At 43.6% G+C, this 144,179-nt stretch overlaps 2 protein-coding genes and 1 long non-coding RNA gene across 3 annotated transcripts; 1 reads left to right on the top strand and 2 right to left on the bottom strand.

Moving 5' to 3' along the window:
- Window positions 1-6,050: 6,050 nt before the first annotated feature.
- Window positions 6,051-6,678, top strand: LOC311149783. Its single transcript, XR_014615052.1, has 3 exons — window positions 6,051-6,071; window positions 6,394-6,497; window positions 6,652-6,678. It is a non-coding gene; the product is annotated as an uncharacterized lncRNA (long non-coding RNA).
- Window positions 6,679-8,845: 2,167 nt separating this feature from the next.
- On the bottom strand, window positions 8,846-19,167 carry LOC311149437 (putative glutamate receptor). Its single transcript, XM_084186639.1, has 10 exons — window positions 19,024-19,167; window positions 17,901-17,981; window positions 16,464-16,495; window positions 16,147-16,326; window positions 14,153-14,379; window positions 13,659-13,756; window positions 10,886-11,103; window positions 10,571-10,790; window positions 9,992-10,239; window positions 8,846-9,796 (listed from the first exon to the last, which is right to left on the bottom strand). Exons 2-10 carry the CDS (start codon window positions 17,962-17,964, stop codon window positions 9,698-9,700), a joined length of 1,386 nt encoding a protein of 461 aa, XP_084042765.1. The 5' UTR covers window positions 17,965-17,981; window positions 19,024-19,167; the 3' UTR covers window positions 8,846-9,697.
- Window positions 19,168-23,977: 4,810 nt separating this feature from the next.
- Window positions 23,978-111,933, bottom strand: LOC311149867 (1-phosphatidylinositol 4,5-bisphosphate phosphodiesterase eta-2-like). The gene is made up of 22 exons (XM_084187107.1): window positions 111,862-111,933; window positions 98,022-98,168; window positions 91,110-91,353; window positions 90,100-90,229; window positions 84,208-84,378; window positions 77,888-77,981; window positions 76,890-77,093; window positions 76,428-76,548; window positions 74,564-74,735; window positions 71,466-71,573; window positions 68,685-68,840; window positions 67,403-67,501; window positions 50,761-50,861; window positions 49,602-49,690; window positions 49,157-49,342; window positions 48,873-48,980; window positions 48,547-48,683; window positions 48,251-48,335; window positions 47,462-47,608; window positions 41,515-41,594; window positions 36,775-37,159; window positions 23,978-26,958 (listed from the first exon to the last, which is right to left on the bottom strand). Exons 2-22 carry the CDS (start codon window positions 98,155-98,157, stop codon window positions 25,211-25,213), a joined length of 4,701 nt encoding a protein of 1,566 aa, XP_084043233.1. The 5' UTR covers window positions 98,158-98,168; window positions 111,862-111,933; the 3' UTR covers window positions 23,978-25,210.
- Between the last annotated feature and the right edge of the window lie 32,246 nt (window positions 111,934-144,179).

A 144,179-nucleotide genomic window follows, 5' to 3' on the forward strand; every position in this document is an offset into this window, starting at 1 on the left:
CAGTATGAAAATGTATGCACTCACTAACTGTAAGTCGCTCTGGATAAGAGTGTCTGCTAAATGACTAAAATGTAAATGTAAATGTATTCCTCTTGTCCAGATGGGATCGGGCAGTGTGCAGTGCGATGGCGATTGCATCGTCTGTTGATCTAGGGTGCCAGGTAAGGTAGAGGTGATATGATCCTTAACTAGCCTCTCAAAGCACTTCATGATGACAGAAGTGAGTGCTACGGGGCGATAGTCATTTAGTTCAGTTACCTTTGCTTACTTGGGTACAGGAACGATAGTGGACCTCTTCAAGCAAGTGTGGACAGCAGACTGGGATAGGGAGAGATTTAATATGTCCGTAAACACTCCAGCCAGCTGGTCTGTGCATGCTCTGAGGATGCGGCTATGGATGCCGTCTGGGCCGGCAGAGGGTTAACGCTCACGTTGGCCAAGGAGAACGAGAGCCCACAGTCCTTTGGAGCGGGCCGCGTCGGTGGCACTGTGTTATTCTCAAAGTGGGCGAAGAAGGTGTTTAGCTTGTCCAGGAGCAAGACATCGGTGTCCGTGACGTGGCTGGTTTTCCCTTTGTAATCCGTGATTGTCTGTAGGACCTGCCACATAAGTCTTGTGTCTGAGCCGTTGAATTGCGACTCCACTTTGTCTCTGTACTGACGTTTTGCCTGTTTGATTGCCTTACGGAGGGAATAACTACACTGTTTGTATTCGACCATATTCCCAGTCACCTTGCCATGGTTAAATGAGGTGGTTCGCGCTTTCAGTTTAGCGCGAATGCTGACATCTATCCACGGTTTTTGGTTTGAGTAGCTTTTAATAGTCACAGTGGGAACAACATCTCCTATACACTTCCTGATGAACTCAGTCACCGTGTCCGTGTATACATCAATGTTATTCTCAGAGGCTTCCCGGAACATTCCAATCCGCGTGATCAAAACAATGTTGAAGCATGGATTCCGATTGGTCAGACCAGCGTTGAATAGACCTTAGCACGGGTACTTCCTGTTTGAGTTTCTGCCTATAGGAAGGGAGGAGCAAAATGGAGTTGTGATCTGATTTGCCGAAGGGAGGGCAGGGGAGGGCCTTGTAGCCATCCCGGAAGGGGGAGTAACAATGCTCGAGCATTTTTGCAGCGCGAGTACTACAGACAATGTGTTGATAGAACTTCAGTAGTGTTTTCTTCAAATTAGTTTTGTTAAAATCCCCAGCTACAATAAATGCGGCCTCAGGATATGTGGTTTCCAGTTTGCACAAAGTCCAGTGTAGTTCCTTGAGGGCCGTCGTTGTATCGGCTTGAGGGGGAATACACACGGATGTGACTATAACCGAAGATAATTATCTTGGGTGGTAATACGGTCAGCATTTGATTGTGAGGTATTCTAGGTCGGGTGAACAAAAGGACTTGAGTTTATGTACGTTATCACAATCACACCATGAGTAGTTATTCATGAAACATTCACCATGCATTTCTTCTTCCTGGAGAGTTCTTTATTCCTGTCTACGCGATATACTGAGAACCCAGCTGGCTGTATGGACGGGGACAGTATATCTGGAGAGCCATGATTCCGTGAAACAGAGTATGTTACAGTCCCTGATGTCTCTCTGGAAGGAGATCCTCGCCCTGAGATCATCTACTTTATTGTCCAGAGACTGAAAATTAGCGAGTAATTCACTCGGAAGCGGTGGATGGTGTGTACACTTCCTGAGTCGGACTAGAAGTCCACTCCGAATACCTCTTTTCCACCGGCGGCGTCTTGGAGCAGCCTCTGGGATAAGTTCAATTGCCCTGGGGGAACAAAGGATCCAATTTGTGAAAGTCGTAATGCTGATGAGTTACCGTCGTTCTGATATCCAAAGGTTCTTTCCGGCTGTATGTAATAATTACACAAAAAACTTTCTGTGCTAATAATGTAAGAAATAACACACAAAAAAAATGAATTACTGCAAAGTTGCTTAGGAGCTAGAAGCAGAGCTGCCATGTCTGTCGGCACCATCTTGCATTTCCTAAACAAATCCATTCATTTAGATAAAAAATGTTGCACCCCTTACTGAAATGATTGTTCCAGTTTAAATGGCTTAGGTAGTCTCCTCACACTGTTCCTAACCCTGGCAGTCATTATGAATGCAGGTTGCGGGTTAATAAAAATGACAACTGTTGGATAACTCTGTCTGGATTCCAATAGGAATTACACATCACTTTGCAAGCCAGCATAATGTAACTTGCAGGTAGGGTTGCAAAATTCTGGTAAATTTCCCAGGTTTTCCAGACTCGGAATGCCCATCACTAATATGCAATATATTGTCATAAAGAGTTAATTATAATGACAAAATTTGCCTAGGAACTCAACTTGATGAAGCCCACAAGGTCTGAAAATGAACATGTCTCTGTCACTAACAAATACAGTCATGGGTGGTAGGTAACTCTACAATTCACTCCAAAAGGCAAGGCACACTGGGAAATGAGTCCCTTTAGAAAATATTCACACCTCTTGACTTTCTCCACATTTTGTTGTGTTACAGTCTGAATTTAAAATGCACTAAATTAAGATTTTGTGTCACTTGCCTACACACAATACCCCATAATGTCAAAGTGGAATTATGTTTATTAGACATTTTTACAAATTAATTAAAAATGAAAAGCTGAAATGTCTTGAGTCAATAAGTATTCAACCCCTTTGTTGTGGCTAGCCTAAATACGTTTAGGAATAAAAATGTGCTTAATAAGCCACATAATAAGTTGCATGGACTCATAAATAGTGTTTAACATTATTTTTGAATGTCTACCTCATCTCTGTACCCCACACATACAATTATATTTAAGGTCCCTCAGTGGAGCAATGAATGTCAAACAAGGATTGAACCACAAAGACCGGGGAGGTTTTCTATCAATACAAATTATTATAAAACATTGCAAAGAAGGGCACCTATTGGTAGATGGGTACAAAAATAAAATAAAATAAATGAATACACTTTGGATGGTGTATCTAAAAGTGACTACAAAGATACAGGCGTCCTTCCTAACTCAGTTGCCAGAGAGGAAGGAACCGCTCAGGGATTTCACCATGAGGCCAATTGTGACTTTAAAACAGTTACAAAGTTTAATAGTTGTGATAGGAGAAAAATGACGATGGTTCAACAACATTGTAGTTACTCCACAACACTAACCTAAATGACAGAGTGAAAAGAAGGAAGCTTGTACAGAATAAAAATATTCCAAAACATGCATCCTGTACCTCAACTGAGTACCACTCTCCATATGTTCAAGCATGGTGGTGGCTGCATCATGTTATGGGTATGCTTGTCATTGACAAGGACTAGGGAGTTTTTCAGGATAAAAATAAACAGATTAGAGCTAAGCACAGGCACAATCCTAGAGGACAACCTGGTTCAGTCTGCTTTCCAACAGACACTGAGAGACAAATTCGTGGACTACAGGAAAAGGAGGGCCGAGCACACCCCCATTCTCATCAACGGGGCTGTAGTGGAGCAGGTTGAGAGCTTCAAGTTCCTTGGTGTCCACATTACATTTAAACAGTCTGGGTAGCCATTTGATTAGCTGTTCAGCAGTTTTATGGCCCCTTTTTACGCTGCTGCTACTCACTGTTTATTATCTATGCATAGTCACTTTACCCCTACCTACATGTACATATTACCTCAATTACCTCGACTAACCTGTACCCCCGCACATTGACTCGGTACCGGTACCCACTGTATATAGCCTCGTTATTCATATTTTATTGTTGCTCTTTTATTTTTTTACTTTAGTTTATTTAGTAAATATTTTCTTAAATCTTATTTTTCTTAACTGCATTGTTGGTTAAGGGCTTGTAAATAAGCATGTGCATTGTATTTGGCGCATGTGACAAATAGAATTTGATATGATTTGAAATTCACCTCTCAGCAGGACACTAACCTAAAACACAAGGCTTACCAAGATGACATTGAATGTTCCTGAGTGATCTAGTAACAGTTTTGACTTAAATTGGCTTGAAAATCTATGGCAAGACTTGAAAATGTCTGTCTAGTAATGATTAACAACCAACTTGACAGAGCTTGAATACGTTTTTAAAGAATATTGTGCAAATATTGAACATTCCATGTGTGCAAAGCTCTTAGAGACTTACCCAGAAAGACTCACAGCTGTAATCACTGCCAATGGAGATTCTAGCATGTACAGTGCCTTGCAAAAGTATTCATCCCCCTTGGCGTTTTTCCTATTTTGTTGCATTACAACCTGTAATTTAAATAGATTTTTATTTGGATTTCATGTAATGGACATACACAAAATAGTCCAAATTGGTGAAGTGAAATAAAAAAAATTACTTACGTTTCAAAGAATTCTAAGAAATATATAACGGAAAGGTGGTGCGTGCATACTAGGGGTGTAACGATCCATCGACTACATCGATGTATCGATTTATATTCCTATGATCCAACTACATCGATCTGTGCTCGGCGAGTTGGCCTTTTGGACAACATATATCAATCTAACATCGTTTTAAAATGTAATAAATCGATTGTATCGATACTAGGAAATAACCCATTGGATTTAAGCACGTCAGACTTTATATGGATGTTTTTTCTTAGCACTTTTAATGATAAAGGCTTTAAACATTACTCGATTCAGTCTGCCTATCCGTGACGTCATCTCCCCGCGCCAGCAGCAGCGCAAAGGCGCAAAGACAACAAAACATAGCATGGCGGACGACAGAGGAGAAGCCGACGAGCGAGAAATTATCAAGCCACCATTGCGGTCCAGTGTGTGGAAACACTTTGGCTTTTGCAAAGACGGAGATGTTCTAAATAAGTCGCTCGCTGTTTGTAGGATATGTAAAGGTCAAGTAAAGTACAACGGCAACACGACAAATCTCTCCAACCACCTACTAAGGCGCCATGGGATTTCACACAACACCGACCGTCCAGGCACCTCTTGCAGCGTTCCCGCTGCTACAGCAGCGAAAGGTAAAGTCAACTCTGCAGAAGCCTCAGGTCTCGCCTGCATGTTTAGTCAGAGACTAGGCCAAAACTCAGCTCGGGCGAAAAACATCACGGCAACAATTGCCAAGTTTATCTGCAAAGACATGCGACCCTACAGTGTGGTTGAAAATCCGGGATTCCGTGAAATGATTCAAACATTGGAGCCAAGGTACACAATACCAAGCCGACCACACTTCTCAGAAAAGGTTATTCCTGCATTGTATGAAAGTACTAAGAATGATGTGAAGCTGTCGCTTTCTCAAGCTGAACGAGTAGCGATAACGACAGATGGCTGGACGTCATGCTCAAATCAAGGGTATGTGACAATTACCTCTCATCACATTGATCCGGAGTGGAAAATGAAGACCTTTGTTCTGCTAACCAGAGTTTTAAATGAAGCCCATACTGGTAAAAATATTGGCGCGTTACTGCGTGAAGCCTGCATGGAGTGGAAAATCTACGACAAGAATCCTGCCATCGTCACAGATAACGCCAGGAATATGATTGTGGCCGGTGCAGAAGCCCAGTTCAGTCCACACATTACCTGCTTCGCACATACACTCAACCTTGCCTCGCAGAAGGTTTGGGGGTGGACCGTGCTTCCAGGTTGTTGGGGAAAGTGCGAAAAATTGTTGGATATTTTCACCGCAGCCCGATTGCATGTCACGCCCTACAGGAAAAACAAACTCTGATGTATTTACCAAAACATAAACTGATCCAAGACATAATCACCAGATGGAACAGTTCATTCGAAATGCTTGAACGTTTTTTGGAACAACAGCCAGCTATAATGGCAACTCTGATGTCCAAGGATCTACGAAAGGGGGTCACAGATGTAGGCACGCTGAGTGAGAGTGATATTGCCAACATGGATGACATTGTTCAGTTGATGGGTCCTGTCAAAATGGCAACCACTGTGATGTGTGAAGAAGACCAGCCAACTCTCTCTGTAATTGCTCCTCTTCAAGCAAAACTGCTGAAACACCTACAGCCATGCGAAGACGACTCAACCCTGGTTGCAGAGATTAAGAGGGTGATGGCCAGTGACCTCTCCACAGGCTACAGAGGCACCCAAGATGCTCTCAACATAGGTAATTCATTTGGAGTCTTAATTAAAATCAACTTGGTTAATATTTTAGGTTATTAGACTGTATTAATTTGTAAAATGCCACACCTTTGCGTTTTCAAGTTTGAATTTGAGTTGTTTTTTCATATGGAAAAGTAAACAAGATATCTGCAATACAATTCTTAGTTCATGGTGGCTTTACATCATCACTGTGCCACATTTCTTTTAAACATACTAAAGTTTAATCTTCTGATTATTTTGTGTATGAGGAGGTGGTCATCACTTGCAATTTCAGGTCAACTTAATTTAATAATGCAATGAATGCAATATTCTTGTTCTTTAAACAGCATCAGCGTTGGACCCGCGATTTAAAGAACTGCCCTACCTGGAAAAAGAGGACAGAGAACAGGTCTACACAAAACTGGTTTTTGAGGCAGAAGTGTCCCACCAGGTAACTCTTCTCTCCTCTTTCCTCTGCTCTTTTCTCTTCTCCCCTTTCATTTGTCCTCTCTCAAATCTCATCTGTTCTTTATCTTCCTCTAAATTTATGTGTGCAGTATTACAGAGCAGAAATTTGAACAGTTCACACATTCTTACATCAATAGATGCAAGCAATGGGAAATCAGGAGGAAGACGTGGGAAGCTCAAGCACAAAGCTGTCAGGATTCAATGAAGAGACCACAGGTGTGTTTCATGTGATACCAATAAAAGATTGTTGTTGTTTTGTATTAATGAGAAACATGACTATATTTTGAAATATATTTCTTATATTGTAGCTCCAAATGAGTCACCTCCTTGTAAGAAGAAAGCCTTAGATGCGCTGTTGGCAATTCCTTCACCCAAAGAGAAAGAAAATCCACAAGCGAGACAGCCAGAGCAGAGGTGTTAAGGTACCGAGCAAAAGATGCGTTGCCTTTGACTGAAAATGCCATGAAGTGGTGGAGATCTCAGGAGAAAGAGCTACCTGTACTTTCCACCCTTGCTAAACGGTACCTGTGCATTCCAGGCACCAGTGTGCCAGCAGAACGAGTTTTTAGTACTACTGGCGACATAGTGAACGCACAGAGAAGTGTTCTGCGGCCAGATCATGTTGATCAGTTGATATTTTTGAAAAAAAATCTGTAGTCATTGAAGAGTAGCCTAGTAGGTTACACTTGATATTTTGTTGAATATTGTTTGTTTATTAAAATGAGAGTAGTAGCAGGTTCATCCACTGCTCATTCAACCTGAAGAAATGTTGGTTGCACTTATCAGAAATATCAGAAACTTTGAACATCCCTAAGGAGCACCATTAAATCCATTATTAAGAAATGGAAAGAATATGGCACCACAACAAACCTGCCAAGAGAGGGCCGCCCACCAAAACCCACGAACCAGTCAAGGAGGGCATTAATCAGAGAGGCAACAAAGAGACCAAAGATAACCCTGAAGGAGCTGCAAAGCTCCACAGCGGAGATTGCAGTATCTGTCCATAGGACCACTTTAAGCCGTACACTCCACAGAGCTGGGCTTTACGGAAGAGTGGGCAGAAAAAAGCCATTGCTTAAAGAAAAAAATAAGCAAACACATTTGGTGTTCGCCAAAAGCCATGTTGGAGACTCCCCAAATATATGGAAGAAGGTACTCTGGTCAGATGAGACTAAAATCGAGCTTTTTGGCCATCAAGGAAAACGCTATGTCTGGCGCAAACCCAACACCTCTCATCACCCCGAGAACACCATCCCCACAGTGAAGCATGGTGGTGGCAGCATCATGCTGTGGGGGTGTTTTTAATCGGCAGGGACTGGGAAACTGGTCAGAATTGAAGGAATGATGGATGGCGCTAAATACAGGGAAATTCTTGCGGGAAACCTGTTTCAGTCTTCCAGAGATTTGAGACTGGGACGGAGGTTCACCTTCCAGCAGGACAATGACCCTAATCATACTGCTAAAGCAACACTCGAGTGGTTTAAGGGGAAACATTTAAATGTATTGGAATGGCCTAGTCAAAGCCCAGACCTCAATCCAATTGAGAATCTGTGGTATGACTTAAAGATTGCTGTACACCAGCGGAACCCATCCAACTTGACGGAGCTGGAGCAGTTTTGCCTTGAAGAATGGGCAAAAATCCCAGTGGCTAGATGTGCCAAGCTTATTGCTGCAAAAGGTGGCTCTAAAGTATTGACTTTGGGGGGGGGGTGAATAGTTATGCACACTCAAGTTTTTTGTTTTTTTTGTCTTATTTCTTCTTTGTTTCACAATAAAAAATATTTTGCATCTTCAAAGTGGTAGGCATGTTGTGTAACTCAAATGATACAAACCCCCAAAAAATCCATTTTAATTCCAGGTTGTAAGGCAACAAAATAGGAAAAATGCCAAGGTGGGTGAATACTTTCGCAATCCAATGTATTCACTCAGGGGTGTGAATACTTTCACTTTGTCATTATGGGGTATTGTGTGTAGATAGGTGAGAAATAAATATATTTAATACATTATGAATTCAGGCTGTAACAACAAAATATGAAATAAGTAAAGGGGTATGAATACTTTCTGAAGGCGTTGCTTAGTGGGGGCGTTACTCAAAATGTACAACTGAAATCTGGACCCCCTACAGTGTCACAGTGACTATCGGTTTGAGTAATGACTACAAAATTACTTTAAGTAACTGTACTCAGATATATTAAGTGCAACGGGTTTCCTCAAAAGTTTTGACTAATGACGGCACATTTGGGTTTACAGTGTATCAACTGCAGCGCCATCTTACTTCCATCTGGCTACGTGAGACTACGCACCAAGGGGGATGGAGAATGAGCCCACTCGTGGAATTTGGTAGATTTAATTTGACCCCACAATACAACAAAACTCTACTGAAATAGCAATATTCATAGAAGAAAAAATGAATAGACTGATCAGTTATTACAATTACTGTACCTTTACCCCACAGTGCCTGTTCATTGCCCCCACTCCTGGAAAGCACACATTTTATAAATCCATCCCAAACATTTTTTTTTTTTCTATCCATCCATCCAAAACACTTTTGAGGGAGCTTAGGTGTGAAACTAACAAAACTAACAAAAATCTATACATTTGGGATGTCTAGGGATTTAATTTGGTGGAGTATAAAAAACAGGTTAAAGTAAAACATATTGAACGGTTAATGAAACAACTCAAAAGCCACCAGATTTAGTAGCACATGTGAGATATTTGGGCAGTACATATCAACAACAACGACAACAACAAAAATGTAAATACAGTTGCTTAAAGCATTTATCTGGAGGATAGTTGCAAAGCCTGTATCAACTCTATCAACTTAATATATATAAAAATCTTACTGTTAGTAGTCTATTTCTGCAGTGGGAGGCCCATGTCCACTGAGTGCATTAAATGCTATTGTTGCTGTTTTCTATAGTGGCTTAATAATACCTTTTCAGAGTGGAATATATAGTAAAATCTACTCTAATTGGAATCTATTCTAACAAGCCATTGTAAATGCACATGGGGAACTCGGTAGCTGTGTGGTACACTATGAAACAGAAGACACTGCTGTGATACACTACTAGGATACGGAAGATACTACTGCTACAAAGGACAGGACCGGGGTCCCTCACACGTGGTTTATATGCGTATCAAACTATATGGTTCTGTTCGGAGCCAATCAGTAAAACAGATCCTTCACGCTTTGCTCTTCTCTGACGTCTCTGTGCCTGCATTCGCCCCGCCCGATCTGAAACGTTGACTCAGCTCTGCCGACAACACTGAGCAGCAGGATTTCTGTGAGGAGAGAAGAGGAGAGGAGGAGGAGAGGGAGAAATAAGAAAGGAGAGGAGAGGAGGAATAAGTGTGAGTAGTAGAGGGAATTGTAGGAAGTTTTTACTTTCAATATTCATGTGTAGATTTGAAAATCCTAATAAACAGAATATATCTATTTTTAAGTCCATTCTCTATCCGCTCCTCATGTTCCCTTACCTTCTGATCCTTGGCTTGGTTGCGGGCCTTGGAGGCAAGCTCCAGGAGGGCAATGAGGAGGCCCAGACCGCACCCCAGGGCCAGCAGCATGAAGAGACCCCTCAGGATGTGTGCCTGGAGGGCCTGTGGGGCTTGGCCCCCCTCTGGCATACAGCTATTGGCCCACCACTTACTCTGCAGGTACGCCAACTCCCCAGACTCACTCAACTGCAGTATGGCCACCGTTATGTTCTTCATCATAGGGAAGCCTGGCGGGGAATGAGAGGGAAGGAGAAGGAGGGAGGAGACAGAGGGAAGGAGGAGGAAGGAGATGGGGAAGGAGGTGGAGGGAGATGGACGGACAGCAAGAGAGAAAGGGGAGTTATTTTTTGTCTTGCGAGAGAAGGGTGTCAGTGGGCATGTGTTTGAGTGCATATCAAGTAATGAACTGAACTTTAATTACTTCAGATATTCATCACCACAGCAAACCACCCATAAAAACACAAACAATGTTCCCAATGTTCCCTATTGATAGCACAGATTTCCATATATCAGGTCCATCTATGGGCTGTACTGTGGACCCAGCTGCTAGGGGCTCACCTAGGGGTGCTGCAATGCTGTACCCTCTCATGGCAATGACTTCACTACTGCGGATCAGGTTGCAGTGGCGAGCCACAGCCAGGTCCAGAGACGCTGCCTCGCCAATAAAGGCGTAGTTGCCTTCCTGGGCACGTCGATTGCCCTCTTCCACAGAAGCCACACAACTCTTCTTCCTCTCCATGTGCTGGAAGATGCGTCGGTAGGTGGGGTTGTTGGAGTTCTAGAAATGGGAGTGAAAAGGGAATCTTAGAAATGCAAAGTCGGTCAGATGATTTTAGGCCACGGTTGTTGAGACATTAGCGGTTCTAGATGTACTTTGAAGAAATTGAACGTGGAGCCGCCTTCCACTGTTCCATAGTCAATGACGTCCTGTCTGGCCAGCTCATCGAAGTTCATCACCGAGACGTGTTTGGGGTCCGAGCGTAGCATGGTGTTGAAGTTGCTGAAGTAGCAGGCCAGGAGCACCAACGCAAACACCCACCAGACAGCGCTGATAATGCGGCCAGACAGGCCTTTAGGGTGTGGGCCAGCACCTGAGAACACAAACCAGAGATCCATTATATTATGTAAAATTGTATTCTATGATTGAAACAGACATGGGACGGATCACTTAAAAACATACATGGAACTTCTGTTGGGGAGACTGAAAAACGCTTTTCACTTTAGAAACTCAAACTTATTTTTCCTGTCACTCCATCACCTTCTTCTGGACTACAATAGAAAGTGTGCAAACACCCATATTATCCGTCCTGCACTCTAAAAAGTAGGGGTTCAACAAGGGTTCTTCTAAGATCCTCAAAGTTCTTCGAGGATTATTTGAAGAATTTATAGGGGTTCCCCCACAGTTTCAATTTGAAGAACCCCTAAAGGATACTCCAGGAACCTTTTATTTTTAGAGTGTAGTTTTCTCTTAAGACGAGCAATGTAGAAGATGTTTTGAACATAACAGAGTATATAGATTGCTCATGCGTGTAGCCCTTTATACTCGTACCGGTATACGGGTTGGAAATGGCAGATTTGGACACTGATAAATGCCTAAATTAGAACACAGTGGCTGTACAGTAACATGCTATACATGACGTCAGAGCTCAGGCTCTGCGCTTCACAGTGCTGTATGGGTATTGACTGACAGCCGTTCTGAACTTGAGCAGTTGCCCCCATCCCTTCTGCGATTTTTTTGTTGTCTGAGTGACGGAAATGCTGTAAATTACGAGGACTCTATGTATTATGAAAGATGAGATGTTGAGGATTATAATAAATACTGCTTTGATGTCATACAAGCAAGCCAAACACCCTTGAGTCACATTTCCATATCATAAAACTCATGTGCCAACATTTATTTTTAAAATACTTTTTATATATTGGTTTTAGATCACAACAGAATCACAACAACATATATATACATTTAACCCCCCCCCCCCAACCTGAAAATAAAATAATTTGCCTAAATAATTAGGCCAACAATCAGCATTTCATAAAACAATATAATTGATACTATGGTACAAGTAACTGTTGACCCTAAGAAATAATAGTCATACAAAAATAATGCTAATAATAAAAAAGAAAAGAAAAAAAAAGAAAAAAAAAGAAGCTAAAGCAAGGTATCCCTCGTTTGGTGTTGGCTTGGGCATATATCTGTTATTGTTTTCATTTATTTACTTGTTTATTGTTGGTTAAATCTCATATGCATGTTGTTGGCATCCCTACCTTGCGTTTTCACCGTCTTTGCGTGTATGACACACACATGCACACACACACACTTCTACACTCACATACATGCACCCATTCACACGTACACACGCATCCATCAGCGCGCGCACACACACACACACACACACACACACACACACACACACACACACACACACACACACACACACACGTGTCCATCCACACCCGACCATTTAAAACATGTACATTTTATCTCCTGTTAGGGCCTATAAATGCTTCATAATATAATGTCAGTTTTCTAAATCTCAAATAGAGTCATTTTGTTTCTAAAAGCCAATTTATGCTTGATCCGGAAATGTGGTCGGAGGCTCCATATGGAGGGTGTGACGTAATTGCGGGGCCTCCGGAGGCATGCAGAGGCCAAATTGAGCTTCGTACCGCATCGCCGTGTGCCTCCCAAATGTTGTAACAATGTGGAGGGCTCCGTATAGCTCCGCATTGACATGATTGGTTGACGGTAGGTGGGGGCGGGAGGTCCTGTATAAACACAAACTCACTTCCTTGACAACTTCCTTCACAACAGCTCTGCGATGCTCCGCGAAGAGCAAGAAGTATGAATGGCCTGACTTCTGCAGAGGCCCTATCACCGTAAATGCTGCACGGCCAATGCAGACATCGGATTTACCATGCAGCGCCTTTTAGTCTCTAAGTTATCATTTCCATACTATAGATTTCATTAATTGTTCATTTCTAATTGTTTATTTGTGGTGCCATCGGTTTAAACCAGTTACTAATAATCTGTTTAAGTGCTGTTATTCTCCGAATTCTGAAAAGGTAGTGGCAATGTTTATGATCACTATGTTAAATGTACAGTTACAAGATGACATGGTGTTTTACCCTGGGTTGTCCTGAACAGAATGAGCCTATGTTCATTGTATTGTGAAGAAAATTTGCAGAGGACCATGCATCTGAATGCACTCATGACTCCATTCTATGTGCACCAAAATTACGATCTGCTTCTCTGAATTGCCTTGTGAAAGCAAGTGTGCTTGCTCTAGTTCCTTAATGGCACAGCTAGGAGAGCTAAAAGGAAAAGAATGGAAATCCCAGTGTAGACAATCCTGTCTAATAGCAGGATCAGAAATCCCTGTCCAGACTCTAGACTAGACCATAGAAATAGAATGCCTAGAACAAAAATCTCCATTGCAGTTATAATGGGTAGAGTGGAGGCCATATTGAGTGTACCCACAGTAAAGCAGATTCTATTTCTATAGTGTTCTAGACTCTCCTGGTCTAAACAGCAGGAACAGAAACCGCTGTCTAGACTCCCTTTGCCAAAATAGCATGATTCTGTTGAACATGTGACTTGGCAGCAGCAGTTTGAGTCAGAGGGCGATTTGGCTCATAGCTGCGTTACCTTGCAGGGTCAGGGCTCCGGTGATGTACCAGAAGCTGTGCAGGAGGGTGAAGCTGTGTTCGTCTGTCTCGGGGTCAGCCCACTCACAGGGGCTTATCCTGAGGGGGTAAAGTGAGCATTGAGATCTGTCTTTCTTTACAGAACTTCATTCTCTGGACAGTGGCTAAACCAGATTCTTAGAAGGATGAATTAGCAGCGCAGTTTCTACTTCCATTGAAATACTCTATTTTCAACCACCCCCATCTCCCACGTTATATTTGTATACTGGACGTACTGTATGTAGCCTATATGTTTCATAGCATTACGCATTATTTGTATGTTGACATCTTTTTATGCAAGAAGGGGCCAATCCTAATTTCTCATTGACTTCAATTGATGACTAACAGTTAAGTGAAATTCGACTTAAGTGGAAGTTAGGATTCACCCCGAACTAACTAGCATTCATAGCTAAGGGCTACATTAGGAATGGGGCCGAGTTGATGATGATATCTCACCTGGCCACCAGATAAATGCAGAGGCCAGTCACCAGGAAGGCCAAGAGGACACCCACCCACATCTCCGTGGAGAAGGGGAAGAGGAAGCTGAGGGAGTGGCTCTCCTCGGAGCCCAGGTCCCTGCTCAGCATGAAGCCGATGCCCGTCTGCATGAAGGGAGTGCTCATCTCCACCGACTGCTCCCTGGTTGCAGTGAGGGTCAGAGGGGCGACCGCCAGGACGGCCTCCTGATAAATAGGAGCAGACGAGCAGACACACACATACACTACCAGTCAAAAGTTTGGACACACCTATTTTTTAACTCTTTTTTACATTGTAGAATAATAGTGAAGACATAAACTATGAAATAACACATATGGAATCTTTGCACACATATGGAATGATGACAGCTTTGCACACTCTTGGCATTCTCTCAACCAGCTTCATGAGGTAGTCACCTGGAATGCATTTCAATTAACAGGTGTGCCTTCTTAAAAGTTCATTTGTGGAATTTATTTCCTTCTTAATGCTTTTGAGCCAATCAGTTGTGTTGTAACAAGGTAGCGGGGGTATACGGAAGATAACCCTATTTGGTAAAAGACCAAGTCCATATTATGGCAAGAACAGCTCAAATAAGCAAAGAGAAACGACAGTCCATCATTACTTTAAGACATGAAGGTAAGTCAATACGGAACATTTCAAGAACTTTGAAAGTTTCTTCAAGTGCTGTCACAAAAACCATCAAGCGCTATGATGAAACTGGCTCTCATGAGGACCGCCACAGGAATGGAAGACCTAGAGTTACCTCTGCTGCAGAGGATAAGTTCATTAGAGTTACCAGCCTCAAAAATTGCAGCCCAAATAAATGCTTCACAGAGTTCAAGTCACAGAAACATCTCAACATCAACTGTTCAGAGGGGACTGTGTGAATCAGGCCTTCATGGTCGAATTGCTGCAAAGAAACCACTACTAAAGGACACCAATAAGAAGAAGAGACCTGCTTGGGTCAAGAAACACGAGCAATGGACATTAGACCGGTGGAAATATGTCCTTTGGTCTGGAGTCCAAATTGGAGATTTTTGGTTCCAACCGCCGTGTCTTTGTGAGACACGGTGTGGGTGAACGGATGATCTCCACATGTGTAGTTCCCACTGTAAAGCATGGAGGAGGAAGTGTTATGGTGTGGGGGTGCTTTGCTGGTGACACTGTCTGTGATTTATTTAGAATTCAAGGCACACTTAACCAGCATGGCTACCACAGCATTCTGCAGCGATACACCATCCCATCTGGTTTGGGCTTAGTGGGACTATCATTTGTTTTTCAACAGGACAATGACCCAACACACCTCCAGGCTGTGTAAGGCCTATTTTACCAAGAATGAGAGTGATGGAGTGCTGCATCAGATGACCTGACCTCCACAATCACCCGACCTCAACCCTATTGAGATGATTTGGGATGAGTCGGACGGCAGAGTGAATGAAAAGCAGCCAACAAGTGCTCAGCATATGTGGGAACTCCTTCAAAACTGTTGGAAAAGCATTCCAGGTGAAGCTGATTGAGAGAATGCCAAGAGTGTGCAAAGCTGTCATCAAGGCAAAGGGTGGCTATTTGAAGAATCTCAATTATAAAATATATTTTGATTTGTTTAACACTTTTTTGGTTACTACATGATTCCATATGTGTTATTTCATAGTTTTAATGTCTTCACTATTATTCTACAATGTAGAAAATAGTAAAAAGAAAGAAAAACCCTTGAATGAGTAGGTGTGTCCAAACTTTTGACTGGTACTGTAGATACACACAAACACACACATACACCACACAATGACACACACACATGAGCAGGAACACACACAGGCACAGGAACAGGGACAAACAAACAGGAATAGGGACCCACACACACATGTGAGTGAGTATAGCCATGAACGGCTTACTGAACACAAGTCTGAATGACTTAACCAATCCCCCAGCGTACCCTATACCACCACCTGCTACCTTCTGTCCAGGCCACTCACCCCTCGGACCACCTCCCCGATCATCCCGAACCAGTTGCCACTCTCGTCCTGTCGCCCGTATTTGCCGTCCTTCACCAGGTGCACATTGTACTTGAAGCCCAACTTCTTGGCGATCTCCGCGAGCAGGTCAATGCAGTACCCCTCCAGCTCAGACCCTTGGGTCATGATGTATGGCTCTTGCTGGTGGGAGAGAATCCGACAAGTGGATCATAAGTTAAAACTTGCATACCATCATAGAATTACATTAGAGTGGCACTCCAGTCTCCTTTTCATGCGTTTGCGATACGTATTAGTATGTTGTATATATAATACCTTACCAATATAGTGGTGATGGATAAAGCTGCTGGCCCTGGAACAACAAAAAACAAACATGTCAATGTATACACACTGCTCTTTAGTCTGTCTGTGTAGTGAAATATAATATGAGTGATTTAATACGATTCAACGTTAATCCCTTCTCCTGGCCTTGCGTTGGTTCATTTGCTTTGTGTTGTTGAAAACTAGTAGAAGTTGCTTCTTGAGGGCTTCTAATGTAAGCGTATAGTCATACCATATTCTGCTCTGTCCTCTCTTCCAACTTCATGAGTTAAGACCCAAGAGCCAGGATAGAGAACAATGGCTGTATTGTACAGCAGCTTTCTCACGAGACACTTTTCTCTCCAATGACAAGGAGTCCATTTTGGGGGCAATGTAGGGGGCCAGTAATGGGGTACCACAGGGCTGTTTTGAACCCCCTGTGGTGAGACTAAAGTGGGCTCCTACCCACCCCACTCTTCCCTAAAGGCATGTTTTGGAACCAACCCCTCCTTCAAACCCCGCCAGCAGAAGAGGCAAACAGTCCCCCCTTCCAATCCCCCTCCCTTATGCATGACACTGAAAATAGTTTTCCTTGCCGTCGACTGACTGTGACCAATGCCATTTCAGCATGTCCGTCTCAAGACCTAACAAGCCCTGCCAGGGTTGGAGGCGGGGAAGCGGAGGTGCCGGGGGCCCAGTCGGGGTTGCTCCCTCGGTATGGTATAGTGTCAGTGGCATACTGACACACATCAACAGTAATTTGTAAAAGACCTTTGGCATCGACCTACAAGCCCACTGAGATGCCTGTCATTTCACGGGCCTGCCCCGAGCCATTGTCTGCAAGTTCAATTGATTTATCACACTCTTTTGTTGGCAGTGGCAGGCATCCTCTCGGACGGCTCGTGAGAAATGGTCAGGCCTCAGATCTGATGAGGCCCCGGGGCTTTGATAGGGCTCCAGCCATCCAGCCTCAGTCAATGGGAAGAGTCAAATGTCAAGACACGAACCATTTTGGGGCGCCCTCCCACAGGCTAGGGCATGCTGAGATGCTGGAGGACTTTCAAAGGTTTTATTAAGGCAGCGCTAGAGAGCCATTGCCTGCCACAGCTTGGTGGCTCAGTATGTTTTCTAAATGTATTCACTTAATTTTCAACACTTATTCCCAAAATTCCTATAGATAACCTAAAATACTTCAAAGGTGTCTTGACCACTTATACATGATACCACTAGGGGTCACTGTAATAAAAGGTTATGGTTAATGAGTACCCTAGACAGTAGCAGGGAGGAAGTTATCCTGGGAGATAAAGGTAGAAATGGTCCTCAAACACAGATCTACGATCAGATTACCCAACCCCAAATCCTAACCGTACCATTAGGAGGATTATAAAAAATATTTGAACCTGGACCAGTGGCAGCATTCCTTGGAGACCTTAAGATATATATTTATTTATATTTACCAGCAGTGCAAAACCCAGATAGCAGTGCCACAGCACACACGACTGATCCAATCAACGCTTTCATGTTGTCACCTTCTGAACCTGAGAATTATAAGAGGTGACAACTCATTTTCAGTGACCAAGGTGACCTTACATTTGTATTTATTTTTGATGATTAGATGCTCATGGATTTCAGTTTATATTGACCTCAATGTGAGTGTAGTCAAAACTTGAACTTCAACATTGTAAACTATGGGTCAAATTCAACAAAATTACTACAAACTGATCATTATTGTAGAAATAATAATAATACATATGCAGAGGTATTTTTCTATAATTTGAGGGCAGTAATTCCGGTTATACTTTACATTATAGTGCTCTTATTACGGTGTAATTATTCCTGTTACAGTGTAACAAGTATTGTAATTACTCATTATTACACTTTTCTAAAACTGTACTTAAGGTTAATCCAGGTAAGGGTTAGGGCTAATGTTAAAGTACAGTGTCCTAATAAATAATACAGTACTTGTTAACCTAATTACACGAGTACACAGTAATAAGGGCACTGTAGTGTAAAGTGTTATAGTATTTCCCTGCACAACAAACGAGAAAAGCATATTAACCTTACACTAAAATAATAATTTTCATATTTGAAAAATGTTTCAAATGTAATCACATTGAGGGGAATTTTGGCTCAGGGTATAACAATGATATTTTATGTATCAATCTTTAACAAATGCATTTTTAGCACTAAGTGCTAACCAAGGACAATGCTTTCCAAATGGTGCGTTGGGATTGACGGACCACGCCTACAGACTGGGTTATAGTTCAACACATGGTTTAGTCTATTTGGTTAGTCACAAGGTTCAACTTTATTTCTTATAAAAACATTGGAAATCCTAAACCAGAATTTCACAAGGAATTCAAATGTGGGGGTTATAATGCAAAGAAACTGTAATAAACTATGCCTCATGGCACATGCACATGTTCATTAATAGATCACAAATTGAAGAGAAAAAAAACATTCAAATTCTTTTAGGAACAACATCAATAAGATGCTGCTTTCAAAATTCACTGTAAAAGCGAATAGCACTGTCTGAATAATAGGAAAAAGTCCAATAGGGTTCCAATAAGGTTTCCTTACCTTAGATGTTCCGTCTTACTTAGTAGAGAAGCAACTCTGGTGGAGTGGAAGGACGCAATCAAAGTAGTCAATGGAGAGGGAGGGATGGTTGGGTGCAGTGCAAGAGGGGCAGATATCACACCCACACGCAACCCGAAATTATAAAGGGGTTGGACATGGAAGGAGATGTGGAGGACTCTAAGACATGTGGGTTGCGTCCCAATAATCTCTCGAATCTAATCTCCTTTCTCCCAAAGTGTGCACTTGTTCACTTCCCTTGGTGCACAATAGCAGCTATAGAGTGATGCACATCATTGTTTTTGTCAGATTAAGTAAGAGAGCCCCCAACCTCTCATCCCCCCCACCTAAAAAAAAGGAGAAGAAAAAATAAGTTCCTAGTAGTAAATGGAGAAGTGGGGGTTGGGTGCAGTAAAGGGGAGTAGTAGCACACCCATACAATGCAGGAGATTTAGGTGGTTTGAATTGAAGATGGCAGACCGTAAGCGCAGACGAAGGACATCAAGGATCTGGAAGGATTCTGTATGGAGGAATGGTCTATGATCCCTCCCAATGTGTTCGCTTTCAGTTAGTCAACTTCGGTACAACATAATATGGGGAGTCGCACTCGCGACTTCGGTTGAAGAATCTAAAATCACACCTGACAAGGCCAATGTAATCAACACCACGCTGGAATCCCTGCCTTCCACAGGTGATAAGAAATCCCTTCAATTATTCCGCTCTTTACCTCAGTGTGAACAGGAACGATTCACGCTACTACGTTGTGCCGACTAAACTGTCCCTTTGTGGTAGAGCGTGCTCACCCCCTGGACGTTGTGAGCTGGAGTTTGTATGGTTCTCATAGTTTCCTAATCACAAACAATGAGTTATTCTTCGGATTGCTTGGCCTGGCTATAGTAATGAGTAAGATGCGACCTAGAGAACGAAGGCTAAGCCGGGTTGGGGTTTGCGACCATGCTCAAATGTTGTCTTGTGTGTCTCGGTGCATGCTCTGGCATGCCCTCGTTCAAATCAGTTTGTGTGCAGGACTAGGGGACGGCTGGCACTGAGCCCCTACTAGTCCATGCGCAGGTTCTCTTGACAATCGTGTAGCATTTTTTAGGGGGCTTGGTGTTTCCTATAGTGACTTCCTCTCCCGGGTGGCCGTTCCTCTGCTGTATCTGAGTTGTGGGACGCAGAGATGGATTGGATCTTTGGTCGAATCAAATGTCTTGTCTGCCTGGGCATGGTGTGTGCAGTGGCTGCCCAAGCTCAACCCGGCTCCTGTGCGCTCTATCGCCGGTTACGGGAGGCTACTCGAAGAGAGAGGGCCGACAGGTTCAATGGGTACTCCCTGCCGCCTGTGTCTGTCTCAGTCAAGCACTGCTTGCCTCTCTTCCCAGACTTGTCAATGAAGGGTCTGGTCCCACTTCAGTGATCCTGTCCTACGTAGACTTTTGAGACCATGCTAGCTAACAAGCGCTGCATAGCGTGCTAGCCAGGTTAGCTAACTCACTGAGGCGAGCTAGCTACTACTAGCTATTCCTGCCTCCTCAAGGTGGAGTTGCTTGGGTAACTCTCTTGTTTTGTATACATAGTGTTAAGTCGCTTGGTTATTCTAAACGGGCCGTGCTGCGGTCAAAGAGGCTAGCTAGCCTAACTTAGAATAAAGAGCTTCCTGACTAATGTCGGCTAGCATGCATAACTTCCAGTGAATTAAGCTTACTAGTGTTCCCTCAGCGTTATGGCAACCCCATTCCTATTTTCAATTCCCGGAGTTGGAGGGAGTGGAGAAAAGCGGGACTTGCATTCACCTCCGATGACGAAGCAGCCCCCGAGTGCCCGGGTTCCTGGTCTGCTTAGCCAGATTTCGACTGGGCCACAAAGTGCGTTTTCGCCAGTGCCTACTTCTACTGGGCATGATGGCTTCTGTGATGGAAGTCGTTCCTCTGGGGCTATTGTTGATGCGGCCCTTCCAGCTTTGAGTGCTAGCCACTCACCTGGATGCATCTCTCAGCCTAAGCCGGTTGCTTCGGGTGTCTGTCGGGCCTACGGGCCATGGCCCAGTGATGGGACCCTCTGCTATGGTCAGGGGGCTCCCAGGAGTTGTATCCCGCAAGGTAATCACGACAGACCCACCCTCCCGAGGGTGGAGTGCACTGTACGAAGGCAACTCAATTCGGGGGGGTGTGGACACTGGTGCGGAGCGCACTGCATATCAATTACCCGGAGCTCCTAACGGTGCATCTGGCGCTCAGGCGCTTCCCCCAGTTTTTGTCGGGCTGGCTTGTGCGGGTCAGAACCGACAATATGTCAGTGGTGGCGTGCATCAACAGACGAGGAGCGTAATTTTTGTCAGGGCCGACATATATCGTTACCCATCACGACAAAATGCGCAATGAAAATGAAGCCCCCTTTCGAACCACTTGAGTCAGTGGATCTGAAGATCCTCTCTTATAAAAACTCCTTTCTCGTGGCTTTGGCCTCGGCTAAACGTGTTGGGGACCTCCATGCGTTATCCGGACACCCTTCCTGTACTCAGTTTGCCCCGGGCGACTCTAAGGTGACGTTGCGTCCAAATACGCACTTTGCCCCGAATGTCATGGCTACGTCCTAGAGGTCCTTAGCGTTTGAGCTATTTCCCTTTTCGCCTCCTCCTTTTGCTTCTGAAGAGCAACAGAGGTTACATGCCCTGTGTCCAGTGCGAGCCTCACGCACGTACATTGAACGGACCTGGGTTAAGTGGTTATCTGATCAGTTTGTCTGTTTTGCTAATCCAGCTCGCGACAGGGTGCTCGTGACAGGGTGCTCTCTAAGCAGCGTCTCTCCCACTGGATTGCATATAGCAGCAAGGGGCAAAGGTTACCTAGCGGTGTACGCACCCACTCCACCAGGGGTCTGGCAGCATCTTGGGCATTATTTAAAGGTTTGATTGTAGGAGATATTTGTGCTGCGGCGAGTTGGGCATCACCACATACTTTTGTTAGGTTTTATTGCTTGGACGTCACTGCTGCTAGTGTGCTTACAGTTGGGCCAGGAGAAAGTCACTAGGTAGAGCGCCGTGAGAAAAATACCCAGACTGCCGCATCTTGCGGGGTCAGGTCTGGGTGGTCTGCCATGGGCCATTTCATTTAGTATCCATTGGGGTCAGCTTGGGGCGTGATTCTATTTCCCCGTAGTATGTTGTACTGAAGTTGACTGACTGAAAGGGAACGTAACGGTATGACTATAACACACTAGCAGCTTACAGTGATGCACATCAAGATAACAAGACTTGTTTTGTCAGGTTACGTAAGAGAGCCCCCAACCAATCATCCCCCTTCCCTCTCAAAAACTACAAATAAAATAAAAGTTCCTGGCTACCAATGAAACAGATCCAGTTCCCGGGAGCCAGGGGGATGAGTGGCGAAATGAGCAGATTTCCGACCTTGACGAATCCTTTGGGAATCATCAGGAGGAGAGTTGGAACCAGAGGGAAGATATGTGGTCACTGAAAACAAACGTCCTATTCTTGAAGCTAACTCTAAAGGAGCTTATTGGCAAAAGAACAGTGCTAGAGAGAGAGAACTGTTTATAGAAGAATCCTTTTGAGGATGTGGCCAGGGACTAAGTTCATTGAGCCACATGAAGGGTCAACCTGTTTATTTTCGTATTGTAGGCCGTCATTGTAAATAAGAATTTGTTCTTAACTGACTTGCCTAGTTAAATAAAGGTTAAATACAAAAAATATATATATATAAAAAATTGGCTGCAGTGTTAGCTTGTTTGGTTACTTTAAGTTAATCCCCATGATACCATCAACGAGAGACTAGACTCCACTATTCAATAATCTGATAAATACTTATTTGGTACCTAAGCAAAAGACACCCCCTGTTGAAATTAACTAAAGAGACTAACACAGGGCAATTAACTCATCTTTTCAATGTTGTATACTTTGGAGGAATGCCTGGAACTGGTAAATTCATACAGAGCTCAGTCTTAAAAACGTTATTTACTTAATTCCATAAATCTCAATTTCTTCCAGAGAAGTTGTGAGCTTGGAGTCATGGGGGGCTGGAGTTTTGGTTGGAGGGCTGAGCCATGGCCAATCGACTGGATAAATAGGGTTTGAAGAGGGGAGTCGAAATGCCCTCGGAATCCTAATGAAGCTGTCTTTTGTATGTGTGACAGCAGGGCACAGTCGGTGACGCTAAAAGGAGCATGTCGCGCTTCAGAACCCTCTCCCAGTACAGAATAAGAGGCCTAGCTATAGCCAACAGCTTCACTAGGGGTGGCCGTCGTCTTGGCAACCCCAGACTCAAAAACACTGTTGGCCAACCGTTATCCGTTGATTGATAGGTCAGTACAGCGAAAGTATAAACAAGGCTTTAACGGTCTTAACGGTTTTAGTCACATGAACTAAAAATTATGCAGGCTGTATTGAGCAGTCATTAAGCACTACACAAATGATTCCCCAAATGTGTTATAAGCGATGTCATACACAAAGGGTGATATAACGTACCCTTACATGGCAAGTTCCTGGAAGACTTTTGAAGCCTCTATATCTAGGCCTTATGATAGGTTTAAAAGTTGTAGTTCATTAAAAGTGTGACAACATTTATTTTCCAAAATCTTGGGTGGCAAATGTAATAGAAAGGATGTTATTCTGTTTTCTTTTCTTGGCTGGGCATGTATTGTGGCCAGAGTCATTGTTCTGCAACATTTCTCCCCATCAGGGAGTCTTGTGAACTACGCCATTGAGGTTAGGAGAGGTGGTGGTTGGTCAATACAGCCCAGCCAGGCAGTCCATAATTAGGGCAGCTAGGGAAGCCGCCTTGCCAAGTTCAAATGCTTTTACATGTCAACTTCTGTAAAGATAATTTAATCTGGCAGCCTATTTTGTTCCAAGATAAATCTTTGGTCCGAACATTGAGACAAGAGTCCAATGTCCGAACAAGAGTCCAATGCGACTGAATGAAAGAAAAAAATCTATAAGCTTGTGTAATATACAGTAGAGATATTTATTCAGTTCATAATGACATCTGGGTTTTACTTCAATAATTATGGTTCCTAAAAGGTTGCAGAGAACTGGCATGGCAGTACAAATGGTACACTACAAACGCGCGTGGAAACAGGGTCACTCCTATCTGGTTGAGTCTCTACAATGAGAGTGTGACCAATCACATCATTCAACAGCCTGAACACTGAGCAAGGAAAGTCGAAATATCAGGTCCCATATAACGTTTTTTGTATAATAAAATATGAGACATACGATACTGTGTTTAAAAGACATGCAGTCAAATAAAAAATGGGTAACATGGTAAAAAAAACAACAACATACTCTGTGTTGTCTAAAATAAAAATAACCTGTATGGGAGAACTTGCCAAATCCTTGGCAGCTCACTCAAATCACACTTCACTGTACGCACAGAATAAAAAAAAGTTGGGTTAAAAAGACTTGTTTTGGATTTTGTTGTTGTTGTCATTTACTTCTTGTGTTGTTTTTAGTAAAGAGTCTGCAGGGGCCCTTGCCTAAACAACAACCTTTAAGAAAACCCATCAATCACATTATCTGCAATATAATCCACTAATAGCTGTTTTTAAAATATTGCTAGCACATGGCTGGGCTACTGGTGATATATCATGAGTTAACACAGTTTATTATTCAATCTTAAATTTAAAAGTACAGTATATATTATTCAATTTCAAGTTTAAAAAAGGTTTTCTAATCAGACTCTCTAAAACTCCACTAATGGTTGTCTATTGCTACTTTGGGATCAGCTCAACTCACAATGAATACTCAAAGCATGGAAGTCACTGAACAGTCAAGCATATAAAAACTATTGTCGAGGTTTGTTTTTCCAATTACATTCCACCATTCCTCATTTGGTGCAAACAAATGACTATATTGGTAAAGGATGCTTTCATAAGACAGCTCACCGCTGTTTCTATTATTTGTGTGTGTGTGGTCACTTTGTAGGAAAAATGACTTGTACATCCTTTGTGATCAGCTTGGCTTATCAACTGTGCTTGTGACTGTACCTGTAAGTTTCTGGAAGAAGTAGCATTATTCAGTGCTTGATTAAACACATTTAAAAACACATCCTGTCAAGATATACAGAATTCCCTTTCTTTATAAATGACATTTTCCCCTTCCTAGAACGCTGGATGGAATTCTAAATGAGTTTCGCTTCAGTGTCTCTCACGGTCCGGTCCAAAACTAGTCTGATTCTTAGAGCTTGAGCATGAAAAAGACCTCGCTGTTGTCAGAGTTCGGGGAGGTCTGGGACTGTGTCTGGGACTGTCTGTTGGGGGGCGGCCCTGGGGGGCTGAGCTGGCTCAACAGGTCCAAGCTAGCGCAGGGGCTCTGGGCTACGCAGCACGCCCCCTCCGGGTTACCCCGCTCTTCAATAGGGCTACCGCCACCGAAAATGCTAGCGTTAGCGGCGGCTAGGTGGGGCTGGTTGAGACCTTGCAGCCTCTTCCTTTCCTGGGCCTCCTTGGCCCTGTTGGCGATGTAGCGCACCCTGCTCTGACTCCGGGAGGACATTCTCCGTAGCGGGGGTTCCTCCTGAGCCTCCTCCGGGGGATCCTGCTGTGCCTGGTTGGCGAAGTCGCGTGCCGTCAGGGGCTCCACGTCCGTCAGCCTCCTCAGCTGCTCCATCAGGTCGCTGGGCGGCCGGGGCCTCTGGGGACCTCGTCGAGGATCGTTCCTAGAGGGCCTGACGATGAAGCTGCGGCTGATGCTGCGGTACTTGCTGTCAAAGTTGCAAGCGATGTCGTCCGAGGTCAAGTCCCCCAAGCTCTTGGACATAGAGGCTCCGGTATCCAGGGGGCTGGCGGCAGCAGCAGCAAGGACTGCTGCTGCAGAGGGCTTCTTGGCTGGGGAGGAGGACTGCTTCAGTCCCTCCATATAGAGGCGGCTCCAGGTGTGCCTCCTCTGGGTGATTCTGCTGGGTGAGTCCACTGGAGGCTCCCTGGGGGCTCCGAGGGGTCTGGGCTGCAGCTCGTCCTCTGGCTCCCCCAGGTGGCCCTGCCAGAGGTTGGGGTTGGACTTGCTCTTGCTGACCCGTATTGTGTCAAAAGAGGTGATGGCCAAGCGTGGCCGGGTGACCCAGGAGGGTGGGTCCTGGAAGGTGCTGTCGGATGGGGAGGGCCCGCTGCTCAGGCAGGTGAGGCTCTTCCTGGCCAGGTTGGGCAGGGACAGATCAATGACGGTGTCGTTGGACGAGATACTGGAGGACGAGGACACGCTGTCTCTGTGGCTGCCCGGCTCGGGCTCCAGCTTGCTCCACAGCCGGTCGTTCAGGGTGGCGTCCGTGCACACCTCCGGCACAGCAGACGACTGCTGCTGCTCCCCAGCCGCCGACCGCACGTAGCCCTTGCTTTTGGTCCTTCTGATGGGCGTGCGCGACGGGCTGCCGCCGAACATCGCTCTCAGGGCCTGGACTTTCTGAGGGCTGGAGATAGAGGGGTCGGCGAGAAGAGCAGGAGACTCTGCCCTTGTCTCAGTCTTGCGCTCGGCATCCTCCTTTGTGTGGTCTGTCGGAGTATACAGTGCTTCCATTCGGCTTGGAGTGTGCTCCATGGGTGACGAGGTGCCGTTGTTGAGCCGGTGGTCTCTGCTGGACTGTGAGGGGGTCAGGTCTTTGGGGTCCGGTCTCTCCCCCGGGACGGGTACGACGGGGGCTGAGGTGGTCCTGTGAAGGACAGGGGGTATTTTGCTGTCCCCCCTTCCCTTGACGGGACCCTCCTTCCCCCTACCGTTTACGGGACTGTCCGCCTCACTCTTAGAAGCAGGGGATGGAGTGGTAGTGGTTATTGCTGTGGCTGGAGGGAGGGGTGGAGGTGGGGAGTGACGTGTTGATGAGTGGTCTGCTGGAGTGGAAGCGGAGCGAGTGAGATGTCTGTCACCCAGTTCTTCAGCAATTGGCCTGAACAGTGGAAGAGGGGGAGCTGGTCTCTGCCCTGTGGAATGGTCTGGAGAGGGAGAAGAGAAGAACCAGATCAGTAACTACAGGACGACATTTGTTATCAGCAGTCAAAATGGTTACTACAAGTAGCATGCTTATAGTATCGTTATGTGAGCCTTATGATGCATACAGTATATGGTTGATTCTACAGAAGTGGTGCAAATTGCAGTCCCACCCCAAAAAAACTATTTAAAATAAACAGTTACATCTCCAAACTTAGGACATTTATATACACCATGATATGATATAATTCAATCCAAGGCAATAACAAACACATTGTTAAATTGATATAGTATAAAGTCATTTCTATTGAGAGGTGGCTGTCCCAAACCCTGACTCCTAAACTTCATGTATGAAAATAAAGCAATTAATGATTGTAATATTTGTAAACACTATAATTTTAATAGAACATCTTGAGTTATATTATTACATTGAAAGATATTAATCTAATTAGTATTTATTTATTTATTTTTATGTAAAAAACTAAAAATGCTGTCCCACCTTTTGATGTCACTACCAAAACACACACATTAAAAGACTGTAGAATGAATGTGCCTAAAGCCACACACCTACAAATATCATCAGGTGATGGGATTTCACCCCTCACCAGCATGGCACCATGGTGAGAAAATGAGTGAGAAAGTTGGTAAATATTCATGTGTTTTTGATTATTGTCCCTACAAAACATCTAATATATCAAGAAATATGTAAAGTACGGTTTTAGGACTGACATATATGTTTTCTGGGATGTACATATGTCCAAATGAAAGCTATCCAGCCATATGTTAGCTATGGGGATTCTTTAAAGTCCCAAATAAGTCAAAATTGTCCAAACAAAAACGCTCACAACCGAAACAATTGACACTATAGAGATATATAGAGGTCTCATCTTTATCTGTGCCATTATGGTGACAGCACAGGCAGTGCCATTGAGACTATCTCCATTTTAAAGTTGCATGCACCATGCTCTATCAACGGAGCTACAGAGGACCACCATGTGGGTAGTGGACAAGTGCACACTTCAGGAAATAATGTAGAGTATTGAGATGCATCGCCAGGAGGGGGGCTCCAACCCTCCAAGAGCCCAAACATTGACATCTATTTGGCCAAAAGATAGACGTCTATAATGTGCTATACTGTACTGTACCCAAGCTTACTCTACTTGAGTTTCTTACAATTGAAGAAGGGGCCCATGGACTCTTGATTTAGTGGTCTTGGTCTATTGTACTCTATTGTACTGTACTCTACTGTCCTCTGCTGTACTGTACTGTACTCTACTGTGCTCTGCTGTACTGTGCTCTGCTGTACTGTGCTCTGCTGTACTGTGCTCTACTCTACTGTGCTCTGCTGTACTGTGCTCTGCTGTACTGTGCTCTGCTGTACTGTGCTCTACTGTACTGTGCTCTACTGTACTGTGCTCTACTGGTAATTAGTTTTATTTTTTATCTGTAATAGAAGGTTAATCAAAATGATCACTACTATGTTTTGGTAGTGATAAATGTAGTGGGGTGGTAAGGAATTCAGGTAAATATTTCAAATATGCAATACAAATATGCAAGTGTGTGAGTAGTATATGTCTACCTGACATATGCTCGAAGATATGTGTGCTGATATTTTGGGAAAAATAGGATACAATTGTATTTATTTTCTACCCCCAATTTCTACTTCTGTAGAATTACCCATATACAAGATTATAAACTGGGTAGTTTGGCATCTGGATGCTGATTGGCTGAAAGCTGTGGTATATCAGACAATATACCACAGGTATGACGCAAATCTACTTATATTTATGTTGGTAACCGGTTTATAATAGCAATAAGGCACCTCTGAGGTTTGTCAACATATGCAATAGATGGGCCATTGATGGATAGATGCCTAAATGATGAATATTCAACATGATGAATTGCGTGCATACACTGATGACCAGGATGGTTTTGACCTGAAAAAAGAACAATATGACAACGATGGAATGGGAATCACCAGCAGTGTAGTTGTAATTAGGATGATCATTCACACAGTGAGACTCCATGTGTCCACATCCATATGCACCAAACACAGTTAAATACTCCCAAGTCATTCTCGTGAAATCTATGTCCATAGCTCAACCTGTTGATGACATGTAATTCCATTAAAGGTGTAGTTAACTATTTTACAGCTTGATGTTAGATGGTTCCTCACCCTGAAAGTAGTCTATGGGCCAGGAAAAACTATAATCCATGGTACAGCCATTACATACTTCAGCTAACTTTAGCCACCACTAGTAGTTTGGTGCCTAGTGAATACGACCCTGCCCTTAAACACGACACGGTGCAAACGGGGCAGTGTGAGTGAGTGAAGGGATTGAAGGAGGATTATGAAGACATGCAAGGCACAGTGAGTGAGCAGAAAACAGTTGGTGAGCGTGCAGACATTCAAGGGTTCTCTTTACCTGGCTTTGGTCATCCCCTCAATTCTGCACTACGAACAGAGAGAGCGTGCATGAGGGACAGAACAAAGAGGAGTTTAGCACAACTGGAGAAAAATAGGAAATAAGAGAGGGAGGACAGTGCAGAGGAGAAGAGAGCGCTTAAGCAAGAGAGCATACAGTGCATTCGGAAAGTATTCAGACCCCTTGACGTTTTCCATATTTTGTTACGTTACAGCTTTGTTCTAAAAATAGATTAAATAGTTGTTTTCCCTCATTAATCTATACACAATAACAGGTTTTTATATTTAAAAAATACAATAATAAAATAAACTGAAATATCACATTTACATAAGTATTCAGACCCTTTACTCAGTACTTTGTTGAAGCACATTCCATCTGGCCACTCTACCATAAAGGCCTGATTGATGTAGTGCTGCAGAGATGGTTGTCCTTCTGGAAGGTTCTCCCATCTCCACAGACAAACTCTGGAGCTCTGTCAGAGTGACCCTTGGGTTCTTGGTAACCTCCCTGACCAAGGCCCTTCTCCCCCGATTGCTCAGTTTGGCCGGGCGGCCAGCTCTAGGAAGGTTCTTGGTGGTTCCAAACTTCTTCAGTTTAAGAATGATGCAGGCCACTGTGTTCTTGGGAACCTTCAACGTTGCAGACATTTTTTGGTACCCTTCCCCAGATCTGTGCCTCGACACAATCCTGGCTCGGAGCTCTACTGACAATTCCTTCGACCTCATGGCTTGGTTTTTGCTCTGACATGCACTGTCAACCTCATGGCTTGGTTTTTGCTCTGACATGCACTGTCAACTGTGGGACCTTATATAGACAGGTGTGTGCCTTTCCAAATCATGTCCAATCAATTGAATTTACCACAGGTGGACTCCAATCAAGTTTTAGAAACATCTCAAGGATGATCAATGGAAACAGGACGCACCTGAGCTCAATTTAGAGTCTCATTGCAAAGGATCTGAATATTTATGTAAATAAGGTATTTCTGTTTTTTATTTGTATACAATTTGCAAAAAATTCTAAAAACCTGTTTTCGCTTTGTCATTATGTGGTATGGTGTGTGGATTGATGAGTAAAACATGTATTTAAACCATTTTAGAATAAGGTTGTAACATAACAAAATGTGGAAAAAGGGAAGGGGTCTGAATACTTCCCGAATGCACAGTCATTTGAGCAAGTTGATAAGACAATTTATCAGAATAACAGAATACTACTAATTTATAAGGACAAACTATCAACTTCACAATATCACATTTATAAACTATTAAAACCATGTCTACAATAGATAGATAGTCCACTGACAAGGGACTATCTATTGTAGACATGGTTTTAAATAGTTTATAAACGTGATATTGTGAAGTTGATAGTTTGTCCTTATATATTATACTGTGTTGTGAACATAGAGCACACCATAACACAAGAGAGCCGTTGGAAAGTGTGGATCCCAGGAAGAGTAGCTGCTGATTTCGTAACAGCTGATGAAATAAGATAAAAAATAAAACTGTCAAGGACAGCTGCTCAAGCAGGGTTTAACGGTTGAAGAGAAAACGTGTGATATATTCTCTGCGGAGTAATAGGGTGTTGTGTTAAATTTATGGCAAACATTCTTCATTGCAACATAAATCTGAGACCCAAAGGGATAAACACAAATCCCACCCCAACCCTCTTTTCCCCCAAAAGGAACAACTCGTGATTCCCTCTGATGTAATGCAGTGAGTGGGAGATACTTAGAAGGGGAGAGAGGACAGCTGGTGTTCATCATGTTGTGGACTGGGGATCAGGGGGTGAAGGGCTCCTCAAGGTCATTCGGAAAGTATTCAGTAGACCCCTTGACTTTTTCCACATTGTTATGTTACAGCCTTATTCTAAAATGGATTAAATTGTTTCTCCCCCCTCATCAATCTACACATAATACCCCATAATGACAAAGCAAAAACAGGCTTTTAGAAATTTTGCAAACGTATTAGAAATAAAAAATGAAATATCATATTTACATAAGTATTCAGACCCTTTACTCAGTACTTTGTTGAAGCACCTTTGCAAGCGATTACAGCCTCGAGTCTTCTTGGGTATGACGCTACAAGCTTGGCACACCTGTAACTGGGGAGTTTCTCCCATTCTTCTAGGCAGATCCTCTCAAGCTCTGTCAGGTTGGATGGGGAGCGTCGCTGCACAGCTATTTTCAGGTCTCTCTAGAGATGTTCGATCGGGTTCAAGTCCGGGCTCTGGCTGGGCCACTCAAGGACATTCAGAGACTTGTCCCGAAGCCACTCCTGCGTTGCCTTGGCTATGTACATAGGGTCGTTGTCCTGTTGGAAGGTGAACCTTCGCCCCAATCTGAGGTCCTGAGCGCTTTGGAGCAGGTTTTCATCAAGGATCTCTCTGTACTTTGCTCCGTTCATCTTTCCCTCGATCCTGACTAGTTTCCCAATCCCTGCCTCTGAAAAACATCCCCACAGCATGATGCTGCCACCACCATAATTCACCGTAGGGATGGTGCCAGGTTTCCTCCAGACGTGACACTTGGCATTCAGGCCAAAGAATTCAATCTTGGTTTCATCAGACCAGAGAATCTTGTTTCTCATGGTCTGAGAGTCTTTAGGTGCCTTTTGGCAAACTCCAAGCGGGCTGCCATGTGCCTTTTACTGACAAGCGGATTCCATCTGGCCACTCTACCATAAAGGCCTGATTGATGTAGTGCTGCAGAGATGGTTGTCCTTCTGGAAGGTTCTCCCATCTCCACAGACAAACTCTGGAGCTCTGTCAGAGTGACCCTTGGGTTCTTGGTCACCTCCCTGACCAAGGCCCTTCTCCCCAGATTGCTCAGTTTGGCCGGCAGGCCAGATCTAGGAAGAGTCTTGGTGGTTCCAAACTTCTTCCGTTTAAGAATGATAGAGACCACTGTGTTCTTCGGGACCTTCAATGCTGCAGACATTTTTTGGTACCCTTCCCCAGATCTGTGCCTTGACACAATCCTGTCTCGGAGCTCTATGGACAATTCCTTCGACCTTTTGCAAAATGGTTTGGCTCTTTCATTGCTGGGGGATGTTATCTGTTCAGTGTTACCAAGGAGGTTTGAGTTCAAGAGTGAAATGGAGCCTTTCTGCAGTCAAACAAGGTGGTGTACATTCCATAGAATGATGGTGAATTGAGCTCTGTTTTTTGCGTCGCCATTTCACACCAGTTACAGGTATGGTTGCAAAGCTACTGGTAATTTACTAAAGTTACTGGAATGTTCGGTAATTTTGGTAACTAACAGAAAATATATGGCAAAGTATCGGAACTTTGGTAATTTATACTTCAATAACAAACAAAAAAATATATTCATATACAGTATTCAATTTTTATATCTGTTTCCATATTGTCCATAAGTTTCTAGTAGATAGACCTTAGTTCAAGAGCAAATAGCCTAATTAATGAAAAACCATCTAAATCAACAATGGCATTATTTTCAATTAACTCGGCAACTCTTTCAACTATTGACTTTTTTCACAAATGCCATCAGTTTGACTCCAAAACATTGACAACACATATTTACAGTGCATTCGGAAAGTATTCAGACCCCTTCACTTTTTCCACATTTTGTTACGTTACAGCCTTATTCTAAAATGGATTAAATAATTTTTTCCCCTCATCAATCTACACACCATACCCGATAATAACAAAGCAGAAACAGGTTTTTATAAATTTGTGCAATTTTTTTAGAAATACAAATTAAAACAATATTTACATAAGTATTCAGACCCTTTGCTATGAGACTCAAGTGCGTCCTGTTTCCATTGATCATCCTTCAGATGTTTCTACAACTTGATTGGAGTCCACTTGTGGTAAATTCAATTGATTGGACATGATTTGGAAAGGCACACCTGTCTATATAAAGGTCTCACAGTTGACAAAGAAATTCTGCACGGAGCAAAGTACAGAGAGATCCTTGATGAAAACCTGCTCCAGAGCGCTCAGGACCTCAGACTGGGGCGAAGGTTCACCTTCCTACAGGACAACGACCCTAAGCACACAGCCAAGACAACGCAGGAGTGGCTTTGGGACAAGTCTCTGAATGTCCTTGAGTGGCCCAGCCAGAGCCCGACTTGAACCCGATCGAACATCTCTGGAGAGACCTGAAAATAGCTGTGCAGTGACACTCCCCATCCAACCTGACAGAGCTTGAGAGGATCTGCAGAATAGAATGGGAAAAACTCCCCAAATACAGGTGTGCCAAGCTTGTAGTGTCATACCCAAGAAGACTCAAGGCTGTAATCACCGCCAAAGGTGCTTCAACAAAGTACTGAGTAAAGGGTCTGAATACTTATGTAAATGTGATATTTCAGTTGTTGTTTTGTTATAAATTTGCCCCAAAATTTAAAAACCTGTTTTTGCTTTGTCATTATGGGGTATTGTGTGTAGATTGATGAGGGAAAAAAACAATTTAATCAATTTTAGAATAAGGCTGTAACGTACCAAAATGTGGAAAAAGTCAAGGGGTCTGAAAACCTTCCGAATGCACTATACATAGTAAAATAAATAAAAGTGTGTTGATGGTTTATATTTAGGACAATTGTTACAGCTTTGTCAATATATATATTTTAAAAATCTCATTTAATAATTTCATACACTGAACAAAAATATAAATGCAACATGCAACAATTTCAAAGATTTAAGGAAATCAGTCAAATTAAATAAATAAATGAGGATCTAATCTATGAATTTCACATGACTGGGAATACAGATATGCATCTGTTGGTCACAGTTACCTGGTAGCGGCTTGGATCAGAAAACCAGTCAGTATCTGGTGTGACCACCATTTGCCTCATGCAGCGCTACATATCTCCTTTGCATAGAGTTGATCAGGCTGATTGTGGCCTGTGAAATGTTGTCCCAGTCTTCTTCAATGGCTGTGCGAAGTTACTGGATATTGGCGGGAACTGGAACACGCTGTTGTACACGTCAATCCAGAGCATCCCAAACATGCTCAATGGGTGACATGTCTGGTGAGTATGCAGGCCATGGAAGAACTGAGACATTTTCAGCTTCCAGGAATTCTGTACAGATCCTTACAACATGGGGCCGTGCATTATCATGCTGAAACATGAGGTGATAGCGGTGGATGAATGGCACAACAATGGGCCTCAGGATCTCGTCACGGTATCTCTGTGCATTCAGATTGCATTCTATAAAATGCAATTGTGTTCGTTGTCCGTAGCTTATGCTTGTCCATACAATAACCCCCCGGCCACCATGGTACACTCTGTTCACAACGTTGACATCAGCAAACCGATCGCCCACACGACGCCATACGTCTGCCATCTGCCCGGTACAGTCAGGTCAAGACCCTGGTGAGGACGACGAGCACGCAGATGAGCTTCCCTGAGATGGTTTCTGACAAATTCTTTGGTTGTGCAAACCCACAGTTTCATCAGCTGTCCAGTGGCTGGTCTCAGACGATCCCGCAGGGAAAGAAGCCGGATGTGGAGGTCCTGGCCTGGCGTGGTTACATGTGGTCTGGTGGACATTCCTGCAGTCAGCATGCCAATTGCACGCTCCCTCAAAACTTGAGACAAAACTGTTGTGTGCCAAAACTGCACATTTTACAGTGGCCTTTTATTGTCCCCAGCACAAGGTGCACCTGTGTAATGATCATGCTGTTTAATCAGCTTCTTGATATGCCACACCTGTCAGGTGGATGGATTATCTTGGCAAAGGAGAAATGCTCACTAACAGGGATGTAAACAAATGTGTGCACAAAAAGAGAAATAAGCTTGTTGTGCGTTTTGAACATTTCTGGGACCTTTTATTTCAGCTCATGAAACATGGGACCAACAATTTACATGTTGCGTTTATATTTTTGTTCAGTATATATTTTACATGGGATGAGGCCAGAGGCCAGAGATAATTACAGACACCTGTGAAGTACCTGAAAAGGACCACTAGATGTCTTGTAATAGATATACATAAAATCCTTCAAAGATACTTAAACTTCGAAAGCCTCCAGTAATATACCCTCCCTTTGCAACCCTAGTTACAGGTCCTTCACTTACCAGTTGTTCTTTCATCTGTTGGACACAGAGCATGTTTTTGTCAGACAAAGAAATAAGAAAATTAACACATTGTATGCTAAACATTAGTACAATTATGCACTGCCTTTCAGTGTCATCGAGTTCATCAATTTAGTCACAATGGGTATTTAGTGGGGATTTTGGTGCTAATGAACTAAAGGAGATTTTGATTGGTCAGGGAAAGCCTAAAGGGAACTTTTGATTGGTGAAAGAACTGGAGGTCTAGACAAAAAGGAGATTTTGATTGGCGAGGGGACCTCGGTTCTGGACTATAGAACACCCAGGGAACTACAAGCCCATAGATATTGGCTTGCCGAAGGGTGGGCCCTCTTGGGGGACTGCTCACAGCACAGGGCTTACAACTAGGGGATCAGCACTACACAATGGGCTCACTATGGCCACTATGGCAGCTGTCAGGGACTGCTATAGGTGCCTCTACGGCTTCTCTATGGGTACTACAGTGGGCACTGCAATGGCTGCTCCACCTTACCGGCGAAGAACATGGGCGATTTACTGCGCAGCTCCTCCATCTTCTGAGCGAAGAGGAGGTTCATCTCACGCTGCAAGGTGCCCACAGCGCGCCTGCGGCTGTCAAGGACCTCTCTTGGGGGCAGCATAGGGGCCAGCTCAAGGCTGCACAGGCTCTCGCAGCTGCTGCAACGGTCGCTGAGCGACAAGCTGTCGCAGTCGGCACTGGCGACGGTAGCGCGAGGGGCCTTAGTTGGGCCGCATGCGCTGCCGTAGTTGGGCGGCGGGACGCACTGCCAGCGCATGCTGCTCCGGCAGTCAGGGGTGAGCATGGGCACCAGGGTGGTGGCAGGGGTGAGGAAGCACCTGCGGGGCACGCTGCAGGAGCGGGCGTTCCACTCAGAGGGGTCAGGACGAGCCTCAGTGTGTCGGGTGCCCAGAGTTTGTCTGGCTTTGGCCCGGGACCTGGGGAAGGGGATAGGCCGGAAGAAAGCCTGGGGCTGAAGTAGGGGCAGGGCCTCAACTATGGGCTTGGTCTGGGCTTGGGGCTCATCAAGATGGGCTGCGGCCAGGACCTGCGGTTTGGGCATTGACTCGGGTTGAACCTGCTTGGAAAGAGTGGAGCAGCAGGCGGCTTTCTCAGGCCTCTCTCCCCATTTCTCCTCATCCTTGAACTTCCTCTCCATCTCTGGGCTTTCTTTGGAGCTAATTACACAGTTCATGCAGTTGGAGGACACCCCAATCCTGCCACTGCTGTTGAGGGCCATGCGGGCAAATACTCCCGGTTTCTCATTCAGGGGGTCGTGGCAGCGCAGCCGATTGACCCGCTTGAGAGGCTCACTCATGGGGTATCGGAGGAAGCGAGGCGAGCCCTTACCTTTGCCCTCGTCGGGGTTGAAAGCCCCATTGGTGCCGTGGTGCCCGTTGGTGCCCTGGCGTGGCGTGGCGGGAGCAGCTGTGTCCGTGACGTCTCCGTTGCGCTGGTGGAGCGGCGGGGGCAGGGAGGAGGCGCTGAGATCCCTGTCCCCTGACTCTCGGTCCTCGCTGGCGCCTTCTGAGCTGTACTCTTTGGTGTCGATGGCGATCTCTGGGAAGCCCTTCTTGACCTTGGGCTCACCCTTGGTGGGCGCGCTGGCCGTGCGGCGCAGCAGGTGGGCGCCGAATGGGTGCTTACGGCTGAGCTGTGCAGCAACATGGCTGTCGAGAGAAGCCTGCTTTGGGTTTCTGTGAAACAGCCCTTTTATGCCGCTGGCCACCTTGCCCTGAGAAGAAGAGATGAGACAAAAGAAAACAACCGTCATGAACTGGTTCACAGTAAGCATTCACCAGAACATACAGTACTGACTTTCTGTATCTTTATACCTAGTTTAATGACTTTGGTGTCATTGCATTTGCATTACTAGATGTTGAATGAGGGTATATTAATAGTTAAACATGCTCCAACATACAATATTGACACTAACACTGGCTATGTCTGAAATGGTACCCTATTCCCTATATAGTGCACAATCTTTTGCCAGGGCCTCATGGGCTCTGGCCAAAAGTAATGCACAATATAGGGAATAGGAAGCCATTTCAGATGCAGCCACTGGATTCCTGACCACACGACAATTAGTTCTGTAGAACAAGTTCCACTATGATAACTATATACAGTACGATTGGATAGCGTTGGCTTGCCTTGTCCGAATGTATTGATGACCACACATTCTATCAGTATTTGTTTGATAGAATGTCACACCACCACATCATAATTATGTTTTTTTCAATTCAAACCCATGCCAACACCTTGTGTTGCAGGCATCTGTATTCATATTGGAAAGCAATCTCTGTTACAATAGCAGTGTCTGCTGTCTGCTGCCAAAAGCACAAGTGTCAAGTTATCCATGCTTATTCACTGCTATGAAAATGCTTATATATTTGCATGTATATTGTTAAACATGTATACAGTGCATACTGTATTTGTGACACATGTTTTGTTGTTTTGGCTCTGTACTCCAGCACTTTGAAATTATTCAATGACTATGAGGTTAAAGTGCAAACTAGCTTTAATTTGAGGGTATTTACATCCATATCGGGTGAACCGTTTAGATATTACAACACTTTTTGTACGTAGTCACCCCATTTTATGGAACCAAAAGTAGTTGGACAAAATCACATATGTGTATTAAAGTAGTCAAAAGTTTAGTATTTGGTCCCATATTCCTAGCACGCAATGACTACATCAAGCTTGTGACTCTAAAAATGAATTTGCAGTTTGTTTTGGTTGTGTTTCAGTACAAATGAGTGGTAAATAATGTATTTTGTCATTTTGGAGTCACTTTAATTGTAAATACGAATATAATATGTTTCTAAATACTTCTACATTAATGTGGATGCTAAAATGATTATGGATAATCATGAATGAATTGTAAATAAGAAAATTAATTTCGAGGCATAAATAGCATAGCATTGTATCATTTCAAATCCAAAGTGCTAGAGTAGAGAGCCAAAACAACAACAACAAAAATGCACTGTATATGCTGTATTTTCATGAGGGTTATAATGCTGGTAAGCTCCCTGAACAAAACGTGACATATGTTGAGCATCACAAATATATTAGTAAGTTAGAGGAAGCAGATAGGCCTAACACTCAACCCAGACAACAGGTGACAAAAATTAACCAGCGGCCATCTCCAAAGACCTATCATTTTGATCCGGCTTCGTAACAACAACCAAGGTCACCAGTGTAATGTGAAACAGCAGTGTGGGGACGGACACATACTGTGTCCACATGTACAGTGTGGGGGTGAGAGGTTACGATGGAGGTGACAATGGGGGGACAGTGTGATTGATCAATGAACACCCTGACAGGGGGACGTGACGGTGATGACACAATTTGACGGCCACTGATCTAAATCACAGTGGGCTATCTGCTGTTACACTGTGTGTGGATATGTGTTCATTGAAAAATGTTTGCCTTTCAGCACATGATGTGCAGCAACCCAATGTCATTTCATAAACCATGAAGTAGATCCAAGTGGAATTACAACCAGACTGACTGAGTACCCAGGCATTACAGTACACATGATGCAGACCGACTAAAGTAAAAATCACAATAGCATGAACACCAAGGGCCTGATACATTTTGTCTACATGTTATGGACAGAAAGGTGATGGCAGACTGAACACACCCGACAGCAGACATTATCCAGAACACATTTGAAATCGGAGTCTGGTTCCTCTCAAGGGTTCTTATCTAGGGAATGTTTCCTTGCCCTGTATGCTCTTTTGGATGTTAGGCCAAGTTACTGTTAAAGTGACCGTTTTTTGTGTGTTTTAACTGTTTTTCGACTTGCCTAGGGTGCTGTCTTTCCTCCGACCGTTTTTTTATTTGTTAGCTGGTTATTTAGCAACATCAAGAATCTCATGACTAGCATTAAGGCAGCAATTCTAGTGGAAATAGATTGCAGCTGTTAGCGGTGCATTCAAAAGCATGGGGAAAGAGCTCTGCTCTACACAGCAGTGATTGGGTACCCTCCCCTTTCGCCATGCATGGGAACTGTTTTCCCACCTCTAGGTAATATGATGACAAGGCCAGGACTAAATCAAGCCGACACAGGGGACAGTGTCCTCAAAAGGCAGGAACGGTATACCCCTGCAGTGCGTCATACTGAGAATCTCCTGAGTAAGGGGAAAATACTGTCCAGAAAAATACATTGTCACTGTCCACTTAGCAGGCCACTGGTCCCCTGTTTTTGTCACTCTCTCCCCCTTTTCTGTCTCTCGCTCCCTTTCTGTCTCTCTCTCCCTCCCTCCCCCCGGCGCAGGTTAGTGACATTGGATCTACTTTGGGTTGATGGAGGATGCTGGCATGTTCGCAACTCATGGTCAGCATGAGTTGGCCTCTACGGGTGGACGCAGTTGGCTTTACGGGGGCAGAATCACTGGGGTGGCAGGGGAGGGGCATGTGGTGCATGCAGTGTGCTGATTGGATCCCACTACACCTGGGTTCTGAGTGGCACCTTCAGGGCTTCTAACAATTTCCTGCCTCTAAAAGCGGCGTTTGGACAAAGAGGGGTCCACTGAAATCACAAAGAGAGAGGAGAGAGAGATCAGAGAGGAGGGGACAGAGGGAGGGAGCGAGAGAGAGGGAGGGAGAAGGGAGAGTACAGCAGATGCACATACAGTCACAGTTGACAGGGGAGATCTAGAAACAGGAAGAGATATGAACAACTGTGTGGTAATTTACAGTATGACTGAAGACAATAAAATGCAGTATAGAAATAAACAAAGAATGACAGTAGGAGATAGGCATAGCCAGACTATGGAAAATCCGGTTCTCCTGTTGATAGTAAATTGTTTAATTTGATCCAACGTGTTGACTGACTCCTGATAACGAACTCTGGATAAGTGCAAACTGAAGTACCATATGCTTACAATTTGCAATACCTACACTACTGGTGAAAAGTTTTAGAACACCTACTCATTCAAGGGTTTTTATTTATGTTTACTATTTTCTACATTGTAGAATAATAGTGAAGACATCAAAACTATGAAATAACACATATGGAATCATGTAGTAACCAAAAAAGTGTTAAACAAAACAAAATATATTGTATATTCTTCAAATAGCCACCCTTTGCCTTGATGACAGCTTTGCACACTCTTGGCATTCTCTCAACCAGCTTCATGAGGTAGTCACCTGGAATGCATTTCAATTAACAGGTGTGCCTTCTTAAAAGTTAATTTTTAAAAGTAATATTATTTTCCTTCAACTGAGCCATAGTTTTGATGTCTTAACTATTATTCTACAATGTATAAAATAGTAAAAATAAAGACAAATCCTTGAATGAGTAGGTGTTCTAAAACTTTTGACCGGTAGTGTATTAAATGAATCCCATCCTTTTTAACGGCTTCTGATAATGTTCTGGTTTAGTGCAAGATGTCACGACATTTCCAAGTCCGTTCCAAGCCGTTAAGATTTATCAAAAATCAACTGTACATCAATTCAGAGTGACTTGACTAAGTAATAAAAAAACACAACATTTCTAATAGAAGATATACAATTGTGTATCTCTGCATGGATACAGGAAGAGTATCATCTGGCTTAAAAACAATAAAATAAACACCATTGAGGAAATTCTACTATATCTGTCACATTTCAACGTCCCAATTGTCAGGCGTTCGCAGCTGTTGCCACTCAACTGATGACACTGGTGGGCTGTCTGGGCTGTGGTTGGCTGCTGCTAATGACACTTTAATGCCTTAAATACTTAATTAGCCATCTCTCAGATTCATTCTTATCGATTGAGCTGCAACCGGGGCAATTAGCGAGAGCTCCTAATTGAATACATTTTTCAATTATGATATTTATTTCCAACCCTTCATCTGCATAATAATGGACATATTTTTCCCTTCAATAACCACCATCTATTGATGACTAGGGGGGGGGGGAGTAATTTCAATTATATCTAAAATAATGTGTTGAAAAGTATTTGGAGCTAAATAGTGTTTTGACAGGAATCTTATTTAGAAGCCCAATGTTAAATGATTAAGAGAAGAACTGTTAATGTTGTCCATTACTAAGGACAAACCCTCATTACAAAACAAAAGGCCTAGTACCTCCCTTAGTACCTACCTTACCAGTGATGTCATGTACAGACACATGAACAAAGATGGAAGCCTCCTCCATACCTTCCAAATACACGTGACGAAAACCTAAAAAAAACAAAGACATGATGACAATGAGCCCGGCGACAAGGAAAGAGCGCAATGTTCCGTATCTCAGGACGCACTATTAGAACACACACACACACACCTCATACTCACAAACACACGCACAAACACACACACACAGCCAACGCTGCTGTCCCATGTCACACTGAGTATTTCAATACGGTAACACTTTACTTGGCACCCGGTGTCATTACAAGTTATGACACGGTCATAACCATGTCATAATATGTCATAACAGCTGACATAACTTGTCATAACCTGCCATAATATGGTCATCACATTTATTCAAATTAAGCATTATAACCATCCTGTGCCACTTTACTTGGACTAAGAAAATACACTTGATGACACTGTCAAGAAACATTATGACCATCATAATCATAAGCCAGATTTGTAGCTCAGTTGGTTGAGCATGGCGTTTGCAACACCAGGGTTGTGGGTTCGATTCCCACGGGGGGGCAGTATGAAAATGTATGCACTCACTAACTGTGAGTCGCTCTGGATAAGAGCGTCTGCTAAATGACTAAAATGTCAATGTAAATATGCCCATCACATACAGGCCCTTATACACTATATATACAAAAGTATGTGGATACCACTTCAAATTAGTGGATTCGGCTATTTCAGCCACACCCGATGCTGACAGGTGTATAAAATCGAGCACACAGCCATGTAATCTCCATAGACAAACATTGGCAGTAGAATGGCCTTACTGAAGAGCTCAGTGACTTTCAACGTGGCACCGTCATAGGATGCCACCTTTCCAACAAGTCAGTTTCTCAAATTTCTGCCCTGCTAGAGCTGCCCCAATCAACTGTAAGTTCTGTTATTGTGAAGTGGAAATGTCTAGGAGCAACAACGGCTCAGCCGCGAAGTGGTAGGCCACACAAGCTCACAGAACGGGACCGCCGAGTGCTGAAGCGCGTAGCGCGTAAAAATCGTCTGTCCTCGGTTGCAACACTCACTACCGAGTTCTAAACTGTCTCTGGAAGCAACGTCAGCACAATAACTGTTCGTCGGGAGCTTCATGAAATGGGTTTCCATGGCCAAACAGCCGCAGACAAGCCTAAGATCACCATGCGCAATGCCAAGCGTTGGCTGGAGTGGTGTAAAGCTCGCTGCTATTTGACTCCGGAACAGTGGAAATGCGTTCTCTGGAGTGATGAATCACGCTTCACCATCTGGCAGTCCGATGGATGAATCTGGGTTTGGCGGATGCCAGGAGAACGCTACCTGCCCGAATGCATAGAGCCAACTGTAAAGTTTGGTGGAGGAGGAATAATGGTCTGGGGCTGTTTTTCATGGTTCGGACTAGGCCACTTGGTTCCAGTGAAGGGAAATCTTAACGCTACAGCATACAATTACATTCTAGATTATTCTGTGCTTCCAACTTTGTGGCAACAGTTTGGGGAAGGCCCTTTCCTGTTTCAGCATGACAATGCCCCTGTGCACAAAGCGAGTTCCGTAGAGAAATGGTTTGTCGAGATCGGTGTGGAAGAACTTGACTGGCCTGCACAGAGCCCTGACCTCAACCCCATCAAACACCTTTGGGATGAATTGGAACGCCGACTGCGAGCCAGGCCTAATCGCCCAACATCAGTGCCCGACATCACTAATGCTCTTGTGGCTGAATGGAAGCAAGTCCCCGCAGCAATGTTCCAACATCTAGTGGAAAGCCTTCCAAGAAGAGTGGAGGCTGTTATAGAAGCAAAGAGGGGACCAACTCCATATTAATGCCCATGATTTTGGAATGAGATGTTCGACGAGCACGTGTCCACATACAGTGGGGAGAACAAGTATTTGATACACTGCCAATTTTGCAGGTTTTCCTACTTACAAAGCATGTAGAGGTCTGTAATTTTTATCATAGGTACACTTCAACTGTGAGAGATGGAATCTAAAACAAAAATCCAGAAAATCACATTGTATGATTTTTAAGTAATTAATTTGCATTTTATTGCATGACATAATTATTTGATACATCAGAAGAGCAGAACTTTATATTTGGTACAGTAAACTTTGTTTGCAATTACAGAGATCATACATTTCCTGTAGGTCTTCTCCAGGTTTGCACACACTGCAGCAGGGATTTTGGCCCACTCCTCCATACAGACCTTCTCCAGATCCTTCAGGTTTCGGGGCTGTCGCTGGGCAATACGGACTTTCAGCTCCCTCCAAAGATGTTCTATTGGGTTCAGGTCTGGAGACTGGCTAGGCCACTCCAGGACATTGAGATGCTTCTTACGGAGCCACTCCTTAGTTGCCCTGGCTGTGTGTTTCGGGTTGTTGTCATGCTGGAAGACCCAGCCACGACCCATCTTCAAGGCTCTTACTGAGGGAAGGAGGTTGTTGGCCAAGATCTCGCGATACATGGGCCTATCCATCCTCCCCTCAATACGGTGAAGTCGTCCTGTCCCCTTTGCAGAAAAGCATCCCCAAAGAATGATGTTTCCACCTCCATGCTTCACGGTTGGGATGGTGTTCTTGGGGTTGTACTCATCCTTCTTCTTCCTCCAAACACGGCGAGTGGAGTTTAGACCAAAAAGCTATATTTTTGTCTCATCAGACCACATGACTTTCTCCCATTCCTCCTCTGGCTCATCCAGATGGTCATTGGCAAACTTCAGACGGGCCTGGACATGCACTGGCTTGAGCAGGGGGACCTTGTGTGTGCTGCAGGATTTTAATCCATGACGGCGTAGTGTGTTACTAATGGTTTTCTTTGAGACTGTGGTCCCAGCTCTCTTCAGGTCATTGACCAGGTCCTGCCGTGTAGTTCTGGGCTGATCCCTCACCTTCCTCATGAACATTGATGCCCCACAAGGTGAGATCTTGCATGAAGCCCCAGACCGAGGGTGCTTGACCGTCATCTTGAACTTCTTCCATTTTCTAATAATTGCGCCAACAGTTGTTGCCTTCTCACCAAGCTGCTTGCCTATTGTCCTGTAGCCCATCCCAGCCTTGTGCAGGTCTAGAATTGTATCCCTGATGTCCTTACACAGCACTCTGGTCTTGGCCATTGTGGAGAGGTTGGAGTCTGTTTGATTGAGTGTGTGGACAGGTGTCTTTTATACAGGTAACGAGTTCAAACAGGTTCAGTTAATACAGGTAATGAGTGGAGAACAGGAGGGCTTCTTAAAGAAAAACGAACAGGTCTGTGAGAGCCGGAATTCTTACTGGTTGGTAGGTGATCAAATACATATGTCATGCAATAAAATGCAAATTAATTACTTAAAAATCATAAAATGTGATTTTCTGGATTTTTGTTTTAGATTTCATCTCTCACAGTTGAAGTGTACCTATGATAAAAATTACAGACCTCTACATGCTTTGTAAGTAGGAAAACCTGCAAAATCGGCAGTGTATCAAACACTTGTTCTCCCCACTGTACTTTTGGTCATGTAGTTTATCAGTCATCAGTCGAAAAGAGGGTGTCTTGTCCTGCTCCTGAAATCTGTTCCTTCATTCATCCCAGTCATCAGCAACAGAGCATTGGGGTAGGTGCATGTCTGACATCAATATGTGCGCAATTACAATGATAATTTAATATGGTCAATAAAAAATAAATAGATATAACATATACATACTGTTGACACGTAGGTTAATGGAATGTTTTGCCTTTTGTGGCGTTTTGACACTCTTATATAGGTATCATAACCAACCATAAAAGAACTACCGTGGTAGGTTTTTACACTCTTTATGTAGGTGTCATAATCAGCCATAAAATAACTACAACAGGTCTAAATATATGTGTCATAACCATATTATAACAGGTTATGACAAGTTATGTCAGCTGTTATGACATGGTTATGACGTGCCAAAACGTGTTATGACGCTGGGTGTCAAGTAAAGTGTTACCTTAAATACTGTATTCCCCGCTGACTTCAAAATGGCCCGATTCGCTCCCCTCCTCAAGAAACCAACACTCGATTCGTCTGATGTCAAAAACTATAGACCTGTATCCCTTGTTTATTTTCTTTCCAAAACATATAAGCGTGCTGTCTCTGATCAACTCTCTCGTTATCTCAGAACGATCTTCTTGACCCTAACCAGTCAGGCTTCAAGACAGGTCACTCAACCGAGACTGCTCTTCTCTGTGTCACGGAGGCTCTCCGCACTGCCAAAGCTGACTCTCTCTCCTCTGTTCTATCCGCTGCTTTCGACACAGTGAACCATCAGCTCTTCCTCTCCACCCTCTCAGGGCTGGGCGTCTCAGGATCTGTACACTCTTCAATTGCATCCTACCTGGCAGGCCACTCCTACCAGGTGACGTGGAGAGGATCTGTGTCTGCACCACGTACTCTCACTACTGGTGTCCCCAGGGCTCGGTTCTAGGCACTCTCCTCTTCTCTCTATACACCAAGTCACTCGGCTCCGTCACATCCTCACATGGTCTCTCCTATCATTGCTATGCAGATGACACTCAACTACTTTTCTCCTCCCCCCTTCTGACACAGAGGTGGCGACACGCATCTCTGCGTGCCTGGCAGATACCTTAGCTTGGATGTCGGCCCACCACCTCAAGCTCAACCTCAACAAGACGGAGCTGCTCTTCCTCCCGAGGAAGGCCTGCCTGCTCAAAGACCTCTCCATCACAGTTGACAACTCCACAGTGTCACCCTCCCAGAATGCAAAGAACCATGGTGTGACCCTGGACAACACCCTGTCGTTCTCTGCAAACATCAAAGCAGTGAATCGCTCCTGCAGGTTCATGCTCTACAACAGGAAGCGGCACAGGTCCTAATCCAGGCACTTGTCATCTCCCGTCTGGACTACTGCAACTCGCTGTTGGCTGGGCTCCCCACTTGTGCCATCAAACCCATGCAACTTATCCAGAACGCTGCAGCCCGCCTGGTTTTCAACCTGCTCAAGTTCCCCCCATGTCACTCCGCTCCTTCGCACACTCCAATGGCTTCCAGTCGAAGCTCACATCCACTACAAAACAATGGTGCTTGCCTAAGGAGCAGCAAGAGGAACTTCCCCTCCCTAACTTCAGGCTATGCTCAAACCCTACACCCCAACCCGAGCACACCGTTCTGCCACCTCGGGTCTCTTGGCCCTCCCACCCCTACGGGAAGGCAGCTCCCACTCATCCCAGTCTAAGCTCTTCCCTGTCCAGGCACCCCAATGGTGGAACCAGCTTCCCCCTGAAGCTAGAACAGAAGAGTCCCTGCCCATCTTCTGAAAGCACCTGAAACCCTACCTCTACAAAGAGTATCTTAAATAATCCCCCTCCTCACCAACTTTCCTGAACCAACAAACTACTAACAACTATATCAACTACAGTATAGTACAAACTAACACATATAACAACTAACACATATAATGATCAGTATAGTACAAACCATTACACTAGTACACAAACTACTAACAACTATACACTATAGCATATACTTAAGCAATAAGGCCCGAGGAGGTGTGGTATATGGCCAATATACATTTTCATTTACATTTTTGTCATTTAGCAGACGCTCTTATCCAGAGCGACTTACAGGAGCAATTAGGGTTAAGTGCCTACCATGGCTAAGGGCTGTTCTTATTCACTACGCAACGTTGAGTGCCTGGGTACAGCCATTAGCCGAGGTATTTTGGCCATATACCACAAACCCCCGAGGTGCCTTGCTGCTATTATAAACTGGTTACCAAAATAATTAGAACAGTAACAAGTATTGTTTTCTCATACCACGGTTTTTTCAGCCAATCAGCATTCAGCATAACGAACACATAACACACATAGCCTATGCTAACACAATAGGCCAGCTGAGTGTCTGAAGGCCACCACTTGCCCCCAGTATAGTAGCTGTTGGGGGTTTGCTGGAGTGGAGGAGGAGGAGGATGTAGGTAGGTACCTGGTATCATGCTGTTGAAGGCGATGGTGCGCTGGCCAATGAAGTCCTGGCCGATAGGGTCGTGGTCCCACACTAGGAAACGGACAAGCGCCAGCTCGGGCATGTGCAGCGTGAACACCAGCGTCTCCTCCCACATGGGGTTAAAGCCTGTAGAGGAGAGGAAAGAGAGAAGGAGGTAGGACAGGAGAGAGGGAGGAGAGAGGGGAAGGGAGAGGGGGAGGGAGAGGAGAGGGGAAGGGAGAGGGGGAGGGAGAGGGATGAAGCAAGAGAAGGTGTGGGGAAGAAGTAAAGGGTGAGAGAAAATATAGAAATAGACAGAGAGAGAAAGAGGGAGGTAGAGAAAGAGGGAGGGAGATGAAGAGGGAGGTAGAGAAAGAGGGAGGTAGAGAAAGAGGGAGGGAGATAAAGAGGGAGGTAGAGAAAGCGGGAGGGAGATAAAGAGGGAGGTAGAGAAAGACACAGATTGAGATGGGCAGAGAGTGGGAGAGATATGGATAGCGAAAAAGAGCAGGAGAGAGGAAGTGAGAGATATAGAGAGAGACGAGTTAGAGCGCTGGCTCAGCAGTCATGAATAATTCAGGGTTGTGTGTGTGTGTGTGTGTGTGTGCGTGTGTGTGTGGAGACCCAGTGGTGCTGTAAGTGCACTGCTTCGGTGCCAACCTCATCAATTATCCATGACACAAACACACGTCTAGACAAGTGCAAACAAAAAAAACGAAACACCCGACTTAACCCAACCTAAAGGATAAGTAGCGGGTGCAATACACATTTAGCCATCTTTTTACTCACCATTGTCGTCCACCACCCTGGTTTGTTCCTTACAGCAGTCCACTGGCAGACCAATGATCTCCACCTCCACAAAGGGGTCAATAATCTGACCCACAGACAGACAGACAGAAGTTAAGAGGTGTCACCAAAACAGCCAATGTAGTAGCAGTATTAGTAATAGGGACCTTCTGTGTAATCTTGGCCCAAAAATATGTTCTTCCTCAAATGAAATCGATAAAAAGGTCATTTGGAGGATGGATTTTCGGCATACATTTGAAATCTGTATCTAAAATAATGAGTAAAAAATAAATCATCACCTCTCCTCTGTCCCCCAGCATTGAGTCTTTGGGCTTGGGCAGCTGCTGCCCGCTGATGATCTTCAGCACCAGTTGTTTCTTCATCTGCCCCGGCAATGGGTCCTCCATCATAGGGTTAAAGACACCTACAGGAGGGACTGAGAACAAAAACCCTATTACTCTTTACTCTGTTAGATACCTGGGTGGTACTCACGCAGCACCAAATGAAAGAAAACAAACTGAAACAGGAAGGGACAACCTAAACTTGTTTTGCTACGGTGTGCCCTTGTGAATATGACCCTGTACTTGTTTTGCTATGAAATCAATGGGAGGATGCTGCTGCCCACCTTCACACATGCAGGCCGGCTTCAGGATGTAACCACAGTTGCCGTTGCTGTTGAACTTGGCTCGGTTCAGCTGGAGCACTCTCCCCTCCGACTGGTAGTTCAACGCCACTGAAAATCACACAAACCAAAACATTTTAGTACATTTTAATTTGGGGGCTAATGGAACCATATTCTGTCCGTGTGAGCAGCCATTGGAGAATTCAACAGGATGGAGAATTCAATCCAGCTCGACATTATCAAACAAGGTTTTTATTTGGAAATGGAACCCCCCCCCCCCCCTGTACCCAGATGGCATCCAGCGTTCCAGAAGGGCTGTGGGTTGAAGTTGGAAGAGTCCACACGGTAGGAGGAGGGGTAGATGCGTGAGAGCTGCCGCTGGTTGAAGTGGATGAAGGTGGCGGCTTTCTGCTGCATGATCTGGTGGGCCTTGGTCTCGCTCAGAGAAGACACCTGCCAACTGGAGCTGGCGGCTGGAAGACACACACACAGTTCACAAACTTAAGACACACGGGCACACAAACATAAGTGACACACAGACAACTAAATCCTTTATTTTGGCTTGGGGATAAAACAAATCAACACACAAAAAGAAAGACTCCTTTGTCTGAAATGGACTGTCAACACTTTAAAAACAGATACACGCCACTCTTCTCTATTCCTACTACTGTCTCTGGGGTCAGTATCAGTATAGTAAAGCAGTCTCCAGTAGGGTTTGTTCTCCCTGCTCACCTTGTGTCTCTATGTCAGAGACGCCCACTGACTTGGTGTATTTGACCAGGTCTGACAGAGCCCTGGACAGCTTCATGGTCTTCTTCTTCCTGCAGGAAAACAACCAGTGAGCCAGTGGAACAGTACTATGGTACATCTAGGCTTACAGTACGGTTGTACAGAGCGTCTCAATGGTAACCTGCTATGTAGTACATGCTGTGATGTACCTGCTGTGGTGCAGGTGTAACATGTCACTATGATAACAGTCCATGTCTCTATGGTAACAGTCCATGTCCATATGGTAACAGTCAATATCTACGTGGTAACAGTCCATGTCTCTGTGGTAACAGGCAATATCTATATGGTAACAGTCCATGTCTCCGTAGTAACGGTCCATGTCTCTATGGTAACAGTCCATGACTCTTAACAGACCATATCTTTACGGTAACAGTCCAGGTCTCTATGGTCCCACAACATGTCTCTGTGGTAACAGTCCATGTCTCTGTGGTAACAGTCCACGTCTCTGTGGTAACAGTCCACGTCTCTGTGGTAACAGTCCACGTCTCTGTGGTAACAGTCCACATCTCTGTGGTAACAGTCCACGTCTCTGTGGTAACAGTCCACGTCTCTGTGGTAACAGTAAACGTCTCTGTGGTAACAGTTCATGGCCGTGCCCGAAATCTGGCTTGTCTGCTACTTACTTAAACTGCATACTGTGTCGTAATCATACTGCATACTATATATAATGTACTGTTTAGAAAAAAACGTATGCAGTAGGCAACAAATATCAACATACTACTCATCCATACTTAGAAGGCATCATCGAATGCGCAATTGCGATTATTCCCTGCACATCCCCTATTCTGATTATCAGCTGTTATCGAAACACACGTGGGTGTAAAAAATTATCTTCCTCAATTATGCAGTGAATTCTACTAGATGAAAAGCCGAAATCAGTATGACATCCAGGCATTTAAAGTATACTTGATTGTCGAAATGTCACATAATGTAATACCTAATTTTTTCACATACTCAAAAGGCCTACTATTTAGGTATGGGTATTAGGACATGGCCCATGTCTATATGGTAACATTCCATGTCTCTATGGTCCCACTACATGTCTCTATGGTAACAGTTCATGTCTCTATGGTAACAGTCCGTGCCTCTACAGTAACAGTACCTGCTGTGGTGTAGGGGGGCGCGGGAGGTGCTGCTGGTGCTCTCCTGGTCCGTGTCAGTGTCCTCAAAGCTGTTGGCCTTCTTCAGCTTGGCTGCCTTTTTCTGGAGGGGAGAAGGTCACAATACAGTCGAGAAGGTCACAATACAGTCACAACAGCGCCAATGCACTAAAGTCTCTAGGGATGAGCATAGGTGGTGGGCCGTAGTAAGCTATCTGCTATAGTTTTCAAGATGATCGAGCTCTGTCAATGGAGGAGCTGGTTTTTACATATTGTACAGTCGGAAGTTTACATACACCTTAGCCAAATAGATTTAAACTCTGTTTTTCACAATTCCTGACATTTAATCCTAGTAAAAATTCCCTGTCTTAGGTCAGTTAGGATCACCACTTTATTTTAAGAATGTGAAATGTCAGAATAATAGTAGAGAGAATGATTTATTTCAGCTTTTATTTCTTTCATCACATTCCCAGTGGGTCAGAAGTTTGCATACACTCAATTAGTATTTGGTAGCATTGCCTTTAAATTGTTTGACAGGGGTCAAACGTTTCGGGTAGCCTTCCACAAGCTTCCCACAATAAGTTGGGTGAATTTTGGCCCATTCCTCCTGACAGAGCTGATGTAACTGAGTCAGGTTTGTAGGCCTCCTTGCTCGCACACACCTTTTCAGTTCTGCCCACAAATGTTCTATAGGATTGAGGTCAGGGCTTTGTGATGGCCACTCCAATACTTTTACTTTGTTGTCCTTAAGCCATTTTGCCACAACTTTGGAAGTATGTTTGGGGTCATTGTCCATTTGGAAGACCCATTTGCGACCAAGCTTTAACTTCCTGACTGATGTCTTGAGATGTTGCTTCAATATATCCACATAATTTTCCTTCCTCATGATGCCATCTATTTTGTGAAGTGCACAAGTCCCTCCTGCAGCAAAGCACCCCCACAGCATGATGCTGCCACTCCCATGCTTCACGGTTGGGATGGTGTTCTTCGGCTTGCAAGGTCCCCCTTTTTCCTCCAAACATAACGATGGTCATTATGGCCAAACAGTTATATTTTTGTTTAATCAGACCAGATGACATTTCTCCAAAAAGTATGATCTTTTGATAGATTAATTATTAATGACTAATTATTACACCCTGAAACTGTGTATAATGTGTTAGAAATGTGTGAGTGTAGGACCAGTAAAGGCTATGGCATTGAGCCACTATTTAGCAATGTGAGTAAGAGTTAGGCCAGACAACAAAGACAACTGAGAAACTAAGATAAAGAGGCCTCCCAATTTAGGGAGGGGAGAAACTGTTATGAAAACATGGTGCAGAATATTGTGAGAACAGCAATAACTGAGTAAAGCAGGGAGTAGGATATGTGTGTGTGTGTGTATGTACAGTGGGGGAAAAAAGTATTTAGTCAGCCACCAATTGTGCAAGTTCTCCCACTTAAAAATATGAGAGAGGCCTGTAATTTTCATCATAGGGACACGTCAACTATGACAGACAAAATTAGAAAAAAAAAATCTAGAAAATCACATTGTAGGATTTTTAATGAATTTATTTGCAAATTATGGTGGAAAATAAGTATTTGGTCAATAACAAAAGTTTCTCAATACTTTGTTATATACCCTTTGTTGGCAATGACACAGGTCAAACGTTTTCTGTAAGTCTTCACAAGGTTTTCACACACTGTTGCTGGTATTTTGGCCCATTCTTCCATGCAGATCTCCTCTAGAGCAGTGATGTTTTGGGGCTGTCGCTGGGCAACACGGACTTTCAACTCCCTCCAAAGATTTTCTATGGGGTTGAGATCTGGAGACTGGCTAGGCCACTCCAGGACCTTGAAATGCTTCTTACGAAGCCACTCCTTCGTTGCCCGGGCGGTGTGTTTGGGATCATTGTCATGCTGAAAAACCCAGCCACGTTTCATCTTCAATGCCCTTGCTGATGGAAGGAGGTTTTCACTCAAAATCTCACGATACATGGCCCCATTCATTCTTTCCTTTACACGGATCAGTCGTCCTGGTCCCTTTGCAGAAAAACAGCCCCAAAGCATGATGTTTCCACCCCCATGCTTCACATTAGGCATGGTGTTCTTTGGATGCAACTCAGCATTCTTTGTCCTCCAAACACGACGAGTTGAGTTTTTACCAAAAAGTTCTATTTTGGTTTCATCTGACCATATGACATTCTCCCAATCCTCTTCTGGATCATCCAAATGCACTCTAGCAAACTTCAGACGGGCCTGGACATGTACTGGCTTAAGCAGGGGGACACGTCTTGCACTGCAGGATTTGAGTCCCTGGCGGCGTAGTGTGTTACTGATGGTAGGCTTTGTTACTTTGGTCCCAGCTCTCTGCAGGTCATTCACTAGGTCCCCCCGTGTGGTTCTGGGATTTTTGCTCACCGTTCTTGTGATCATTTTGACCCCACGGGGTGAGATCTTGCGTGGAGCCCCAGATCGAGGGAGATTATCAGTGGTCTTGTATGTCTTCCATTTCCTAATAATTGCTCCCACAGTTGATTTCTTCAAACCAAGCTGCTTACCTATTGCAGATTCAGTCTTCCCAGCCTGGTGCAGGTCTACAATTTTGTTTCTGGTGTCCTTTGACAGCTCTTTGGTCTTGGCCATTGTGGAGTTTGGAGTGTGACTGTTTGAGGTTGTGGACAGGTGTCTTTTATACTGATAACAAGTTCAAACAGGTGCCATTAATACAGGTAACGAGTGGAGGACAGAGGAGCCTCTTAAAGAAGAAGTTACAGGTCTGTGAGAGCCAGAAATCTTGCTTGTTTGTAGGTGACCAAATACTTATTTTCCACCATAATTTGCAAATAAATTCATTAAAAATACTACAATGTGATTTTCTGGATTTTTTTTCCTCAATTTGTCTGTCATAGTTGACGTGTACCTATGATGAAAATTACAGGCCTCTCTCATCTTTTTAAGTGGGAGAACTTGCACAATTGGTGGCTGACTAAATACTTTTTTCCCCCACTGTATGTGTGTATGCATGTGTGTATATGTGTGTGTGTGTGTGTGAACTGAAGGTCAGTAGAGCAGTTTTAGAGTGGAAAACTACAGCCCACCTACAGAGGGGAGGGATTTCTTTTTGTATGACGTATGAGTATAAAAGATTCTGAAATTGTGATGGCAGAATTCTCAATGAATAAATATCTCTGACTATGCAGACCGGGACTCTGGCCGTTACTTAAATCCCAAAAGACTTACAACCTTTTGGGAGACGCACAGAGACACTAAAATAGTTTGTTAAATAATTCACGTAACAGCTTGGTCCTTCTGAGCCGGACTCCAATACCCTGTTTCTGTCATTCCAGGTAACTCTGAAAACCGTCGACGGGCGAATGATACATTCGTAAATAGAAAGTCCTGCCCTTTGACATTAAGGGTTAAAACAGGCCAGAGGACACCTGATTAATGACAGAGACGGTGACGGAATCCAAACCTACATTGAATCTCGGCTGCAAGGATAAGGTCAGTAGTCTTTATTCATTACTTGGTGAAATTGATTTGAGAACTTGCTAAAATATTGAAAAGTAGCAAATTGATCAATGCGTAGCCATTTTAAGTGAAATGTAGGGGACTGTCAGGAATTATCAAGATTACATTGTGAGGATAAATCCCTCTGTAAAAGTATGAGATAATTCTGGGGGACTAGTCAAGACTACATATACAGGGAGGGGTTCCAGGTGGTTGTATAGAGGAGGGAGAACCCATTCCTGTTGTATGAGACTGTCAGGAATTATCAAGATTACATTGTGGGGATAAATCCCTCTGTAAAAGTATGAGATAATTCTGGGGGACTAGTCAAGATTACATATACAGGAAGGGGTGATTCAAGGTGTTGTTGTGTGAAGCTATTTTGAATTACTTGTTAAATTGACTTGTTATATAGAAGAGGTGGCTTAGGGATTTTTAACAGTACCAACCATGGGGGGCAAATCCTCACAAGAGGTCCCAGAATTTACTGGGGACAAGAAATACTTGATGTAATTAAAATGGAATCCAGGGATAGAAGAAATCTCCATTATGTAACCAGGTGGAGGGAGAGGTATGGTTTTGAGGGACGTCTAGACGCAGATAAACTCGAATCCATGCTTAAACAGATACATAAGGTGTGTAAAGGAGAAAGAAGCAGTGAGAGAGAGAGAGAGTAGGAGGGGGCCAGTACCCACTGATAGCCTTACCTAATCTATTGGCGGGGAATGAAAGGGGCCCCAGCAACCTTAGATGTATACAGTAATAATAATAATATGCCATTTAGCAGACAGGCCATGAACACAGAGGACGTGGCCAGAGCGGTAGAAGGAATGACCCACCCCAAAACAGGAATAGTAAGGTTTGGGCTGCCGTTAGAGGGCAGTGGGTTTCAGGGGATGCCCAGAGGACACTTTTGCCATGGGCCGATCACGGAGAGTATGTTGGGAAAATAACTGAATTGTGTAATAGCCTCAGAGAGACATGCAATCCATCATGAGCAGAATAACAGACAGGACAGAGCCAAGAAAGAATAGGAAGATGCAGAGTAACTAATTGCCACTCTGGGAGAGATGGCGGGTAGAACTAGAAACTTAGGAGAGAGAGGAGATAAGGCAGGAAAGAGTGAAGGCCACGGGGGGGGGGATAGGGGCTTTAACTGTAACAAGGGATGGCACTTCGCCAAAGAATGTGAGGCCCCGTGTAAATACTGTGGCAAGATAGGCCATAACTTTTCCCGCTGCAAACATAAAGGAGAGGGCAAGAAGGGAAACCGGGGAGAGAAAAGAGAGAAAAGAGAGAAGAGCGAGAGAGAAGTCCATCCCCCAGCTTTGAGCGTGAGGAAGAGGAAGATAAGGCGTGACTAGACCTTGAGGGAGAAATAGTAGACTCTAGTGAGGGGAAGACTAAGGAACCCTTTGATCCAAATTGTGAGGTGTTTGAATTGGCAACTATTGACTTAGCACTTCAACAGGAACAGAAACCTTATTTGACATTGACAGTAATGGGTAAGAAAATTAAATTCCTTTGTGATACGGGAGCCTGCAGGACAGCAATCTGTGCAACAGACAAGCCAGATGGAGTCAGGATTGATGGGGAGAAAATCATAGTGCGATCTGCCTCTGGTCATCAATTTATTGAAAGGTTATCAGCCCCAATAACCCTAAAACATGACCAATCAGGAGGAGAGGCAACCATACCCATCCTGATATCTAAGCTGTGTCCGGTAAATTTACTAGGACGTGATGTAATGACTAAATTGAATGTGGCCGTCATTTCCACTGAGAGGGGAATGAAAGTACACATAGTCAGAGACAATATGGTGGTCTGTGGGGAAGGGGAGCCATGTTATTGGTATAGGCAAGATTTGTTAAGGGGGGGAATAACTGATATTCCCCGAACCTTGATGGAACTTGCTGATGATGTAGTACCAGGCCCCACTAAAATGTCCCCCGATGACCTACACTGTACTCTCTGGTATAGCAAACACCCAGGTCCAGATGCAATCTATGAGGAAGCATTATTTAAAACCACAGAAAGGACTATAGCCTTGAAATGGTTTCACTATGACAACACCCACGCAGCAGTGGAGGTGGAACTAGGGCCCCAAAGTTCAGGGAAAGATGGAGCCCACATGTGTCCCTAGCAAAGGAGCCAGCAGAGGACTGGAAAGACATGGGCCAGTGGGTATCCAAGGGTAAGAGGATCACTGATTGGGTCAATATTGTGAGTGGCGATCAACACAGCCCATCCACAGATAGTACATTTAGATGAGAATAGCAGATACTGAGGAGAGGAATACCTGTTGACAGAACAACAGGAGTCAGACTTAAAAGAAGTTCCAGAGCATTTGTGGTCCCGGGGTCCAGCAGACGTAGGATTAATAAAAGGGGTAATTCCAGTACAGGTGATACCCAAATCTAATCATAGGCCATATCAGAAGCAATACCCTATGAAACCAGAAGCAATAAAAGGTTAGCAGTTTACCAAGAGCAGATTGGGAGGGACCTTGAGGGAGGGCCAATTCTCGGGGAGATAGTGAGGCCAGAAACAAAGGTGCAGTGTCCTGGAAATCACAGTTTGTTTTGTTTTTTTCAGTTCTGCTGGGAGTACATTTGATGATGGGGTTTTGTGTTGAATTAGAGACAGTGAGACTATTAGTCAATACCTAGGAGAGAAGAGAGGTTACGGTAGCAAAGACAGACAAGAAGGAAATGGTAATAGTGGAGACAGGAGTGAGTGGAAGTGTTACAATTGTGACAAAACGGGACATTTTGCTAGAGAATGTGAGGAACCGTGTAGTTACTGTGCAAGGAAAGGGCACCAGTTAAGAAACTGTAGGCAGAAGGGGAAGAGAGAAATCAGGAGTCCTCATGACCTGGCTGTTTGGTTGTTGTTTTTTAATTGGGGTTTTCAGTTTGGGGTATATATGATTTCTTATGAGAATGAATGTCATGAGGACTTAATGAACACTTGGGATAAGTAACATTTATTAAATATTTAGAATAATGGTAATGTTTGGTATACTATGGGATGGAATTTCAATTGCCTCTGAACTCTGTTTTAACTTTCTGGTGTTAATTAATCATCCACACTGGTAAATTCTAAAGGCATGAGAGGAGGACTTTAAGATAGTTTATTTTACCAATAAATAAAAATAAGGGATGGCAATTGGATGATAAATTACCAATATTACCTAAGTGATTGTTTAGGTAGGTGGTAATATTTACACATGGGCAGTGACATGTGTCAAAAGGAGGGATGGATGGTAGAACAGATTAGACAACACTTTGTTGCACATGGGATTACTAATTATTTAAAAAATAATAATAACAAAAAAAAACTTTTGTTCAAGATGTGTTATCTGTGCTCAAAATAATCACCAGGGCAGACAAAGGGCACCTCAGGGTGAGTATCCTCCGGCTAAGTACCCTTTCCAGCAATTGGAAATGGATTTTATAGAGTTATCACGGAGTGAAGGAAAGACATTTAGAGTAACCCCAGATAAAGATGGGTTATCCCCCTTTGAGAAAGTGTTTGGAAGACCTTACAGAATGCCACAGTTGGCAGGACCAGACAGGCAGACATAGAACTAGAGAGCACCCTAGCAGAACACGTGAGAAGATAATTTATTAACCACACCCGTATGTCAGAGGTTTTGTGCCCCACAGGTGAACTAAAGGAGAAGGTGACCCACTCTATCTAACCAGGAGACTGGTGAGCATCCAGTCCCTAAAAGAAGAAAAACTGGAAGCAGGCCTGTTGGGAAGGGCCCTACCAAGTCCTATTGGTTACTGCCTTTGCCAGCAGAATAGCTGAGAGATCCATCTGGGTGCATGTCACACACTGCAAAAAGGTAAACCCAGTTACACCTGACGAACAAACACAGAGTTAGGAGAAAGAACCGATCACCACTAGGGCTCGGGGGTTGGCTCCTTAACGAAGATTCCCTTACCCTGTCTGATCATCCCTGTGTGAGTTCGATAGAAGGTGAAGCAATGGGTTGGCCTCTGGCGTCTGACATGTTCTCAGGGCGAGGGTGGGGATTCACAGGTCTCCTGACGGTAGGTAGCTGTCTGATTGTGGGGGCCATATTCCTAACACACTCAGGCCCTCCTGATCAGCCAGAAGTAGTAGTTAACCTAACACAAGTTGATAAAATAATACCTGAGCATAGTCTACGAAGGCATAGGAGACAGCTAGACGTAGGGAAAGGGGAAGTACTAGGGACTTTAGGGAAGGACATCACCATATGTATGTCACCATGTACATCCTGGGTCTATGTAGTTGCTCATACCAAGCGGGGGGGGATATGTCAATCTCCATACACAGTTTAGGGACAGGTGTAGTATTGTGAAAGTAGGGAATTACCAGAAATGGCAGTGCAACCCATATAAGGGTAGGTACTGTCTGAAAGTCTAAATTACGCTAAAACAGGTTACAGACCTGAACAAGTGAGATATCCTCTTCAACTGGGGCACCCTATAGAGTAAACCTCTCTGAGGGAGGTAGTGAGACCGGGGCTGTTGTGAAGATAGTGCAAACTATAGACCTGAAGAAAGTAGGACAGGTGGAGACGGGGTGTAGAAATCTTGACCTGTGGTTGGAATGGATTTAGTATACGGCAAGAACTATGTCTAAAGAGGACTGTTATGCCTGTAGGACAGCCAAACCAAGGTTAACAACTACTCCGTTCCCCTTGACAGGCTTTGACTCTCTGTCAGGTTTATCCTCCATGCAAGCCACCTGGGAATGTGGTGAAAGAGTCTTGTAGTAACTTGCACTATCTGTATACCCCGATAACAAAGTCATCCCAACCTAGGTTGCCTCCGTTTGAAGTCTCAGGGGATTATAATTGTTTTTCTTGGACTAATAAGATAGGATACAGGGTAGGACATCTTAGCTCCTGCTCCCACACAGAGAATATCACAACTAAAGAGACCATGACTAATCTCTCCTCTTTGTTGCAGCCAGAGGATTTTAGGAACCAAAACCAGGCCCGTGCTGACATCTGATGGTTGTGTGGTGATAACAGATTGTGAACTCACCTACATACGCAAACAATCAAACGTGTCAGAGACTGGTGAGTTGTCACGTAGAAAGTAGGACCTCCTCCCGGGATCCTTTGATGAAAGGATATATATTGATGGGATCCACAATCAGATAGCAGCTGGGTTTGAATCAAGTCTTTTCTGGTGGTCAACAATTAATAAAAATGTAGATTGGATAAATTATATTTACTATAACCAGCAAAGATTTATAAACCACACTCGTGATGCAATAAAGGGATTAGCTGAGCAGACAGCGGCAACTAGCTTAATGACATGGCAGAATAGAATAGCTTTAGATATGCTTTTGGCTGAGCGGGACGGGGTTTGTGTTCTGTTTGGATCTATGTGCTGTACTTTCATCTCCAACAACACAGCACCGGACGGGTCCGTGACCAAAGCGCTTCAGGGAGTCACCACGCTGGCGAACGAACTGGCTGAGAACTCTGGTATTGATAGCTCCATAAACGGTTGGTTTGATAACATATTTGGTAAATGGAAACCTATTGTTGTAACTATTCTGGGTGAAGTTATAGCTTCTATGGGTATACTTGTTCTTTGTGGATGTTGTCTTATTTCCTGTGTCTGAGGGTTGGTGAGAAAAGGAGATGGAGAAGGTGGTTTCCCAACAGATGGTGAGATACGGCCCAATCCCGGATTCCGACCTAAGAAATGAAGGATATGACCTACCAGGCTTGGTGGAGGACGACGACGATCCAATTTGAGACTGGATGTTTTCCTAGAACTATAAATCTCTAGTTTAAAAGTTATTGTAATGATCTTTTGTGTATTAAAGTCTCGTTTTAAGTATGATGTACTAGTTACCATTGCTAAAAAGTAACGTTACGCTTTTAATCATGGGGTAACCCTGATGAACCTGTAATGTTTTTATATGCAAACCAACTTATATACTTCAATGAGTGTGATTCATTTCTATAACAACATATATTTTGTATGTGTGTAATATTTAGTCAAAGGGTGGAATTGATAGATTAATTATTAATGACTAATTATTACACCCTGAAACTGTGTATAATGTGTTAGAAATGTGTGAGTGTAGGACCAGTAAAGGCTATGGCATTGAGCCACTATTTAGCAATGTGAGTAAGAGTTTGGCCAGACAACAAAGACAACTGAGAAACTAAGATAAAGAGGCCTCCCAATTTAGGGAGGGGACAAACTGTTATGAAAACATGGTGCAGAATATTGTGAGAATGGCAATAACTGAGTAAAGCAGGGAGTAGGATATGTGTGTGTGTGTGTGTGTATGTATGTGTGTATGCATGTGTGTATATGTGTGTGTGTATGTGAACTGAAGGTCAGTAGAGCAGTTTTAGAGTGGAAAACTACAGCCCACCTACAGAGGGGAGGGATTTCTTTTTGTATGACGTATGAGTATAAAAGATGGACTCTGAAATTGTGATGGCAGAATTCTCAATGAATAAATATCTCTGACTATGCAGACCGGGACTCTGGCCGTTACTTAAATCCCAAAAGACTTACAACCTTTTGGGAGACGCACAGAGACACTAAAATAGTTTGTTAAATAATTCACGTAACATCTTTGCAGTTGCAAACTGTAGTCTGGCATTTTTATGGGGGTTTTGGAGCAGTGGCTTCTTCCTTGCTGAGCTGCCTTTCAGGTTATGTTGATATAGGACTCGTTCTACTGTGGATATAGATACTTTTGTACCTGTTTCCTCCAGCATCTTCACAAGGTCCTTTGCTGTTGTTCTGGGATTGATTTGCACTTTTCGCACCAAAGTACGTTCATCTCTAGGAGACAGAACGCGTCTCCTTCCTGAGCGGTATGACGGCTGCGTGGTCCCATGGTGTTTATACTTGCGTACTATTGTTTGTACAGATGAACATGGTACCTTCAGGCGTTTGGAAATTGCTCCCAAGGATGAACCAGACTTGTGGAGGTCTACAACTTTTCTTCTGAGGTCTTGGCTGATTTCTTTTGATTTTCCCATGATATCAAGCAAAGAGGCACTGAGTTTGAAGGTAGTCCTTGAAATACATCCACAGGTACACCTCCAATTTACTCAAATGATGTCAATTAGCCTATCAGAAGCTTCTAAAGCCATGACATCATTTTCTGGAATTTTCCAAGCTGTTTAAAGGCACAGTCAATTTAGTGTATGTAAACTTCTGACCCACTGGAATTGTGATACAGTTAATTATAAGTGAAATAATCTGTAAGTAAACAATTGTTGGAAAAATTACTTGTGTCATGCACAACGTAGATGTCCTAACTGACTTGCCAAAACTATAGTTTGTTAACAAGAAATTTGTGGAGTGGTTGAAAAACGAGTTTTAATGACTCCAACCTAAGTGTATGTAAACTTCCGACTTCAACTGTATATATTTATTTATTCTGAACACATTTCTGTTTGTTGGCAATGTCAATTCTTGATTTTTTAAGAACTTTTATGTTCGCTAGCTGGACAGGCAAATGCCGCCCCAATTCCCTGGAGTGCCCGGTTAGGGTAAAGGAATATGAAGTGGCAAGGGTCAGGGCTATACAGCAGGTCTCCTACGCGGAGGCACGTGAAATAGTTGAGTAGTAGTAGAGTGAGGGGAGCTGAAGATATGGCGGTGGATGCTCCGCAGACTGTGGAGATTCTGAGTGTTGTTCAACAGTTGAGGGAAACCTGATATGCTGATTGTGAAGGTGGATTTTATAGTGTTTATCACGCATGTGATTAATTATACTGCACAAACGAACAAAAAGTCCAAGAAACTGGACATAATAGTATTTGCGTCTGAAAGGCTTTTGGGTCTCCAGGACTTCGCTGCCGAAACATTGCAAAGAATACTGTCCGAAGATGCTCTTCCTTCTCAGGTCCCAGAGCCTGTAGGGATGGGCTTTGGCAGTAGAAGCTGAATAAAGGAGTACAGTGAGTTTAGTTGATTTAGTTTAGTTTTATTTTGTTAATTATTTGGGCTGATATACAGCCAAAACAGTAGCCGGCATGCACCTATAGCATTTGTTTGCTGAATGCAATAATATCAAAGAAGAAGACCCCGTACAGTAGGTGGCGGCAATACACCAATAGGTGTAGTCTGCCATAAAACTTTAAAGAAGAAGGAGGCAGACGCCACCAAGTACTAGATTTTAGATTTTTAGTCATTTAGCAGACGCTCTTATCCAGAGCGACTTACAGTTAGTGAGTGCATACTGGCCCCCTGTGGGAATCGAACCCACAACCCTGGTGTTGCAAGCGCCATGCTCTACCAAATGAGCTAAACTGTAAACCAATCAAAACGTGTGTACTATCCATGGTACTATCTCTGCTGATCACGTCTGCCAATCACGTAATCTGTATCTAAAGTAGTAGACAGCTGGTGACATCTTGAGAAAGATCTCCGTCCGACAAACATCTATAAAGTCTTTTTTATGTATTTGTAATCTAACTATTTAGTTATAGAAACGTGATACCTTCAATGCAAGCTGTAAAATGACTCAAAATCGAATCAAATCAACTTAGAACAAGTAATGTAGTTAGCTAGCTTGCTAGTTAGCTAGCTAGTTACAACAAGTAGATCTGTTGCTAGCTAGCAGGAGCAGATAGCTTTATCACTAGCTAGCATGTCATTCTGGGACAAGGAGCGTTTTAGCTATTAGTTTATTCCAAGTAATAATTTAAGACTACACAAATCTGTTGGACAAGTAGTGTAACTCTAATACAGTCATCAAGGCAAGACCCACTCATTAAATTCATACTGCCAAATAAGAAATGCCACATTATCCCTGTCAATAGTTGGAGTAGGATGATTGCAGAGCACCCTGCCTCAGACTGTCAGATGTTCATTTTGTAGCTCACAAACTACATTCCTTTGCTGTGATGATTTATTTGATGAATTCTTGTCTTTTTTTTGTCTCACATGATCTATTCAGCTCTCCGGTGTCCTGCTCCCAGAGATCAACCAAGTGCTATTGACCAAGCATGGGCTGATTCACTCACCTGTGAGGCGAACCATCCTACTGCAGTTTGAACTAGCCCTGCCGTCACCATTTAGACATTGGGACCACGTATGCATTTGCCTGTTGTCTTGTCTTTGTGGGTTTGGTCTTACACAGTGTAGTGCATTTTAGAGTTGAAGAACACCAACTACAGATACACATGCTTGTTTGAGCATCTCGAAGACTAAATTCAATAAAGAATCAGTTTAACAGGTGACAAACAGATTATTTTACTATTGTAACATGCAGAGGCCCAGGCTTTTGGCATAGATGGTAAAGCTCTCATTTCTGGACTGCAACGTTGTAAGATTGTGCCCTCCACGGCACTTGATATACATTGATTGGTAGGTTACACTATATTTAGATACTTCAAATACTGCCTGAGACACCTTTGCTATTTGTCTCCGTACTCAATAAATGGTGAAACACTATGTGTGATGGTGTTCTTTGTTCGAATGTATATGTATGAAACGTACATTATGGAAAACATGTCTCTCACTCAGTCATAGTTAGTAGAATAATGAATACATTGGCAAGATTTTGGCACCGTCAACCTTTAGAAGGTTAATAATTTAAAACACATAAATATACTCACATTCACTGAACATTTAGTATTTGAAACTCAAACATTCATTTCCCAACTGCTTTTTCTATAATCCTACAGGCTCTTTATCATTCTCCATACCTTATATTCTAATGCATCCAACATTATGCATACCCACCATGGTATTGGGCAGCTGCCATTTGAGAACTCATCGGGTTTAGAAATCAAACTCTGGTTATCTTATTGCAGAGCACATTGTACAACTGTTTTTAGAGAACATTGTATTGCAAGGTATGCTATATGTGTAGGCTATGCCACATGTATTGGCTAATATGCATATGCAGCTGTCATTTTTTAAACCTCCATTCTAGCATACATGACACACATCTTTCTATCTACGTGCTTTTATATGGGTTTCTATGCAAAGTATATGATTGAATGTTTATTTAAGCCTGCAGCTAGTTACGTGAAATGAGACATACAGTGAGTGTACACAACATTAGCAACACCTTCCTAATATCGAGATGCACCCCCCTTCGCCCTCAGAACAGCCTCAATTTGTCGAGGCATGGACTCTACAAGAAGTCGAAAGCATTCCACAGGGATGCTGGCCCATGTTAACTCCAGTGCTTCCCACAGTTGTGTCAAGTTGGCTGGATGTCCTTTGGGTGGTGGACCATTCTTGATACAAACGGGAAACTGTTGAGCGTGAAAAACCCAGCAGCGTTGCTTGTTGACACACTCAAACCGGTGCGCCTGGCACCTACTACCATACCCCGTTCAAAGCAACTTTAACTCTTTTGTCGTGCCCATTCACCCTCTGAATGACACACATACACAATCCATGTCTGAATTTTCTCAAGGCTTAAAAATCCTTATTTAACCTCAAACCTGTCTCCTCCCCTTCATCTACACTGATTGAATTGGATTTAATAAGTGGCATCAATAAGAGATCGTAGCTTTCTGCTGGATTCACCTGGTTAGTCTATGTCATGGAAAGAGCAGGTGTTCCTAATGTTTTGTACACTCAGTGTATAATCATGCCAAAACATGATTAAAAAAATTGAATTCACTGATAGAGAGATAGCTAATGAAACACAAATTGACATTTTCAGTAGCTGGCTAGGCTAGTCAAACTAACATTGACTACATTTCAATAAATTGGCTAAATGGAGTTACCTCTTCATACGATCAAGACAATTTGTATTGCATGCTGCATATTTCAATTGCACTCGAAAACATATATTTATCTTATATCAGGCTTTGGGAGCTAGCTATAGTATATCTTCCTCTTCCTTAGAGAACAGCTTGCGTTTTCACAAGAGGCTGTGTTTACATCATGGATAGTAGCCTATAGGGAGGAGGTCAGAGACCTGGCCGTGTGGTACCAGGATAACAACCTCCCCCTCAATGTGATCAAGACAAAGGAGATGATTGTGGACTACAGGAAATGAAGGACCGAGCACGCCCCCATTCTCATCGACGGGGCTGTAGTGGAGCAGGTTGAGAGCTTCAAGTTCCTTGGTGTCCACATCACCAACAAACTATCACGTTCCAAACACACCAAGACAGCCGTGAAGAGGGCACGACAAAGCCTATTCCCCCTCAGGAGACTGAAAAGATTTGGCATGGGTCCTCAGATCCTCAAAAAGTTATACAGCTGCACCACTGAGAGCATCCACACTGGTTGCATCACTGCCTGGTATGGCAACTGCTTGGCCTCCGACCGCAAGGCACTACAGAGGGTAGTGCGTACGGCCCAGTACATCACTGGGGCCAAGCTTCCTGCCATCCAGGACCTCTATACCAGGCGGTGTCAGAGGACGGCCCTAAAAATTGTCAAGGACTCCAGCCACCCTAATCATAGATTGTTCTCTCTGCTACCGCACGGCAAGCGGTACCGGAGTGCCAAGTCTAGGTCCAAAATGCTTCTTAACAGCTTCTACCCCCAAGCCATAATACTCCTGAACAGCTAATCAAATGGCTACCCGGACTATTTGCATTGATTTGATTTGGAAAAAATGTTTAGCAGTTCAGCAAATGTACCTGAGCAGACATTGTTGAAATATAGTTTTTATGAGAAAATGTGCAAGAATTGAAGGTGTCATAGTCATCATAAGAATGTTTTACTGTCATATACAAAAAATGAATCTCCTCCCTCGGCGGGGATCGATCAACTTCAAGTTTTTCGGCTTCAGCCCACCATCTAGCTCTGTCTGAAATTGCATCCTATCCCTACTACAAAAGCATTGTATTACTACAAAAGTTGTGGACTACAAAGAGCAGGGGTAGGCAACTAGATTCAGCCGTGGGCTGATTTTGGTCAGAGTGGACGGTCGCGGGGCCAGAACATAATTATAATAATTTGTACACTGCAAATTGACCCCAACTAAGCCCAAAAATACATTGTATTTGAAAATAACAATAATTTCATACCTTGATTAAATTGAGACACGATCTCTTTATTATTCATAGAATACTTGGGAACAGATTTCCTAAATAAACAATTTTTTTGCTGAATTCCTGGTGATTTTACAGCATTTTTTGACCCAAACTAATATATACACTGAGTGTACAAAACATTTGGAACACCTGCTCTTTCCATGACATAGACTGACCATTTTAATCAGTTTAGATGAAGGGAAGGAGACAGGTTAAAGAAGGATTTTTAAGCCTTGAGACAATTGAGACATGGATTGTGTATGTGTGCCATTCAGAGGGTGAATGGGCAAGACAAAAGGTTTAAGTGTCTTTGAATGGGGTATGGTAGTAGGTGCCAGGCGCACCAGTTTGAATGTGACAAGAACTGCAACGCTGCTGGGTTTTTCACGCTCAACAGTTTCCAATGTGTATTAAGAATGGTCCACAACCCAAAGGACATCCAGCCAACTTGACACAACTGTGGGAAGCATTGGAGTCAACATAGGCCAGCATCCCTGTGAAACGCTTTCGACACCTTGTAATCCATGCCCCGATGAGTTGAGGCTGTTCTGAGGGCAAAAGTGGGTGCAACTCAATATTAGGAAGCTGTTCCTAATGTTTTGTACACTCAGTGTACATATTTTTTTACTAGAAACTTTGGGGCGGCCAAAAAAAATCACTTGTGTTCCGGTTTTGGCCTGCGGGCCGCCTGTTGCCAACCCCTGATATAAGGTGTAGGATGCGATTTCAAACTCTAAATGGACATGTTTTAGATGGGACATGATCCTGACCTGACATTCCTCAAAAGACTAATGAAATGGAATGGGATGAAACGAGAAGCTGGGGTTAGTGGTAAATTCAAACATGTTGAGATAACAACAGGAATTAAGGACAGGAGTGGAGACCAGGGTCGTGTTTAGTAGGTAGAAAACAGAAACGCTTCAAAAAGCTTCTAAACGGTAGAAACTAACATGAGCATTCTTATTAGACAACTTCAGTTGGTATGGTAGCACCTCTGCTCCAAGTGTTTTCCATCAGTACTGTAACATTCTGTTGAATCAAAACATTTCGCTATGTTGTGGCCTACTGAACACGACCCCAGAAAAATGCACCGGGAAGGTGGACAGGAGAGGAGAGAGTGAGGGAGAGGTGGTGGGGTGGCAAATGAAGCCCACCTTGCGGTTGGTGAAGCTGCCCATGAAGGTCCTGGCTAGACGCTTGTTGGTGCTGGGGCTGGCTTCGTCCCCTGTGTCTGCATCATCATCACCTTTGCCCTGGAAGAGAAGGAGCACACAGACACACAAAATTCAGCATCTCCTTTACACATGTTTTGTTGCTCAACAGCCACACAAAGACACCTGTTCAGTTCCAAACTGATATGTTTCCGGTCCCACTTTCAATGGACAATAACTTGTAGAGGCATTCTAAAACATGTATAAAGACACACACACACACACACACACACACACACACCTATTTTCTTCACCACGTTTATTGTCTTCACATAAGCAATGCGACTCATTTGAATGCTAATGTCCTCCTTATTGAAATTGATTCACGTTTGGCTTGTGTGTGTGTGTGTATATATGCATGTGTGGTTGCTTGCATGTGTGCGTGTGTGTATATGTGTGTATGGTTTCTTGCATTAGGCACCCTGGGTAGGAGGCACTGCCTCCTCAATCAGCCATAGCCGCTCCGCTGCTGCTAGGCCACGCTACTTAATGTTTATCATGATTAGGAGAGCGAGAGAGAGAGAGAGAGAGAGAGAGAGAGAGAGAGAGAGAGAGAGAGAGAGAGAGAGAGAGAGAGAGAGAGAGAGAGAGAGAGAGAGAGAGAAAAAAGAGAGAGAGAAAGAGAGAGAAAAAGAGAGAGAGAGAAAGAGTAGAGAGAGAAAAAAAGAGGAGAGAGGAGAGAGAAAAAGAGGAGAGAGGAGAGAGGAGAGAGAGAGAGAGAGAGAGAGAGAGAGAGAGAGAGAGAGAGAGAGAGAGAGGAGAGAGAGAGGAGAGAGAGGGCTCAATTACAATGCTAATGAAACATGCTACTAATAATGGGCAACTCTGCGATAAGAGAGAGGGGAGGGACAGAACAATTGTCTCAGCGAAAACGAAAGCGTTTTCCCAGAATACAAGTGTTGCTTCTCAGGCTTACAGTGGTACTTAACGAAATGTCCCTTTATATTACTTACAGTGGTAGTATAACCCTGACAGAATCAGTGTGTGGAGGCCCTTGGGTGTGCGTGCGGTAGCCTACATTTCTTCACTGTCTACAACAGACCTGGGAGTTCAAATACTATTTGAAATCATTTTAAATAGTGGATGTGTGCTTGATTGAGCATGCCTGTTGCAATGGAACCAATAGAAAAGTCTCAAAAGTGCAAACCACTCCTGGCAGGTTAAAGCAAACACTCAAAGTATAGAATTTGAACCCAGGTCTAGTCTACAGAGCCGTGGTTGTTACCTTGGAGGCTGACTGATCAGTGGGCTTCCCCGAGGGGGGCAGGGCGGCGACGGTGAAGCTGTCTGGGTCCTCCCGGTCGCGGATCTTAGACTCCTTCATCAGGTTGTCTAGCTTCTTCTTAGCCACGTTCTCTACCTGCTTCCTGGTCATGGATGTCTGTGAGGGAGAAGGGGGAGGGATGGGATGGGGGAGAGAGAGTGAGGGGGAAGGAGGGAGAGAAAGAGAGAAGGGGAGGGAGGGAGCGAGGGGGGGAGAGAGAAGAAGAGGGGGAGGAAGGTGAAGGAAGGGGGGGGGAGAAGAGGGGGGTGGAGGGAGAGAGAATTACAGGGTGTAAGTACAACCATACAACCACATATTGCAACAAAGAAATATGATTTCTTTTTGTTCTGATTGACAAATGAAATGGTTGGTTCAATGGTTATGCAATATGTCAGCAACAGATGGAGAAAAGACAATAGGTTCACTACTGTAGACAAAACCTTTTGTAGATACAAATGCTTTTTGAATCTCAGGCCAAAATTTGAGCACTATAGGGAACAGGGTGCCATTTAAAACCACTGAATATTTCAGCATATAACATGACTATTCCATTGGTTGAGAATGAGATTAGTTTTATATGACAATATGCAGAGTGACTTTCAGCCACATGTAATTTACTGATATGTACTATTTGATAAAGAGTAAAGTAACAATTCCATGAGCACTGACGACATGGATATTGGATTCAAACTATTTTGTGTGCAATCCTGGACTCCTCCTAGTGGCCTTAAGCCGAATGAGGTGGTGCAGGTGTGTGAGCCCCTCATCCTGAGAGGAGACAAGACAGAGGTATACAGTGTCACCCTGCTGGCCTTGGCATCCAGAGCCAGTCAAGAGCCTTCACAAACATAGTAACCAATATGCAAACATATAGAACACTTCATACACACACTAACCAATATGCAAACATATAGAACACTGCATACACACACTAACCAATATCCAAAGACAAAGAACACTTCAGGTGGGTCTGCAGGAAGACAAAATGAACTAGCTAACTGTAAGTCGCTCTGGATAAGAGCGTCTGCTAAATGACTAAAATGTAAATGTAAATGTATTACTGTTCATTGTAATGTAATGTACACTCAGTATACAAAACACTAGGAACACCTTCCTAATAATGAGTTGCACCCCCCCTTTTGTCCTCAGAACAGCCTCAATTCGTCGTGGCATGGACTACAAGGTGTCGAAAGCGTTCCACAGGGATGCTGTCCCATGTTGACTCCAATGCTTCCCACAGTTGTGTCAAGTTGGCTGGATGTCTTTGGGTGAAGGACCATTCTTGATACACACGGGAAACTGTTGAGCGTGAAAAATCCAGCAGTGTTGCAGTTCTTGACACATTCAAACTGGTGCACCTGGTACCTACTACCATACCCCATTCAAAGGCACTTAAATATTTTGTCTTGCCCATTCACCCTCTGAATGGCACACATACACAATCCATGTCTCAAATGTCTCAAGGCTTAAAAATCTTTCTTTAACCTGTCTCCTCCCCTTCATCTACACTAACTGAAGTGGATTTAAGTGACATCAATAAGGGATCATAGCTTTCACCTGGTCAGTCTATGTTATGGAAATGTTTTGTATACTCAGCGTATAGGGTGAAATGAGAGCACTATGGAAGTTGGACGTGAAATCACTTGCATGCTTCTACCACTAGATGGGAGAGTTATACCACAAACAAACTCCTGTCATCACTCTCAACATGTACATAGACAACATCCTGAGATGCAAGTAACTAGCAAGTTTCAGCCTTTTTTTTATCAAAAGAGATGTACATAGCCAATAGCTATAATATCCAAGTAGTCTTAAATTGTTTCCATTCCACATAATATATATACCATTTAGCACATATTTTCAATTTTTTCCCTTCAGGACTACTAACTGGAAAGGGCTTAATGGCAACTATCTTGTCATATCAGTGAGGAAGGAGAGGAGACGAGGAGAAGCAACCATTGAGATATATTGTGACGTATCCTAAAAACATGCCACCATTGGTCACGGTAAAGCTTCTCACTTTGACCAAGGTTTCATACAAAAATAGAATTCCATAGGTTCTATGTCCCTTCTAAGGATTCTATTTCTATGGTTTCATAAATACCTCGGCACTGGCATTGGACAGCAGAGTCACAGGTGTAGTGTGCACATATGTATGTTAAACAGGATATGATTGGGGTGGGGTGATGTTTAAAGAAGTCTGAGAATGATCACGTTTTATAGTACCTTCCACTTCAGAATGCATGGATGACAATGAAAGGATAGAGAGGGAGAGGTAGGTACACAGAGGGAACAACAGAGCTTTCTGACAGAGAAGACGAGACATGAGGAGGGGGCCCCAACGGACACCGACTAACTAACTAATTGAGACATCATTCATCAACTACAAACAGGAACGGAAAGCTTATCCCTGACATAAACATGCACGTACACGCGCGCGCATGCACACAATCACGCACGCACATTTACCAGCACAGATAATGATACAATAAAAACAGCGAAAAACATACTCGGGTAGTTTCTACACTCCAATTAGCAACAAACAACATCCAGCGCAATATACAATATAGTATATTTCAGTCTGTATTGTACATTGTATTATTTTCAGTATTTTCAGTCTGCTATATATTATATAGAAATAAAACAGACTGAAAATACAATATAGAATAGATCGACCGCAGAGATGGAGGGATTCAAATGGGTAAATGGAGGGAGGAGGAGGAGGAGGGGTGGGGCCCTTACATCTCCATTCATCAGTTTGCAGTCGTCCTCCATCTCGTCAGCACTGTCTTCGTCCGTCACGTCACCCTCCTCATTGTCTTCGTCGATGTTCGGCGGGAGCTTCTTGCCCTGGCGGACAAAAGTGGCATTAATATTTATTAGGCACCGAACGGAAGAAAAATATTCTGAATGAGGGATGGAATACCTGAACAGGATCAATAAGAGTCACACATTTACAGATTTTCGTTGCAAATTGTTTTTCGATTGTGTGCCCTATTGAACAGAACCAAGTAGCACCATTTCATGAGTTTCTGGGTAGAAGTTACCCTTAGGGACAGGTCTAGAATCATGTAACCCTCCTCAATACTCTACCTTAACCATTAGGGATGGGTAAACAAAACTGACCTGTACTCCATTCTATGGCCTTTTTATGTGTACAGTGAGGGAAAAATGTATTTGATCCCCTGCTGATTTTGTACGTTTGCCCACTGACAAAGAAATGATCAGTCTATAATTTTAATGGTAGGTTTATTTGAACAGTGAGAGACAGAATAACAACAACAAAATCCAGAAAAACGCATGTCAAAAGTGTTATAAATTGATTTGCATTTTAATGAGGGAAATAAGTATTTGACCCCCTCTCAATCAGAAAGATTTCTGGCTCCCAGGTGTCTTTTATACAGGTAACGAGCTGAGATTAGGAGCACACTCCTAAAGGGAGTGCTCCTAATCTCAGCTTGTTACCTGTATAAAAGACACCTGTCCACAGAAGCAATCAGTCAATCAGATTCCAAACTCTCCACCATGGCCAAGACCAAAGAGCTCTCCAAGGATGTCAGGGACATTAAAATTATAGACTGATCATGTCTTTGTCAGTGGGCAAAAGTACAAAATCAGCAGGGGATCAAATACTTTTTTCCCTCACTGTATGCCAGTGTGGGGCTCAGTTCGGGTTTGAATGTTACTTTTTAGGTTGAACTAGATATTAATATCATAATACTGTCTAATTCAGTGTAAACACTAAATGGGTTGTTATTGCTCAGAGGTGCTGAGTGCTATTAACATGGTGTGTCTTAAAGGATATAGCTCTTTGCATGATGGCTTTACACAATATTTCCCCAATCTAAACCATTAGGCTTTCCTCCTGAGTGCTGAAGGCGTAACAGCCGTAACAGCTACAGCTGCTGGATAGACGGGTGAAAATGTCAGGGATCGTGTCACGCCCTGGCTCTAGGGACTCTTTTAAGTTGAGCCAGGGTGTGTAGAGTTTATGTTTTGTGCTCGTTGTGTTTAGTCTAGTGTTTGTATATCTATGTTGGCCAGAGTGGTTCTCAATCAGAGGCAACGAGTATCAGCTGTTGCTGGTTGTCTCTGATTGGGAACCATATTTAGTCAGGTGGTTTTTCCCACAGTGTTGGTGGGATCTTGTTCCGTGTTGGTTTGTGTTTTGCACCTGTGGACGTCACGTATCGATTTGTTGTTTTGTTCGTGTATCATTTAATAAATAAGTATGTTCACCTTCCACGCTGCGCCTTGGTCCTCTATATCCGACGATCGTGACAGATCGATACAGCAGTAAAGGATTGGTCTCGATCTTGCCGGTCGCCGGTTTTCCAAGGTTCAACGAGGGGATGTTTGTCTGATTTTCTCAGCAGCAATCATCTTCAATAACTAGGTCCGAGGCTGTGATATTACTATCAATGGAGAGCCGCGCGGCTTCTGTTCTGCCGTCAGCACTAATCGAAAATCAGTAAAGGAGCTATGGCTGTTTCGTGAGCATTGTGCAGGTTGTGAGTGGAGTGGAATGAGTTAAATCCACCCAAAAACTATATTTTGGTATTTGTTTCATTAGTCCATTGTTGATATAGTTCCAAAACGTTTTGCATGTCAGCAATCAAGTTTTCAAGATATATAACTTTCAAAATACAGAAGTACAGCCGGTATGATAAAATAATTTGGGTGGAGTTTTCCTTTAAGTGTTAAACATGGCAGTGTGCATCTGGTATGCAACGTTTTAGAACCATCATAAGAAGCGGTCTCTTTCGGGGGCGCACACACGCACACACCCACACACTGTTGACAGTTCATTGAAACCCAGACAAAACTATAACAATCCACAATCAAATGAGACTGCAAATCCACTGTGAAAATCCATCCCCTCAGCCAGTTCCAAACGATCATGTAGGAGTGACGTTACAGTACAATCACATGCAGCTCTAAATGACTAAAATGTAAAATGTACTGGACAGCTGCCACATGGCAGTGTGATGCGAACGCCAGCCAGGCCTTGGAACTGGACCGTCTTCCACTAAAGCACCTGGCATCAATAAACTCTCCTTAACCTAAAAAACTGGCTGTTCTGTCTTGTCTGATAATGTCGAGTTGATGGAGGCAACTCAGTTTGTTACAGACATGTGTCTTAGCACTCTTAAAAGGTTTCCTCTCGTTGTCGCCTTTCTTTAGTTATGATGAAAAGAAAAAAGCTGGATAGCTGTCGGCCATATTGATTTGGCCGGTTATGTCCTTTCATGGTCAGAGGGCATGAAGGAGAGGACTACTATCAAAGACCCACTAGGGCCAAATCAGAGTGATTTGTAAACTTCCCCACTAATGAGACTGTCTGTCCGGGGAAACGTGCGGAGTGGAGGCTGTATTTAGAACAGTGTGGTAACTAGCGCTAGGATTGCCCTTTGACCCATAGCTGCCTGATGTGCCTAGAGTCAGCTACAGGTTGAACAATTTCCAACTCCATTTATAGAGCAGAGAAGGAAGGAACTCAGGCGCCTCACCTTTTTACAAATTCATTTACTTGTTTCTTATATGATGTATTGCTTTTGTCAATATTCCTCCCTTTCTATGATGTTACAAGGGTAGTGTCCAAGCCTGCAGGCATTTGTTCCAACCAAGGCTTCTATTTCAATAGTCTGCAGATCCACAATTCGCTGTATCAGGTGTATTACTGCTGGAAGAAACAAAAACCTGAACACCAAGTAGATCTCCTCTCTGGGAGCGAGGGTGGAGAGACCCCTGGTCTATGACTGGCTGCTAAGAATAATACTTATGTTTGTGTGTCTGTGTGTATCTGTGCATGTGTGAATATGCGCATGCAAAGTGTTTACCTTGACGAGGATCTTCCCTTTGAGGGTGTCTGGGGAGGGCAGGTGGCCCTGTTCGTCTGCCTTGACGGCTGAGAGGTCCAGCTTGTCTCCCATCACCTCCACCAGGTACTGGGCCATCTTCTTCTGCTGGGGGACGCTGCAGTGGTTCTCTATGGACAGGATCACTGGGTAGCTGACAGAGACAGGGACAGACATGGGTTATCACAATATCTGAGACTTGAGGACAAATACTTGGGTACAGCCAGAGATAAAGCCATGGATCTATATATTGTTATACATCAAAGAATGTTGTAATTTTCTGAGGCACTTCAAAATCAAATTTCAGAGGGTTGAAGGTGATGACATTGGAATGAAACTCTAATTACAAACTGAAAACCTATGGCTGTACTGTGTCTTTGTCATCAACTGTCTCATTAGTGATAAACCATTGCCAAGGCAGTGCCATAGAAGTTGAATACATTCCTTGCTGTTCAAGCAATTATCTACAAAATGCAGTGCATATATAGTCTTGCACTAAAGAACACACAAATATGCATGCAGACTCTGTCAAGGATTCAGCCGAGGCTGCTCCTCCTCCTTGCTCGGGCAGGCTTCGGCGTTCGTCGTCACCGGAGTACTAGCTGCTACCGATCTATGTTTCTGTGTTCTACTTGTCTTGTCTTTATTGTTCACTCCCATTAGGTATTGATTATTTCCCTATTCAACCCTCTGGCTCCCACTGTATGTTGTGCGTGTTTGTTCATGTTTGGTTGTCGTCTGGTGAGCGGGTTTGTTTCCTCCCTGCGTGGAGGTTATGTTATTTACGTTACCTACGAGTAAAGTACGTTTTCGATTAGCTCTGTGTCCTGCGCCTGACTTTGTCCTACCGCATCACACTGACACCCTGACAGACTCGCGTGCATCTTGAAAGGATTATCACCTTCAGTAGCGTTGCATCTCTGATGATGTGTGTATGTGAGAGCAGGTCATGGAGAAACACTCACTTGCTCCAGTAAGCCTGTAGGAGTGTCTAGCCTACATATCTCTGTCTACTAAGGCACACAACACAGCCCATCACAACCCAAGACATGATGGTCGCCGACGTTCCCTGTTCTGTCCTCAAAAACATGTGTGTGGGGTCGACTGCAATTGCTATGGGCACTACTCAAAGCAATGCACTGCATCGTCGAGCAGTGCCTTTCAACTACGATCCCAGGGACTCATTGTGTAGTCTATGATAGATTTCATTCTAGCGGAGCATCAATTTGTACGCTTGCTTTGTTCAAGAAAAGCTATTAAATGATAGAGACTGAGTCACTGAGAACCACCAATTTGTATTAGGAATATTCAGAGAAAATTATCTTCAATTGTTTGTGATTTATAAATGACTATAATAATTCAATAAAAAAATGATTTTTAACCATGAGCCTTGTTCATAGGTGTATCTAATGCATTACATATCTGGAGCATATGTGAAACCCTAAGGTAAAGTAGGCTACATCTGAATGTCATACTGCAACCATTAAACATGGATGCACAATGTTGTTAGGCTCGCTATGGCGTGCATGACAAAAAGCTCTCATCAGACCCATATCTCATGAAACACCATACTGACGGCAATTGAATTCAACGCCTCATTCCCTCGCATTCGCCTATATAGGCTCAGGATGAATGACATGGCATAAAAGAGAGTTGTGTATTGAGATTATGTGTGAGCGAATGTCTCAGAACCTCATTTTCCATGTGCCATAAAAAAATATGGTGATTTTTCCCACCAAGTCCCACTTTCTGTCAGGGAGTTGAAACCTGGGAAACTAGCTGAGATGTCTTTGGGCAAAAGGAGATGAGAGAAAGAGATGATATTAAAAAGCAGCGACACACTTACTCGTTTTTCACAAAGGCGTACTTGTTGATGGTCTCGATGACGTCTTTGAAGAGGATCTTGGAGGTGAGCGTGTAGCCGTGGTGCACGATGGGCTCTCCGTCCTGCCCGTCCCAGCAGTCCACTTCAGTGGAGGGGAATGAATAGAAAGGAGGGAAGGAGAGGAGCGACCATGAGAAGGGAAGGGCACTCAAAGCCAGTGAATGGCCCTGTGCTATTACTTTAGCCATGCTCTTTTACTTACTAGGGACCCATTACATTCACTGACTGTTATGATAGACATAGCGAATATTTGTAACACCGTATGTAACCTGTGCGTGTATGTGCACGGGTACATGCTTTCTTGCAAACATGTGTTTGGGTGCATGTGTTTGCTTGCATGTGCTTCTTTACACACAAATGTTTGTGTGTCTGTGTGTGTCTGTGTGCGTGCTCATGATGGAGAGAACGGCGTCTTCCACTGACCTTCAACGCAGCGGCAGCCGGCCTGCAGCACCCAGGCGTACATGTCGACGCGGGACTGGGACATGAGCTGGTCGCCCATCAGGTAGGTGTTGTGGGAGGAGGCGATGAAGTAGTTGCAGAGCGGCTGCGACATGTCTTGGGTCACCTCGTAGTGCTCCGGGTTGAAGATGTCCCCCGCCGGGCTGCGCATGTAGCTGGTGAAACCTGGGTCACATGCAAACAGAAAATGTTTTTAAACATTTTGCAACTGAAAAGGAAAATGAGCGTTCCTTACTGGACAAGTCCAGGTAGTCCCCTCCCCGTTTCAGTCCATTTTCGTTCCTTTGGTGCCTAGTGAATGCAACCCTGAAGAGGACCACATGGGAGCCATCAATCATGATGTGTTGGAGAGATGTTGTAGACAGGGGTGGGATTTAGGGGAAAGGGGCAGATGTGTTGAACATGAAATTGGATCTCGGCGGGGGGGGGGGGCATTTTGACATGAGTGAGAATATTTTGAGCGGAATGCTGCCAAGTGATTTGACTATGGTGAGTTCCTAGAGGGATTTCCTTATGGGGATATACTGTAACAATAGTAGATGTATTCTGAATAGAGAGAGGTGATGACGTTGATATTATAGAGATATATTCATGTGGTCTGTAGATGTTGTATTCAAACTGACATTACACAGATGTTAAGTACTCGCTCACTAAAAGTTCAGATAATGCTCAGAGTATGTATGTGGGTTCAGGGACAGATCCAAAAAAAATCAATGACTACAGACTGATTCGAACCAACATTTCATGCATCCATTCTTTTTATACAATACTTCTAAACTATTTGGATTTTCTAGAGATGAACAATAAACACATTTTTGTTTGTATAATCACTGGGGGGGGTTTCAGGGAGTCTATATGACTAGGCTGTTAGAAAAGCTCAATTTCAGAGCATGGTGAGACATTCAACATTTGACTGATAAAAGGACAATCGAGAAAGGGACCAATAAGAGAGCTCTTACCATCAATACCCAGAACTCCCTGCTTCTGGTTCTCGGGGCAGGGCTCAAATTTGTTTACAATCTCTAGGCAATGGTCTTTGGTCACCTTGGTCATCTACAAAACAGAAAAAGACAAAAACAAACACATAATAAGAAAACAGTAAGAAACGCAGATTGACTACAGTACCCATAATTTACTACGTCTCCTCAAATCCCCCCTCCATAACAGTAAACGTTGGGAGAGTTGATGAAGTCCTGTTAATCCAATTAGGAGATGTCCTCACATGCGGCTTCTGCCCCCCATCCCTGTGCTGGAATCCGATTGTCCACCCAACAGCTGTCCCTTTTAAACCGGCTGACTGGTCGATCAGATTCCCATCCATGTCGATCATCGTCAGGCCGTTCCAAAATGGGTGGGGGGTGGGGGAAGTTGATGAAGAAACAGACTTTGTCCCAGTGCCAGGTTTTTTCCCAGTACAGGGCTGCACACTACTAGGTCAATATGTTTGTGGTTAGCACTTAGCACTGGGAAAGAGAGGCTTTGGCTAAGTAGCTTGGTCTACTTGTTGAAAGGGTAAACAGGATTTCGACCACAGAATGAGAAGCTAGCCAGCGAAAACGCTAATTCTCCCTTCTGTTGTGACATTTTCAACTGCTCACTCTCAAACATGAGGGATTTGACATCAAACTGCTTTCTGACTGTGGTTTTGCTCAGATTCCCAATGCCTCATCATGAGAGGTTTGGGGATTTTTTAAGAAGTGGGTAAATGTGAATAAATGGGTTTGGCTAACGAGTGTGTAGAGCGGACACATTTTGGGCAATGGTATTGAGGCAGAGATGGGAGAGTTAATACACACCACACACACAAAACGTTGCCTGATGAAGGCCCGAAGCATCATCAACGACCCCATACACTCCAGCCACGAGCTGTTCACTCCCTTACCGTCCGGCAGACCTTATCGGAGCATATGGTCTGATACCAACAGGCTCAGAGACAGTTTCTATCTACAAGCCATCAGACTGCTGAACACTTGAACTGGACTGACCACCTTAGCACACATGCACTCACGCACACCCACACAGATATACAATAATTCATTCACACACACACACAGACACATCACAACTACTGCTACTAGACTCTTATTATGATTGCTAAATACGGCACAATTTCAACTTGCTCCCAATCCCCCCCTTCCCCAAAACACATGTAAATATTGCACTATAAATTGTGCCTTCCTGTATTATACTGATGCTAAAATGTTTATTCTATTCTATTAAGCCATTTACTTTACGTTCATATTCTTATATTTTCTTATTTCTTATTGTTATTGCATTGTAGAGAAGGACAAACAAAGGGTGTAATGGGTTCGCACTAAAAGAGATGTCGCATAAGGCTTACGTCATTATTCCTTTTTCTTCACTGCATCAGGGATAGCATACACAAATGTTTCAGCTTTACAGCCTTCTTCGGTGTGTAGGTACCATTTTATTTTAATTCAAACTGCATTTGTAAAGAACAACCGATGAGCAGCAGGTGCTTCTAATCAGGGTTGCCACTCATCTGCCAATCAGGGATGTGGCTTTTGTAGAGAAGGAACCTGCAAGTAAGCATTTCATTGAACAGTGTATACCACGAGGAGCCTCCACTGGTTGACTATAACGTTACTTTAGCTAATATGGTGACAACGATGTAGGCTGTGTGTAGCAGTTATGTATTGGTTTGGCTTGGAAAGGTTTTTTCGCTTGGTCACATACAGCTGATGTGTTGTGCATTGAAGTCCACAAATGAAGGGAAAAGGTGAGAGGAGGAGAGTGCATAGATGCGAGAAGGAATACAACGTGGCTGCTATGAATGTGAACTGTGTTTACGCGTGATTTTTGGTTCCAACCGCCGTGTCTTTGTAAGACGCGGCGTGGGTGAACGGATGATCTCTGCATGTGTGGTTCCCACCGCAAAGCATGGAGGAGGAGGTGTGGGGGTGCTTTGCTGGTGACACTGTCTGTGATTTATTTAGAATTCAAGGCACACTTAACCAGCATGGCTACCACAGCATTCTGCAGCGATACACCTTCTCATCTGGTTTGGGCTTAGTGGGACTATCGTTTGTTTTTCAACAGGACAATGACCCAACACACCTCCAGGCTGTGTAAGGGCTATTTTACCAAGAAGGAGAGTGATGGAGTGCTGTATCAGATGACCTGGCCTCCACAATCCCCCGACCTCAACCCAATTGAGATGGTTTGGGATGAGTCGGACGGCAGAGTGAAGGAAAAGCAGCCAACAAGTGCTCAGCATATGTGGGAACTACTTCAAGACTGTTGGAAAAGCATTCCAGGTGAAGCTGGTTGAGAGAATGCCAAGAGTGTGCAAAGCTGTCATCAAGGCAAAGGGTGGCTATTTGAAGATATAAAATATATTTTGATTTGTTTAACACTTTTGTGGTTACTACATGATTCCATATGTGTTATTTCATAGTTTTGATGTCTTCACTATTATTTTACAATGTAGAAAATAGTAAAAATAAAGAAAAACCCTTGAATGAGTAGGTGTGTCCAAACTTTTGACTGGTACTGTACGTTGTAATCTTTCATTCATAGGCTAGGTTGTAGCAGCCTCATGATGGTTATAGGGAAAATTAGAGTATCATGTAGTAGCCTAAACCTATCGCTGTTACATTGAACTGGGTGAATGGAATATGAATGACAGTCATCCAATATGCTGTAATAGAAATAAAAATATCCATGCTCCAGTCATCCAATATCCATTGTCCTTCCTCAACTTAAACGGCTCTGACCGCCACTGATACCATGAGTATCCAGTACATACGACTCATAAAACTTGAAACACACACACACACACACACACACACACACACACACACACACACACTGCAAGAGAGAGCTAGTAAACACAGTTAAAATGAGAAACTGAGGAGAGGCTGTAGCTAATGACGCCAGCAGAGAGGAGAGAAGAGCTAGAGACAGCCCAGCTGCATCCTTGCTCCGTTTAAAATAAATCACCTCGCAAAACCGCCTCAATGCTCCCCGATGAAGTAGGGAGTAGTGGAACATCCAATTCCGTGCCCCAAAAATATGACGCGTTGGACACAATGTCCTTTTTCAAAAGCCCATATTCTCCACGGTTTGTTCTGCTGACTGCATTAGCCGAAAAAGCACACGTTATAAAGCGCATTGAGCCAACTCATTAATTACCGCTCCTTTTCTTTTTTCTGTCTCTTTTTCACAGCAGAACCATATGAAATGTTATCCCCTGAAGCCTTTAGAAGTTCATTTGAAGTGATACTGCTAATTCTAATAGCCTTGTAGGGGCCTGTGTCTGCAATTAAGCACTGCTATTAAGCATTTGCTTCAGAACCCAATGGCAAATCCATTAAACGACTGTCTGTCACCTAGCGGGGTCTCTACGGGGTGACTCACGGGGGAAGATACATCCCCATTTAGTTAGCTAGTGGGCTAAGTGGGGTGTCAGCAAAAACACAACTTCTCTAACTTGCTGAAGCTTTCCCCATTGATTAGCTGAGCATTCTATACTGTAGATAAGGCTATATTGGCTCTGTTACAATATCGCCATGAAGCACACCACTTAGAATGAGAAATTGGATAAGCATTCCAAATGGGATGCATGTATACAATAGTGATTGTGGTGTTTTTCAATCAATTGTCTATTCTATCCAGTTAGGGACAGATACAAATTCACTGGGGGGGAGGGGTGGGTCCATTATATGGGAGGGTTGTCAAACTTTTTATTTTGCTTTGGGGAGGGTTGTGTGGTTTTTTATTGGGCACAGGGGAGGGTAGTGCCTTTTTTCCTTGGTTTACATTCGCTCTTTTGCTCATATTTTCCCTATAAACAATGGCTTGACTTACTTTTGATATTACCCTAATAAAGTTTAGAAACGTTTGTGAAGGTTTGGTATGGTGTGGCTATTATTAAGCTTTAGCTACTGCAGGCCTATGATATGAAGGCAGTGCGCTCCGGCGCTCCAACAGACTCCGATAGTTGAACTTGAGTTGAGGAAGACTGTTTCAGGCCTACCAGAGTTACTCCTATAATCTAACAATATAATGCTTATCTTTATACAAAGTATTCTGGTTGAAAATGATCAAATCAGCCTTCTTCTGTACGGCTATTTTTAAAGGCTATAAAATGTTGCATACACTACACATTGAGACACAAGGAATAGTATTTTTGTAATTTGTTATAGGCTGTTTTTAAGGACACGTAAATGTGACTCATTTGACCAATATCCCTTGTTTATTGATGGTGCTGGCTGCGCCAGGTCGGACCTGAATGCATATGGATGTCCAGTAAATTTCTCAAATGTCCGGGTAAATTAAAATCTTCGTTGTCAATTTTTCGAAAGAAAACTCTGAAATTGCATATTGTTTTTATAACGATTTTAGAATATTCGCATGAAAATCTGTCGCCAATTGGATGGAAACCTAGCTAGTGAGCTAGTCCCAAACATCTAAAGAATAAGCTACCAGCTACACAAGCTTGTGAGAATTTAATTTAAACTCCCCCCTCGTACTCATCTATGTAATTGTAGATGTATTTATGTAAAAAATAGTGACCACAATGGAAATAAGTCCCCGACTTTATTGTGCAATCCCTGTCACTTTAAAACATCTTTGTGTATACATGTATTTTGTTTAACTGACAATTTTTTTTTATCAATCAATTAATCCAAACTGTGCAGCGGCCAATTTTTGTCAAGATTGACATCGTTTATTTATTGTGGTGTTAAAAACACAAACCATGATATTGAATTTCCCAAAGTCGGTATGCTTTGTAGATTGGTTGTGTGGTGCATTGGCACAGAAACCTGTTGGTGGAAAATTAATTGCTTATATTTTATATAATTAGAAATATGGCATCAAAATGTTGAAAATCTGATTTCACCCTAGCTGATCATTATCTGCAGCCGGCTCTGATCGTAGTGTAATGAAACAGGCAGGGAGAGTGACCTCGTCTGTGGTGGTCGGCGAACCCCTAACCTTCTTGCCTATAGTTCTGAAGTGGCAAAGTCAATATCCACGTTTCTAAACACAGGCTCGCTACAGTTATTGTTATTTGTGGTCGTAGACATTATTTTAAGTTAATTCTATGAGGGGGGAGGGTATTCAATTTATTTTACTGTACAAGGGGAGGGTCATGTGAAAATATTTGTAACATTGGGGAGGGGGTGGCATTTCTTTTTTATGACACCTTGAGTTGAACCAGCCCCTCCCCCCCCAGTAAATTTCGATCGGTCCCTTAACGGTTGAAACGTCTTTGTCAAGGCTTGGAGTGTCAGAATGTCAAACTGAGATTTTCACTGCAATTCAACAGTAATATCCTGTGCTTTTGTCCCTAATCTGTTGACAGGAATATTTTTGACACATGGAAACAGGCAGGAGAGGGGAAAAAACTATACAATTGTCCGACAAGTGCATCATGTTGCTAACCATTAACATGTTGCTAACCATTAACATGTTGCTAACCATTAACATGTTGCTAACCATTAACATGTTGCTAACCATTAACATGTTGCTAACCATTAACATGTTGCTAACCATTAACATGTTGCTAACCATTATTGAGACTCAAATCTTCAGATGTTTGCCTCAGTCATTACAAAAAATGTCTGTCACAGAAATGCCTTAAAGGCCCAACGCAGCCGTTTCTATATCAATATCAAATAATTTCTGGGTAACAATGAATCACCTTACTGTAATAGATTTCCAATAAAATTGGCAAATATTGCTTTTTAGCAACAACAAAAAATTCTAAAGCACTAATTTAGTTCGGACTCTCTGGGAGTGGTCTGAGTGTGTAGGGGAAACTGAAAACTAGCTGTTATTGGCAGAGAGGTTTGGAACTCTCTTTGTTATTGGTCTATTAACCAATTTACCGCTTGGTGATGTCACCATGGTAAGCCGAAACTCCAGCCCATGCAAACCTGCTGATTAGAAGGTCCTGTGTAGATTGTATTTTCAACCAGCAACTATCAGGAAATGTTCACACGTTTACAGTGTTAGTTACATCAGCTGTTGTACAATATGATACAAAACACTGGAAAAACAGAGGTTTGACTGCAATGGCCTTTAAAGGGGCCCAACAAAATAAAAGTCTCCATGGATAGATACCCTTTCATTATCTGGGGATGTGCAGTGTGTGTGTGTGTACCTCTGTGTGTATATGCCAGTGTGCGTGCATGCTCGCACCTGTGTGTGTATCCATGCACGGATGTGTGTGCCAGCATGCATGTGTGCGTCTATGTACCCATCTGCCTGCCAGCCTGCCTGCATACGCTTCAACTCTGCTCACGCATACCTTCTGCTCCACTTCCAGGAAGCGGGTCAGGTCGATGCTGTCCAGGTGGTCCTTGTGGTTGCTGTAGGTGAGCATGAGCAAGTAGAGGTCGCGGCGCGTTGACATCATCTTGTAGAAGGAGCAGAACTCCTCGAAGCCCAGGGTGCCCTGGTTGTCATCTGTGTCTGCCTCCTGGGGAGAAGAGAAGTCACAATGCAATATCAGTTCATTTAGACACAAAGAGTCGAATCCTAACATCCCCTTGTGTACCGCAGTAGTTATTCAGTTCAGGGATGATTGTTATTGCATTCATCATGTGGCTAGCCTATATATCCTAGACCTAGACCTGTTGTTGTGAATGGAACTGTGTTGTGTATAGGATCACATTATTAGAAGTTCGCCCGAATAATATGCACAGCAATTAACAGCCACAACACTAAGTTAGATAACAAGTCAGATGGAATATCAAGTTATGTTTTGGTGATGTAGTGTGAATATGCGCATGCATATTGTAGTTATGGTATCCGCATGCCTGCCAACACTCATGGTTGAAATGGTTTTCTTGTGTATAGCCAGCTCCATATGTCTCGCATTGCTAGAGATGGACATGACTGCAGAGTGATGACGTGGGTGCTGGTGGGAGGTTGGCCTCCATGCACAACACATACACACATACAGTTCTGATACCCGGCCAGCTCCCAGCTCTGGAACTGCTTTGTCTGACGCATGCACACACGCACGCACGCACGCACGCACACACGCACGCACGCACGCACACACGCACGCACGCACACACACACACACCCACACACAAACTTCCAGTTCTCATAACTTTCAACCAGCCATATCCCTGCTCTACACTGACGCACACACACGTCTCTCTCACACACACACAAACGTCACAGAGTGGATATGGGCTTTGGCACAAAAGAGGAGCTGACACTTATTTCTCAGTATGACTAGGCAGAGACAACTGACCACACACCCACACTCGCTTCTTAAACATTGAGTTTAACATGGAGTGGGGTGGGGTGAGGGAGTGCACCAGCCACCTGGAGAGCTCCTGTTCTTCTAAACGGGTCAGACTGAATGTGCGACACAAATGGCACCCTGTTTTCTATAAAGTGCACTACTTTTGACCAGGGCCCATGGGGGTGCCATTTGGGACTCAACCTAAGGATTGTTCTGGAAGCGACGGAGCGGCCTCTGCTCATAGGCCCAGTGAATCGGAACCAATGAATGAGGACAATGAGATGATAGTGAGGCAGAATGGAGGAGATGCTATCGGTGTGTGGAGCTCAAGGGGCTTAGAGGGGAGTGTGGAGGTAAGATAAGCCGGTGCGCCGATCAGATTGACTGAATCAATAGGTGCTATATTTACTGGAAAATTGCAAACATGGTGTTTTCTTTCTCTTTTTTACGTTCCATTTAACGGTGCCAGTGATGTTGAACTCACAATATAAGTAACGATTTGCACCCAAACAGTAGCTGAGACATGAGAGCTAGTCTATGAGAGTTTAAAAGCTAACTGGAAAATTACAGCAATGCGGCATTTATATGTTTGTATATTTAACACAGACTATCTGACATGGCCATCTATGACTTTGCACACAATGTTGTGATTCGACAAATGTACCAAAAATCATGTGCTAACAAGCCATGAACTCTGTATACTGTAATATATATTGAAAGAGGTTCACTAATGATTATAGCAACAGATGCATTTGCGCTGGTTATTATCCTCCTACTAGGTCAAGTCAACAGGGCAAATCACGCACAGGTTCCTCCCAGGAGTAAACAGGTTAAGTCAGCAGACCAGTCCACTGTCCCGTAAACACACGTCCAGATTGGTCCCTGGTGTGTTTACTGTGTGTTACTGTGTATTACACCAGAAGCCATCTGCGTCCCTGAGCACCATATGGGTGACCCCTCGGTGGGACGTGAGGCTTGGCTGAGGTGAAGGATCAGCCACGGCCACCAGCGCTAAAACACTAACAACACGATAACACAACGCTAACGCGCTAATCCTAGCAGGGCCATGCTGTCAAAGAACCCTCTGGCTTTACTAGGCTATGTCATGGCTGGGAGTTTGTAGCTAATAGCCTAACCCCAAGTAAAAGGTCATGTATCAAGGGTTACATCTCCATTTGACTTTCCTTGTTCTTCGCACCACCACTTTTTATGATTTATGATTAGCCAACATCAATGGAGACAGCTAGTCTTCCTGGGATCTGACACAAAAAATGTTGAGTTAAATAGCGAGTGTGCCCACTCTGGTATTGGCCCGTGCGCTTTAACCAACAGCGCTATCTGCACGCTGTTGGCTAGAGCGCACGTATAGCCTAAATGATGAGATTATTATTATGGACAAAAGAGCAAGATAATTTTTATTTGTCAAACGGCAGCCAAGCATCGATTTACATGTCACCAGAATAACACCCTTGATATTTATTGGAAAGGAGCATCAAGCTCATCACCTTCACCACCCTGTGAAGTCATTATAATTTATTTCATCTGTAGCCTAATGGTTATTATATAGAAATGTGCGCATAAAAGCGTTCCCACTGACATTTCTCGCATTATTCATTTGACCAACACAAAAGATCCCACCTTGTCTAGCGTATTTTGTTTTGTCGACATTTGGAAAGTTTACCAAAATATGTTTCCATCAGGCCTGTCATTACATTATTTATCTGACATGTACTTCACTCGCATAAAAGGGTAGGATGGAAACCTGGTTACAGAACTACAACTAAAGACACATAAAGAAAAAGAAAAAAAGAAACAATTCAAGGCCCCATGTCGCAAGGATCTGTACACAATTCCTGGAAGCTGAACATGTCCCAGTTCTTCCATGGCCTGCATACTCACCAGACATGTCACCCATTGAGCATGTTTGGGATGCTCTGGATCAACGTGTACGACAGAGTGTTCCAGTTCCCGCCAATATCCAGCAATTTCGCACAGCCATTGAGTGGGACAACTTTCCAAAGGCCACAATCAACAGCCTGATCAACTCTATGCGAAGGAGATGTGTCACGCTGCATGAGGCAAATGGTGGTCACACCAGATACTGACTGGTGTTCTGATCCACGCCCCTAGTAACGAACAAGATAGTCTGCACACTGTTAAAGCTCCCAAGCTGATCCACGCCCCTGCTCTAGCCGCACTGATTGGTGAAGTAATTTGATTAGCTAAATGTAAAAAAAAAAAAAATGTTTATTTCATTGGTTAATAAAAGGAACAGAAAGGAACTATATAAACCAGTACTTATTTTGGGTTCGAACCGGTTCAGGACTTTATTTTGCTGGTCAGAACAGTGTAATGAAACAGAAAAAATAGTGAAATATTGGAAAATAATTTAGGTTCCAACCCCTGATTTTAACATTATTTTGGCAATTTTCAAGTCTTGCCATAGATTCTCAAGCCGATTTAAGTCAAAACTGTAACTAGGCCACTCAGGAACATTCAATGTCGTCTTGGTAAGCAACTCCAGTATAGATTTGGCCTTGTCTGTTGGAAAGCAGACTGAACCAGGTTTTCCACTAGGATTTTGCCTATATTCCATTTCTTTTTATAATAAAACACTCCCTAGTCCTTGCCGATGACAAGCACACCCATAACATGATGCAGCCACCACCATGCTTGAAAATATGAAGAGTGGTACTCAGTGATGTGTTGTGTTGAATTTGCCCGAAACATAATGCTTTGTATTCAGGACATAATGTGAATTCCTTTGCCAAATTTTTTGCAGTTTCACTTCAGTGCCTTATTGCAAACAGAATGCAAGTTTTGGAATATTCTGTACAGGCTTCCTTCTTTTCACTCTGTCATTTATGTTAATATTGTGGAGTAACTACAATGTTGTTGATCCATCCTCAGTTTTCTACTATCACAGCCATTAAACTCTGCAACTGTTTTAAAGTCAGATTTGGCCTCAAGGTGAAATCCCTGAGCGGTTTCCTTCCTCTCCGGCAACTGAGTTAGGAATGACGCCTGTATCTTTGTAGTGACTGGGTGTATTGATACACCATCCAAAGTGTAATGAATAATTTCACTATGCTCAAAGGGAGATTCAATGTGCTTTTTTCACCCATCTACCAATAGGTGCCCTTTTTGCGTTGCATTGGAAAACCTCCCTGGTCTTTGTAGTTGAATCTGTGTTTGAAATGCACTGCTCGACTGGGGGACCTTACAGATAATTGTATGTGTGGGGTACAGAGATGAGGTAGTCGATAAAAAATCATGTTAAACACTATTATTTACTCTTGAACTTATTTAGACTTGCCATAACAAAGGGGTTGAATACTTGACTCAATACATTTCAACTTTTCATTTTTTATGAATTTGTAAAAGATTCTACAAACACAATTCCACTTTCACATTATAGAGTATTGTGTGTAGGCCAGTGACACAAAATCTCAATTTAATAAATGTTTCATTCAGGCAGTAACACAACAACATGTGGAAAAAGTCAAGGGGTGTGAATACTTTCTGAAGGCACTGTACAGTATATGTAAATTGATTATACAGACTTTTTGACAGCACAAATGACACCCACCCTGTATTCAAAGGCATGCTGTGTCTCAACCTATGGCGGGCACAACACAAACACCTCAGATTATGTAGAATAGGTTCGAAGCTACAACATACGCACAAATGTAAAACATCAGAGTTTACGCGTTTTAAGATAATTGACGTTAAAGGTGAAAAATCTTTTTTTTATTACACTTTTTTTGTTTAAAGAAATTATAAAATAGTTTGACAAACCCTCTTTGTAAGCTTTTAAATTATATCAAACTAAACCGTTTATATTTTCCAGTGATGAAGGCATGGATGTCTCATGGTATGGTGGGGTATGCAAAATGGGTCAACTTTGTTTTGGCATTCAGGTCCAAAATGTCACTTTCTGACCACTTCTACAATGTATGGTAAGTTTTGATCAAATCAAAAGGGGTGCGGGTAAAAAGTGATTGAAATCAAATGGAATGACGCAATTGCCTTTCCTGTTATATAGTTTCCTGTGACAAATTTCTCTGAAATGTCATAACCATCATGATGACACATCCCCATTACCACTGAGTGAGTCATTAGAAATGGGTTTGGAAAAGGTCAAGTGTGAACGCGTACTTTCGCGACATTCTTGACTGAAGTTGTTGAATGAACTCAATTTAAAGTTGTGAAATAATCAAGACGTGAAAGCCACAGCACTTTCTATTCACCATGATTGGCTCATTTAGAAAAAGCTGCCTCGTCGTTTCTAAACAGTACAGGGAGAATAGGATGTGCATTCACACAAAAACTGAGCCGAGATATCTAAGTAATCAAAGGTAATTGTCGTTTGCTTAGGCTTTATGGTTTCAATTCAGAAAAACTAACGGAAACAAACGGACCATCTTCTCACCAAATATTATCTCAGAAATGAAAGTGCATCTCTGGTTTTGTAGTTACTGGTTCAAAACATCCACACACATAGTATCAATTGCTTTGATCTGTTGACATTGCCTGTGTCCCGAATGGCACCCTATTCCCTATGTAGTGCTTAGGGCTCTGGTCAAAAGTAGTGCACTATATTGGAAATATGGTGCCATTTGGGACCAAATCCATTGACAGACTTGTCTGTAAGAATGTTTGACTGCTCATTATACCCCATTTAGAGAGTAGTGTGGCCCTACCACAACAAGCCAATGAGACACACACACATTGGTAAAAAAGGCCACTAAACAGCCCTGCTGTCACTGATATCTCTCTCCCTCCCTCCCTCCCTCCCTCCCTCCCTCCCTCCCTCCCTCCCTCCCTCCCTCCCTCCCTCCCTCTCTCTCTCTCTCACACACTTTGAGATTCTCTTTGTAATTCAAAGTGCTATAAAAGCTACATTATTATTAGTAACATTAAAATATGACTGTAGTGTACCTTGAACATCTGCTTAACTTTCTGGCGGGGTAGGTTGACGTTGAGCTTATGGAGGAGCTGCAGGACCTCGCTGATGCTCAGGCTGCCGTCGCCGTTCTTATCCGCCTCTGAAAACGTCTGCTTCAGCCACGTACCAATCAACCAGGTGTTAAAGATGGATAACACATATGTGCATGCAAACACGGACACACACACAGACACGGGCACAAACACAGGCACGCACAGACACGGGTACTTGCCTGTGTAAACGCAGTCTTGGTGTTCCATTAACTATGAACTATCCACAGGTGTTCACATTGATTGATTGATTGATTTATTGATTGATTCATCGATTAATCAAGTATCGTCTGCAACAGAAAGTTTACAGCAAGGGAGATTCACAATATTTAGGGAAGGCAGCTCTAAGATGAATAGCGGTTCAGAGCCCAAACCACTGTGAAACAATGCAAAACCTTTTGCTCTCTCACACAGCTCTCACTCCCCACAGCTGAGTCTAATTTTAACGCAAACCGTCTGTGTGCGCCTGTGATCAAGACAATGTGATTCATGATGTGATAGGTGCCTCCGGCAGCCTTCACTTGCCCTTCTTTTATCAGCACATCAGCCTCGCTGTCATGCCGGCACGGCAGAGTGTGTGTGTGTGTGTCAGTCTGCGTGTGGGGAGAGAGAAGGAACTTTAGTGTGTGTGCATGCGTGCTAGCATCATTATTAATTATCCACACTCAGAATCATCTTAACCAATTCATGTATTGAAAAGTCCTCACCAAAAATGGCATTTCAATTCCTCTCCTGACCTGCACTGACTGAATAGAAATCTAATTGACCAGTGGGTCCTATTTATTAGGCAACGGAAGAAAACAGACTGAAACCGGGAGGGACTCCCTAAACCTGTCCAATTACAAATGCTCATTTTCCATTGCAAAACGTTTTGCTAGTGTGCACTAATGAATAAGTCCCGGCTGTCCAATGACTAAACCCTTGCCTAGAGACAGGCTAACATGTAAGGATATTGATCGCGGGTGCGCTGCCTCTTGGACAGGCTGTCCTCGTCGCTGATGCCTGCCACCAGGTACTTGAGGCCGGTGATCCAGGTGCGCGCCTCCTCGCCTGTGCTGGACACCAGGTCCAAGGACTCCAAGCGCTCGCCATAATACAGGCTGAAGCAGCAGTTCGGGTCGAAGCTGCCCTCAGAGTAGCGCTGGAAGATCTCGGATTGCTTACCCTCGCACACCTCTCGGATGGAGTCGATGGAGACTGGATAGAGTTAGGGCGGGAGGGAGAGAGAGAGAAAGGGAGATAGGAAATAATGGTTAGTTCGCCATCACTCTGAAAAAGTCAGGTGAAACAATGAAAAGCTGACTGTTGACGTTGAATTTGGGCCTTACATTACCCTTTTCACACCATCATGCCAACCCGGACTATACGGTTTTGGCTTAGCTATTTCCCTTTCACAATGTCCTTTTCAGAGCCTTTTGTAAATGTGTAACCAGGCCAATTTCGTTTAGCAAGGGCAGGGGAACTATTCCAGGGAAACCTGAGGCACTTCCAATGTAGCCCATTAAAACTTAATAGAGAATCAGGAAAAGTCACTCGATGGAGCAAATCCATTTATAACCCTCATTTTCATATTATATTATATTGAGTTTATTCCATTGGGCGGGATTGGAATTATTTCCCCCCTGTCTGGCGTATAACGAGGCTGAAATGGCAGCGGGAGGCTAAATTGTTTCGAAGCACAGGGAAGGATGGAAACTTAACTTAGAAGTCTGAATTACGAGGCTTAGGCAATATGATACAGAAAAATAAAAAAGGCTACGAATTAGCATGCTGCGCCCGGAGAGCTACGTTATTAAGACGAAACACTTATGGGATGGTAATTATATTTTACAAGAAATTGCCTTGAGATGTTCATTAACATTTAGCATATTTTTTCCAAACTGATTTAATATGGGTATCTATGTGGTGGCCATTTTGAGTTTACCTCAAGCCCATGCAATATTGTGAGACAGAAAAGGTGAGGAGTGTACAGCTATCACGTTGGCCTGTTTACGGGAAGATAGACTCAGTTGTAACCTTTTGGGATGATCACCTAATTTGGTAGCTAATAAAATATATTCTGGCTGGTTTTGAGGTTGAGCTCTCTCAATGTCATTATTTTATATGCCAGCACCTTGGGTCGTGGAGCTGTTGAACATGCATAATCCCCTTGAAAATACTAACTTGCTGACCTAGAGGCCACCCAACCTGAGCAAAACAATTCATTCCCATACAGTTAGTTCAAAAGCCTTTGTGCCTTTGATTAATGCCTGGAGGAGGTCCAGACAATACGCCTTGATGGTTTATTTATTTGTTTATTTGGATCCCCATTAGCTTTTGCAGAGGCAGCAGCTATTCTTCCTGGAGTCCACAAAAAAACACAAAACATTACAGACAAGGACAATCACACCAATTTAAAACACAACGATATATAAACAATACAAAAAAGATATATACAGTGGGGAAAAAAAGTATTTAGTCAGCCACCAATTGTGCAAGTTCTCCCACTTAAAAAGATGAGAGAGGCCTGTAATTTTCATCATAGGTACACGTCATTTATGACAGACAAATTGAGAAAAAAAATCCAGAAAATCACATTGTAGGATTTTTTATGAATTTATTTGCAAATTATGGTGGAAAATAAGTATTTGGTCACCTACAAACAAGCAAGATTTCTGGCTCTCACAGACCTGTAACTTCTTCTTTAAGAGGCTCCTCTGTCCTCCACTCGTTACCTGTATTAATGGCACCTGTTTGAACTTGTTATCAGTATAAAAGACACCTGTCCACAACCTCAAACAGTCACACTCCAAACTCCACTATGGCCATGACCAAAGAGCTGTCAAAGGACACCAGAAACAATATTGTAGACCTGCAACAGGCTGGGAAGACTGAATCTGCAATAGGTAAGCAGCTTGGTTTGAAGAAATCAACTGTGGGAGCAATTATTAGGAAATGGAAGACATACAAGACCACTGATAATCTCCCTCGATCTGGGGCTCCACGCAAGATCTCACTCCGTGGGGTCAAAATGATCACAAGAACGGTGAGCAAAAATCCCAGAACCACACAGGGGGACCTAGCGAATGACCTGCAGAGAGCTGGGACCAAAGTAACAAAGCCTACCATCAGTAACACACTAAGCCGCCAGGGACTCAAATCCTGCAGAGCAGACGTGTCCCCCTGCTTAAGCCAGTACATGTCCAGGCCCGTCTGAAGTTTGCTAGAGTGCATTTGGATGATCCAGAAGAGGATTGGGAGAATGTCATATGGTCAGATGAAACCAAAATAGAACTTTTTGGTAAAAACTCAACTCGTCGTGTTTGGAGGACAAAGAATGCTGAGTTGCATCCAAAGAACACCATACCTACTGTGAAGCATGGGGGTGGAAACATCATGCTTTTGGGGCTGTTTTTCTGCAAAGGGACCAGGACGACTGATCCGTGTAAAGGAAAGAATGAATGGGGCCATGTATCGTGAGATTTTGAGTGAAAACCTCCTTCCATCAGCAAGGGCATTGAAGATGAAACGTGGCTGGGTCTTTTAGCATGACAATGATCCCAAACACACCGCCCGGGCAACGAAGGAGTGGCTTCGTAAGAAGCATTTCAAGGTCCTGGAGTGGCCTAGCCAGTCTCCAGATCTCAACCCCATAGAAAATCTTTGGAGGGAGTTGAAAGTCTGTGTTGCCCAGCGACAGCCCCAAAACATCACTGCTCTAGAGGAGATCTGCATGGAGGAATGGGCCAAAATACCAGCAACAGTGTGTGAAAACCTTGTGAAGACTTACAGAAAACGTTTGACCTGTGTCATTGCCAACAAAGGGTATATAACAAAGTATTGAGAAACTTTTGTTATTGACCAAATACTTATTTTCCACCATAATTTGCAAATAAATTCATTAAAAATCCTACAATGTGATTTTCTGGATTTTTCTTTCTCATTTTGTCTGTCATAGTTGACGTGTACCTATGATGAAAATTACAGGCCTCTCTCATCTTTTTAAGTGGGAGAACTTGCACAATTGGTGGCTGACTAAATACTTTTTTCCCCCACTGTATGTCACCCAATCAGCTGATTAGCCTGACTTGTTTGTCACCTCTTTTGCATCATTTCTTTGCACCGTACAATTTTTCAATTCATCATCTATCCAAAGGGCTTTAACAGTTCTCACAGTTAATTTCCTAACAGGTGCATGCTTGTCAACAATTGGCATGAATAATTTTACAAATACTACCAGTGCTACACCTGGATTCACTTCCTCATACACATCAGACCAACATAAATGTTAATTTTAGAATAGACAAAGAGCATCGTTATGCTGGATTACCGAGGATTAAGAAGACACCCACCAGCGGATTAGTGTAACTGAGAGAGGAGTGTTCTACACAATCAAAAAAACCTACAGTACTCCACATTTTCAAATTGAAAGAAAAAATAAAGAAGAATTCTATACACATGCACGCACACAGGTACAGAATGCATCTCAGGTCACACAGAAGCCTCCCATTGAATGGAAACTTGAAACCAGTTTGATTGGAGATCGTCAACACACACAAGACTACATGTCAAAGGTGAAGCGGACACACTGAATAACAACAACGCATGGTGCTTGTGTGCTCCCGGGTGGAGAGGGGGAAAAAGCATGAAGGGGTCCCTGAATAAGGCCTGTTCATAAATAATGCAGAAGTGTACAGTTATCTGGGGCCGGGAGGGTGATCGTGGCCCTCTCAAGAACCGTTTTCCCACCAAAATATATATGCTGCTGTAGGTGAAGTGTGCTGTAATGTGGCCTGCTGTCTTTTTGTTTTGTGTGTTGACATGATTGTTGTTGCTGCATGAAAACAACAACAACCTTTCTCACCCAGCCATCTCAACTCCCCACCACTAAAACTGCCCCGGCAAGGCAGGGTCGTGTTCATTATAATAGACTTGTCCAATAAGAAATGCTGATTTTGTTTTTCGTCGCATGCCCTAATGAACACAGTCTCAGGCTATCTCACAATCCATTCCCATGTGACAGAATGGAAGATTACAGGGTTCCTATTCTAATTTCCTTTCCTGCTCCATTCGTTTCTCTGGAGGTCCCTGCATTCCGCCTTTCCTGGCTCAATGTGTTGAATCAAGCGACACTGGTCTGGCAGATTAAAGCCGATGAATAATTGAGGCTACTTAAGAAGCTTATTAACTCCCATGGCGGTGGTGGAGCTGGGCTAGAGGCTACGAAGCGAGCGGCAGGAAACTGAGCCTGGTGCCCCCCGTGAGACGGGGCCATTTTGTTTCTACACAAACAACTTCGAGGTGAATCCTAAATGATTCCTCTGCTGTTTGGGACTACGGTAATAGGCTTAGTGGGAGAGATGGAAGTGCTGATTGTCAATGTAAGACAGACTAAAGGGACATTCACGCAAACATGTTATACAGTGGGGAAAAAAAGTATTTAGTCAGCCATCAATTGTGCAAGTTCTCACACTTAAAAAGATGAGAGAGGCCTGTAATTTTCATCATAGGTACACGTCAACTATGACAGACAAATTGAGGGAAAAAAATCCAGAAAATCACATTGTAGGATTTTTTATGAATTTATTTGCAAATTATGGTGGAAAATAAGTATTTGGTCACCTACAAACAAGCAAGATTTCTGGCTCTCACAGACCTGTAACTTCTTCTTTAAGAGGCTCCTCTGTCCTCCACTCGTTACCTGTATTAATGGCACCTGTTTGTACTTGTTATCAGTATAAAAGACACCTGTCCACAACCTCAAACAGTCACACTCCAAACTCCACTATGGCCAAGACCAAAGAGCTGTCAAAGGACACCAGAAACAAAATTGTAGACCTGCACCAGGCTGGGAAGACTGAATCTGCAATAGGTAAGCAGCTTGGTTTGAAGAAATCAACTGTGGGAGCAATTATTAGGTAATGGAAGACATACAAGACCACTGATAATATCCCTCGATCTGGGGCTCCATGCAAGATCTCACCCCTTGGGGTCAAAATGATCACAAGAACGGTGAGCAAAAATCCCAGAACCACACGGGGGACCTAGTGAATGACCTGCAGAGAGCTGGGACCAAAGTAACAAAGCCTACCATCAGTAACACACTACGCCGCTAGGGACTCAAATCCTGCAGTACAAGACGTGTCCCCCTGCTTAAGCCAGTACATGTCCAGGCCCGTCTGAAGTTTGCTAGAGTGCATTTGGATGATCCAGAAGAGGATTGGGAGAATGTCATATGGTCAAATGAAACCAAAATATAACTTTTTGGTAAAAACTCAACTCGTCGTGTTTGGAGGACAAAGAATGCTGAGTTGCATCCAAAGAACACCATACCTACTGTGAAGCATGGGGGTGGAAACATCATGCTTTGGGGCTGTTTTTCTGCAAAGGGACCAGGACGACTGATCCGTGTAAAGGAAAGAATGAATGGGGCCATGTATCGTGAGATTTTTAGTGAAAACCTCCTTCCATCAGCAAGGGCATTGAAGATGAAACGTGGCTGGGTCTTTCAGCATGACAATGATCCCAAACACACCGCCCGGGCAACGAAGGAGTGGCTTCGTAAGAAGCATTTCAAGGTCCTGGAGTGGCCTAGCCAGTCTCCAGATCTCAACCCCATAGAAAATCTTTGGAGGGAGTTGAAAGTCCGTGTTGCCCAGCGACAGCCCCAAAACATCACTGCTCTAGAGGAGATCTGCATGGAGGAATGGGCCAAAATACCAGCAACAGTGTGTGAAAACCTTGTGAAGACTTACAGAAAACGTTTGACCTGTGTCATTGCCAACAAAGGGTATATAACAAAGTATTGAGAAACTTTTGTTATTGACCAAATACTTATTTTCCACCATAATTTGCAAATAAATTCATTAAAAATCCTACAATGTGATTTTCTGGAAAAAAAATTCTCATTTTGTCTGTCATAGTTGAAGTGTACCTATGATGAAAATTACAGGCCTCTCTCATCTTTTTAAGTGGGAGAACTTGCACAATTGGTGGCTGACTAAATACTTTTTTTCCCCACTGTATGTACTAATATGTACTATGAAACTAATCGTGGAGCTATAAATACTTAAGTCTAGATTCAATCAGTTCTGCCTTAACCCGTGATAACCGACAACTACATATCAGTTTCATCTTTTTTATTTAGGCGATGTCGGAGGTGTGTCAGAGGTGTAACTGCATTGGAGCTGTCAAATCAGCAAGTTGCTTCCAGCGTTATACCTATCGCGGACATTTCCATTGGATGTGTAATAATCCCATGCAGCCCTGTTACATTTACATCTTAGTCATTTAGCAGACGCTCTTATCCAGAGCGACTTACAGGAGCAATTAGGGTTAAGTGCCTTGCTTAAGGGCACATCGACAGATTTTTCACCTAGTCGGCTCGGGGATTAGAACCAGCGACCTTTCGGTTACTGGCACAACGCTCTTACTCACTAAGCTACCTGTCGCCCTTATATTAGGCTGATATAAATCCTTACTATTTTGTTTATTGATTTTGAATGTGAGCGTCATTATTTGTATATAGCCTTTCTCATTCTGAACTTCTAAAGCGAGTGGGATGGGTGTGGCTTCGTGACAATGATCACACGAGCAGCCATTCACCAATTTGACAGCTCTAACACAGTTACACCTCTGGGTTAACGCTTGATCTGATTGAATCTAGGCCTTAATGCCTGTTAAATCCAGGTTAATACAGAAGTAGGGAATCAAAACGTGAGACACTGGATGAGGATCAGTGAGTCAGTCATAAAGTAAAAGAGACTCAATCTTGGCTTTGTTATTAAACAGACCGTGTGGCTACAAAGACTTAACTCCTGTTAATTCCAGGTCTAAGCAGGTCAGTCAATCATTCAGTCATGAAGTAAAATAGTCAAACTACTCACTCTTGGCCTTCTCGTTCTTGCGAGAAGGCCGCCAGCGGATGCAGGACTTGTGTTCGTCCAGGTAGAAGTAGCGCACCAGTCCCTTGGAGCCGCCGCGCAGCTTCACCATCTGGGTCCCCGTCTGCATGGAGCTCATGCATTTCTCCACTGGAGAGAAAAACACAGAGATAGTTGAGTTAGTGTGAGAGTGAGAGAGTGTGTCTATTCAAGTGATAGTCTGTCTGGGATAATGAGGGAGACTATGTGCATTTGCATTGGAGTGAGAGTAGGTTTGTTGTCAAGCACCAAATCATTCATTCCAGTCTGGAGCTCAAGGCAGATAAACATTTATTTACCATTTACTCACACACACAAGGTTGCGCTCACACATAATGCATTGGATCTGGCTTTCACATCCGCCTGTGTTTTACTTGGAGGGAGAGGGAGGAAGAGGGGGAGAGAAAGGGGGGAGAGAGAAGGGGAGAGGGGGAGAGAGAGGGAGAAGGGAAGAGGGAGAAAGAGAGAGAGAGGGAGAGAGGGGGGTGAGAGTGAGAGGAGGAGAGAGGGTAGAGTATGAGAAGGGAAGAGAGTGAGGGGGGAGAGGGAGAGAAGGGGGGAGAGAGAGAAGGGGAGAGGGGGAGAGGGGGGAGAGAGAGAAGGGTAGAGAGAGAGAGAAAGAAAGAGGGGGGAGAGAGGGGGGAGAGGGAGAGAAGGGGAGAGAGGGAGAGGGGGAAAGGGAGAGAGAGGGAAGGAGAGAGCGGGGGAGAGGGAGAGGGGGGAGAGGGAGAGAAGGGGACATGGAGAGAGGGAGGGGGCGAGAGAGAGAGATAGAGAGAAAGAGGGGGGGGCGGACAGCGGGAGGGAGGGAATGGGAGATGGAGGGGGAGAGGGCAGAGCCAAGCAATTTCTTCTCAAAAATCCCCTTAACCAGACACCTGCTTCACACCGTGTGGAATAGAATAAATAAATACAAATATGGGACCTATTGTTAGCTACCCGAATCCATTTGGTTTGTACAGAAGACAGTGTTGAACACCGGTGCTGAGATGAGACCACTTCTCGCACAACACCAAACATACTTCAAGAGGAAAATGGGTAAAACAGACACTCCATGTAAAGAGAGTGCCACCAAAATATCGCTACCACATTCAGGGCATGATTTTGGTCATTCAGGTCATTATTTTGGTTTCAATTTGACAGCTCTTCCACAGATAGCCCAGGTAATGGCATCCCTATTTAGCTGGTGCAGTGCCACTGTGTAGGCCTACACAGCCCTAGGCTAAGGCTCCAATGCCAGATTCTCAACTGTCAGGTGTCAATCACATCCTATGAATTAGTCACATCATATTTGACTAATATAATATAATATAATACCATTATGGATATTATCATAAACATCTCCATAAACATTATGTGTGGTGCCAACAACCGGATGCATCTGGTTTTCAGGGATACAGCCATCTTTAACCTACAGTGAGGGAAAAAAGTATTTGATCCCCTGCTGATTTTGTACGTTTGCCCACTGACAAACAAATGATCAGTCTATAAGTTTAATGGTAGGTTTATTTGAACAGTGAGAGACAGAATAACAACAAAACAATCTAGAAAAACGGATGTCAAAAATGTTATAAATTGATTTGCATTTTAATGAGGGAAATAAGTATTTGACCCCCTCTCAATCAGAAAGATTTCTGGCTCCCAGGTGTCTTTTATACAGGTAACGAGCTGAGATTAGGAGCACACTCTTAAAGGGAGTGCTCCTAATCTCAGCTTGTTACCTGTATAAAAGACACCTGTCCACAGAAGCAATCAATCAGATTCCAAACTCTCCACCCTGGCCAAGACCAAATAGCTCTCCAAGGATGTCAGGGACAAGATTGTAGACCTACACAAGGCTGAAATGGGCTACAAGACCATCGCCAAGCAGCTTGGTGAGAAGGTGACAACAGCTGGTGCGATTATTCGCAAATGAAAGAAACACAAAATAACTGTCAATCTCCCTCGGCCTGGGGCTCCATGCAAGATCTCACCTCGTGGAGTTGCAATGATCATGAGAACGGTGAGGAATCAGCCCAGAACTACACGGGAGGATCTTGTCAATGATCTCAAGGCAGCTGGGACCATAGTCACCAAGAAAACAATTGGTAACACACTACGCCGTGAAGGACTGAAATCCTGCAGCGCCCACAAGGTCCCCCTGAAGAAAGCACATATACAGGCCCGTCTGAAGTTTGCCAATGAACATCTGAATGATTCAGAGGAGAACTGGGTGAAAGTGTTGTGTTCAGATGAGACCAAAATGAAGCTCTTTGGCATCAACTCAACTCGCCGTGTTTGGAGGAGGGGGAATGCTGCCTATGACCCCAAGAACACCATCCCCACCGTCAAACATGGAGGTGGAAACATTATGCTTTGGGGGTGTTTTTCTGCTAAGGGGACAGGACAACTTCACCGCATCAAAGGGACGATGGACGGGGCCATGTACCGTCAAATCTTGGGTGAGAACCTCCTTCCCTCAGCCAGGGCACTGAAAATGGGTCGTGGATGGGTATTCCAGCATGACAATGACCCAAAACACACGGCCAAAGCAACAAAGGAGTGGCTCAAGAAGAAGCACATTAAGGTCCTGGAGTGGCCTAGCCAGTCTCCAGACCTTAATCCCATAGAAAATCTGTGGTGGGAGCTGAAGGTTCGAGTTGCCAAACGTCAGCCTTGAAACCTTAATGACTTGGAGAAGATCTGCAAAGAGGAGTGGGACAAAATCCCTCCTGAGATGTGTGCAAACCTGGTGGCCAACTACAAGAAACGTCTGACCTCTGTGATTGCCAACAAGGGTTTTGCCACCAAGTACTGTCATGTTTTATAGAGGGGTCAAATACTTATTTCCCTCATTAAAATGCAAATCAATTTATAACATTTTTGACATGCGTTTTTCTGGATTTTTTTGTTGTTATTCTGTCTCTCACTGTTCAAATAAACCTACCATTAAAATTATAGACTGATCATGTCTTTGTCAGTGGGCAAACGTACAAAATCAGCAGGGGATCAAATACTTTTTCCCTCACTGTAGCTTCCTTTTCCGCTGAAAACCGGATGTGGGAACTCCGCTCAGGTGTTTCTTTTACGCCTGCTTTGTTAGGCTAAAGAATTACAGACATCCCAGTGATGGGATTGTTCTAATTTGTCATTGATTTGGCTTCCCTGGGCTCTCATTGATCAATAGTGAGAATGGGCTCCGAGGCCCTGGTTAATTCAGTGCAGTCCCGAGCACCAAACTGCCTGTGTCAATTTCCACCAGGGGATAATGCAGAATGTCAGAGACCAACTCGGACCGCTACTTACTTAAAGTGCAATACTACCAGCTACTGCTACGACGATGCTAATAATTTAGGCTACAGAATGTGGCACTATAATGTTAGCCTCATGTGCCAACAATAGGCTGAACGAGAGACTAGACTACTATTCTGACGACTACTAGTCATATGCCCAATTATTTCTCTACTGCTGTAGGCGGGGGCAATTGGGATCAATAGATTGGACTGTAAAGTAGGCTTGGGCGATATACCGTTTATACTGTATACCGGGGTATTTCGAAATACAGACGGTATGATTTTCAACACTGTTTAAAACATATATATATATACAGTGAGGGAAAAAAGTATTTGATCCCCTGCTGATTTTGTACGTTTGCCCATTGTCAAAGAAATGATCAGTCTATCATTTTAACGGTAGGTTTATCTGAACAGTGAGAGACAGAATAACAACAAAACAATCCAGAAAAACGCATGTCAAAAATGTTATAAATTGATTTGCATTTTAATTATGGTGGAAAATAAGTATTTGGTCACCTACAAACAAGCAAGATTTCTGGCTCTCACAGACCTGTAACTTCTTCTTTAAGAGGCTCCTCTGTCCTCCACTCATTACCTGTATTAATGGCACCTGTTTGAACTTGTTATCAGTATAAAAGACATCTGTCCACAACCTCAAACAGTCACACTCCAAACTCCACTATGGCCAAGACCAAAGAGCTGTCAAAGGACACCAGAAACAAAATTGTAGACCTGCACCAGGCTGAGAAGACTGAATCTGCAATAGGTAAGCAGCTTGGTTTGAATAAATAAACTGTGGGAGCAATAATTAGGAAATGGAAGACATACAAGACCACTGATAATCTCCCTCGATCTGGGGCTCCACGCAAGATCTCACCCCGTGGGGTCAAAATGATCACAAGAACGGTGAGCAAAAATCCCAGAACCACACGGGGGGACCTAGTGAATGACCTGCAGAGAGCTGGGACCAAAGTAACAAAGCCTACCATCAGTAACACACTACGCCGCCAGGGACTCAAATCCTGCAGTGCCAGACGTGTCCCCCTGCTTAAGCCAGTACATGTCCAGGCCCGTCTGAAGTTTGCTAGAGTGCATTTGGATGATCCAGAAGAGGATTGGGAGAATGTCATATGGTCAGATGAAACCAAAATATAACTTTTTGGTAAAAACTCAACTCGTCGTGTTTGGAGGACAAAGAATGCTGAGTTGCATCCAAAGAACACCATACCTACTGTGAAGCTTGGGGGTGGAAACATCATGCTTTGGGGCTGTTTTTCTGCAAAGGGACCAGGACGACTGATCCGTGTAAAGGAAAGAATGAATGGGGCCATGTATCGTGAGATTTTGAGTGAAAACCTCCTTCCATCAGCAAGGGCATTGAAGATGAAACGTGGCTGGGTCTTTCAGCATGACAATGATCCCAAACACACCGCCCGGGCAACGAAGGAGTGGCTTCGTAAGAAGCATTTAAAGGTCCTGGAGTGGCCTAGCCAGTGTCCAGATCTCAACCCCATAGAAAATCTTTGGAGGGAGTTGAAAGTCCGTGTTGCCCAGCGACAGCCCCAAAACATCACTGCTCTAGAGGAGATCTGCATGGAGGAATGGGCCAAAATACCAGCAACAGTGTGTGAAAACCTTGTGAAGACTTACAGAAAACGTTTGACCTGTGTCATTGCCAACAAAGGGTAGTTGATGTGTACCTATGATGAAAATTACAGGCCTCTCTCATCTTTCTAAGTGGGAGAACTTGCACAATTGGTGGCTGACTAAATACTTTTTTCCCCCACTGTATATCATTTGAAAGAGCATAAATGTAAGATTAAATGTAAGCCTTCACAACTTTCCTAGGTCCATCCTACACACAAAATAATGTATAACTTAAACTTAGAAAAATAACGGAAATATAAAAATGAATGTTTCCTCCAAAGACAACCAAACTAATTTTAAACTCTGCTATTCTTTCTCTTTAGCCACTAGATCAATAAAGTGTCAGGCATAACACCACCAAATATTTTCATGATTGGATGAATAATGCAGATTTTACAGCAATTAAGTGGATAGTGTGCATTTCGCAATTCTGGGTGTTGTTGGCTAGCTTCCTTTTTAGTAGCGAAGCTAGCTAACATTGATATTCAAGACGGCATGTGTATGTGATAACAGGGATGTTTTATACTGTTAGATAGCTTGAATCAGTGGGATTTCAATGATGTGAAGATGATATGGCTACGTATTTAAATAAATTGTGGAAGTTCATTTTACTTTCAGTTCGATTTTTTATTAGAGCCTTGAATGTGTACAGTGTAACTGGCTACACATGGAGCCTCTGACTGTAGTGCCAACAACAACAAGCTACACGCGTGAAACTTGTCTAGGCAATACGGTATGTATTTTTATGGGGCGCATGTCATAAAAACTACATTCAAAAGTTTGTTGTTTTATTTCAGTACGAATGCCAAATGTCATGGTATATCATTCTGTGTAGCAATGTCACATAGATCATTTTATTTAATTGAGACAAAGCCTTTTCATTGTTAAAATAGACTCTCCTTCTCCACTCGCGCGTCATCAGGAAAATGATGTTTACAGGGGTGGAATCCCAAAATAAATGTATAAAATGTTATATCAATTTTTTAAACGTATTTAGCTAGTTGTGCAATACATTTTATAGATGAAAGGATAAGTAGCATATTGTTTTTAAATGTGTGCATGCTTTTCCCCTCTGACAAAACAACAGGGGGTTTGACAGATATCAAAACTCTTCCGTGAAGGACTCTGGTAGGATACACATGACTATCCTCGATGAAAGGTGGCAATTGAGGAGGGATGGACACCCTTCCGTTCGCCTACTAACGACTTGACACTTTCCTCGATCCCTCTACCACTTATCGGTTTCCGGGTCAAGGAGGAGGACAGAGAGAGGACAGAGGACGGTCTTTTGCCCAAATGAGAATCTCCCTAGGTGTTCTGACGCATGCTTGTGTGTCTGTATTGTCCCAGTCTGTCTGCTGCCAGTGAAAAACCCAGTCTCTAATGTTTATTCATTGCATTCCCTTGAAAAGACGTGTTGAGGGAGTCGCTGTACATGGATAATACATTGTAAATATTGTCCACCAGAGAAAATAGAGCCGATGCATACTGTAACTGTAATCTAGCTCGTTCCAAATAGGCCTGGACATACTGTAGCAATGCTCAGCCCAACAACAACAAGATCAGTAAAACACGCCGGGCTATGCAAACAGTCCATCTCATTTGTGTTCATATTATTCTCAGGCTGTTTAAGCAATTTAAATAGACCACCCATCACCCACCCATTGACTTGAATTGGAATGCCTATTCAAGTAATTATATTTCTATGGCTTGGGCATAGATTTATTGTGGCATAGAGACACAGTACTTTATTTATGTATTTACAGTGGGGTCCGAAAATATTGACACCCTTTATAAAGATGAGCAAAAATGACTGTATCAAATAAATAATTCAAATACTGAGCTATATTGTATGCAAAGGAAAAAGGGAAATTATATTATCTTATACAATTGCTCAGAGAAATAAATTTTGTTTAACAATGAATACTTTTTTTCCTCAAAAAAGGTACACTCTTAGAAAGAATTGTGGAATCTAGAATCTAAAAGCGTTCTTCGGCTGTCCCCATAGGAGAACCCTTTGAAGAACCATTTTTGGTTCCAGGTAGATCCCTTTTGGGTTCCATGTAGGACCCTTTCCACAGAGGGTTCTACATGGAACCCAAAATAATTTTACGTGGAACCAAAAGGGGTTCTCCCTGGAACCAAAAAGGGTCCTCCTATGGGGACAGCCGAATAACCATTTTGGAACCCTTTTTTCTAAGAAACACACATCAAAGTCCACAAAGAAATGGTTAATTGACCACAAAATCAACATCTGGACTTGAACCCCATTGAAAACCTTTGGTTTGAATTGAAGAGTGTCCTTATCCTCGCAAGGGGAGGGTGCTGGAGTATTGAAAACAAGGGATCCAATCATTTTGACCCCTATCTTTTTGAATTACTTGTTAAACAAAATCGATTTCTATGAGCAATTGTATTAGTATATAATAATATATGTATATTTTGGCATACAATGTAGCTCAGTATTTGTATGATTTATTTTGTATCCCCCCGTCCCTAAACAGTGCCAACAACTAAACTGTCCGCCTGCCTCTTCAGCTCCGGTGAAGACCAACATCTGCTACAGAACCATCACAGCCCCCTAGAAGCGCAACACTACATCACTGACTGCATCTATCCCTTATACCTTCATCTTAGCTCTTCATATTCCATGACACGGACAGACAGCTACTCCAGGAATCTACTCGACAGTGTGTGTGTGTGTGTGGGAGGGGTTATAAGTTGACAGGCCCCTACAGAGGGACTAAATGATTTCACCACAATGACAAGAGACAAAATCTAATCTAATCTAGTCTAACGAAATTCTGTTTAAAGTGGGCCACGTGCTGATTGCACTGTGCGGAACAGCAGACAAAAAGAGAAGAGGGGAAAAGGAGGGGAAAGAAAGGGGAGACAAAAGGAGGTAAATGGGAGAGATGATGCCTTCAAAGAGTTATGATATGAAATGATGGATATCTGCGGTCTAAACTGGGGGAGATGGAATGTGTGAACTAATGGGTTGTTGGGTCATCTACAGTCTACTATAAAGTGTACAGAACACCACATCATTCTACAGGGTTGGGATCACTTCAGTTCAATTCCTGTTCATTAACTTGGACATGACATTTCTCCATAGGAATGCAATTCGATTGTATTCAATACATTTGACTGGAATTTAGATGACCCCAACCCTGATATTCTAGAATGGAAAAATAAATACTGCAAGGCTACTCACAGCCCATGAAGCCCGACCAATCAAAGGACAATCAATTAGGCACCAGTCTAGTGCATTTGGGACTTCTCTCACCTTTGCCCTCTCTCGGAAGTTGCAGCTGTTTGAATTGCTGCTAATGGAGCAATTAGGGACCAACTCGTCAAACTGGGGTAGAAACTCATTGTAAAGAAGACTCAACTTCAAGTAATCTGTAGGAAACTCTTCACAATATAACTACACTGCACAGAATAACTGGTATGTGTCCTAAGAAGAAAGTAGAGAAGGAAAATAAAAAGTGTTTCAGCTGTGTGTGTGTAATGCAGTGTTTCTCCATCAATTCCCCTTGGGATCACACAGGTAGGTCTACGTTTTTGTTTTAGCCCCGCAGCACCAACACACCTGATTCCACTGATCAAGGGCTCAATGATTCAGGTTGGTAGAACAAAAATGTGCACCCCTTAAGAAAATTGTCCCTCAGGAAAGGACTGAGAATGGTGTAATGAACAAAGGTTGGGCATGGCGTGAGACACTCCTTCTTAGTGATAACAGGCAGACACAGCATGGCAGAGAAATACTGCAGTAGTACTGTAGCAAAGACTTCTTCTAACAGCCGGAGGGAAATCTCAATGTCTGCCCAGAGACTGGCCACTTCAAACTAACTCTTTACTATTGGGTCCAGAGCCGTTGCCACGGAAACATGCTCAGGGTTTTACAGTATGGGGAGATGTAAATAAAAAAGAAGGACAGTCCAGCAGGATAAAATAGTAATAGAAATACAGTCTTGTATGTCATTACTGTGCTTGATTAGCCTACTGTATACGGATGCCAGTCATGGGAGATATGACCAACAACAAAATTACATTTGGGAGCTACTGAAAATAAATACAGAAATGATCATGGTATTACCCTGGGCATGTCAACAATGTCACCCTAAATTCACACTTATGTTACTTTTCCTGTAACTGATTGCAATTACGAGAGAACATCAGAATCACTTGTGTGTAACAAGGTGTCAGCTAATAAGGAAAACAATCAAATCTCTGAGAGGGAGAAATCACTTTGGGCCAAAAAGGTCTGATTGAAACACACTAAAGTGGTTTGCTTGTTTGTTTGAGTACAAGCTACTGGAATTCAACAAACGTAATGAATGATAAGGATCAGACCAAAAAAAATGCTCGCTTGAAAACAAATCAAAGTAATTACATTGGCCGTCAACAATTACCCAGACAAAATTCCCAACTCAGTCCATCTCCTAATTGTTTGTGATGACTCTCAACATGATTATAGTAAAACACATTACCCCATGACCTTGATTCGTAACTACACTCGTCAGACTTCTACCCATCGTGTGAGGGCTTTACGGCTATTTACATGGTTAAAATAGAAGCCAGACGACAGGTGATGGACACATTTTCTGCCAGGAGGCAGCTGAAGATGAGGCAGAGGTAAGTTGGTGTCAACCTTAATGCTGTTAAAGAAGCGGCGGCAGTGCCGGGTGTAACCACAGTGATGGCGTGACCTGGTCATCCGGCGCCCCAGTGCAGTCTGGGTGGAAGAAGTGGGCCAGGAGAGCCGAAAAGGGCGGAGTCACGTTGTCCTTCGCTCACTCGGTCAGAGCACTAGGCTAAGCTTTAGGGGATTGTCTGGAGTCCATATGTCACACACCCACACAAGCGTGCACACACATACAGTGGGGAAAAAAAGTATTTAGTCAGCCACCAATTGTGCAAGTTCTCCCACTTAAAAAGATGAGAGAGGCCTGTAATTTTCATCATAGGTACACGTCAACTATGACAGACAAAATGAGAGAAAAAAAATCCAGAAAATCACATTGTAGGATTTTTAATGAATTTATTTGCAAATTATGGTGGAAAATAAGTATTTGGTCAATAACAAAAGTTTCTCAATACTTTGTTATATACCCTTTGTTGGCAATGACACAGGTCAAACGTTTTCTGTAAGTCTTCACAAGGTTTTAACACACTGTTGCTGGTATTTTGGCCCATTCCTCCATGCAGATCTCCTCTAGAGCAGTGATGTTTTGGGGCTGTCGCTGGGCAACACAGACTTTCAACTCCCTCCAAAGATTTTCTATGGGGTTGAGATCTGGAGACTGGCTAGGCCACTCCAGGACCTTGAAATGCTTCTTACGAAGCCACTCCTTCGTTGCCCGGGCGGTGTGTTTGGGATCATTGTCATGCTGAAAGACCCAGCCACGTTTCATCTTCAATGCCCTTGCTGATGGAAGGAGGTTTTCACTCAAAATCTCACGATACATGGCCCCATTCATTCTTTCCTTTACACGGATCAGTCGTCCTGGTCCCTTTGCAGAAAAACAGCCCCAAAGCATGATGTTTTCACCCCCATGCTTCACAGTAGGTATGGTGTTCTTTGGATGCAACTCAGCATTCTTTGTCCTCCAAACACGACGAGTTGAGTTTTTACCAAAAAGTTCTATTTTGGTTTCATCTGACCATATGACATTTTCCCAATCCTCTTCTGGATGCACTCTAGCAAACTTCAGACGGGCCTGGACATGTACTGGCTTAAGCAGAGGGACACGTCTAGCACTGCAGGATTTGAGTCCCTGGCGGCGTAATGTGTTACTGATGGTAGGCTTTATTACTTTGGTCCCAGCTCTCTGCAGGTCATTCACTAGGTCCCCCCGTGTGGTTCTGGGATTTTTGCTCACCGTTCTTGTGATCATTTTGACCCCACAGGGTGAGATCTTGCATGGAGCCCCAGATCGAGGGAGATTATCAGTGGTCTTGTATGTCTTCCATTTCCTAATAATTGCTCCCACAGTTGATTTCTTCAAACCAAGCTGCTTACCTATTGCAGATTCAGTCTTCCCAGCCTGGTGCAGGTCTACAATTTTGTTTCTGGTGTCCTTTGACAGCTCTTTGGTCTTGGCCATAGTGGAGTTTGGAGTGTGACTGTTTGAGGTTGTGGACAGGTGTCTTTTATACTGATAACAAGTTCAAACAGGTGCCATTAATACAGGTAACGAGTGGAGGACAGAGGACCCTCTTAAAGAAGAAGTTACAGGTCTGTGAGAGCCAGAAATCTTGCTTCTTTGTAGGTGACCAAATACTTATTTTCCACCATAATTTGCAAATAAATTCATAAAAAATCCTACAATGTGATTTTCTGGATTTTTTTTCCTCAATTTGTCTGTCATAGTTGACGTGTACCTATGATGAAAATTACAGGCCTCTCTCATCTTTTTAAGTGGGAGAACTTGCACAATTGGTGGCTGACTAAATACTTTTTTTCCCCACTGTACAACAAACACACATACACACCTATACACAGGTGTTTCTGTGGCGCATGTGTCTATGTCACTGATGTAAAAAGCAGCAGACCAATAATGAGGTCATAGGACAAGTCGTTCCACCACAGTCCCACTGACCCACTCCAGTCGTCTGGTAGAACAGTACCTAGTACCATGTCTCACCAGAGCTCCATAACAAATGTAATGTTCCCACAACACATCCACAATCTAGACACACACACGCACGCACATAAATACAGACATGCATGACCAAGTTCCCATTCCGTTTCAACAACAAATGTACTCCAGAACACTAGTTATTGTAGTGGTCAATCTTTAACCTAGTCTAAATGCCATCCATCCATCCATCCTTACCCATGTCTCCCAGCCACCACTTGGAGAAGGACACATTTCTGCTGCCAATACAGAAGAACTCTTCCACCAGGCAGGATAGGGAGGCCTGCTGCTGGCTCTTACACACAACACTCTCCCCCTCTTTCTTCTTCTCTTTCACCTTCTCGCCCCTGTGGATGGGGGCCTGGTCTGTGGTAAGGCATGGATCCTGGGCAGCCTCCGCGGTCCGCATCAGTGCAGAGGACACGGGAAAGGACATGGGAAAGAGGCCACTTGTCATCACTGACTCGCTCATGTCTAAAGAATTGTGGGTGCACGTCGACCGGTTCCCCGTTTGCTTCTCTCAATTGCGAAAACGAGATTGGATGCCCCGGCTACGTTCGCTCAGGTAGAGTTAGGTCTGTTTTCCCTCTGGCTGGCAAAGCCAATGCAAGCACAACATGGACATCTTAACGATTGACAGCGGTCAATGGGGGAATTGTTTTTGTTTCGAATTGGAAGGATGCTTCTCTTGTCTTTGGTAGAGCTGATTAGTGTACAGCTACTGTTTCCTTGTTAGACTGCTGAGAGTTAGCAATCACAATATCTGCTGATGGCTCCTTTCCAAAGCATTCTTCCATATCTAGCCTTTTCAGTAGGCAGTTCTCTCAGTGTGAGAGCGAGAGAAAAAAAATCCTCCTCTCCAAATGATGTCAACAGTTAGTCAATAATCTGGAGCTAGTCACCACAGCAAACAACCTTCTCTTCTTCTCTTCTCTCAGCTCCCCTTCTCTTCTCGTCAATATCCCTCCATCTCAGACAACAAGGTGCGCCTGCATCTTTGAGCACTGAGACTCCGCTTGTGCCATTATCTTTCCTTTCCCTTCTTTCTTCAGCTAGAATTCAAAAGGCTCTCAGTGTCAGTCGGAAAGCGTAAATCCTTCGGAATCTCTAATCCAGGTCGGGGGGATTTGCTTAACGTGTGGCGAGAAAGAGAGAGAGAATGGGGGAGAGACACAGAGAGAGAGAAACGCACTGAGAATGAGCCAGGCACCCTAATAAAGATGTAACAAGTCTTGTTTTTCCTTCGCACCAATTAAAAAGTATTTTTCATGCCTGAAAGTATCTCCTGTGCTGCTACCAGAGGGAATCAAAATGACGACACACACACAAGTCTGCGCACACAGACTCGCTTTCCCCGGCTGAGGGGAAAGTTCTTTGAGAGACCTCAATCTCCAGTTACGTTCCATTGAGGGGAAAAATGATCTCCCTCTCTATTCTGACCACCTGTATAATCTGGGTCCGGTTTGAATACATACAAACACTCAATTTTGGCTAATTTAATGGCCTGCTGATATTGGTGTACGAAGATATGATTAGCTACTAGTGTGTCTTTAGCAGAGGTGCATATAAAATGACTTAAGCACTGCAAAATCAAGTGGGAGGGTGAAAGAGGGGGTGCAAAGCCTTAAATCTGACAAGGCAAACACTGCAGTAATGTCACACCTTCCACTGTAAAAATAGAGACAGAGTTGGAATCCTATTCCATTGTTATATAATAAATCCCACAGTCCTTATTAGTAAGAATTAAGAAACAGAAGACAAGTTGAGTATTGAAGTGTTGTTTTGTATTCAAAACGCCTCCGTTAAATCCTCAACTAGCAGTCCAATGCAATTTTAATTTGGGTGGTTACAAGTGGGGGAAAAACGTGGTCTCTGCTGGCAGAGATCTGCCTTGGTTCATGCCAGTCAGTGACAGAGCTTCAGCCATTTAAAGATTATGAAATGTAATAGCTTATGACACACACACATTAACATCTCATCCTACAAGGGGAATTGAGGACATGTTCTCATGCATTCGCTCTAGATATAGCAGCAACATTGTCCTATGTGGCTAAGCCATTCCCTTGCCATGTATGAGTCAAAATAAAATTTATTTATCTGAAATATCACTTTCACAAATCTCAACAATGTAAAAAGAACAGAAAACCTGGTACTACCATGGGCCAGAATAGCCTCTGCGAACATGTAGGCTCACTTTTTGTCAGATTGTTGAATAAACTTCATTTGAACGTACTTTACCTGTTGTCCGCTGATTTTGTCCTTGTGTAGGAGGTAATCTGAGCCAAAATATACACAGAGTAGTGTCATTAACCCGACTTTCAGTACGCTGGTCTGTATGTCGGTTTATATTTTCAGTGCGGATGCACTTTGCACGCGACTTGCACAATATGTTAACAATGCCCGAGTATAACCGAAGCACAGACCAAACATTGTCCCACGCAATCAGCTGGAAATCATTCGGTTACATTCGGCTATTGTTTACATATTGTGCATCAGGAGATGGAAAATACAGGCAACAGAACTTACCGGCGTCGCAAAAAGTCGGGTAAACAACACTTTCCTGTGGTTACCCTATCTGCACTTCCTCCCACTAAAAGGACCAACAGCACAGACAACCGGTAAAGCACGTTTAAATATGTGATTAGTTTCAGGAAACTAGGTGTATGGCACATGTCACTACTTCACAGGAGAGCCATTTGAACGAGCATGCTTCTGTCTATAACATGGGTAACTAACATTACGTGTATGATCTGTGTAGTAATATTATTTGTGTCTCAAAAATCCATTTGCATTGCTAGTTATAGCCTAATGTTAGCTAGCTAGCTAACATTGAACCTAGTTGGTTAGCTTTAGCTACCTGCAGATTCATAGCTATGACTATCAGTTTGAATTGCTAGTAGTATGGGTTGGGATTAATGCCGCGTTCAGAACAACTGGGAACTCGGAAAGCTCCGACATCCGACTTCAGTGCATTCAAAACAACTGGGAACTCAGAAGAAAACGGGCTCCGACTGGGAAAAATCGTTTTGAACAGCCATCCAACTCGGGAACTCTGGCATCTTTCTAGAGCCCATACTTTCCGACCTGAACATCACTGACATCATGATTTGACCTAGTATTTTTCCAAGTTCCCAGTTGTCTTCAAACACCATTAGGTTAATTGTTTAGCAAGTCTCTGAATGTCCTTCAGTGGCCCAGCCAGAGCCCGGACTTGAACCTGATCTAACATCTCTGGAGAGACCTGAAAATAGCTGTGCAGCAACGCTCCCCATTCAACCTGACATAGCTTGAGAGGATCTGCAGAGAAAAATGGGAGAAGCTCCCCAAATATAGGTGTGTCAAGGTTGTAGCATCATAACCAAGAAGCCTCGAGGCTGTAATCGCTGCCAAAGGTGCTTCAACAAAGTACTGAGTAAAGGGTCTGAATACTTATGTAAATGTGATATTTTGTATTTTAATTTTTTATATATAAACCTGTTTTTGCTTTGTCATTATGGGGTATTGTGTGTAGATTGATGAGGGAAAAAAACTATTGAATCAATTTTAGAATAAGGCTGTAACGTAAGAAAATGGGTCTGAATACTTTCCGAATGCACTGTAGGCCAAGGACTAGATAAAGTGTATTTTTGCTACTACTTTCACCACTTTTAGTCTTGAAATATTTGGTTGTTTGCTACAATACCTTACTCACTCTGTTTAGCACATGGCCTCACATGTGAATCCTTAAAGAGAAGGGTGGGGCTAAGGCTTAAGAGGGTGTGAATGATGATGAATGGGTAGGTGTACCAAAACATTCAAGGGCCATTTTCTCAAAAGTGGGGTTACAAGTTTATCAACTTTTGAAGCATAATTATTTTCCCATTATTCCTCAACTGCAGTATATGATATACCATTTTCTAGCTCTCAGTCTCTACTTTTATCTGTTTGACCTATAATTAGCTTAGACTGCAACTGGATTCTGACTGGTAATTTGGGCTGATACAGAGATCCAATCAGCCCTGGATCTCTGTATCAGCCCAATGTCCCATCAGAAACCAGTTGCGGTCAAAGCTAACCTGCAGGCATGTGTTTTGGAGAGTTATATAAAATAATAATGTATATCTCTAGATAGACCACAGCTCTTGGCCTGTTAGCAGTGTAAACTGCCTTTGAAGTATGACTCAACTTGGAGTAGTGCAACATATGATGAGTCATCTTCTGTGACAATCTGAGGGTTCGCCTGTTTCCCAAACAAATTTTGTCGAAGCAGCACTTTAAAATAGAATTGGATGAAAACAAACAAAAACAAAAACATGAAAAAAAATGATTTATAAATTGCATGAACTAACTCATCTTGCCCCTTTGGTCGCATTCGACGCGTTTGTTTCACGGAACTGTCTGCACATTTTATCCAATTTACTGAAAATAGGTGGTATCCAATTTAAGGTCATGTTTTTTTTCCTTGGACCAAGTCGCACAAATACGAACTTTCAAAAGCTTATCATTGAAGTATCATTGAGGGTCTGGTTCTTGGCAACTTGAACACTTCGACATAACAAAGAGTTATGTCTCTCAAGTCAAGTGAATTGAAAATGCATAGTGCAGACACCATCACAGATTAGGAGTGGCAAACTAGTAACTGTAGAGAAAAAACATTCCCAATTGGAGAGTAAGAGCTGCAACTAAGAGTGTAAGTTATTACTCATCCAGCAACAACGTATTATATCAAGTGCAATACAACGTTTGTAAAACGGAAACATTATGGCAAACAACGCAACACTACTTCATGTGGGGGGAAAAGCGCTCGCTGTTTTCAATCAGGTGACGATCAAAACACCTGATGCATCCTTTGCAATACACAACAGAGCTAGGCCCACATGTGTGTTGTTCAACATTGTTGTATTCCTATGCTGTTGCTGGACCCGAAAATGTATAGAAAGGTGAATTATACTTTGTGAATTTATTAAAACAGTAAATAACACCCAACACAAACTGAAAATGTCTCATGGTGTGTTTCACTATCGCTTACAGAAAATACACTCCATAGCAGACATAACTGTCACGTAATCATATTCAGGAGATAAGAGACGTGTGTAGTGAACAGAACAAAAAAGAGCTCCTGTAATTTATCCTGAAAGATGAAGGCAGAGTGGATGCTTCATTGACCCTCGCTCTGAAACTTCGGGAAACCTCCCCGCAGGCCCCTTGGGAATGGAGTGGCCTACTAGCAACCACCTCTAAAAGTGAAATCTCTCACTGTGCTTTTACACCATTTCATAATTTGGTTATCATGGGAAAGAATACATGTGATCTATGGTCTCCCAACCACCATTTTGCAAATAGGTCATGTAATAAGTCAACCACTTATCTTTCATATGATTGATTAACCTAAGCTATGTCACACTTACCCCTTTCACCCACTAATGGTCACTAAACTGTTTAGGGAACATTAAGGCTGCATTATGCTATAGTATTGTATAGACACACTCACAGCCTGGATGGACTATAGTAGGCCTGACCTAATTGGGCATTTCAGCACCACGGCTAGCACAACAGCAGTATCCAGCTTGCACACACAATACTAGCTTCAGCATGTGTTCCAAGAACCTTAGAACAGCTTCCTCTCCATGCTTCTTTTTGAAAAGACAGATCGTCTTCTGGAACCAGATCGTAACATGAATTGATGGGTTACAGCATTTTTTGTTCTAGCCCAGCACTACCACATCCGATTCAACGCGTCAAATCACCATCAACCTTGATTCATTGGATCAGGCGTGTTATTGCTGGACTAGATCAAAAATGTGCCCAGGAGGGCTTCTCTGATTGAGAAACACTGACGTCAGCATCAGCTGTTCCAGAAGAGGCTCCTGATGCACCAACTACAGACTCTCTTTGTGACCTCAACACACTCGCTCGCTGTTATATATCTTTCGATTACACAAGGTCGCGAGTGCCGCCCAAAACAAACAAAAGAGGCGCACCAGGTGACTAGAGAGGGGAAATTTTAAGACAGAGGAGTTTAAACTGCCGCAATAGACGTGTATCCCCCGATATCGAGTCGGTTGGACTTGGCAAGGCGGTGCAGAGAATGACAGTGAGATATCAATGAGTCGTATACAACCCAGCCTGTCAATATAATTATTGTGATGTTGTATTGTTTAAATTAACCCTCCCGTTGTCCAAGGGTCAAAATGACCCCCCACTGTGTTGAACCAACTTTATTTAATTTTTATATTTTTTGGATCATTTGTGAGAAAGAGGCAGTGATACTTTCTTTAACGTCTCACTGCCTCCTTCTCACAAATGATCCCAAAAATATAAAAATTAAATAAAGTTGGTTCAACACAGTGGCGGGTCATTTTGACCCTAGGACAACGGGAGGGTTAAAACAGTGGTGTTATAGCTGTAGGCTGCATTCTTCCATTTGTGGTTGTATTTATTATTGCAAAGCACATAGCAAGTTCAGGTAGTCCCTCCCTGTTTCAGTCCGTTTTATTCCGTTTGGTGCCTAATGAATATGACCCTGGTTAGGATGCAACATGTCTTTAAAAACAGACTGTGGTTTATTTTACTGTACCTGAATAGGCTACACTATGCAAAAAATACATGTTATTCAGTGGGATCATACATTTAATGTGTTAAACTATGTGGACAGATTGATATGTGAATGGATTTGTTCCTCGTTAAAAGTAGGGATGAAATGAGAACCCAGGTCCCTTTCTCTTTCTCTCTGTCTCTCTCTGTCTCTCTCTCTCTCTCTCTATACTATAGCGTAATCTAAAGCATGATGTAGCAATGCATCTGCCTGTTGACGATTCAATCTATCAATGTTTTAATTGTATCTGTCCCGCCTCACAAATGAATAGCCTCCCTCTCTGTCTCTCTGTCTCCCTTTTTGTGTTTCTATCAGGAATTCTGTCAGGAGATTGGATGTCATTTTCATATACAATCTTAGCACAAATTGCCCACAAGTTTGTCCCCTCCCTCCCTCCCTCCATCCACACTACCGGCTGCAGATTAGGATTTGGGTACTTCTGGAGAAATCCACTGGGCCAAATTGCATTAGGTAAAGACTTGAAGGGACGCTCTTACCCACAGAGTGGAAGAAAATACATATCAGAATCTTGTTTGATTATTGTATGAATTAATCATTATCAGATTTATTGGCCTGACACACATGTAAAGAAATGCCTGCCAGGTGTTTTGAACACTATGGGAGATCACTTGAGCCGCCCCTTCTCCTTCTTCTTCCCTCTAAGCCTACCTCCTCCTGCAGATACCAGGGAGAAGCATATTGCCACTCAGCCAGCCTGCCTGGGAGAGCCGAGGTCAATCTCATATCATGCAGCGTAACAAGAAGTGGTGCAGTTATGGAATGCAACACTACCTTTAAACACTTTAAAAGGCTCTGGACAAATAGGAAAAACATGTGAAGTGAAATCACATTATTTTGACTCCAGTCGTTTTGACTCCACACATGCCAAATGAAAATGACTAGGTATAATAGATTGCTATCTGAGAGTGCAAAAACAACACAGAGTGTTTCTCAACCTCAGTGTCCCAGGGATATTTTAATGGAAGCCTTCCTCCAACTGTGTCGGTTTTAGCTGTTGTTCAAGGAAGATTACTTGCTGTTGAACAGTACAAAGAAGATTGGGAGAAACTGCACTAATTATTCTCTCATTTCTTTTTTATCCATTTACATTTTAGTCATTTAGCAGATGCTCTTATCCAGAGCAACTTACAGTTAGTGAGTGCATACATTTCATAATGGCCCCCCGTGGGAAATTAACCCACAACCCTGGTGTTGCAAACGCCATGCTCTACCAAATGAGCTACATCCCTGCCGGCCATTCCCTCCCCTACCCTGGGCCAATTGTGCACCGCCCCAGGGTCTCTAGTGGCACAGCTAGCACTGCGATGCAGTGGCTTAGACCACTGCGCCACTCGGGAGGCACTGACTTTATCCCCATCCTGTATTGGGAGTGTCCCATTGGTCATGGTTTGTAAGTGAGAATGACGTGTCAATTAACTTACTAACCATGGTTGTATTCATTAGGCACCAAACGGAAGAAAACAGACTGAAACAGGGAGGAACTACAACAGTTGTTTTCGTTTTACGTTGCAAAACATTTAAGTACGTTTTGCTAAAGTGTGCTCTAATGAATATGACCCTGGTAAAATTGGTAATTTAAGTGAAAAAAATATATATATTCCCACCGGATGGATCAAAGATCAGGGACTCAGAGCAGCAAGGGCACCGTGAACCCTTACGTAGGGTTACCATGCCAACGGAGAGCAGAGTTTTGTCTGCCAGATGGCATGGTGGCATAGAGGATATGGGAATATGGAACCCTGCTGCTTAGCTTTCCGGGGGGATGAGCTTGGTGTGTGTGTGTGTGTGTGTGTGTGTGTGTGTGTGTGTGTGCGCGTTTGGGGATTCAGGGGTTCAGGGGATTCTGTCTTGGCTAATCTGCGGTATTGACTGCCCAAACACCGCACCGCACCACACAATCTCACCTCAAAATACGGCTCCAATCCTGTGGCTCCTGTCAATCTAGTTAAACTGGACCTGGTTGAACTGTGTTTAAACCTATGCAGAGGATATAGAACAGCTCAGTACCATGAACGGTTTCTAAAGTAACCACACCACAAAGTCTTTAAACACTAAGAAAAAGCTATGTCGGGACTCTTCTGTAGTGGATTTGAATTAAAACGTGCTGTGCATGCACTTGCACTTTTTGGAAACTGGGGTATGGGAGATTTTACTTGTTCACTTAATACACATTCTCACCTTCCATGCCACAGTCTTGAAGGCGTACCAGCTGGTAAAATGTTAACTATACTGTCATCACAGAGGAGAGCGTGGAAATACAGGATTGGAATGATGATGTGTCAATCTTGCTATGTGGCGCTGCGGGGCATCAAATCACAATGCATGTTTGATGATAAAGCTTACATTTGGAGATAACACCCAACTTGCCTGCTGTCTGGCTGAGACAATTAGCATGGAAAATGTGATGACAATAATGATTTATTTCTACAAAGCAGACACTGTCATTCAAAGGAGGTCAATACCCTTGTTATTGAGATTGAATGAAATATAAATTCAAGAAAGGATCTTTGCTGACTAAGTTGTTCTAGCCGATACTGTAAACCAGACCTTCCAAAGCAAACAAATGCTTAATAATTTAGATATCTGTGTCTTGGACTGAGATCCAATGGTTTACTCAACTTTGATCTAGAGAAGGGACATGAACCCACAGACACCTGTGCTGGTCAAACAGGGTAGGTCCTGTCCCTCTCCCTCACTGGGCGCGAACTCGCAACCTTCAGTTCCCAACAACACTTCACACTCACAATAATATAATATAATATGCCATTTAGCAGACGCTTTTATCCAAAGCGACTTACAGTCATGCGTGCATACATTTTTGTGTATGGGTGGTCCCGGGGATCGAACCCACTACCCTGGCGTTACAAGCGCCGTGCTCTACCAGCTGAGCTACAGAGGACACAAAGTTGGGTGATTTATCGCTGAGCCATGGCTGTTGTAGGGCAAGGGAAACAACTACTTTTAGGTCTCAGAGCGGGTGACGTCACTTGCAAAATGGACGCTACTAGCGCACACACAGCTAACTAGTTAGTGAATCCACCTCGGCTATATTTACCCTCTTTTCACCTCCTCCTCTCTGCAGAAACCCCAGCAGTCAGGCAGAGCCCAACTGTGTTATCTGAGTCAAGTAGCACCACTGTAACAGAGTAGGTCTTGTCCCTTATTGGGCGCGAACAGGGACCTTCTGTTCCCAACAACAACAAAAAGCTCCAGTATTCCCCAGTCCCCGAGTCCATTTTCCTGTACATTTCCTCTTACATGTCCTCATGGCAGCCTCTCTCTTTTTCTCTGTCTCTGTCTTTCTCTCTCTCTCCGTCTCTGACTCTGTCTGTGTGTCTCGCTGTCTCTCTATTTCTCTCTCTCTTAGTTCCCAGAGTTCTCAGCTCACGGGAGGCATTTATCATGCTCACACGCCATAAAAGTGGCGGGTGGCCCAATGATAAACAGCTTCCATCACTCGATGCGACACGGTACAATAACAGGCCCCCCGTCAGAGACAAACATAAAGCCGTCCACATCAGCCATGTTAGCATCATCAAACTTAATCTCTCTGCAACTATAAATCTCTCTGAAAACTTGTCAGAAGAAGAACAATTGGAAAGTGTCTATTATTGTTGTTGTCCTATATGAGCTCCTGAGAGAGCATTATGTGAAGCAGTTCAGCGAAAGCGACTAGTTTCTGTCACTGTACACCGTGTTGTGCTAGAGGTTGGGAATGAAGAGTCAATCGTCTGTGCTCTGTCTATGCGTCGTCTGAACGTTCTCATCCAGCCAGGAGCTCCAGTAATGATTTGCTTTGTCAATTCCAGTTTGCTGATCCCTTAATCAATTTGCTGTTCTTTATGAGCAGGAGCTGCCGTGGAAGATGCAGTTCCCTAATGGAGAAATAACTGTTTCCAGATAAGTGGCTCAAAGTGATTCATGACTTAATCTCTAGAGGAAATGAATGGGATATCCACGAGTGACGACAGTAAAGTCAAGATGAACAAACTTGCGGCTTCGCCATTCTCTTTATTATTTATCAGGCACAGACAAGTGACTATGGGTTGTCTGATGCATCTTTGGCTTAACCAACAGAAAGTCGGTGCTTTGTCAGTGGCTTTCTGAAACGGACATAAACACATGGCATTCTGGGATAACACTGTGCCGGAATATACCGTGTCCAACTAAATACTTATTTCTGAAATACTCTGCTGTCTGATATATTCTGCTCTCTGAAATACTCTGTTTTCTGATTTGACTAAATACTCTGCGTTCTGATGCATCGGAGCACAGTGGATCCAAACCGGGAAACATTAGCTTTGCTTGGCTTTGCATCCCACCAGAGGATTAGCAAGGTAGACTGACCAGGGAGCTCAACACTACAAGAAATCCATGCAGGCGATTAGGAAAGCCCACAGTGCCGTTCAAACATCCATACAAGACCGCACAAATACACTCTCCAGTGGTTTCCTATAACCTCTATTGAGTTCACTCAAACAAACAAACACAGACACCTACACACCACTTGTTCTTGTGTGAGTATTGACCACAGACAAGTGTTCATCCCTGTGCACCAGTGGCTAGAACCAGAGGTCCTGATTGAGCGCACGTGGGTGGCCTGTAAGAACCCCTGGTTATTAGCGAGATAAGGTGCGTGGCAAGGACTCCTACACATCATCACCAGCATCATCATTAAATCTATTAGTATGAAAATCTATAGCCAGCAGCAAATCCCCAGCACGGCGCCCAGAATAGTCTCATTGAATGTTGCTGAAGGACTGTACTGTATGAGGCTGGTAAAGGGCAATTCCACGATAACAAAGTGATGCTGAGACTCCGATTTTTCACTTGAATGTTGGCAAAGTTAAACAAACCATACAACTCTCTGCTCAAGGACTCCTTTTAAAAATGTCCACTGAAAATCTTGCAAAAACATATTTACTTGAAGCTCACACACACACACACACACACACACACACACACACACACACACCCAGCACAGCGCCCAGGAAGTACTGAATGAGGTTGGTAAACAACAGCACTAGGACCAATCAGTTACAGATAAATGAAGAAGAGCTGTGCAGGTTCATTCTGAATGTTTACATTGTACCAGAGTAGTTAAAACATGCAAAATGGACACACTCTGCAAACTGTTCTTGTCATGGTCATTGTCATTGGATATTAACACAAAACCACACCTGTTGGTAGTTAGAATTCTGAGGGAACCCGTACTGTAGTTATCCTGTATACCTAATGATTGAATTGGGGCCTAGGTCTTTGTGTTCACGTTTCGAGATACACTACATGAGTATGTGGACACCTGCTCATCAAACATCTCATTCCAAAATCATGGGCATTAATATGGAGTTGGTCTCCCCTTTGCTGCTATAACAGCCTCCACTCTTCTGGGAAGGCTTTCCACTAGATGTTGGGCGATTAGGCCTGGCTCACAGTCGGCGTTCCAATTCATCCCAAAGGTGTTCAATGGGGTTAGGGCTCTGTGCAGGCCAGACAAGTTCTTCTACACCGATCTAGACAAACCATTTATGTAAGGATCTCGCTTTGTGCACGAGGCCATTGTCATGCTGAAACAGGAAAGACCTTACCCAAACGGTTGCCACAAAGTTGGAAGCACAGAATCGTCTAGAATGTCATTGTATGCTGTAGCGTTAAGATTTCCCTTCACTCGAACTAAGGGGCCTAGCCCGAACAATGAAAAACAGCCCCAGACCATTATTCCTCCTCCACCAAACTTTACAGTTGGCACTATGCATTCGGGAAGATAGCGTTCTCCTGGCATCCGCCAAACCCAGATTGGTCCGTCAGACTGCCAGATGGTGAAGCGTGATTCATCACTCCAGAGAACGAGTTTCAACTGCTCCAGAGTCCAATGGCGGCGAGCTTTACACCCCTCCAGCCGACGCTTGGCATTGCGCATGGCGATCGACCATGGAAACCCATTTCATGAAGTTCCCGATGAACAGTTCTTGTGCTGATGTTGCTTCAAAAGGTAGTTTGGAACTCGGTAGTGAGTGTTGCAACCGAGGACAGACGATTTTTACGCGCTACGCGCTTCAGCACTCGCCGGTCCCGTTCTGTGAGCTTGTGTGGCCCACCACTTTGCAGCTGAGCCGTTGTTGCTCCTAGACGTTTCCACTTTACAATAACAGCACTTACAGTTGACCGGGGAAACTCTAGCAGGGCAGAAATTTGCCGAATTGACTTGTTGGAAAGGTGGCATCCCATGACAGTGCCACGTTGGAAGTCACTGAGCTCTTCAGTAATGCCGTTCTACTGCCAATGTTTGTCTATGGAGATTGCATGGCTGTGTGCTCGATTTTATACACCTGTCAGCAACGGGTGTGGCTGAAATAGCAAAATCCACTAATTTGAAGGGGTGTCCAGATACTTTTGTATATATAGTGTATATCTTGATCATTTGGATAAGCTCCGACAGAGTGCTCTACTAGGGTTAAGTTAAGGGTAAGTTCTAAAGCCTGAGCAGGAGACAAACTGACTCATTAAAAACATTCTCTGAACATAATATAAATGTTCTCTTCAGTTGATCCAATAAGTCATTGGGTTCAACAAGCATCATCCTGCCTCTGAAAATGTCACTGGGCTCTCGGCTAAGCAAGGTTCAATAATAGCTTGTTGCTTTTCTGTCGTCCCTCTCACATTATCCATCTCCGTCTCACATCATCCAGTCCCCAGTGCTCTTGTGACCTATCCAAAGTGTTATGTAAAGCTGCCGAGATGCCTGGTACTCCGCTGTGACATTCTTCTCACATAGCTTCTAATGAAACACTGGGGTGAGGGCTTAGTGAGCTTTTCCACCCAGGAATCAACTTGCGACCCAGGCTGCTTGCCGATGCGCAGCCGAAGTGTTGCTAGTACCGTAGCTTAGCATCTTATCCCTCTAATTTTTCTACAGGAATTTAGAAATGTTCTGTGAAATCGATATTGTGTTTTTCACCAGACAATGCAGTAAAATGTTTGTGTTTGTGTGTGTGTGTGTGTGTGTGTGCCAAGTCTTCCAAGCACAAAACAATTGACCTCATCCATTGACACATTTTACATTTACGTCATTTAGCAGATGCTCTTATCCAGAGCGACTTACAATTAGTGAGTGCATACAGTTTCATACTGGTCCCCCGTGGGAATCGAATCCACAACCCTGGCGTTGCAAGCGCCATGCTCTACCAACTGAGCTACATGGGACTACAGGTCACATAAGGCTTCCTGAGCAAGTGGGAATAGCTAACAAGAGACACAACAAATGTCCTTAGAAACCACTCTATTCCTGGCAACAACAGAAAACAAGACGTAACGCCACGAGATAAGACACTTATCGGCAAGGCCTTTGTGGGGGACCACACAGCAGAGCTTGACTCGACCTAATGTGACATTTTCACAATGCCTATATGCAGCTCACACACATACACACACTCACATTCCTTCTCTGGGCTTCAAGTCTTAATTGTCTAGCAAGAGTTGCATGTATGTCACGCTAAGGCATCCAACGACGAGGGACTTTCATGACGTTTCTATCTTAAGAAGTAGATATGTGATTAACTGGGAGTCTTTCCAAACACAATGTCTTTTTTGAAGCTAGCAATTATAATTGAAAGAGACACATTCCCCCCCAAAATATACATATTTGACAACATCTGAATTTTGCCTAAAACACACATACAGTGGGGAGAACAAGTATTTGATACACAGCCAATTTTGCAGGTTTTCCTACTTACAAAGCATGTAGAGGTCTGTCATTTTTATCATAGGTACACTTCAACTGTGAGAGACGGAATCTAAAACAAAAATCCAGAAAATCACATTGTATGATTTTAAAGTAATTAATTTGCATTTTATTGCATGACATAAGTATTTGATACATCAGAAAAGCAGAACTTAATATTTGGTACAGAAACCTTTGTTTGCAATTACAGAGATCATACGTTTCCTGTAGGTCTTGACCAGGTTTGCACACACTGCAGCAGGGATTTTGGCCCACTCCTCCATACAGACCTTCTCCAGATCCTTCAGGTTTCGGGGCTGTCGCTGGGCAATACGGACTTTCAGCTACCTCCAAAGATTTTCTATTGGGTTCAGTTCTGGAGACTGGCTAGGCCACACCAGGACCTTGAGATGCTTCTTACGGAGCCACTCCTGGCTGTGTGTTTCGGGTCGTTGTCATGCTGGAAGACCCAGCCACGATCCATCTTTAATGCTCTTACTGAGGGAAGGAGGTTGTTGGTCAAGATCTCGCAATACATGGCCCCATCCATCCTCCCCTCAATACGGTGCAGTCGTCCTGTCCCCTTTGCAGAAAAGCATCCCCAAAGAATGATGTTTCCACCTCCATGCTTCACATTGGGATGGTGTTCTTGGGGTTGTATTCATCCTTCTTCTTCCTCCAAACACGGCGAGTGGAGTTTAGACCAAAAAGCTCTATTTTTGTCTCATCAGACCACATGACCTTCTCTCATTCCTCCTCTGGATCATCCAGATGGTCATTGCCAAACTTCAGACGGGCCTGGACATGCGCTGGCTTGAGCAGGGGGACCTTGCGTGCGCTGCAGGATTTTAATCCATGACGGCGTAGTGTGTTACTAATGGTTTTCTTTGAGAATGTGGTCCCAGCTCTCTTCAGGTCATTGACCAGGTCCTGCCGTGTAGTTCTGGGCTGATCCCTCACCTTCCTCATGATCATTGATGCCCCACGAGGTGAGATTTTGCATGGAGCCCCAGACCGAGGGTGATTGACCGTCATCTTGAACTTCCATTTTCTAATAATTGCGCCAACAGTTGTTGCCTTCTCACCAAGCTGCTTGCCTATTGTCCTGTAGCCCATCCCAGCCTTGTGCAGGTCTACAATTTTATCCCTGATGTCCTTACACAGCTCTCTGGTCTTGGCCATTGTGGAGAGGTTGGAGTCTGTTTGATTGAGTGTGTGGACAGGTGTCTTTTATACAGGTAACGAGTTCAAACAGGTGCAGTTAATACAGGTAATGAATGGAGAACAGGAGGGCTTCTTAAAGAAAAACTAACAGGTCTGTGAGAGCCAGAATTCATACTGCTTGGTAGGTGATCAAATACTTATGTCATGCAATAAAACGCAAATTAATTACTTAAAAATCATACAATGTGATTTTCTGGATTTTTGTTTTAGATTACATCTCTCACAGTTGAAGTGTACCTATGATAAAAATTACAGACCTCTACATGCTTTGTAAGTAGGAAAACCTGCAAAATCGGCAGTGTATCAAATACTTGTTCTCCCCACTGTATATGGTTCTTCGTTGCAAGGGTTCAAGTGTTCAATGAAGAATTTGATCTCATGTACAGAACGGTTCTGTTGTCGTGTGTTTTCAATAGAAGGTGCTCCTGTCAAAAAAAAAGAACGCTACTGTAACTGCCAAACAAAATGACACTCGGCACAAAAAAGAGGGTGCATCTCCCAGGGGGTTGCTAGTTATGACTATTGACTCTTCCTATTTGTTCAAATGGATTTGACATACATTACAGGAAAACCTACTGTAGCCTATATGTTAAAAACCATACAGTGGTATTTAGTATACCACTATCAGTTGTCTGCTTGGTGCATCTTTTTTCTTTTACTCACTTGCTGAGAATCCATTCACCAATCTTGATCAGAAATGGTTTTGGTTTTTACTAGACGTTATCCAATGAAATGAGTCCTTTCCATAGGCCAGCCTTATCTTATTGCTGTCGAAAAACGATCTACCTCAGTGTCTGTTCCTAGTATTCAATTCATATTTCATCACAACGCGTTCAGTCAAATTCACAATGGGTTCCTTTCGATAATTTGGAGCTTGCGTAAGGATGGGTCTCTATGTGGTGATCCAGGATAAAAGTGTGCCTCACCTCAATGTCTGCTGCAAAGAGAGGACTGGGGAGGAAGAGAGTGAGTGAGTGAGTGAGTGAGTGAGTGAGTGAGTGAGTGAGTGAGTGAGTGAGTGAGTGAGTGAGTGAGTGAGTGAGTGAGTGAGTGAGAGAGAGAGAGAGAGAGAGAGAGAGAGAGAGAGAGAGAGAGAGAGAGAGAGAGAGAGAGAGAGAGAGAGAGAGAGAGAGAATGAAAGAGAAATTATCCTTTAGTGATCTTGCTGCTTTGATTTTAAGGGAGGGTAACTGAGTAGCTCAGGCAAGAGATAAAGAGAGACTGTACAGAATTTCAGACAACCAGATGGTTGTTCAATTAATTAACTAACAAATATTGAGACATAATGAATGACAGTCAGACACACCAATTCACTGTACCATGCCTGCAGACTCTAGGTACATCTAATATAGGTATCATACCTAAAGACACATGCAGGTGTTTTGTGACTAACTTAAACCAAAAAGCATTGTATTGTTCTAAAACTCAGAACTGTCAAAAATCCCATCTATTGCCTGAAGAATCGTTCTGACTGATAGCAACGGAGGTATGCTTGTCAAACTGCATGATGTTGCCAGCAGCATGTTACATGGATGATTTGAAACACAGTTGACTACCATCAGTCTTCCCCTGTGTGAAACGTGGAGCTTGTGTTGCAACACATGTACGACAGGGAGGCTTGTAAAAGCCCAATAGCCAGTCAATAAGCCTAGAGGAATCGAGGTCGATAGGGGATGTCAGAGTAAGTGGTCATAAAATGGTCATAAAACAATCAATCGGTCAGAGGTTATGTTCACAACCAAGAGGTGACTAGCGAAATTACTTGAGTCGACTTTTCATTGAAATTGAAACACTCTCCAATAAACTTTCTTAATCTTTCAAATTGTCACACAAGCATCCCTTGGCGTTCTTTTAGATAAAAGATAAGTGCTTACAATCACACTCTTTTGTATCAAAACCTACTGTTTGTAGCACTTAGGCTAGCACATCCAATCTGTTAGCACGTTCCGCTAGCTATTAACTCCATTGTGTGAGCACTGTACAGCTTGTCTCGCTGCGTGCAACTTCAAAATACTACTCCCCTAGCGTAGCATGAGCGCCACAGTTTCAATGTCAGCTTAGGGGCAAATAAGCACTTGCACCCCATTGTGGCACTTACATGTGGTGCAGGGAGCATTAGCATTAGTGCACCATTTTTCTGTAGTTTTGGAACGCTGATTAGCGCTCGATTGTGTTAGCGCCACGTGCCTCTGCTGGCCTGCACTGCTGCCGCTGTCATCGCTATACTGGATCCTCTGTGCCAGGGTGAGCTGGCGCTAATTATGCTATGGTTACCGGGGCTTGGGGGCGCAGGGAAGAGAGGGGCGGGGAGGGTTTTCATTTTCCCTTTCATAATTCCCCTCCTACCATTGTGTATCCCTCTTTCTTTCAATGTGGGTGAAAACTGACTTTGGCGTACTTATGTAGTGCCTTAGCACACTTCCTCCCAGGTGAACACCTTTAAAGGGGATATAGAGATGTAACAAGACAAGCGGCAAGATCTTCAAAACCATATACGATCAATAATGAACGACTTGAGCCCTACGACAGGACAACCAAAGGACACGTATCTCAAAGAGACATTGATCTGGGTCTGGAGACAATGAGGGCGACAACACTGTTAAATCTGTCCCAAATCCCCAGTCCTCATCTCTCATTTCATCTCCATTCGTTCAGTACAGTAGCCCACCAGAACACACAGCAGAGAAACTATACTGTAGCCGAGAGAGATTACGGTCCTCTGAGGCATTCAAACCTGCAATTTTTAGCATGGAACCCTTTAAAAGATTTATTCTGTGGCTTCCCAAATGGAGGGCATGCACACAATTATTCATATGAGCGCAGCCGTGCAAAAAAAGTGGCTCGTTGTCTACCAAAAAGGAGAGCAAGTGAGCATAAGCACATTATCAAATAATAACAGGAAAGTAGAATAATAACAGAAAATCAATGGATTCTTTGTGAATTGTCTTGAGGAGAGAAAGAGACAGAGGGAGAAAGAGAGAGTGTTCAACAAACGATTGAACTCCTCTCTGCCTCGTCCGCCCACCCCACCTCCAAACCACAAGGAACTTCTCGCCGCACGTTGGCCTACTTTTGCCTGTGCGGAAGTCCCAAACATGAAAGGCTCCTCTTACCTTTCTCCAGGCTGAGGTTTCGGATATTGCCGGAATTGTCCATGCTGTATTATCCCCTGAAGAACAGGCTCCAGGTGCTGCTAAAACCGAGACGGAAGGGCTGGGTTCTCCTGGACTGCCATCAGGGGGGCTGCTGATCTCAGGCAGGAGGAGGAAAGGGGGAAGCCGTGTCCCATGGGTGTCATCGCAGAGGTGAAAGCTGAGGCAAAGTACCTTCTATCCCTTGATCTCTCTCCCTTTCACTCTCTCTTTCACTTCCCAGTATAGTTTCCCCTCCTTTTGTTCTCACAAGCTGTCTCCTTACCCCATCACTCTCTCCCTCGCTCTCCCTTTATCTCTCTCTCTCGACCCTCAGACAACTCGCGCAGGCAGTCAAGCAGGCAGGCAGGCAGCGGCTGAGATGCTGTGGTGTATTGTGTGCTATGGTATAGTTCTGTACTGTACTGGCCGGGGGAGCGAGGAACGCCCGGAGAGCCTGGGGAGCGTGCTCAGTGCAGTCAGCCTCTCACAGCCCTTGTGTGCCAGAGAGCCCTCGTTCGGCTCACAGATCACCTGGGAGAAGAGGCGCTTTTAGAGAGAGAGAGGGGAGGGGGGAGCGAGAGAGAACAATAGCAAGAAAGAGAAACGGGAAGAAATTGAGGAGAGAAATAGAGGGGGAGGAGCAAGATAGGTGGGAACACGGAGGGAGGAGAGAGAGAGAGCGAGAGAGTGCGAGAGAGCGCGAGAGAGCGCGAGAGAGAGAGAGCGCGAGAGAGAGAGAGCGCGAGAGAGAGAGAGCGCGAGAGAGAGAGAGCGCGAGAGAGAGAGAGCGCGAGAGAGAGAGAGCGCGAGAGAGAGAGAGCGCGAGAGAGAGAGAGAGAGAGAGAGAGAGAGAGAGAGAGAGAGAGAGAGAGAGAAGAGGCACAAAGCATCTGTGATTTGTGGAGCGAGTTCTCTTCTACACATGTATTATTCAGGGAAGAGCTGCTGAAAGAGAGAGAGAGAGAGAGAGAGAGAGAGAGAGAGAGAGAGAGAGAGATGGATGTGTGGATGGATGCCTCCCAGGACTGTGGCATGGGGTAGGCAGGGGGAGAGAGAGGGAGAGAGGGGGCTGTCATATAGGGATGCGCGTTATCAGTTAGTGACAACAAACTACAGCACATTAGCTACCTAATGAGGGGGAGTTGAAATGTGACCGACCAAACAGGACATGGGTTGTATGTATTTTCTCCAGATATTCATCAAATGTATACTGTATGTTCTGTAATAGGAGTGGATTAAACTAGATACATTCTGATTATATCATGGGAAACTGGCATTATTTGTGAAAAGGCCTATGATAAAACAAAACGTATTGTAATGTAATTTGGGATCATGAATTATGTTTACTGTATACCTAGCTAGCTATGTAATTCAAGTTCATTGTACATTACCCTGAAAAGCGAGACCAAATGTCTGGGTCATTTCCAGTTGAGCCTTGTTAAAAGCATTTCAGTAACATTTGAGAGATGACTGACACGTGTTAGAATTCGATTTGCCTGAAATTGCCGGCATGGCATATGAACGAGCTAAAGGACAGAGAGCGGACACATTTCTGCAGTGAAATCTACACAGAGAGACAGAAACCGCATCCCATAATATGTCGACAATAAACCCATTTTTGCCCACACACTTTCCGCTATGAATAGTGATTAATACGTGGCCTGACTTGCCTTGATCCATCCATGTTTCACGACTGAAGGTGTTGTGCAGAAACACGAAACAATCGGAATATTTATTTTATTTAGACTTTTGGCCACAGTTTACCTCCATATCTCAGCTGAACTTGCAATAAACCACAAGCCATTATTCCTTAGCCAATGACTGTCTTTGTGTACAGTAGAGCAATAGGTTGTCGTGCTACACCTCTTGCTGCTTGAGTGAGCTTCACTATGGCACAGTAACTGTCCAATGAGTCAGGTTGTTCGACAGAGAAGAGAGGAGAGGCGTGGCGTGGTTGAGTGAGTTAAGAGCACTGTACAGTCCATAAAGGACAGGCTAATGGCCTCTCAGAATGAGGCTAAGGGAGACAGACCACCAGCCAGACTCACTAGCGAGGGAGCGCGGGGGGGAGGGCGGAACATTGAGGGCTACTATGAACCCTAAGACTGGGTCCTCAGGGGTTGTTATAGGGGGGCATGGTGATGGGGGGTGTGGAGTTTCTGAGAACGTTAAGCTAAGCGTTTTTTTTAACCTTTGTAAGTTGTAGTGCAGAGATGGCCGAAGTGGGGGTGGGGGGTTGGAAACATACAGTAATTCAATAAGTCCTAATACAAATGTTTCTATTAGGTAATGATGATTTGAATACGGTAATAATGACTAAATCTGTCTCCATCTCTTAAACCATTTTAAGTAAATACCAAGTTAAAACAGATAACCTTATAAGCGAGAAAGACAGGTAGCTCTTCATTATGGGGAACTGAATTCGTTAAGGGTGCCGTGTTGGGATGTAACACTGTTGAGTTCAGTGCTGGGTCAGTGGTAGCGCAGGTGTTGGTCCCTTGGCATTCTTAACACCCCTGCTGTGGCACCATGGATGAGTTCACATGCTCCCAACCTTCAGCCCGTAATGAGTGGACACATTTTAACATGCTCTTAGCTAACCTAGGTCGTATTCACTAGGCACAAAACCAAAGAAAAACGTAACAAAATAGGGAGGGACTACCAGAACTTGTCCAATAAGAAATGCTCCATTTTGTTATCTGTTACAAAACATTTTTTTGTTACATGCCCTACAGGTAACTGAGCACTATGAAGGGTTGACTACCGGTTATGTGGTTTAGAGTTCAAACATTGGTAGGCATTATACTGTATGATTGGCAAAGATTGGGCAGCATGGTCAGAATTGGTTGGCTGAAGGCCTGAGGAGTTTGTCACTCAGTCCACATTGATTGTACTCTGAGGAGTCAAACTGGTGCCAACCAACTGTTATAGGACGTTTGTATGCAGCCTCGCAGTTTGATGTTCATGTCTTTTGGACAAATGTCCAATATAGTAATGAGTTTGTGAGATGTTGACTGATATGCTGATTTGAATTAAAAAGGCATGCTTTGAAATACAGCATGTATTAAAAAATTATCTATGTGTCACGCCCTGACTCAGGGGACGTTTAATTGTTGAGTCAGGGTGTGGATATTCCGTGTTGTGTTGTTTTCTATGTTTAGTTCTAGATCGTTTAGATCTATGTCGGCCAGGGTGGTTCCCAATCAGAGGCAGCTGTAGTTCGTTGTCTCTGATTGGGGACCATACTTAGGCAGCCGTTTGGCACCAGTCTGTGTGGGATCTTGTTCTGTATAGGTTTGTTTTGTGTAACCTTAAGACTTCACGTATCGTTTGTTTGTTGTTTTGTCGTGTTCAGTACTTAAATAAATATGTACGCTTATCACGCTGCGCCTTGGTTCGACAAGTCATTAAACGATCGTGACACTATGTGCATAATGTATAATGAAATATATGGATGTCCTTATGGGTAAGGATTTCAAATACACATCACCTACACAATCTAGATCTGTAAATACACACACTCTCTGGTCCCAATACCCTGTCATTCCCTGAGTTGTGATCTAAACCAAATGGTTTAGATTATTTCCGTCAAAGGCTGGACCGGCTCAACACAGACCAGAAGCTTATCACAGCTGTTAACTGAAAATGGCCTCTGCTTGATGGACCTATCCCTGTTGGCACCCTGCAAGGCTCAGCTCAGGCAGCCACATCTCTAACATTTTTATTCCACATCAAGAGAGATATCACACCCCTTTGAGGACTCTGTTTATGATTAATCATTCATGGATTTCGGCCCTGTTCTGGTCGGGTGTGGAGATATCAAGAGTGATGGTCAGAAGAAGTATTGCCATGATCTGACCTCTCCCACTCAGCCGACTTCAAATAAAATCCGGGTCAAGCTCAGCTCAGTCCCTTTGTTTAAGTCTACAAGGAAGTACATTTGTCTTTATCTCTACAGTGTTGTTCACATCGGCGAGGTTTGATGTTATCTGGACATAACAACAAGGTCGTTGGACACAGAGTGATTGACACCTCCCGAGCTCAGATACCAGCGATGTGATGTGACAAAAGCCACAGTACCACCCTACAGCTGATAAGAAACTGCGGACGGAGTTGCCCGGAAAGCGCAGATAACATGGCGGATCGACAAAACATCAAAGCGCTTTATACACTCGATAGGCGCAGATGGGTCTAAAAGTCGCAGTGTCGAAACATCACAATGATTGAAGCCAGGTTTGCCTTCTGTGTGATGTGAAAAAACGGAAAAACTCATTGGCAACCTGAAAAACATCTTTGTCTTTGGTTTACAAGAAAATGGCTGGAAATGTCTGCTTGTGAACTGTGAGGTGTTATCTGTTCTCAGAGTAGATGGGAGCCGGTGTTTCGTTGGAAGCCCGTAGTAAAGGTTAATAACCTTTCTCTGTGGAGAGGAAGATCCAGCTGTGGCCATTGACTTTCTCATCATCAGACCAGTGTGTGTGTGTTTTCTCATCAGACCAGTGGCCTTGTAGCCCTGGGGCAATGGAATAAGCCTTCCCACTCCCTTTTTCACTCCACACCGGGGTGAGAGAGGTTAGGTTAGAGAATGGATTGGACAAAGCATGGACCTCTAATGTAAACATAAGGCTTGATTTCACCCACTGCTGGACACACCCATGTACACACGCACGCACACGCATGCAAGCACGGACACACACACACACACGAACACACACTGAAGCCATGAATAAAGGTGCACACCACTGGATTGATGTGGCTTTATCATTACTCTAGGCATTTCACAGTAAAACACCCGAAAATGTTGGTCATAAACAACATTGACGTTCTCAACAAAACAACGTTCATAGGGTGAAACTCAACAGCATACCTTAACAAATATCCTTTCTCATTGCGTTGGAGGAGGAATGTTGTTTTGGTGTTGTAACTTAGTTAGACTAGGTTAGAGGTCTGGATTGAACAAGGCCCCAAGTCTCCCATTCTTTCTCTGCTGGAATAGTACTGTGCTTCTTACTACCACTGTGGGTTATTTAATAAAGATAACTGCTCATAAGTCGAGCTGCCAGAAATATTTCATGCCTGACGTGGCTCGACTTTGACAGTCCGTTTTTTAACAGACAATACGTTATGACAGAAGACAGCAATTTATAGGTAGCATGCACAACCATCTGCTCTGCTGTCTAAAACAGATATAGCCATTTGGGAAATGTTTTACTTGGAAATGCATAAGATGCACAACCATGCTCATAGCATATGGAGTCATTTTTAAATACAGTGTTTGGTAAATGTGTTGTTGCTTGTATACAGTTTAAGCATAATATACATAATTCATGATATAAACAGAGATTTACAAATATTATTAAGTCAAAGTTAGCATAATCAAGCAAAGGCTTACTCAGTTGATAAAAATGGTAGGAGTAAAATACACTCTGCTATTTCACCAGTGACTTTATATTCTGCAATCCTAAACAAAATGTAATACGCTTTGGCGTTTTCAAAAAAAATATATTGTTTCCGAAGATTATTCACCAGCCCTGTATAACGCAATGCTTTCTACCTGACATGACACTTGAATGCAATTTGCATTTCAATTCACATCAATGGAGGGTATTAATATCAGAGACGAGTGGAGATGAGGATTCTCAGTCCTATTATCATAGTCTATCTGCCCGTCTGTCTTTCTGTCTGCAGAATGCCAAATGTTCTCTTAAACTCTTTATGCAGCGCCCTCTAGTGAACTAACACTCCTCTCACAAATTGTTTTGATAGAGAGGACCGTTTCGTCAGTGGAGGATGCTGAGGGGAGGACGGCTCATAATAATGGCTGGAACAGAGCAAATAGAATGCCATCAACCACATGGAAACCATGTGTTTGATGTATTTGATACCGTATTCTGCTCCAGCCATTCCCACGAGCCCGTCCTCCCCAATGAAGGTGCCACCAATCTCCGTTTGGTAACTCAGTTATGAGTAGTGTGTGAGTTGCCTAGTGTGTATGTGTGTGTGTGTGTGTGTGTGTGTGTGTGTGTGTGTGTGTGTGTGTGTGTGTGTGTGTGTGTGTGTGTGTGTGTGTGTGTGTGTGTGTGTGTGTGTGTGTGTGTGTGTGTGTGTGTGTGTGTGTGTGTGTGTGTGTGTGTGTGTGTGTCAGCATCCACCTCGCTCCTCCCTGAGACCAGAAAAGGAGAGGATTCTGGTCATGAATCTTGATGGACAGGAGCTTACTAAGAGAACTCCACTGGGTTGTTCTATATCCACCCTGTTGTTTTCCCAACCCTGAGCCACACACAGACACACAGCGGTACCACCCATAAATATCTCCTTGCAGCTGCTAAAATGATTTAAATGTGTGCCGTGTGCACCGTCTTTCTTTCTCTCTCTGTGTGTGTCTCTCTCTCTGTTTCTTTCTCTCTTTCTCTTTCTCTCTTTCTCATGTTGTCTTCCTCTCTCCCAAGAGCGTAGCGAGGGCAGCTAACCCCAGACATCCAGCAGACCTCCACCACGTCAAGCTTGACCTTGGCTTACTACCAAGTGCATATAATCATCCATCCCCATACCATTCCTCAAGAGGGATACTAAACATCCATGAGTTAACCCAATATACAGTTTCACCACATTCTGCTGTATGGTAATGGAACACACACACGCGGTATATAAGCAAATGTAGAGGTAACGTAGAAGCTAAAAAAGTCCAATTACACAGATGTGTTACATGGTTGTTGTTATGTAACGCTGGGGAAAGGTTGAGTGAACGCACTCAAAATACCCCCTGCTTCCAGACCGGCTGGCTGCTCACGGACCACGAATCCGATCATCCATGTGATTTAATCCAAACTTAATTCTAGGGGATATAATGAATCTATTCTCTTAAGGGAAACGCTTATGTAACGTTCAAACACAGCTAAAGGTAGTTCTGCAGTTTCCACTGTGAGGTATTGGTGACCTTCGGTTGAAATTCTCTCTGGTACTTGACGTCAGGAAGGAAGGAGGACTTTGGGCATTCAGGTTTATGGTTCGGTGTGTAGAGAAAGGAAGACTGTGTGTGTGCGTGTGTGTATTTCTACACTGGCACTTACCTCCGCAGTCTTCCATAGACACTCTGTAATAGCTTCAGCATGGATACACTTTTTGTTTGGAAACTACTCAAACACTAATAACCAATGCCTTTGACCAACAGTCACGCCCAGTTGTCCATATCCGTTCTGATTATAAGTAAAGAACATATGCATGTGCATTTCTCGATTTGACAAACAAGTCAGAAATGACTAACAACCCAACAGCGAAGGGCTAATATACATTGAGTATACATTACGAAAGTGTTCCACAGGGATGCTGGCCCATGTTGACAATGCTTCCCACAGTTGTGTCAAGTTGGCTTGATGTCCTTTGGGTGGTGGACCATTCTGGATACACACGGTAAACTGTTGAGTGTGAAAAACCCAGCAGCGTTGCAGTTCTTGAAACAAACCGGTGCGCCTGGCACCTACTACCATACCCCGTTCAAAGGCACTTAAATATTTTGTCTTGCCCATTCACCCTCTGAATGGCACACATACACAATCCATGTCTCAATTGTCCCAAGGCTTAAAAATCCTTCTTTAACCTGTCTCCTCCCCTTAATCTACACTGATTGAAGTGGATTTAACAAGTGACATCAATAAGGGATGATAGCTTTCACCTGGATCCACCTGGTCAGTCTATGTCATGGAAAGAGTGTTCTTAATGTTTTGTATACTCAGTGTATCTCCCGGAGTTTAGGGCCAAAAGGAAATTACAGCCAGGCACGAAACAAAGCTGTAACTCTTTCCAATAAAGTACAGCATGGCACACATGCTGTTATAAGCTACGCCTGTACACGAACTCAACAAAATGGTAGCATTTACAAGAGCACCTTCAGTCCACAATTAAACCAGAGAGGAAAAAGCACGTGGAAAAGGGCCCACTGTCCAACCTCACATGGCGGGGGAGACAGAGAGCTCATCTTTATCTTCCATCTACGGGAAGAAAAAGAACGAGGAAAGGTCATCCCTTCTTTCCCCCTCTCCACGGAGAGAGAGACTTCATCTGGATGAGGAATCTGACAGGCCCTTACCTCATCAGGTAAGGAAAGGAGGAAAGCCTCCCAGAGTCCCAACAAACTGGATTGTTTCCTAAACGACAACCTATTATCTTTATAGTACTTTTGACCAGGACCCATAGGGATTATATAGGGAATAGGGTGCCTAACGTAGCAGTTTCTTTCTTTCTGGTCATGACGAGAGAAAAAAAACTGTCGGGGGGAGGTTCTCTTCTGCACTATTGAACCAATCCAGTAAATGTGGAGATGGAGTGTCGCCTTGTTAACGTCCAAAAGCGGAAGTCGTGTCACAGGCTCTCTTTCCATTTCCCCTGAAAACTGCATGCATTTGTCCTTTGAGGTAGTGCAGTGGGAAACTGGGTGACTCAGTGGGGAGACCAGGGGAAGTAAGATTGGGGTCAACAACACAGCCAGAGACCTTAATGAAATATATTATAATTGGTAAACCAAACTGTCACTTACTAACCCAATGGGCCAATCAGAAGGGTGCTGGGTGTGACCTCCCATAGAGGTTATGTTAAAGGTTTGGCTGATGAATTCAGTTTGTAATTCTGTAAAATGAGGAAAGTTAACCACAATTCGAGAATCGTGAATAAAAAAATGACGATTCAACTTACTTCCTGGATTGACTGAATTGAAAACTGAACTGACCCTATCCCTGGTTGATACGGAATAGAGTTAGGAGTGGGGCTTCCGTCCCTCCACATGATGCATTGTAAGTTATACCCATCACCAAAGAAATGGCCGTTCCATCGAGTCTTACTTTAGCAGACAGATAGATTTTGTATTTATTTTTTCACCTTTATTTAACCAGGTAAGCCAGTTGAGAACAAGTTGTCATTTACAACTGCGACCTGGCCAAGATAAAGCAAAGCAGTGCGATAAAAACAACAACACAGAGTTACATATGGGGTAAACAAAACATAAAGTCAAAAATACAACAAAAAATATATATACAGTGTGTGCGAATGTAGTAAGTTATGGAGGTTATGGAGGTAAATAGGCCATAGTGCAAAATAGTTACAATTTCATATAAACACTGGAATAATAGATGTGCAAAAGATAATGTGCAAATAGAGATACTGGGGTGCAAATTAGCAAAATAATAACAATGTAAATAACAATATGGGGATGAGGTAGTTGGGTGGGCTAATTACAGATGGGCTGTGTACAGGTGCAGTGATCGGTAAGCTGCTCTGACAGCTGATGCTTAAAGTTAGTGAGGGAGATAAGAGTCTCCAGCTTCAGAGATTTTTGCAGTTCGTTCCAGTCATTGGCAGCAGAGAACTGGAAGGAATGGCGGCCAAAGGAAGTGTTGGCTTTGGGGATGACCAGTGAGATATACCTGCTGGAGCGCAGACTATGGGTGGGTGTTGCTATGGTGAGCAGTGAGCTAAGATAAGACGGGGATTTGCCTAGCAGTGATTTATAGATGACCTGGAGCCAGTGGGTTTGGCGACAAATATGTAGTGAGGGCCAGCCAACAAGAGCGTACAGGTCACAATGGTGGGTAGTATATGGGGCTTTGGTAACAAAACGGATGGCACTGTGATAGACTACATCCAATTTGCTGAGTAGAGTGTTGGAGGCTATTTTGTAAATGACATCGCCGAAGTCAAGGATCGGTAGGATAGTCAGTTTTACGAGGGCATGTTTGGCAGCATGAGTGAAGGAAGCTTTGTTGCGAAATAGGAAGCCGATTCTAGATTTAACTTTGGATTGGAGATGCTTAATGTGATTCTGGAAGGAGAGTTTACAGTCTAACCAGACACCTAGGTATTTGTAGTTGTCCACATACTCTAGGTCAAACCCACCGAGAGTAGTGATTCTAGTCGGGTGGGCGGGTGCAAGCAGCGTTCGGTTGAAGAGCATGCATTTGACTCCCGAGTGGCGCAGTGGTCTAAGGCACTGCATCGCAGTGCTAGCTGTGCCACTAGAGATCCTGGTTAGAGTCCAGGCTCTGTCGCAACCAGCCGCGACCGGGTGACCCATGGGCGGCGCACAATTGATCCAGCATCGTCCAAGGTAGGGGAGGGTTTGGCCAGCAGGGATGTGGGTTCGTTTCCCACGATGTATGCATTCACTAACTGTAAGTCGCTCTGGATAAGAGCGTCTGCTAAATGACTAAAATGTAAAATTTAGTTTTACTAGTGTTTAAGAGCAGTTGGAGGCTACAGAAGGAGTGTTGTATGGCGTTGAAGCTCGTTTGGAGGTTTGTTAACACAGTGTCCAATGAAGGGCCAGATGTATACAAAATGGTGTCGTCCACATAGAGGTAGATCCGAGCGTCACCAGCAGCAAGAGCGACATCATTGATATACACAGAGAATAGAGTCGACCCGAGAATTGAACCCTGTGGCACCCCAATAGAGACTGCCAGAGGTCCAGACAACAGGCCCTCCGATTTGACACATTGAACTCTATCTGAGAAGTAGTTGGTGAACCAGGCGAGGCAGTCATTTGAGAAACCAAGGCTATTTTGTCTGCCAATAAGAATGCGGTGGTTGACAGAGTCGAAAGCCTTGGCCAGGTCGATGAAGACGGCTGCGCAGTACTGTCTTTTATCGATCGCGGTTATAATATCGTTTAGGACCTTGAGCATGGCTGAGGTGCACCCATGACCAGCTCGGAAACCGGATTGCATAGCGGAGAAGGTACGGTGGGATTCGAAATGGTCGGTGATCTGTTTGTTAACTTGGCTTTCAAAAACTTTCGAAAGGCAGGTCAGGATGGATATAGGTCTGTAACAGTTTGGATCTAGAGTGTCACCCCCTTTGAAGAGGGGGATGACCGCGGCAGCTTTCCAATCTCTGGGGATCTCAGACGTTACGAAAGAGAGGTTGAACAGGCTAGTAATAGGGGTTGCGACAATTTCGGGGGCTAATTTTAGAAAGAAAGGGTCCAGATTGTCTAGCCCAGCTGATTTGTAGGGGTCCATATTTTTCAGCTCTTTCAGAACATCAGCTGTCTGAATTTGTGTGAAGGAGAAGTGGGGGGGGGCATGGGCAAGTTGCAGCGGAGGGTGCAGAGCTGGTGGCCGGGATAGTGGTAGCCAGATGGAAAGCATAGCCAGCCGTAGGAAAATGCTTGTTGAAATTCTCGATTATTGTAGATTTATCGGTGGTGACAGTGTTTCCTAGCCTCAGTGCAGTGGGCAGCTGGGAGGAGGTGCTCTTATTCTCCATGGACTTTACAGTGTCCCAAAACTTTTTGGAGTTAGTGCTACAGGATGCAAATTTCTGTTTGAAAAAGCTAGCCTTTGCTTTCCTAACTGATTGTGTATATTGGTTCCTGACTTCCCTGAAAAGTTGCATATCGCGGGGGCTGTTCGATGCTAGTGCAGTATGCCACAGGATGTTTTTGTGCTGGTCAAGGGCAGTCAAGTCTGAGGAGAACCAGGGGCTATATATGTTGTATGTACTTACTAATGCAAAGGGATATCACAGCAGTCAACCCACTCTTACATATCCACAACTATGGCACACAGTGAAATGGAGATTTGAGATGTAAATGCATTCAACAATCTCCTAGAAATGTGTGCGCTGTTAGGACATTAACCTAACAAGAAACAAGACCCCCAGACCGCATTTCAGACCTACTGTATAATTATGGCATTACCCCAAATGGCCATTCATTATCTATGAGGTGTGCATGTGTGTGAGCGCATGTGTGTCTACGTGTGCATGCGTGTGTGTGTACATAATTGTATTTGTTACTTTAAATGCCCCCTCCACCACTCAGTACCTGGACTTGGTTTTGAGGTGCGGTCTAATTTGAACCCAAGGGAAGCGCATTAATAATGAAGGACGGATCGAAATTTACAGAATGGTTACCTGGAGGAAAATGGGGGAGGGTCATGCTTTTTCAATTTCAGTCAAGGGGAGGGTTGATATATTTTTGTTTTAATCTAGTCCAGGGGAGGGTCATGTAATTTGTAATTGTTGAAATTTCTATATTTCTCAGTGTTTTAGAATTAGTTACTTATTAGGCTATATCGATGTGTACCTGATGTCGCCCCTCATCTCTGCTTCTCTTTTGGGCGCGCAATATCAAATGCGCCTATAGGCTATTTAGTGTGGTCTCAATCAAATGATCCATAGCCTATAGAATATAGGCTACGAAGTGCATGCTCGGAGAAGCACAGAGCAAAGTTATATTTCTAAGATAGCTGCTGGGATGGTGTAAATAAAACTAGGCTGCATCACACACTGCAATGAGCCTGCTCTGCTCTTGCTGATCAAATTATTTTTGGTGTGCTGCTTAACCAATGGCTGCACCCTGTTGGGCTATGGTGGCAGGTCAGGAGAAAAGTCAAAGGTTTCTTTCAAAAATAATTTTTGATTAGGCCTAGTACAAAAAAATATATATATTTGAGAAGGAGAGTGCGGAGATGAGAAAGAGGACCAGATAGCTTGCTACTACTATAATTGATTTGAATAAAAACAATATGTTTCTTGCTCATTTTCTTGTATTTATCAGAGTTATTGACAATGAATCGGAAATGGACAGCTCATGGTGCTGAAAGTAGGCAAATTCGAGTAGGCATTATTCATTTCAACATTTTCATTTAAATTAGACTAACAACAAGAGGGCTTTGTGTTGGAGCCTATTCTTCCTATTTAGACGAAATTACGCTATAGGCTGCTATATCCATAGATGTGTCGGCCAATTTCTCCACCCATCATGCACTCTTTAAATAGCCTACCTCTGTGTCAGTGAAGGGCTGTTAAGTTAAAACCAAGACTCGAATTGAGGGGGTATGAGAAGGTATGCCATAGGCCTAGCTTTTATTAAAGAAAATGGCAAAATGCACAGGCCTACCCATTGTTAGCTTAAGATTTTGAAGAACATAAAACGGATCAGATTATATAATGTGATCTATAACTGCGCTTCGGTCCGCGATGCTTTATGCTAGAAACAACCTGTAAAATACCCAGGTGTCACGGAATCCGCCGAGGCTGCTCCTCCTCCTTGCTCGGGCAGGTTTCGGCGTTCGTCGTCCCCGGAGTACTAGCTGCCACCGATCTATGTTTCGGTGTTTGACTTGTTTTGTCCTGATTGTGTACACCTGTTCCCCATTATGTTGTATTGTTTCCCCTATTTAACCCTCTGTCGTGCATTGTGTGTTGTGTGTTATTGTATTCGTCTTCGGCAGTGTTAGAGTGCGGGTTGTTTTCCTCCTTGTATGGAGATGGTTTTCTTCTCTGGTTACTTTCAAGTAAAGTACGTTTCCAGTAAGCTCTGTGTCCTGCATTTGACTTCGCCTACCGCATTTCACCGTCACCTTCTGACACCAGGAAAGCCGTGACTCTGATGCATATGGGGATATCGTTGTTTGGTTTATTTGACATTCAGAGGCTGACTTTTCTTGGGAAGTAATCTAATTATGTCACTATCAATTGATTAAGCTATTCACTTTCTGTCCAAAAGAAGATGTTTAAACCCAGACAGCTTTTAGGGAAACACTGAGGGGGGTGTATGTTCGTACCACAACCATAACCACACTTGTGGGTGCCAGTACGGTGTTATGCTTTACAAACCTCAGTGCTGGCCGCATTCTATTTTATGAATGAAACCCTCACTGTGCAGCGGCACATCGATCTCATGCATAATGTTCCTCAATCTCCTTCAGCTCACGGAAATCAATAGCACCACAGCCTCAGGGTATAGCTCCACATTTCAGGCCATCCTTTCCAGGGGAACCTGGAGGTCAAGGTCTCCCCATCTGCACTTCTCATTACTTTTAAAGAAGTTTACAGAGATCGAGTCAATACACCAGCCAGAGTCTAACCTTGAAGCCTAATCTGTATAGAGTAAATACAACTTGTGTCATCGGGTGTCTTCAGTGCATTCATATTTGTCTTCTTAAAGTACTTGGGTAGTTGTGCATTGGTTTGTAGGCATGATAACCATTTGCTCGTAGGGGTTCTGGTCAGGTACCTCCTGAGCCGTTGTGGGCAGGGTGGGCAAAGATTGAATCTCACCATTGTGCCTCAGGCCAAAATAACAGTGTGTGGAGCTATGTGGACACTTGTGAACAATACACACTTAGAAAAAAGGGTTCCAAAAGGATTCTTCGGCTGTCCCCATTGGATAACCCTTTTTGGTTCCTGGTAGAACGCTTTTGGGTTCCATGTAGAACCCTCTGTAGAAATGGTTCTTCATAGACCCAAAAGGGTTCTCCCTGGAACCAAAAAGGTTCTACCTGCAACCATAAAGGGTTCTTCAAAGGGTTCTCCTATGGGGACATGCAAAGCACCCTTTAAGGTTCTAGATACACCTTTTTTTCTAAGACTGTATATATATGCTATACTGCAGATACTGAATGATATCTTCTAACATTTACCCCACCATGTTTTTTTGGACCACACCGAATTATGTTGAGGGACACTAGTTTAGATGCATGTTAAAGGCAAAATGACTGGGGTAAAACATGTCAAATTAGTATTATTGGAAAGGCCAAATAAAAAAGGAAAGTCGTGTTATGGAAAGTAGTTCACTTTAGTGACAGTGGCATTTATATTGATGATCTGGTCAAGTCAGATACATGTAACGATGATGACAGGTGGTGCTGGAAATTATTCTGACTCTTAAATCTGAAACTGTGAGAAACTAATGCTGAAAAACAAAAACAAAAATGGTGGCCTGAGGGATGACCAACTCTCTATTTTTCCAACCTGACCAGGTGACCGTGTCGGCATCGAAGTGCTGGTGAAAGTCATTTTGATTTTGGCCACTGTTGGTTTTTCTCCTGTATCTGTGGCATTCAAATGCATCATTCTTCATATTACAGCTGTATGGATTGGCCTAGTTTTCTAGATCTTCCCATTCATAGAGAGGGGTTGCCTGCAATGAAGTGTCATTCATTAAATACCGGACACGGTTATAGAATAATGAATTGGATTGACGCAGCTGTCTCAATTTAAATGAATGGGCTATCAATCAAAGCCCCTGTGGAAGACAGAATTCATTCTGTGCCAATTACTCCTGACGCCTTGACTGCTTCACTTTTAATCTTGTTAAGATGAATAACTTAAACTCAATATTAAATACATTTTGTAGAATTTAATGGCAATTTAAACGGGAGAACTAGAGAATTAGAGTGTAACAGCTTTACCACAGAAACTGCCGCTTCAGTTCACATTGGATTCTTCCAAAGCTTTCTCTGTTAATGATTTCCTCTCAGTGGCTATCTCATAGGGGTGTAGCAGCCTTTAGCTGTTATGCTGCAGACCATATCCCTGTGTCACTCTTCAGAAGAAGAGAACACCACTACAGCAGCTGCCACTGAACCACTTCATTATTGATGTTGGCTGCCAAACAGCGGTTGGCGTCTAATCTGAGGAATGTCAAACATCTGACATTTGTGTTGTATGGTCGATCCCCTGACACGATTAAACATTGCCTTGGCATTTATTTCACAGACCTTAGTTCCTTTTTAACGTATCATAGCAGCGTGCGCTGTCAATTCTAACTTTCAAAGGTGCGAAGCCACATCAATGTGGCGCTATACCTAGTTCATCTCCCAAACTCTGCAGGCTATTACACCATGTTAATGACTTCAAAGCTGACACTACAAATACCTTATTTTTGTCATTGCCAGTATGTGGGAGCTGCCGTCACCCTATTTTTCATCTGTTGCAATGGGCCTTTGAGTAATTTGAATGGTTTTTCTTAAGACTCTGCGTCCCTGAGGAAGGAAACGGATGCTGTATAGAATTAAACAAGAGTCATTTCTCAAAGGGCTTCAAAGACCTGTGTCATAGTCAAATAGGTAAGGCAAGACTTCCTAGAGGCTGACGACATTCAGGG

This window comes from Coregonus lavaretus (assembly GCF_964263955.1).
Source record: "Coregonus lavaretus genome assembly, chromosome: 22".
NCBI classification, from domain to species: domain Eukaryota; kingdom Metazoa; phylum Chordata; class Actinopteri; order Salmoniformes; family Salmonidae; genus Coregonus; species Coregonus lavaretus.

Excerpts from the sequence above, each read along its gene's own strand:
- LOC311149437 (XM_084186639.1), bottom strand. The coding sequence starts at position 17,964 with ATGAAAGCGTTGATTGGATCAGTCGTGTGTGCTGTGGCACTGCTATCT. Across the intron at positions 16,496-17,900 it reads ATCTGGGTTTTGCACTGCTG|GGCCAGCAGCTTTATCCATC; the intron begins GTAAATATAAAT and ends TTGTTGTTCCAG. Across the intron at positions 11,104-13,658 it reads CGGAGCCCTGACCCTGCAAG|GTGCTGGCCCACACCCTAAA; the intron begins GTAACGCAGCTA and ends TTGTGTTCTCAG.
- LOC311149867 (XM_084187107.1), bottom strand. The coding sequence starts at position 98,157 with ATGAGCTCCATGCAGACGGGGACCCAGATGGTGAAGCTGCGCGGCGGC. Across the intron at positions 84,379-90,099 it reads AAGTTAAGCAGATGTTCAAG|GAGGCAGACACAGATGACAA; the intron begins GTACACTACAGT and ends TCTTCTCCCCAG. Across the intron at positions 49,691-50,760 it reads GCCCCCCTACACCACAGCAG|GAAGAAGAAGACCATGAAGC; the intron begins GTACTGTTACTG and ends GTTTTCCTGCAG.